At 43.7% G+C, this 103,882-nt stretch overlaps 1 protein-coding gene and 1 long non-coding RNA gene across 2 annotated transcripts; one reads left to right on the top strand and one right to left on the bottom strand.

The window, feature by feature from the left end:
• The first annotated feature begins 25,050 nt into the window (after window positions 1-25,050).
• On the top strand, window positions 25,051-73,836 carry ISM1 (isthmin 1). Its single transcript, XM_006087990.2, has 6 exons — window positions 25,051-25,254; window positions 47,142-47,381; window positions 56,782-57,046; window positions 64,854-64,997; window positions 68,679-68,768; window positions 71,592-73,836. Exons 1-6 carry the CDS (start codon window positions 25,051-25,053, stop codon window positions 72,107-72,109), a joined length of 1,461 nt encoding a protein of 486 aa, XP_006088052.1. The 3' UTR covers window positions 72,110-73,836.
• A 10,879-nt stretch (window positions 73,837-84,715) lies between these two features.
• Window positions 84,716-89,194, bottom strand: LOC106697016. Its single transcript, XR_002829040.1, has 2 exons — window positions 89,006-89,194; window positions 84,716-84,898 (listed from the first exon to the last, which is right to left on the bottom strand). It is a non-coding gene; the product is annotated as an uncharacterized LOC106697016 (long non-coding RNA).
• Window positions 89,195-103,882: the final 14,688 nt, after the last annotated feature.

Here is a 103,882-nt window from a genome sequence, read left to right on the forward strand (position 1 = left end):
GCGCGCTCCTCCCCCTCCCACCCAAGCTAAGGAAGAAGGTGGGAGGAGAGGGTAGGTGGGTATGGGCGGGGGCAGCACGGGGGGGGGAGGTGGGGCAGCGCCTCCCTTGCGTATACTAGGCAACTCGTGTGTCATCATATCAAATTGTTGTTGGTTAGGTTGGGACGAAGCACTTACCTCTGACCGCTGGTCGACAGTGATGGTGATATGAATGTCTCACCGTAGTAGCAGCTTTGAGACCTCCTGGTTTTGCCACGTGTTCTCAGCTACTTGTCATGGAGAACCCTGGACCGTGAGCCAGTATTTTTAATTTGGTGTGGATATCAAGCGCGTTCAGAGACCGCGTCACCCCGAATCGGGGACAGGTTAGCCCGTACCCCAAAGACATGACACTAGTAACAGGAATGATTGTAGTCCAATTTGTATTATATTGGCCCACTTGGCAATATGGAGGAGAAGTTGGGCAAGTTGTCACGGATCAATCGTCTATTCAGATGGTCAAGGCTCCGAGTGCGGTTCTTGCCCTTTATTGATTACTCTTCTTGAGTCTAGGCACTTGCCGTGCTTAGAGGGGAAGACCATCGTGGTATGGCTTTTAAACTTACAGCCAAGGACGGAGCCATAAATTGTAAGTTTAGAATGGGGTTGTAATGGCGATCGATTTTAGCTAGGAGTCCGGGGGAGGTGGGGGGGAAGTGGGCGTCATATAAAAGGTGAGTTTCAGTTTCCTAATAAAGGATTGCTCAGGTAAGGGTGGCCTGCCGCTACCTTGGAAAGCGCTTTCCCTTGGGTCTAGTGATGTGACAACTGTCCACTTGGGGCATGGGTAAAAGTCTGCAGGGATTCCCTCCGAAAGCAGAGGGAATTCTCTGGCGCCTAAAATCTCCTCCGCAAGTTAGCCCTTTCTGAAGCTCTTTGCTCTGCAATGCCCAGATAAGCATTGTTTCCAAAGGACTTTACAATCGTTGTCTCTTATTCAGTGTTTGCCTCTTTATGTAATTTGTTGCGGAAAGGTTTACTGTTAAAGAGAGAATTCACTTCAACATTTAAAACAGTGGCTACTATGCAACTGTTTTAAGTGCTTTACAAAACCTAACTGACTTAATAAGGTACTGTATTATTACTATCTCCCCTTTACAGAACACACACACAAATAAATGAGGTTCAGAGAGGTTAAGAAAGTTGCCAAAGTTCACACATTTCAAACTCTTGATGAATTACACCCAGTTTTCTCTCTGCCTGGGTGTTATAGACTAAAGCAAGGTGACCCTTGCACACATGCAAAACCAGGAATAGGGAAGTCTTCACCCCAGAGCCTAAAGTTCTCTTAATTTGGGGACATTTCTGAAAATGTCCTACCTTTGTGGGGTCCTCTCCCCTTTTCCTGTGGGCAGACAGGTACGGGGACAGACTGATGGGATTCCTTTGCGGAAATGGAAGATACTGCCATTCTACGGACTGTGGTACACCCACCAGTCATGTAGGAATAATTCTTAATATCTTCAAGATTTCTGGAAGTCATATTTTATACATGATGCTTTCTTTCCTCGTGGCCTCATGAAAAGCTGCAAAAGTGATGTTCCATGGAAAAGTAAATTTGGCAGATTTTTTAATGAGGTGCTTGCTATCATTAGAAGAAACGGGGGCCGGCCTTTGCTGCCTGAACAGTAAGGTAATGAGAGAAGCAGCTGGTGGAAGTGGCAACTGCAAAGGGGAAGTGGATTACATTCTCCAAAGCGCCTTTGGCTGAAGAACTGCCCCAAGAGAGCGGAAGAAATGGGGTATTTGAAAGAGTAATGCCCCTAGGAATCACGGGTCCCAAGGAGCTGCTGATATTCCAGCTTCAGTTTACCCTGTAGCAGTGTTCGGCTATTCTGTCCACTCAATGCACGTACCCAGGCAGAATGATGAGTTTAACAGTTGAGTTCATAATTGAACCCTCTTTTGTAATTTGTTAGTATAAAAGTTTTATAGTCTTCCTGACTAAAGTTGTTTCATTGGCCCTCTGATTCCCCAAAGGCGTTATGATTCAAGTGGAGAATGTATGTTCCACTAAGTAAGAAGTTCTGCAAAAGCCATTGATTAGCCTGTTGCTTTCAGGCCGTAGGAAGTAAATGCACCAGTAGCAGGTGTATTCGAAAACATAACTGCGGATGATATATTCTTTCTGTTCACTGGACATTTTTAACCTCTCCTAAACTCCTGTGTTGGCTCTATGTGATCTTAAGCTGCTAACATCATTCTTTGCAACTGGAAAATGAATGCTTATACTACGTTATTTTTGGTTATCTCTGCTTAAAACCTTCTAAAATAGGAGGTTGGAGTTAGAAATACAAAGTGGTAGGTTTATTTACCCAAATTGTAGTATGTGTTTGGATCATTTTAAAGGAGATCCACTCTTATATTTAAGATCTGGTGATTTTGACACATCAATGACACCTGATAAAATAGTAGTAAGAATAACAACCGTAATAGCTAAGATTTGTAAAATGCCTTCGTGTGTCAGACACTGTCCTTAGCGCTTTAAATATAGTAGCTTTTAAAATCTTTGCAAAAATTCCACATGAATGAAGTACTATTGTTATCCCTGTTTCAAATGAAAAAAAAAAAAGTGAAGTGAAGTAACTTGCCCAAGGTTGCACAGCTAGAAGATGCTTAATTTGTTTTTGTTATTTTGTAGTGTAGAAATCTTTGAAGAAAATTTGTATTCTAAATCCTTGGAAAACTCATCATGCTGACTACGAGAGAGAAAGCCTTTTAACATTTTACATTTTCAAACTTCTTGATGGTTTTATTGTGTCAAATATGAATATATAAGTATATGTAAAAATACATTGATACATCATGTATACATACACACATAAAAATACACATGCAGGTGCGCGCGCGCGCACACACACACACACACACACACACACACACAAAACATGACCTAACATGATTTTTTTGGTAATTTCAGCATCCTTGGGGATAGATTTTTTTTTTTTACTCTGTGACTCCCTGTGCTGGAGGTATGCTATGAGGAGGCAGTAAAATGCTTTGAGCACACTATCTCTATTGGCTATGTGTGGCTCATGAAAATAATGTTAGTCTTTGTACTATTTTCAGTATTTTAAAATATCTAATAAGAAATTACACAGTTGTTTGCAACAGGTGCAAAAAATGCAGAGACTAACTTTTTTCACTTTTGAATGAAATCTTATCTCCTCATTGAAAGAAGTTTGGCTCATGTTGATCAGATATGCAGATTAGTTCTTTCATATGTCTTTAATTTATAATAGTAAGAAAACAATTACATGTAATAAAAGCAGCCTGGAAGACAGAACATCTCAAATTATATTACCCATAGGTAATAAAAATAATAATAATATTTTACTTGAAATTCAAATAAGTGTCTCTCTACTAAATCTCAGCCAGATTTAGAACCATGAATTTCTATAGATTTTAAATAGTAAAACTACAACTCATTAAGACGACATTTAAGCAAGTGTTATAAAACATCAAATTGGTTATTATTACAGTAACATTAAAGGAAACCAAACTCTGAAATGTAGCTAAATGTCTTTGTTCTCTATTTCCTAACTATAATCTTATAGGCACTTCCTCCCTCTTATTCCTCTACTTGCACTCAATAAACCAGCTTAGCTTCTTGTACTCACTGATTCTCTGGATTCAAAAGTTCACCTGAGCTGTTTATAGCAGTAAAAGCAAAAGACATCAACTTTTTTCACTTTTGAATGAAATCTTATCTCCTCCTTGAAATACGTTTGGCTCATGTTGATCAGATACGCAGATTAGTTCTTTCCTATGTCTTTAATTTATAATAGTAAGAAAACAATTATATGTACAAACATTCATTTGTACTTAATACAAGTAAGTTTCCTTACAATGACCCTATGGGATAGATAGTATTTATATACCCACTTCATGGATGAGAAAATTGAGGCCTGGAGCGGTCTGAGTAACTTGCCCAAGGCTGTGGTAGGGCACAGCCAGGATTCAGACCCAGGCAGGCTGACCGTGGAGCCCAGGTTCTTGTTTCAGTCTATCAACAAGACTCCTCCAGCTCAGACTCAAGTCAACAGCCATTGTTTCTTGTTTTGTGACTTGCCTGCCCATTTCCCAGGCTGTCTGTTTGCTCTTATCCCTACAATTCTTTATAATTGTGGGTAACTGTCCCACTTAGCTATTGCTGCATAACAAACCACCCCAAAACTTAGTGACTTAGCAGCCATTTTTATTTGCTCATGAGTGTGTGTGTCAGCACCTTCTCTGGACTCACCTGGGTAGTTCTGCTGATCTTGCCTAGGATTACTGATATGGCAACAGCCTTCTGTTGGCTTGACATGAGCTAGATGGTCCAAGATGACATCATATGTCTGATGGTTGGTGCTGGCTGTGACCTTGGCTCTCTGTCCATATTGTCTTTAATCCTCAAGGAGGATTTAGCCGCATTTCTTTACATGGTGGACTCAGAACAGCAAGAGGCTAAAAGCAGAAGTTGAGAGGCCTCTTGATGAACTTGAACAATGTCACTTCAGCCACATTCTATTCAGCAAAAAAATCACTGGGTCAGCTCAGATTTTAGGGGGAGGAAATAGAATCCTCCTGATGGCAGGGCCAGCAAAGTAACATTGCAAAGAACCATGTGCACAAGGGGAGGGGGGCAGAATTACTGTGGCCAACTTTGCTAATTATCAACCATATTGAACTTTTGTCTCATGAACTTTGTAAATGTTTGGACCAATCTTGCACTCACCTTTTAACATTGTTTATGCTGCCTTTGGCCATGCAGAAACTTTCCGTTTTAAATGTAATCAACCCTGAATCATTTCCCTTATGACTTTTGGTTTTCTTGCCTTATTTTAGAAAGTTTTCCTCAAATAAAGATTGTCAAAATCTTTAAATATATTTTGTTCTAACACTTCTATTTTTATTTATTTATTTTTGTTTGTTTAAGACTACAATCTACTTTGAAGTTGTTTATGGGTGTAAGGTTTAAGATAAAGATACATCCCACTGATTGTCAAACTGCAGCGGGAAGGCCAGGGAGGGTTGGGGGGCAGGAGGGAGGGGGGTAAGAGATCAACCGAAGGACTTGTATGCATGCATATAAGCATAACCAATGGACATAAGACATTGGGTGTAGGGGAGGCCAGGGGATTGTCAAGGGTGGGGGAAAAAAAAAGGACACATATGTAATACCCTTTGTAATACTTTAAGCAATAAAAAAAAATTTAAAAAAAAGATACATCCCAGCCGGTGTGGCTCAGTGGTTGAGCATCAACCTATGAACCAGGAGATTATGGTTCAATTCCCAGTCAGGGCACATTCCTGGGTTCCGGGCCCCATCCCCAGTGTGTGACATACAGGAGCAGCCAATCAATGATTCCCTCTCATCAATGATCTTTCTATTTCTCTCTCCCTTTCCTTTCCTCTCTGAAATCAATAAAAATATATCTTAAAAGAAAAGATAAAGATACAACTTTGTTTTTTTTGTCCAAGTGAATAGTCACTTGTCCTACTATTTGTTAAATACTTCATTCTACATTCATGGATACAAAATAACACTTTTATCATATACTAAAATTTTCACTTTCACATAAGTCTGTTTCTTGACCTTCATTTTCTCTGTTCATTTATCAACACCACAGTAGTTTCATTTTATGTATTTTCATAAAATGTTTTTTATGGCAAATTTTCTTTCATTAAAAAAAATTTTCTTAAAATTTTTCATAAAATGTCTTCTTTCAAACAGACCCTAGAATTATTTTAAATATTCAGTGAGACTTTAAATGGGAATTGCTTTATATGTTTTTATTACCTTAGAAGAGTTGAGAATTTTTTTGAAGATGTAAAAGAAATTACTTTTTATTATGTAGCATTGTAACAGTAATTTAACACACCAAAAACTGTCATTGTAGTACCATTTTCTTTAAAATTATGGTTTATGTAAGATGAACTATCCTCATTTTTTAAACTCTGTTTTCATTTTGCTGCTCTGATTGTTTTCTGCTGCACTTTTATTATTATAAAATTACTAGCAATCCTTAAAGGTTCAATTTCATTTTTGACAACTGTATATGCCCATGTGGCTACCGTCAAAATTAGGATATAGAACATCCCCATAATCGCAGATAGTCTTCTAGTGTACCCCATAGGCAATTCACTCCTCTCAGAGACAACCAATGTCTGACTCCTATACCATAGATTAATCTTGGCTGTTCCACATCTTCGTATAGATGGAATCATACTGTATGCATTTTTTTGGTATGTCTGGCCTCATTTGCTCAACATAATGTTTTTGAAAATTATTAATGTTGTTGTATATATAAGTAGATTTCTCCTTTTTATGGCTCTGTGGTATTCCATTGTATAGCTATACCACAATTTATTTGCCCATTTCCCTATTGATGGACATTTGGGTTATTTCCATTACTTTGGATATCTATATATATATATAAAAGCCTAAGTGACCAAACAACTGGTCGACCAGTCACTATGACGTGCACTGACCACCAGGGGTCAGCCACTCAACAGCCCTGTGGAGGCACGAGCCTTTCCCGATTGGGATTGACTGGATGTGAGCCTGTGGCAGGCGCAGCAGGGCCAGGATGAACGGGAGCAGCAGGCAGGGTTGGACTGCTGGTTTTGGCCCATCCCCACAGGCCACTCCAAGGGACCCCACCGGTGCACAAATCAGTGCACCAGGCCTCTAGTTATGAATAAGACCATGTCAATGTTCTTGGACAAGCTTTTCTGTGCACATGTGTTTTCATTTCTTGCAAGTAGATACTGGTAGTGAAACTAACACAGCCTCTACTAGTATCATGGATATTATTATGGGAATTCTTCTAGGGAAATTCACTTTTTTTGAGATCTTTCTTTCACTTTCTCAGCTCTGTAGTGTTTCACTTTCAATGGGTTACATTTGTTTTATATCTACCAGAAATCATTCCTTCTTCCATAGGTGATCCCTTTTCAGCTTTCTACTACTGTAGTGATTTATGTTTATATTCTATCTGACTCTTCAAGAGAATTTGAAGAGGGGAAAGAAATAAACAAAAATGCTTGGCCCACCCCTTTGAGCTGAAACACTATAACTGTATTTCTTAATTTTACTTTCCTGTATACAAACCAGAAGAAAGTTATATTATTTGTGCAACCTCTTCATTCATGTTCTTTCAGCTGTGTTCTAGCAGGCATTGATCTGTGAGGCTGGGGGTAAACCTCAGAGCTCATAAGAACTACCCATTCAGTAAAGGAGAATCTATTTTGGATTTAAAGCCTCCAAAGGAAAGAATCCCACAACCATCTTCTACGTGCCATCTAAGTTTTTTTTATAACCTTCAGAGTCAGAACATTCTTCCTGTAATGTCTCCTTTAAATCTTATTTCATGTTTGTGTTTTTCTTCCCAGCATTACGAGCAGTTGATTTCTTCTTTTCAAAAAACATCTCTTGCAAGACTTGAAGGTTATTATTTAATAGTTCCTGTCTTTTCCAGATTTGATTATCTCGGTTCCTGTAACTTGTCTTCGTTGGTCTTATCTTACAATGTTTTAGTGGTTTTTGTGGTTCTCTTGTTTCTCTTTCATCTTCTGAGAAAGTCTTTCTTTTGCAACCTTGGCTCGGGACTTTATGATTTATAAAGAAAAGATGGTGATGAAGCCTCTTTCTTCAGTGATAGCTAAGAGCACCCTTCTGTCTGTATTCATCCCCTAAAAGACAGAAGACTACTTAGGCCACTGGATCTGGCATCAGTCTAAGGCCCAGGATTATATGCAGTGAGTTTAAGAAACAGTGAGAGAATGTGTTATTGAAAAAAACAGATCCCATCCCACATTTTATTTAAACTCTTGTCTTTACTCCCTTTCCATAATAACTTCATAAGAAGCCATGATCATAAAATACAAAGAGCTGAACTTATTTCTTTGTGTGCCATGTCAGGGCAGAGGTTGGGTGGAGCACTATGCTAATAATGTCACCATGCTGGTGCCCAGCATTCCTCTTGGGACTAAGTACCCACTCACTGCCCATGGTAGTCACTCGCTTGATAACATAACCTATGGCCCTTTCCTTTCTCTGCCTTCTTTCTCCTTCCCCTTCCAGTTTCCTGGGCTCATTTCCCAGGTATGCTCTTTGTCTCAGGTCTTGCTTCTGGGAGAACCTGAACAAAACAAAGCACTACTCAAACCTAAGTCATGGGGATAGCAAAACTATAGGTAGCGATGGTGTAGGAAAGGTAAGATGTGGAGTTTCCATGTGGCACCTGCTGCTTCTTGTTGCCCTTAACCAAGTTGAAGTCTGTTTGCCTCAGAAAGGGGTGTGCTGTGGGCAGCAATGGAATCAGGCCATACCAGCCGCCCCCACCCCCTACCCCCGAATCTGGGAGTTTCAAAATTTTAGAAATGAGAAGGTCAGGCCTAGGCAAAGCCTACAAATTGCTGGTGTTTGGAGAGCTAATGGGTCGTCTTTCTCCTGAGAGCCTGATCCGGTGCTTGTTTGCTATCTTAGGTGGGAGATGAGCTGCCATGGGAAGTCATCAAAGGTGTGTCATCCAATGCCTGAAACGGCAGAGGCCACGGTGCCTTGGTCAATACAGCTTTACATCAACTCCCCAAGCACAGACCAGCGTGTGTCACTGGAAAGTTGTCTCTGTAAACTGAGTAGAAGTAAAAACAGTAGGTTAACTACCCCTTCTTCCTGTTAGCCTGACCCATGCACATGTTAGTAAACCGAGTCATCTTTCATGGAGCACTCTTGGTGACTGATGCCCCTCTGTAACAGAGCAACAGCCCTTCCCCCCCGGGAAGAGACCGTGCTGCAGGGCCCATGGAATGGGAGAGTTCTAGCTTCAAGTTTGGGGCCCTGGGCTGCCAGACTTGTAGTTGGGGCACCCCCAACCCCCAGATGTTTAACAGAAAGGGCCTAGAAGAAAAAAAAGAAAGACTGTGAATGCAATAGACCGCTTCCTGCTGGATACTACATCTCTATTTTCAAAAATAACAAGGTGTGGCTGGAATCTATATGAGGGATGCAAGGAAGCTGGAAATGATGTCATAGGCCACCCGGTGTTAGCTTACTCCCTCAGGCATCCAGATAGAATATTCATGCCAATGCCAATGAGACACATAACAAACATGCCTTGGCTCTCAGCCACCCCAGGGAGATAGAGATGGGAAGAGGATGAGGGGGAAATGGCAGTGTGTTATTATTTTCTATTACAGCTTTCTTGAGCTATACATGACATACATTGAACTGGAATTACATACTTAAAGTGAACAATCTGATAAGTTTGACACTTATGGAACCATTAGCACCATCAAAATGTTGAAGAAATATATCTCCAAAAGTTTCCCATGCTCCTTTGTGATTCATCCCTCATTCCCAGCAATCTCCAGGCCTTTGTCACTAGATTTTTATACAAGTGGAACCATACAGAATGTACAATATAGTGAGCTTCTTTGCAAAGATGCATCCATGTTTTTTTGAGCATAAAGCATTTGACCCTTTTATTTTAAATTAGTATTCCATTGTATGCAATTACAATATTAGTATGCTTATCCATTCACCCATTAAAGCACATTTAGATTGTGTTCCAATTTGGACCTATTAAAATAAAGGTGCTGTGAACATACAGATATATGTCTGCATAAACATATGCTTTCAATTCTCTTGTGTGAATATTTCAGAGCAGAGTGGCTGGGTAATATAGTAATGTATGTTTAGCTTATTAGGAAATTATGGCAATCTTTTTAAGGTGCTCACATAACATATTTAGAATCTAAACAACCCAGGAACATCGTTGGAAAACTTCAGAGAATTTGGAAGTTGAATCCCAGGATTACCTTTCTACAGTTAAAATATAGATGTGTGATCTACAAGAGAGTATGAAAAACTAAAAGGAAGAGAAAAGGTACTGTCTCCTTGGAAAGGATTCTCCTGTTTTGGTTAGCATGCCCAAAGTACAAACATATCACGGGGCTTGATTCTCCAGGGCATGGTGGCCATGGTGGTGGTGAAGGAAAGTTAGGTGCTGGCAGGAAGACAGGTCGGAAAAGTGTCCCAGCAGAAGACTCGGCTTCCTTTAAGCTCCCTTTCCCTAGGCCCTGCCTGACTGAAAATTAAGAAAAGTAGATATAGGGGTTGTAGCTCCTGCCTAGGGACTCAATTACATTGTGACTTGGAAATATGGTATTGGTTAGGAGCCCAAAATGAATTGGAAGTCAAGTTTATTGCTGGGCACCTTCAATTTCCAGGAAGTAGAAAGGACAAAAGTAAAGGGGGAGATCTCATTAGGTGTTTCTAATCCTTGGCCCAAGAAGTGGGCTGAGGAAATGTCAACATGAGCCAACCTCCTGGCCACTCTGGTTATTAGGAGAGTGTGGATTATTAGACACCCATAGCATTCTCACTGAAGGGCAAGGACTGTCCTTCCCTTATATATAAGGTGGCCCATCCACTGCCCTGAGGTTCACCAGGTGCAGTTGTGACCCAGAGATGCAGGTGAGAAGCTCCAGAGGATTTCTCCACCCTTGTACCCAGAGTGTGGTCTGTGGAGCAGCAGTGGCAGCAACTCCTGGGAGCTCCTTAGAAAATGAGAATCTCAGGCCCCACCCAGAACTACTGAGTCAGGATCTGCATTTTTAACAAGGCCCTCAGGTTAGTGATATACACAATACAGAAGCACTGGTCAAGATGCTTCTTTTTCTTGCAAGTTACAAGTCTCAGAAAGTACTTAATACAGGTCAGGTATTATTTAGCTACTAGAAGCCCGATGCACGAAATTCGTGCAAGGGGCTTGGCCCTCGCAGCCGCAGTGGCTTGCCTCACAGCCCCAGCTTCATCCGGAAGGTCATCTGGCTGTCCAGTCTAATTAGCATATTATGCTTTTATTATTATAGATTACCCAATTATGCTGCATGGCAAATTACTCCAAAACTTAGTGGCCTATAACAATAAGCATGTATTCTCACACTCGTGGGTTTGTGGGTTGGCTGGAGTTCAGTAGATCTAGGCAGAATAGACTCCAAGCTGTGGGTTGGGTCTGGGTGTCTTCTATGCATCTCCCATCCTTGTGCAACCAGCAGGCTACCTGCCATGCATCTCTCTCATGGCGATGAAAATGCACAGAAAGGCAGAGGTGAGCCCAAATAGACAGCACACTTCAGCCTTTGATTGGGTCACTCTATTAGCACCCCACCAGCCAAAACTAGTCACAAGGCCCAGCAGAGTGGCCGAAGGCATGAGCTGTGGATTTGTGTCAATTTCACTTCTGCTTCTCACTTACATGTCTGCCCTTAGGCAAAAGCCTCATGCTTCTCTGTGCTTCTTGTCCTATTCAGTAAAATGGGACAATAATAGCTACATTGCTGGGAGGTTATAATGTTGTGAGGACCATCCTTGGTGCATAGGAATGGTTTAACTCATAGGAATGGTTTAATACAGAGCAGTGTGACCTTGGGTAAGTCATTTCAACTCCACATTTCATTTTCTATATCTAAGAATAGACATCCTCATGGGGTAATTCTAAATTTTGAAGTTTATTTTCAGAATTGATGATGATGATGACGATGATGATGATGATGATGATGCAAAAGCTAACACTGAACATTTATTCTGTGCCTAGAACTGCTGTAAGGACTTTATATGTATTTACACTTTTAACTTTTATCATAGCCCAATGGTGATTATCTCTATTTTGCAGCTGAAGAAACTGAGGCAGAACAATGTCAGGAAATCAAGGTTTAAAAACTGATTGTTCTGAGCACCTCACATAGAGAACTGTTCTAGTCCAAGCTGGCTCCATGAGGCTGACACACATTCTGCCTCATGCCAGTCGGTGATGCTTCTAGAGAGGCTTATTCTCTCATATGGGAGAAGGAAAGGACAGGGGCAGCTCGAGAGAAGAGACTGGGCAAGCAGCTGGCCCCCTGGTTGAGCAGAGTCCCCATCTCCACCCTGCCTAACTATGTGGCTATGTCCCAGCAAGCAGATGCCCAATGAACGTGCTGAACATTTCCAGTGGGACCCAACCCTGACCTAAGGCGTGTTGTGGAGCTGCACATAGTCAGGTCGAGGGGAAGGCTAGAGCCCAGAGGATCCTGCCTCTGAGAAATTAGAGCTGGAAGAGGCCGTGGAATTCTCTGTCAGCACAGGACTCTGCCCATCAGAGATTGTTTCGGAGTCAAGATACGCATATCCCTCTCTTTCCACCTTCCTTCTGAATGGTCTCCCTTGTGTAGTTTCACTGCTGAAGAATCATGTGCTCCATGGTAGGGATGGAACTGTGCCCACCAATATGTTACTCATCACTGTAGCGCTGTAACAATGTAAGCCTGCAACCACTTTCACTGATGAAGGGGCACCCTTTCCTACCTTCCTTTCTCAGAGGTAACAGGAGAAACAGGACATGCCTGGGACAGGAGTTCCACAAGCTCTGCGAGCTGGATATTCTGCTTCTGAATTATTGTTGCCGGCCAGAACCTCTTCCCCGGGACTAATCAGATGTCTCTTTCCTCAGTGCGTCCCAAGGTCTTCTGAGGAACAAGTGGTCAGAGTTTTTTCAATGTTTTCCATAGTTTCCTATTTTCTTTTTATTTATGGCATTACATTGCTAATATCTAATCAGCTTGTGGACCACTCTGGTTCTAGCTCTTTTTCTGTTGTTCGTCCTGAGTTCCTGACTGCCACAGACACTCAGTGAATTTGATCCTTTGTTCTGTTTTATTTGTGATGGGTTGTGTCCCACACTTCAGGGATGTTCTACAGCGCCCTCTCTTCTTTTCCCTTTGAACCCCAAATGTTGAGTTGGGACCAGTCTCATTTTAGCTATCTTAGTAGCTTATTAATTTGGTAAATATCACAAAAGTGAGCACTGACTGGGTAGATAGCTAAAAAATAACTTTTAAAATGTATCCCCACTGAACATGTGAAAACAGTCTGTTACCCCATCAGAATGACAAAATGGAAAAAAAAAACTCTGAAGACACAAAGTATTGGTGTGAATGTGGAACACCTATGGGGAAGTAAACTGATATGAACACTTTTGAAAATTGTTTTTCAAAAGTAACTACTGAAACAGAATTTAATGTGTACCCTCTCAAGCCTAGCCACCCTGGGTATTTACCCAACAGAAGCGTATTCCTGTATGCACTCAAAGACCTGGAAAAGAATGCTCATAGCGGCACTATGGAAAGCAGCCCCAAACTGGAAATGACAGAAATGCCCATCAACAATAGGATAGATAATACTGCAGTAAATGCGCATACTCGGAATGAACAAACGACAGCTACAGGCAACATGTACAACTTTACAAGTGTCATGTTGCGTGAAGGAAGCCAGGCACAAGTGAGTACATGCCATGCAATTCTGTTCCCGTGAGGGTCATAACCAGGAAAAACTAATCTATGCTGTTGGAAGATTAGTCAGGACCTTGGTTACCCTTGTCAAGGAAGTGACCAGAAGGGAGTACAAGGGCCATCTGGGGCGCTGGGCATGTTCTGTTTCTTGATCCCAGTATTGGTGACACAGGTGTGTTCAGTTTGTGAAATGCCATTTAGCTGTATAGTCACGTATGTGCGTCTGTCCATATGTATGTCATACTTCAATTAAAAATAGAGTAAAGAACACAGCAGGCAGGGGAGATGGTGCAGAAGAGATGGCCATTTTACTCTGGTAACGGCCTCCCGCAACCCTGGAGCCCACTCCCGGTGCTCCCTGATGCGTGCTCCCCTGCCCGCGGGTGTCCACATTTTAATGAATGTGGACCAGTTTCGATGATGGGGGCCTCCTCTGCCTCCGAGGCCCAGTGCTATTGTTGCGACATCAAAGACCAACTGCTGGCTAAGATACAGTCCATATGAAAAGAGTGACCAGCAAATTTACTGCTTGACTTCATTCCCTTTAAATGGAACTGGCCCCATGGTTCTCTTTCAAAGCTTAATTGTGGACATATATCTTCTTTATAGGACATTGTGTACAATAAAGAGAAGCAGTAACTTAAATTTTATTTAAAGAATACCTTTGAGGCAGCTGTGAGATGGGCATTCCATCACTGTGGTTACATGTGCCTAAACACTCCTGAAAGTCTAGCCATTGGCCTTCTATTCAACATGGTGACTTTTTTTTTAGACTAATTGAGTTATATTTTTATGCTCCAACCTTTTCCTTAGACTCTGCAAGGTCTTGGGAAAGTTATTAATGGGAGGCGATCTACTTCAAACCAGAGAGCCACCTCATGGAAATCAGGCAAAATGGCGAAGTTCATATGACATTACTCATTAACTTAGTTGGGGTTGCCCTTCATAGAGTAAACATCAATTAAGGATAGAGGCCAGACTAAGGTCCTGGATCAGTTACATGCAGTCCCCCAATATCTATGTGGATTGCGTTCCTTCACACAGCCCTGCTGTAGAAATCTCAGGGAGTGTAGAAATCTCAGGGAGTTACTGACATTTACAAATACTAGAACAGAGTTGTTTCTATGACTTCCAGAAAATGAAGGATGTCATGACCCTTCTAAGAGGGAAAACAGTTCTACAGTGCCCAAGTAACATTGCTTATCACATAAAGGATGTCTTTGACTTAACTTGGAGTCTGACCCAGGTGCTGGAGAAAGAGGCATCCATCTAAGATCAAAATTACCAGCCCACTGAAAACCGAACAATCCAGAATGATCCTTTCAATATGCAATCACTTATTACAGCAGTGAACCTGCCCAGAGGGGATACAGCATTTTAAAGAGTTGGCCAAGTCATCCTGGCTCGTCTCTTCCACTTCTGTTTACTCTATTGCTCTCACGAAGTTCAGCACTCCACACTTTGCTGGGAAAAGCCTAACTACTGCTTAGATCTTTCCTTTCGGCTCCCCTCACTGGCACATGTAGGAAGACACATCAACCACTGAAACAGCTATGATTTTCCTGCTGAAATTTGATGAAGGCAAAAGACACCTATGAAATGAGATATCTTATTTATAAATGACAGTAAGCATCAACTTGAAGAAACTGGGACTATTGGGAGAGGCTGTGGAATCACAGGAGAGTGACTCGAAATACTTGAACAGCAGGTAGAAATAATGGGACCCGGGCTCTTCTGAAGGTACCGGTGATGATGGCTTTTTCAAGTCGACCCCGCTGGCCTCGTTGCCCTGAGGCGCAGTCCAGTGCAGTTCCCATGCTCCACAGTGGTTCTCTCACTGCTTTTTCTTCAAGGGCCAGCCCAATGCCAAGCTCTGGGGTAACCCAAAAAGGAACATCAATGTCCTTGGCCTTAAATTTGCACATAAATGGGGAGGAAGGAAAAGGAAGTGGGCCTGGCCCAGGGGACTCAATTACAGAATGATATGGCCCCAAATAAGAGAGGATTGTGCACCAGGGGGGTGAGTACAATTCCCATTTTCCTAATGTGAGTGAAGGACAGGGATTTGGGCAGAGGGAAAATGAAGAGACGGAGTCACAGCTTTAAAGAACTACCCTCTAATTAAGGAGAGCATTGCTTCTCTGGACCTCTGAGCAGTTGTTGTAAGATTGCTTAAATTATTAACTCAATTTACTTTACTTTGAGGGCTCCTGTGTGTGTCTATTGTTTCTTTGGGTTGGAGTTTTTCATGCCACTTAGGATGAGGTATAAATAGAAGTGCTGTGGAAACCTTCCAGTGAGATGGAGCCTGCCCAATTGGCCAGAGCTGTGTGTAGGCTACACAGACTCCCTTTAAAAGAAAAACTCTGCACCTACAAAACCCCAAGTGTTCAGCCTGGAGCAACATGAGGGGCCATCTGTGGGCTCCCCATTGAGGTCCAAGGGAAGGTGGATGCTGGCAGGAGATTTGCTGTGGCCGAGCCCCTGGAATGTTCTGTATCTTGTTCCTAGTGATCTAAGTTGAGTGCCTTTTGTGTCACCAGGATGCCAGGGCACATAACAGGTGCTTGTACACACAGGGGTCACCCCATGGCTGCAGGCGTGGTCACTGTCCTGCTCACTGGGTTGAACCACAGCTTCATCTACGTGCTACACCACCCCCACAAACACGATGAGGTATTCTGCTTAGAAGGCAGGCTGTAGACACTCACCAAATCCTAGAATTGTGTTGTTGCCAAACAACTTGGAAAACTGAGTCCCAACTTTTCATTTTATACGTGAGAAATTCAAAACCCAGAAAAATGCAAGGACATGTCCAAGGCTGTACTCTGCAGTTGACTGACTTGCAAGCCAGTCCTCTTTCATGAAGCCATTCAAGCCCCTATTTCTGAACATCTTTAAGAGTTTTCATGGTTTTTCTTTGTGAAAGAGCATTGCAGCAAAATGTACATCTAAAATGCCCAGACTCTGCGACGTTACAGTTGTTGTTGGATGGTTATGGGATTTGAAAGAAAATTAAATGAATATGAATTGTGTCTCTTTTATTTCAGAGACAATCAGGTTGCAGTCAGATAAATGAAATAATGTACATATAAGTATAGAGTATGGCCAACCATATAGCAGCATTCATGATTTCTTTCTTTCTTTCTTTCTTTCTTTCTTTCTTTCTTTCTTTCTTTCTTTCTTTCTCTCTTTCTCTCTTTCTTTCTTTCTTTCTTTCTTTCTTTCTTTCTTTCTTCCTTCTTTCTTTCTTCCTTCCTTTCTTTCTTTCTTTCTTTCTTTCTTTCTGAGCTAGACACTAGATATTTAATAGAGAACAAGCTTATGTTCTAGAAAGAGAGATTGACAATAACTAATTCATAAATGAAGTCATTATTATAGAGTCTATAATATAGACCATTGTAGGTGCTTAGCAGGACAGTAAAAGGAAGCAAAGGTAAGGAGCACCTGGGTACATACTAAAATAAACTAATTCATAAATGAAGTCATTATTATAGAGTCTATAATATAGACCCATTGTAGGTGCTTAGCAGGACAGTAAAAGGAAGCAAAGGTAAGGAGCACCTGGGGTACATACTAAAATAAGTGCCCAAGTAAGGACTTGGTAGAAAAGTGACACTTAAGTTTCAAGCTGGGGAACAGAAAAAGGCCCGCTGTACAAAGAACTAGGAGAACAGGTCAGGCAGAAGGGTCAAAAGCACCAATGTTTTGAGGTAAGAGTGTAGACATAATGGTGTTACCATTGGGAGAATGGCTCCTGTTCCTGCAATGATATAAGTAGTGAGGACACTGAGGAAGAGTAGGACATTTGGAGAGAGAAGACATGAGGTAGTAATCTTGGATACTGGAAAAGGCAATATTGTGAGGAAAGGGCAGTTGATTTTCGAACGGAATCAGTACTCATTTGAGGTTTGAGAACATGAATCTAAAATTGAGCAAGTTTTTTCAAATTGGGCTATTTTTTTTATCACCAATCTGTTTGGCTACCAATCTAGAGAAGTTGGGTCATTAGGTTCAACCAGAATTGAAGTTTTACAAATTAAATATATCAGAAGGAGAGAACCTGGCAGAAGTGTTGAAGGAAGTTGCAGAGGGATGGTTATAACAGGGAACATATGCTGAATAAGAAGGAAAGTAAAAGATAGAGAAAGCTGAAGGTTGGTGAGAAAATGGTCATAGACTGAGACCTCAAAGAGTTTGAAAACCAGGGAAATGAATGAACAGAACAGAAAGCATCTTTGTGTAGAAGATTTGCTGACAAAAGGGCTGAGGCTTGCTGAGGTGCAGAGAAGGCAAAGGCTGGTGGTGATGAGGAGGTCAAAGAGCTGGAAAGGCCATCTACATGGATGTCCACTTGATGTTGAAGTCACCAAGCAGGATAACAGAGGAGACTAGTGAATGAGACTGAGACAGAAGCTTACATTTTCAGTGAATGTGAGAGAATGAATGGGAGTTGCACGTAAAAGTTGGAGCATCCATCATTCTTAAAGGAGCAAGGTGGATTTTTTTTTTCCCTATTGTTTTTGTTTTTTCAAGAAGAAGGGGAAAACTGGTCAGGAAGCAGCTCTCGGGACCAGGAAGTGTAGGAGGAGCTTGAAAGGATATTCAGAGAAGAGGTTGAAAATGAGAGATTGCTTGTCATGAAGTGAAATTCGTGGAAGGTCCAGTAGAAAAAGGGTTTGGGAAGGTGGAGGGGGACAGGTTGAGTCCAATTAAAGGGCATTCAAAACGCTGTGGGGTGAAGGGCCTACAGTTATGGAAGATTTCTCAATGGCAGCTGAACTAACCATGGTGGAAATAGTCTTAAGCTTCTCTTGAATGGAGGTGCCACCCTTTGCTCAGTGGCATGGTAGCCTCTGGGCTCTTATTTCTATGATTGTATCGGTTGGGGTAAAGGCTCAGATGAGGGGTAGGGGTGAATTAGGCCTCATAAGATGGGCTTGAGGCATCAGCTCCCCTAGTGTTCATGTGTGGAGAGGTGGAAGCTGGTATTTATAGAGATTTCATCTAATTTTATCTACCTGGTTTTTGTCAAACACTTATACAGTGGGGCCTTGACTTACGAGTTTAATTCGTTCCGTGACGGAGCTCGTAACTCAAATTACTCGTATGTCAAATCTTAAAGTGAACGAGTGAGACACATGATGCTGGGCTGATGTTGTGGCGTTCACGTGACGTTCGCTGCGCCAACTAGCGGTGGGGTATCTGAAGCTGGCTCGTAACCCGAATTTTAGCTCGCAACTCAAAGCAAAAAATCGGCCGAGAGACGGCTCGTATCTCGAAAAACTCGTTAGTCGGGACACTCGTAAGTTAAGGCCCCACTGTATAATACTATGGGCCTAGCACTTTTATTAGCATCTGACTAATATTAATTTAGTTAATCCCCAAAACAACACCATGGAATAGACACTATTATTATCCCTATTTCACACAATAAAGGTAAGCAACTTGCCCAAGTCACACAGTTAGTAAAGGTAGAGGCAGGATTTAAACTTTGGCTGTCTGGATCCCAGAGTCCATGCTTTCAATCACTGTTACTTCAGTGGCTTGGGCAGAAGTTCCTTTTCCATTGTCAGAAAGAGCTATCACCTTGAGAGTCAGGAGACATGAATTTGAGTCTTACTCTGGCACTAACTGACTGTGACCTTGGGCACAGCATTTAACTTCTATCACCCTTAGCATTCTTAGTGTCAGTTCCATGCAGTCACTCAGGGCCCAGGCCGATGGGGGCTCTTATGTCTTCTTAGCAGTCTCAGCTCAGAAAGAAACGCTTCACTTCTGCTCACATCAATCCTACCTCGATGCAAGGTGGCCAAGAAATGCATTCCCTCACTGAGGGTCTGCCTCCCCTTGGAACAGGGGCCCATATTTTGGGGGGCCAACTAGCCCTCTCTGCCTGTTACTCAGTGGCTTATGCTTTCAGGACTCTGTGTGTGCACTTATGTGTACCACACTTGGGCCTGTGCTCTCAGCTCTTTGTCTTTCTCCTGCCTCACCTCTATGATTTCTCATCACATGACTAATAACTGACCATTAACTGCCATGCAGCCAATCACTTCTCAGAATATAAGACAGGAGTCAAGAGAAACCATATTCCTTCCCCAGTGCCAAAACCCAAGGAAGAAATTAAGCTTGCCCAGATTTTTGAGCCATATTCATCACCTTATGCAACTGCTTGCACTATGAACATGTGTCTAGATGTTAATCAGCAAAACATAGTTTGAATAGGAGTTGTGAGTTGTTATAACCCAATTGACAGGGAATCTAGGACTTAGAGGTTCACAGTATTTCTGCAGTTAGAGCAGAAATAGTTAGATATATGAAGGGGAGATAACTTATTTTCTCAATTGTCCAGATATGTTTGCTTTAGTGAAATGGAGATAAGCCTCAATGCTCCTGGTATTTTCAGAAGGGAGTTACCACACATGCAATGGGAGAGGCGCTGATCCACCTGCAGATCAGAGCAAGAGCCCACTCGCAGTTTAGAAAGGGAGCACTATGGACAAACCCAAACGGTGTACTTTGCTATCGTCTTCACTCACAGACAGGTGAGGTAATCAGAGAGAAAATTTGCCTCAATCTTGGACTAAATACAGAGATCTGCTTGCACTTTCAAAGACTGAATGAAATGTCTCCATGAGTTGGAGGCTGGCTTCTGAACAGCTTATTTCTTACTGGTTTGTAAGTCTCTCACCACTAAGATGACCATGAGTCTCACCAAGGTGTCAAGCTCAAATACGGAGGCTCTGTTTCCCACTACAATACAGAAGATGTCATATGAAAAAAAAAGCATTAGCTAATAAAAACAGAGCATGATTATTTACTTGGACATTATATGCCCTTAAAGTCCTACAAGTTATGTGGTAAGGTGGTTTTGTACTTTGTTTTTCTCACAGCAAGAAGATTGGTGAAAAGAATTTAATTATAAATAATCGCATTTCATATAAAAACACATTGCATAAGTTTAGCATGATGGTTTATTCCACAGTTCACAGGCATGATTATTAGCTTTGCTGAATACCACAATTCAAGCATAAATGCAGAGATAATGCAGTTTCTTAAAAATCCCAGGCCAACTGTTTTGTTAACTATCATTCAAGTATTTTGGTGTTGTAAATGCATTTGTAGGATGACTTGTTTTATATTGAGAGAATATTTCCCCCCTTCCCAGGCTCCTAAAATCAAACTAATGATGCAAAATCAAAGGAGGGTCAGATGTACAAAAAGGAAAGGTGTGTTTCACCCAAGTGTCAGATTCAGAAGCATCTGCCTTGCCCGGTGTGTATGGCATTAATTTCCTGCCAGTTTTCTATTGGAATGCCCCCCTGAGTCGCTTGAAATTGAAAATCAAGTCATGTTTTATTAATCAGCTCTAGGAAACAGTGAAAGAGGTGGCAGAGAAGTTTCTTTTTATGAAAAGTTTCTAATATCAACAAAGCCTAGAAAAAAGTGTATACACAAATTTGGGCCATGAATCTGGGATTTTAATCTCAAAGAACATGTGTCCCCTACCATCTCCATGTCAGTTAAGTACCTCCCTCCCTGTATGAGAGATCTCTAGTTCCAAAATGTAGCAGCTTAAAAAACAGACATTTATTATCTCAGGATTCCTGTGGATCAGGAAATCGGGCAAAGCTTAGCTAGTCACCTGTGGTCCAGGGTCTCTCATAGGCTGCAGTGGAGTTTAACAGACTGGGCTGCAGTCATCTCAAGAGGCCTGGCTTCCAGATTCACTCACTTGGTTATTGGCAAGATTCAGTTCCTCGCGGGCTATTAGCGGGAGGCGCCCAAAGCTCCTTGCCATGTGGGCCTCTCTATGGGATGCTCAGAGCACACAGGGGAGTAAAGCCAGAAAGAGAACATGAGTGAGACAAAATCTATGGTCTTTTGTGACCTAACCTCAGTGACACCTCATCACTTTTGCCAGCTCCTATTTGTTAAAAGCAAGTTTCTTGCTTCATCCCACACTCAAAGGAAGGGGATGGCACCAAAGTGTGAATTCCAGGAGATGGAGTCACTGAGGGCCTTGCAGAAGCTGTCTTTCACTCTCCCCTCCACATGTATGCTGGTCCCTGACCAATTCTGTTTGCTTCAATGGTGGGGTTCCCTTTCACTGTCTGGTGGGTGACTTGGGCCTTTACTTTCCCAGATCTTGCTAATCTCAATTCTAGTTTCTCTCTCCTCATGTCCATTCAAAATATAATACTCAGAGTCATCTTCTTAATAATTGCTGCCGTAGCCCTATCTGGTTTGGCTCTGTGGATGGAGTGTTGGCCCATGGACTAAGGGCTCCCAGGTTCAATTCTGGTCAAGGGCACATACCTCAGTTGCAGGCTTGATCCCCAGCCCTGGTCAGGATGTGTGGAGGGAAGCAACCAATCAATGCGTCTCTCCCACATTAATGTTTCTCTCTCCCTGTCTCTCCCCCACCCTTCCACTCTGTCTAAAAATCAATGAAGAAAATATCCTTGGGTGAGGATGAACAACAACAAAATTGCTGGCCTCCCCTGCTTAAGAACTTCCAACAATTCCCTCATTCCTTGCCTCAAAACAGGTATTGGGGCATATACCTGGAATCAATCAACTTTTCTGGCCCTTTCCTTTATACTAGTAAGCATTGGCAGCCAGATGGGACAGTTACTACTCCTTGAGCCCTCCCCATGACACTTTCCCTCCCTGCTCAGACCCTTCCCTTGGCTAATGCGGCCTTCCTCTTTCCTGCTGCAAACATTCTGGACAAGCCACGAAAGCTTTCCTGTGAACTATCGAGGTGGACGTGGGTCATAGCTAAACCCTCATGGCATTGTATGTCCATGAAAGGGTAATTCCATTCTTTCACATATATGATTATCTGGGGGTACGACACATCCCTACTGCCCACTCTGCACGCCAAAACCGAGTGAGGGGCTGGAGAGTAGGAATAGTCACTTGCTTCCTGCTTCCCTTTATACCCCAGGGCATGTGGTATAGCCCTTGCATATAGCATATGTTCACTAAAGTCTGGGACCTCAGTGAGTGCTGTACTTCCCAAAATGCCCTCAACACATTTGAGAAGATACCATTATTTTCATTTTATAGATAAATAACTGAGGCCCAGAAAGTTTACCTACTTACTGACAGCAGACAACAGCAGAGCCCAGTTGCATTTCCCAAGTTCCAAGGTGTCGTTCAATCTCCCTCCCAAAGCGCAGGCCTCTAAGAAGGAAGTGACTAGTTTGGGCTTCTCCATTCATATCTGTTTTTGTTTTTCTTTTTAGTGTAGAACCACCTAACTCGACCTGATTTTTAATAACATAATTCAGTCATTCAACAACCCCTGCATGTAATAACATTCCTACTCTTTGATTTATTTTTATCATTATTTTTGTTAATCCTTACCTGAGGATAGTTTTTTCCATTGACTTTTAGAGAGAGTGGTAGGGAGGGAGAGAGACAGAGAGAGAGAAACATCAATGTGAGAGAGACATGTCGATCGGTTGCCTCTCGCACACTTCCCAACTGGGTTCAGGAATCGAGCCTGCAACCCAGGTACATGCTCTTGACTGGAATCAAACACATGACCCTTTAGTCTGTGGGCCAAGGCTGTAACGAGCAAATTCAGCGAGGGCTACTTTTATTTGTATTGCTTATTTTTCATTTTGTTTTACATTCTAAGGTAAAGGAGGGAGTAGAATAGAGAGTTTTTACAAATAAATACATAAATAAATAAATAGCAAGCAAGCAAGCGAGCATCAGGGCAGGAGAAGGGCCTGGATCTGCAAGTTCTTGTTACTCTGTGTCTTAAACTTTTTAACTTACCCAAAAAAGCAGCTATAGGAAACATGCTTTGAAATGTCACCTTGTATGTCTCGTGCTATCCCCTGATTCACCCTGACCATCTCGTGAAGCTATCATGCAGTTTGTGGCCTCCACAGGTCAAGAGGGTTCTAGTGACCTGTGACACCTTTGCCAGATGCCTTGGTTGGAGCTACAGGCATTTCTGTCAGGAAAGTGATGTGTGTGTGTGTGTGTGTGTGTGTGTGTGTGTGTGTGTATAAGAGCAACTTAAAAGGGAGACTCAGGCAAAGGGATAATTATTTCTCAAAACCCACTGTCCAGACCTCTGTAGACAATATTCTGAATTCAAAATGACTTTCAGCGCAGTCGTGTTTGCACCTGGGAGCTGTGAAAAGCATTGAAAGCTTCATAAAGGAGATGAAACTTGACCGCGACAGGAAGTGATTTACAGCCCCGAGGCTCAGATGTATTGACATAAGGTAGTGAAGTCGGAAAGAATTATGGTTTTCAAAAAGAATTCAGATCCTGGTTTCTCTTTTATCTCCGTATGATGTGTGTGTCCTAGAATAAAATCCTCTAACCACAGTGCAAAAGTGACATTCATGCAACAGGCGTGGTCTGAATCCCTTGCTCTTGTGGGTCGGATGCTGAGGAAAGTCTGAATTTCCTGTGACTCGTTCCTCATGTGGTTTCCCAACACTGTGTAAACCTGACTTTCCACGTTCCAGGTGGGCTGTGTGGGTGATGGCAGCAGCTGAAGTGCTGAAGGAATTAGCTACAGCCACTGGGTCACTTGGAGACTGAGGCGATGGCTGCCAGATGCATGTTTCTTTGTGCACGACTTGTCACAGGCCTTTTGTGCTCTAGCATTTCTTCACTTGCTTCTCCTTTAAGAACATTTCTTACTGCTCCCCTTGATTAGGGGTCTGAAGATCAGCAGCCAGTGATTATCCACAATGTTGAGCGTGGGAACTGACTCGGTGGGGCCATGATCAACTGGAAAATGTGATATAAATTTGACAAATTGATGGACCGTCCTCTGAGCAATGAGATGGCTATAATCCATAGGAAGGTGCTTTTTAATGTAACATTTTGCCAGACATGCTGCTTCAAGGTCAATCTCAGGTGCAGTGAAAGCATTCTCTGTCATTTCCCAGCAGGTAACTTCATAACGCACAAGGCCGTTGAACTTCACCTCGTGAGGCAGATCCCATAACACTATCTCCTACCAGTGTTCTTCTCATTTTTTGGGGTTAACTGCACTAATTTTGTTTCCCCTTTCAGTCCACTTCTTTCCCCCTCCTTCACCCCAACCCAGTGTTAGAGCAACAGCTTCAGAGATCGTCAAGGGATGTCACATGATGACTTGATGTCACTCCCTTGATCTCATCAGGTGTTTTCCCTGATCTGCATTACCTGTTGTTTGGGGTACGGAGGATAGTGAAATAAGTATATTTTTTATCTACAAAGCATAGCGCTGATTTAGGATTTAATGTGGAGATGCAACTGGAAGATAGGATAAAAGTATATGATGTGAGGAAGAGAGCTGATAAACCTGAAAATGGTAGAAAGGACTGTTATTTCTTTCCTCCTTGTAAAGTGGGAAAAGCTGTTTATATTTGGGTGAGATTGGCTAAATGCGATGGGCCAAATTCTGGTCCCAAGTACGTGTGGTCAGCCCCTGAGCCCTGGAAAGAATCTGGCTTTGCCTTTATCCAAATATTAGTCATTGCTGGGTGGATTTTTTAGGATGATTTTTGAAAAGATAAATACAATAAAGACACCAAGACCAGGAAGAAAAGCCAGACTTCACAGGGAACAGGGGTCCAAAGCTCTTCGGCTCTCCTCAGCACCCAGAGGTACAGAAACAGGTGTGAGTAAAAGCCAGTGGGGAGCCTGCCTGTTGCGCAGATGGACCAAGATTTGGGAGTTGGTGCAGCAGGTCCAGAACCAGTGCCCCCTGCCTCCCCATCTCTGGTTCTGCCTGGCAGACCACTGCCGCCAGACGTGAAACAAAAGCAGAGCCAACTTGAACCCTTCCGTACCCTGAGTGGACGAACTCGGCGGGACCACACGGAGTCCATTCTTCTCCAGCAAAGCAGTGATGTGTTCCAGGCAAAAACACAATCTGGGATGTTTTGGCCCAAAGGAAACATTTACAACCAAATTATACACCTCAGAAAATAAATGAGCTTTCATTTTGGAAGGAGACCCTGCCAGGCTCTTTATTATTTGCACCACAATCATAAAGTTGGTTTTAATCTCTGGAGTGGAATGCCTCTGGGTTGGCCAACTGGCAGGCTCTGGTGGTTTGAGTGGGGACCACTTCACCCTTAAGAACGCACAATGCGAAACAGGGGGGAAGTACTTCTCCTTCAGCATTTTTCTCAGGATCCATCATTTTGGGGTTTTGTACTTCTTTTTTTTTTTTTACTGGCCTGTTCATTGCAACTTCAAAGCAGACTCCTTTTTTTCATTCTCTTTTCTTTTCTCCTCGTTTTTGAAAATTCCTGGGGCCTTCCAGAGAAAGACTTAATGTAATGTTTCCTTTCTAAATGGACGAAAATCCAGGAGTAGGTCCAAGAAAGTCTATAATGAATTTCCATTGATCACTTGAAGGGGAATGGGGTACAAAAGCTCAAAGAGAACAGAGGGAAAGGGTTTATCAAGCAAGTTCTTTTTTTCTACCTTTACATGGGAACCAGGTGATTTAAACCTGCTGGGAACCTGTAGATATGGCAGCTAGGAGGCTTGGGGTTTCTGGGTTGGCGTGGGGTTGAAATATTTTATACCATGATCAGATTAGGGGCTGGGTAATGTGTCCTGGTTTAGGCTTTGGATTAATGAGGTCACGTACCAGCGTTTGAGTATGTGACTGGTGCTTTTAGTTCGGAAACTCTCTCAGAGGACTCAGAGTGGATTAAGTTTACAGAAAATTTCCCACTTACACTGAAGAGTTAGATGAAGACCTGGTGGGCACAAGGAGTTTCAGAAAGCAGAACAGGAGCTGCTAAGGTGAGCCATGGGCAAGACATTGGTGTTTATTGATCGGGCCAGTCATGGCAACAAGATAAGAATCCTGAGTGGTTCCCAAACTTTGCTGCACTTGGGAACCCTTTAGGGATCTTTGAAAGTATGGCATGTGGATCCTACCCCAGACACCTTGATTACATGGTTTAAGGTGTGACTTGGGCATCAGGAGGGGCAACAAAGTTTGGGAGCCAGTGCTGGAGGCTATAAACTCCATGAGGGCAAGGATTGTACCGGTCTCCTCACCACTGTATTCCCAGCTCTTGGAATGGAGTAATTGGCTCTCTTTAATTATATGCTGGGTGAGTAAATGAATAAAGGCCCTAAAGTTCATCTGCCCACACACCATCAATATGAATTTCAGCTAATTAAATGATTTCAGCTCATAAATATTTGGGGTGGTGTAGGGTAGAGTATGGCTTAAGTTCTATGTCTCCTCTGCCCCCATCTATTTTACCCTCTGCTTGTCTCTATCTCAACCATCCTGAGAATGACTTTACAACCTCTTCATAGACCACTTTTAATATTTATGACCCGCCAATGTCATAACTCAGGACCACTAGGAATTATGCCTGAGCTACCCTGCTCCTTGTCTTTCCCTGTCCCTCTCTGCGATACAGTACCCCCACCCTCTTTATTCCCAGTTTCCAGTTCTACAGTTTCAGTTACCCGCAGTCAACCATGGTCTGAAAATATCAAATGGAAAATTCCAGGAATAAACAATTCATATGTTTTAAATTGAGCGCCATTTTGAGTAGTGTGATGAAATCTCACTCTGTCCTGCCCAGGACGTGAATCATCCCTTTGTTCAGCATATCCAAGCTGTACGTACAGTACAATAAGGTGTTTTGAGAGAGACCACATTCACAGAGTTTTGCTTACAGTATGTTGTTATAATTGTCCTATTTTATTCTTCGCTGTTGTTATAATCCCTTACTGTGTCTGCCTGCCTTATAAATTAAACTTTACCACAGGTATGTGCGTATAGGAAAAACACAGTCTATCTACTAGTTGGGTCTGGGACTATCGGCAGTTTCAGGCATCCACTAGGGGTCTTGGAACATATCCCCGTGGATAAGGGGGGATGACTGTACTTTAATTATTTGGAGGTGGATCAACCCAGCTCCTTGCCAGCAATGCCGTGGGGCGTCCTTCACTCGGCCGTTGAAGGCACAGCACTTGTTCTCTTCTTCTGATGCTGAAGTTTTCCACTTCCCACTCCTTGCCTCCATCCCACCTCACCCTTTCCTACAGACACCGAGTGCTGGCAGTGGATAAGTCAGCTTTGATTGTAAAAATGTTTATGGAGACTGTCAGTTCTTAACCTTAAAACTGAACCATGCTGTTTGTATTTTTCCAAGTGATGGAGAGTGTGAAGGACTAATGAAAATGGAGCGTGAAGAGATCAAACACGCGTCGTGGAATCTTTGTTCAAGACCTGGAACGGGAGACATTCCCTTGGTGGAGGGGGGGGGCGGTGTACGAATTCCGGGGAACAGGATCTTCTGTTCATGGGCCTGAGATCATGATCTGGCATGAGATAAAGTGAGGCGCGAGGGGAGCGGGGGAACCGGCAGTGGCATGCAGGAGGGAGGGATCTTCGGGTGCTTCTTTCTCTTTTGAAAAGCGAAACACACTTCGGTCAGAGAGAGAGAGCAAATCTACTTGTAACAAACTATCTTCTGACCTTCTCGAGTCTGCTTTCAAAAGTCAGGATTTTGAAAGAAGCCATTCATAAGTTTGTATAGCGTGGCATGTTGGAGAGCTCTCTGGTTCTCTGCACCTTTTCTGCAGACCAGTGGGGATGGTGACCCTTGGGAGGGAGCTCTTTGTGACTGAACACCCAGGGCTTTGGGCGCTACCCAGTCTTTCTATCTGCAGACGTGGAGAGCGAATAGGAGAGTTCAAGCGAGGGAACACATTTTCACGGAACGAGGTATACATTTGCTGGAAGAGAGCAAAGCTCTGGTTGGTACATGAGCCTTTCCAGCCCGGGCCTGTGTGGCTTGTTTGAAGAGAGCATTTTCTTGGGTTGGATTCCTGGCAACAGTTGACCCTGTGTACAGAGCCGTCAGACGCATGGATGTGAATGCCTCCATTAGGCTGCTGTTTCCCGGTCTCCCTGGAAGATTGGGGAGCAAGCGTGCAGAGGAGGTGGGGAATGGCCGCTGGTCAGGGTGTTCTTCCTTTGGAGTGGGCACGTTGGACATTTGGCTTTGATGGTGACTGCTGTGTATATGCTGGGAACCAAGAGATGTTGCTTCTTCAACTTCATACATGAGTCATTGCTTTAATCTCCTCGAAAACTGCAGGTTCGATGCAGGGCAGCTTGAGATTTATCCTCGCTGATGGAGTTGCTGTGTGTGGCCGGGCTTTGAGGGCACCATGGAGATTTCAGGTTGGAGAGGAGCCATCTTGAAACCATGGAAATAGTCACTTGGCATTTGGGGCACCTGGAAGAACTCTGGTCCAACTCTCTTCTCTGTCTCCCACCCTCGTTCTTCCCACTTCTCTCATAGACTGGTGGGTAATTTCTCTCTCTCCCAGGCCTTGCTTAATCTTCTGCCAGAATTCCAAGCTAGAAAAGTTTGTCCAGCAGCCAATCAGGACCCAAGCCTGTCCTTCCCCATGGACCTGCGTGGCTTTTTCAGAGACAGGCGCCGGGTGAGGGAGCAATCAGGTAGAAACCCTTGGCCACCCCATTTGGGACACTTGCTACCTAGGCAAGTGTGCCAAGCCTGGAATACGTTGATGCTGGGAGAAGCAGGAAGCAGTTCACCCTCCAACCTTGGGTTATCTTTTCACCTCATGGGCTGACCTCTAATGTCATCTGACTCAGCAGCCACTTCCTTCCCCCGGGGACCAGGAGTGTGGGGAGCTCTGCCCTTCCCCTCACAGTGTCCTCTTTGTGGGGGGTCCCTGAGGAGTGGGAGACTCCCCAGGCCAGACTGGATGCCTTGGGGCTCATTTGCTATTTACCTGATTACATTTCCCCAAGATGAAAACACACAACCATTTCCTGGAAATCTTTCCCTTGGTGAAGTAACCCTCAGAATAATAGCTTGGTAACTGATACTCAGCCACTTCATCTTCTCCTGGTTGGAGCTGAGGTTTGCAGATGATAGCCCCCATCAGAACCCCGGAGAGGGCTGCTTAAACCACAGGCTGCTGGTTTACCCCCACAGACTCTGATTCTGCAGAGGGCCTGAGAATCAGCATTGTTATGGTTGCCCAGGTAACACCTAGGCTGCTGGGCTGAGGACCACACTTTGAGAACTGGGTTAAAGTGATAACTCAGCTTTCTTACCAGGTTTCCATGAGCTTGTTTAGGATACAGGGGACACTTAGGAGATATTAAAATTAAAACTGAAATTAAAGTTTAAACATATCCATATGCATATATATAAATATGTATGTATATTTATATACATATATACACTTATAAATATATACTTGTGTATAGATTTTATATATACTCAAATAGATATATATATATATTTGTGTACACATACTTACAAGTGTGTGTATATATAAATAAATATGTATATAGATATAGAGAGAGGTGTATCTTTGAATTCTTATTTGACATTGAAGAGAAGCAAGCAGATTCTGAAAATGTTCAGTATCAGAACTGAATGCAAAAGAGCAAAATATCTTGGCCCTGAACCTCAGCTCCTCCTGTGTCTCCTTTCTCCCCCTGCTTCAAATCCCTGCCATCCCATGGTGTCCACCAGGGCTGCTCCTGGCTGTACTTGCTGAGCATTAAGTGGTGAATCAGTCCTGCCTTGGTGGTTGTCATCATTGGTACCTCCAAAACAGTCTCTCCTTGCTCCTCCTGGACAAAGGGAAGAGCCAGGCACTGCTCATGACATCACAGTGCCATGGCATGTTGTGCCAGGACCTGGGGTCACCACAAAAGTGAAGATCAAGCCATAAAGTGAGCCAGAGAGACTTTTCTCCACCTCTGCCAGGCCTTCCCCTCACCCCAGCCCCCCCCCCCCCACACACACATCCCAGGACCCAAATGTGGTTCCAGAGATGTAGGGTGAGTCCACAGTGCCCATGCCCATTGGACTTTGAAATCCTGCTTGTCCATTCATTCACTCACCTGTTCATTCATTTAGTGAAGTCCTACTATGTGCCAGGCTCTGGGCTAAGAGCCAAGAATACAGAAGTGACAGAACTGACATAATCTCTGCTCCAAGGAGCTGACATCCTGGTAGGGGCTTACAACAAAGAAGAAAGCCCATAAACAGAGTCATTTCAGCTTGTGATAACTACTAAAAAAGAAATGAACAGGGTGATGGAGGGAAACTGCTCAGGGAGGAGGGATACTGTTTATAGAGGATGATCAGAGAAGCTGTCCTTCTGGGTGGTACCCAGGCTGGAACTTGAAGGAGAGAGTGATGATGGTCACCTGCACTAGGATGATAGCTGAGGAATTCCAGAAATGGACAAAGTACTCCTCTTGTTGTTAGCAGATATGCATTTACTCTAAAAAGTTAATGTGGCTAATATAATTCACTCCTTGGTACAATTGAGTTTACTGTTAAATTACCTTTTGTGTGCCTTTATTGGCCAGAAACTGGACAGAAATGAATAAACATCTAATAATGTTTATAAATAGAATAAAAGAAGTAGTATAAGATACAGATGTAATGCAGAGCATGCTGAGATCAGGGAAGGCTTCACAGAGAAGGCAATATCTAAACAAAGTTTTAAAGAATACATAGGAGTTTTCTATGTTAATAAAGGAAGGAAACTAAAGGAGACAGAAAGAGTTGTGGTGCTAGGGCATCTTTAGTCACTCCTCTGGGCAGACAACATCCCTTCCTCCAGTCTGCATTCCAACCTCCATATGCCCCTCACCAGACTCCTTTGTGCCATACACAGGTTACACAATGTACATGGCAGCCCTGAATGAAGCCACAGGGAGTCAATTGTGCCCACACCTGTCGGCCTTTGAAACCCTGTTTGTTCATCTATCCATGCATTCAGAGGGTATTTAGCAAGGTCCAGATTTTTGGGTAAGTCTACAACTATAAAGGGAAAAGCGAACTTTTTGTGATTCAGTCGTGGAAAACCATGGAGGACAACCGGGCGGAGCCACCAAAGTAGCCAGTTCCATAGGAATAGCACCAAGCTGGCCTCAGGGCCCTGTATTCTGGGCCCAGGCCAGAGAACCCTCTCATCTCCTCTGATCATATTCTATAAAAATATATAATTTAATCCCAAAACCCCTTGTGCCCTGCTCTTATGTCCACTGGTTAACTCCTCCAGCTCCTACCAGTCAGCCAGATTTCACAGGCTTGGTAAGCCCTAGCTGGACCCTTTGTGAGCTGGGCAACTTTGGTAACATTCTCAACTTCACCTTTCTCCTCTGTACAATGGGCATGATAATAATTGTACCCATCATATAGGAAGCTTTGGGAGACATTGCTTGAGATGAAGCATGAAATGTGTTTGGACAAAACTAGCACAGAGATGACCCTTTAAAAGATGGTGGAGGTGGAGGTGGAGGTGGAGGTGGAGGTGGAGGTGGAGGTGGAGGTGGAGATGGAGGTGGAGGTAGAGGTGGAGGTGGAGGTGGAGGTGTGGTTATGACTAGGGAACATAAGACCTGGGTCTGAGGTGGAAAATATTCACGAGAAAAGAACAACATCAGTCTTCTCCTCACCTCACCATTTTGTTTCTGTTTTTATAAGCTTTTTTTTTTTAATTCCACATATAAGTGATATCATACAGTACTTATCTTTCTCTGTCTGACTTACCTCACTTAGCATCATGGGCTCTAGGCCCATCCATATTGTCATAAAGGGCGGGATTTCCTCCTTTCTCATGAATATACCATTGGATATATGTGCCACATTTCCTTTATCTATTCAGGATAAATGGGGTATGAAGAGGAGAGGGAGTTTTGAAAAACAGGAAAAGAGGTTACATATGTGTGCTCAATAATGAATAGTGAGAGTGGCCTGCCATCCCAGATGCCAGGGAAATGGATCACCATTGCCCTCCCTCACCTGTCCCCAAGGGCTCTCTCTCCGTGGCCTGGTCCTTTCCTGAAGGAAAAGAAAAACAATGTATTAGGTTTTATATTCTGGAGGGAAAAATAACAATGTAAGAAAGGCTAATTGAGAGAAGGGAATAACAAAGGGTAGAAAAGAAGTGATTTTCACCACAGAGATGCTCTCCATTTTACAGATAGAAAACTGAGCCACAGGGAAATAATGTGCCACAGGTGGAGTCCCTCTTTCTTCAAATGCTGTGTTCCCCTGCACCCTTTATGGTTCAGAAAATAGCGGTAACAGAGAAGCTCGAGGTCCTTAAGAAATCTCTGTGACCTTGCCAATTGTCATTTCTCTCTGATCCTCTTTTCATTTTGTGTTTGGGGCAGTTATGTAAGTTCTGTATGTAAATAACATGCACACAGAGGGAGCACGGATCATACATGAATTTTCACAAAGTGAGCAAAACTGTAGATCAAGAAACAGAACGTGGCCAGTGACCCCAAAGCCCCACCCCCACAAGGGCTCCCTTCTAGTCACTGGTACCTGCAGTCCACTGTCCTGACTTCTCACAGCATTGGTTAGTTTTGCCTGCTTTTGAATTTTATATAAAAAGAATCATCTTTTGGCCCTAGCCTATTTTGCTCAGTGGATAGAGCGTTGGCCTGCGGTGTGAAGGGTCCTGGGTTCGATTGCTGCCAAGGGCACATGCCCGGGTTGTAGGCTCGATCCCCAGTAGGGGCCGTGCAGGAGGCAGCCAATCAATGATTCCCTCTCATCATTGATGTTTCTATCTCTCTCCCTCTCCCTTCCTCTCTGAAATCAATAAAAATATATATTTTTAAAAAGAATCATGTTTTGTTTGTATCTGACTCCCTTTGTTCAGCATTACGTTTGTGAAATTCATCGAATGTGTTTCATTCTGTGACCATTTTATGCAAACATTTTACTTGCACATTCTACTGTGCATGGCCATTTGGGCCCCTGTCCCTTTCAAAGTTCACCCCAAATGTTTAGCAGGTCTGAGGAAGCATGTGATGACCCTGGACACAAATATCCAAAGTAATACATTTTGCATGTTTGGAGCCTGTCTCTTAGGGACCTACTCTCTGTGTTCTCTGCCTCATCTGGCCCACTGAAAACTCCCATAATGTCCTAATGAAGTACAATGTGCCACTTTATTTCTGCTTCTTCCTTCATGAATTATTCACCATCCATTTTATTTCATTCTCATTCTATCAGGTTTTTTTTTATTGACCAGACCTAACTGGCCCTGTGAAGTCTTCAGTCTGTACAAGTCAAGAAGCAATGGGCTAGTAGAAGTTTTCCTAGGAAAATTAGGCCATGCCCAAGTGGTGTAGCTCAGTGGCTGAGCATCAACCTATGAACCCAGAGATCATGGTTCGATTCCTGGTCAGGGCACATGCCCAGGTTGTGGGCTCAATCCCCAGTGTGGGGTGTGCAGGAGGCAGCCGAACAATGATTCTCTCTCATCATTGATGTTTCTATCTCTCTCCCTCTTCCTTCCTTCTGAAATATAAATATATATATATATATATAGATAGATAGATAGATAGATAGATATAGATATAGATATAGATATATAGATAGATAGATATAGATATAGATATATAGGTATATAGGTATATAGATATATAGATGCACACACACACACACATATACACATAAATATACACATATACACATATACATGTTTTGTTTTGTTTTTAAGAAAATAAGGCCAGGACTCCTGACCAAACAAAGAGGGAAGCAGAGGCGAGGATTCAGTCAGTGCTACACTTCAGGCCGGTGTCCTTGAGCCAGTCTCCTTGGAACAGTTCCCCCCAACTGGGCTGCAGCTGGGGGAGAATGGGACCTCAAGGTGGCTGCAGACTCTCTTACTCTCCACAACACTTCCAGGGAGAAATGAGGACAGCAGGGCACTGGCGCCTCCTTACTAGCCCAAGGGCCTCTAAATCTCCTCATCCCTGGAATAGAGTGCTCATGTCCACCTCAAATGGACGCCATGACGATTAGATTTAACATCCAGTGCCTGGCAGGATAATATTGTGGTTTCCTCCAGACATGTCCCGTGTGACCATATCTTCTGTTTACCTCTCTAGATTCAGTGTTTGTCCTTCCTCATCCTAATGTTGCCTCAGGTGCATGATCTGTGTGTCTTACATCAATGGGCTCCCGGGCTCTCGGGCTTCTGATTGGATCTGGCCAGTGGTACACATGGCAGGAGATGAGAGGAAGAAGAGAGGGAGGTTGCAGTTTTTAATAAGCTCCCTATGTGTCCCCAGGCCCCCTCCCACATACTCACCTCTCCAACTTTGTTTTTTTTAAACATATTTTTATTGTTGATAGTATTACAGATATTTCCTATTCTCTCCTCCTTTACCCCCTGCCTCCCAGCCCCTACCTCCCCCCACCCCCCAGGTCTTCACTACCCTATTGCCAATTCATGGGCTATGCATATAAGTATCTAAGTTCTTTGGTTTATCCCACTTTGGATAATGGTAACCTCTTCCTTTCCTTGCCTCTTCATGCCTGGAGGTGGGGGGTATGATCTCTCTGGCTTTCCTGGCCTGGGCCCTGCAGCCTCTTTGGTGGTTCTAGCCTCTTGCCCAGACATCTGTAAATTGTTCTTTTATTAAGCTCTGCTCACTCATCCAGGAGCTCAGTGCCATCCATCTCCTGCGCAGATTCAGACTGATGCCCCTAGTACTATGATATTTATACTGGAGAAGAGTCATGAGTGTGTGCACCTGTTCTCGTCACACCGCCCTTCATGACCACCCCCTGAAAGAAAGCCTCTGAGAAGCTTGCTGCTTCCTCTTTTTGAACCCCAGTCAGGATAAACTCTATGGGAGAATTATTTTCATTGAGAACAAAACTGGGTGTGTTTTGTTTCCCTGGGGTCAGGGTAGGAAACTGTATGGGGGCAGGGAGATGCAACATGGTTAAAAGTAGGATAAGTGCCCTTTGACATCTGGCACTTGCCTTCTGCCCTCCCCTCAGGGCCCCTCAAGAAGTAGGAAGTGCACAGCTGGTGTGGCTCAGTAGTTGAGTATCGACGTATGAACCAGAAGGTCACGGTTCAATTCCCAGTCAGAGCACATGCCCGGGTTGTGGGCTTAATCCCCAGTGTGGAGCCTGCAGAAGGCAGCCAATCAATGACTCTCTCTCATCATTAATGTTTCTATCTCTCCCTCTCCCTTCCTCTCTGAAATCAATAAAAATGTATTAAAAAACAAAAAGGGGAAAGCCAAGAGAAGTCCTGCTCACAAACCATGCTTCTCCATAACTGTTTCAGCTTGTTAGTGCATTGGACCATAGCCAGATAGGGGTCTTTTAGAGAAAAAGAAAGGACATACTGTGATGGCATTAAAGATTCAGTACATGGTGAGTTGTGAAATCATAATTAGGAGTCTGCCTGGTTTTACTTTCCTTGCATTGAAAACTTCTACTGCTAAAGAATTTCCCGCTTTTCTACCTTGCATTTTATAGTGTGTGAGCACTTCCTAACTTCCCCACTGGAGTCTGAAGTCTTTGAAGACTGAAGCCTGTCCAAATAGGATTTTTGTCATGTTAAAAACTTGTCTGATGCAAATGTAAAATGAATACATGTCAAACGTTTATTTAATTAACCAGGGAACTAGGAAGATGCTGGTGCCAGTTCAGATCATTTGAGGAACAGATATTTATAAAATTAGTTGGGAAAGTCATGAGGAAGTAAGTTTGTAAGCGGGAAACAAAACTGGTTAATGTCCTATAGGGCTATAAGACAGTAAGCTTTGAGTTATTGCTTCCTTTCTTTCTAGTTTTATATAATTGACATATAACATCACATAAGTTTAAGGTGCACAACATAATGATTTAATATATGTATGTATTGGGAAGTGATCACTGAAATAGATTTAGATAGAATCCAGCATCTCACATAGTTACAATGTTTTTCCTTTTGACAAGAACTTTTAATGAATTATTGTTTCAACTGGACAAAACCATTTGTATTTCTACAGGATTAAAACTCTATAAGTGAGCATGTAACTTTTAGTCTGGGCCCAATCAATCCTATATAATAAAAGACTAACATGCAAATCGACCAAACAGCGGAACTACCAGTCTCTATGACACACACTGACCACCAGGGGGCAGATGCTCAACACAGGAGTGTCCCCTGGTGGTCAGTGCACTCCCACAGGGGGAGCACTGCTCAGCCAGAAGCCCTGAGCTGGGCTCACAGCTGGCGAGCCTCTCCTGCCTCCGGGCAGCGCTAAGGATGTCTGACTGACAGCTAGGGGAATGGGCCTAAGCTGTCAGTCAGACATCCCCCAAGGGCTCCTGGACTGTGAGAGGGCACAGGCCGGGCTGAGGGACGCCCACCCCCCACCCCAAGTGCACGAATTTTGTGCACTGGGCTTCTAGTAATAACTCAATGGTTGAGCATTGACCTATGAACCAGGAGGTCACAGTTCAATTCCTGATCAGGGCACATGCCTGGGTTGTGGGCTCGATTCCCAGTGTTGGACGTGAGGAGGCAGCCGATCAATGATTCTCTCTCATCATTGATATTTCTATCTCTATCTCTCTCTCCCTTACTCTCTAAAAATATTTTTTTAAATAATAATAATAATAAGCGAAAGAAAGGTACATGCGTTCTCTTAGAGAATTAAATAATCTTGGACAGGCCTGCATACTGTGCCCGAGGATGAACTGATAAACTTGCCAACATCTTTTTGCATTATTTTCAAGTTTTGGAGAGTTTGTCTTAATAAGTTATGTGCTTTTGAACTGTCTCATTCCAGCAGACACCTGGCACAAAGCAGACACCCCGTAAGTGTTTGCTGAGTGAACCCACAAGTAAAACAAGCACCCCAACCATGAATAAAGAAGGTTAGCCAAGCTCAGCCAAGGGCCCACAGTCCCATCGATGGGGCTGCCAGCTTTTCAAGCAGAGATCAAACAGTTTCCATGGAGAGAACAGAAAAGCAGTCCAAATAGGAACAATCTGTACAGGCAGATGGGAAAGGGAGCTGGTCCTGGTGGCTACAGCTTTCTCTTCACCTCAAGTCGTAGTTGGCCTATGATAGGTCTATAACTGTTTTATGGTGTCAGTAGGGGTTCCCTAATAAAGGAGCCTTACTAGTTTCTGGTGGCCCACAGGGCTGTACAGGTGCCTCATGAAAGTGTGAGGGAGAACTGTTAAAGCTCCACTCAGAATATTTGAAAAACTTTCAAGGAACTGTTAACAAAACAGCACATGTGAATGACAGAAATGGTGTGTGTTGAGGGAGTGGAGGTGGAGTTCAAACAGACTCTACCCAACTTGGAGTGGAAGGACAAGAGAAAGGAGAAGGTAGAATTCTGGTCACTGAAGACAGTAGTTACATTTCATGTATTTAGAACTATCAGGTTTTGTTTAATCTCCCCATCTTCACTTTGATGCTTTCAGCATTCAGGTGTGTGTGTTTTTTTTATTGTTGGAAAATAATTTCTCCAGAACAATGTCTCTAGAGGGTTTTAATCCTAGGGTGTCAGAACTGGTGGGTTGAGAGGTTTTCTGCAGTTCCCCTTCTTCCTCACCAGGCCCATTTTACAGGAGCAATAACTGAGGTCCTGTATCAGTTAGCTTTTGCTGTGAACAAACCATTAAGAATGTGTTAGCTTAAAACCACACACATTTATTATTCCTCATGATTCTATGGGTCAGGTCGGCGGGCCTTTCTAGTCTGGGTTGGCTCAGCTGGGGCTGGACGGTCTAGGATCGTCTAGGATGGTCTCCATTTGAGTGACTGGTCATTGGCTGGCTGGATGGTCTAGGGTAGATTGTCCTTGTTTCATATGTCTCTCATCACCCAGTAGACTAGCCCAAGCCTTTTCACACAGTAATCTCAGGATTCCAAAGAGCAACAAAAGCAGGCAAGCCCCCAAAGAACAAGCACTTGTCTGTGCTTACAGTTGTTATTGACCAAGGTAAATCACATGGCCACGTAGAAAGACAGTGTGGGAAGCACCTACGCAAGGCGTGGACATTTAGAGAGAGAGAATTAATGGACACTTTTACAAACCAATCTAACACAGGTACAAAGGTGCAATAACATGCCTAAGCTTACAAAACTGGGTAAGCATAACGCTGGGACGGAGACCCAGGCCTCAGACCACCTGGCCCGGTCCCCTGCCACAATCCCATGAGCCCTTTTCCAGGATTCAGCTCACTTTAAAACCTATTTTAGAGGTGCTAGAGCAGAGAGGTTTGTGGTAGGTTTCATGAGGGATCTTGATTTGAGATGGTGAGGGAAATCCATCTTCTTAGTTAAAATAATAACCTGGGCAAGGGTCCCCAGGGCCACCCCACCCCAGGTCAACCTCTGAACTTTGCCATCCCATAGTCTTTTGCTTGCCTTCCTGGTTGTGCCTTCCAACAGAAGAACACCAGCCTTGACCTAGGCCTTAGGTGCCCCCCATCCCATGTGGGGAGACACGGAAACTGTTAGCTTCAGGATCTATTAGATACAGAATCTGTCCTCGTCCTGTTCGACACACTCCCCTCTGATCAAGAGAGGACTTACATAGTTGAGCCATTTAGGCACGCTAATGATTTGGTGCCTCTTCAGACTGAGTGCTGGAAAATGGGTCCCAGGTAATTACCGCTCTGTTTTCTTTGCCAGAAATGGAGAAAGCACAACTTGAAAAATCCTCAGTAATCCATAGTTCTGAAATATTTGCTCACAGTTTGATTTAGGAGGCTGAGCTCTACATGGCCGAGGAGCAAGGAACAAGGCCCCCTGGTGGCCACCCTGTACTTTATAGCCCAGAGCAAGTTAGCTCTGCCCTCAAATTCAGATCCCCCTCACAGCAGACAAAGCCCTCCCTTAGCACACTCTTGAAGAGGGTTTGTCTCACACCCCAGGAGATCTATTAAAGTGTTCTTTCTAGGCAAGCCCACCATTTTCCCTGAGAAGAGTTCTGGAAAATACAATTTTTTTCATCCTCTTACATTTACAAAGATGTTTTAGATGATGAGTAAAGTTTTCTTTGGCCAGTTTGGCTTTCCACCCTTGTATTCTACTTCTTACATGTTTTCTTAGACTTGAAAGACTAGTTCATGTTTCTTTTCTGTTCATTCTTTAGCCTCACAGGACATAAAGGAAATGGGTCCTGGAGACTTCCCCCTCTGTTTTCTTTGCCAGCAGTGGAGAAAGCACAACTTGAAAAATCACCAATAATCCACACATTTTCAAGATCAAAGCTGTTTACAGAAGTATCCCAGGCGAGCCAGTGGGGTGTTGACTCCCATTTAGTCAGCCGGCCCCCAGAGCCTTCAATTAAGAAAGAAGCACAGGGCTGGGTGGCCCACACTGGTGGCCCCTTCCCCTGGGAACCAGCTCCCTGCCCAAATGCAAGGAGTTGACCATTCTTCATTCCTTCTAAAGTGTCCACTGAGCTCATAAGCAGGGTCATTCCCAAGCCCTAAAATAAACATTCTTATGATACATTCTGCCACTCTAATGAGAGATTCCTCAGCTATTAGTCACAGAAGGCTCCATGGCCAACCAAGACGCAAGCCTCCTGCATTCTTGACGCATGATGTGCCGGTGTCACTGGCTCCCAGAATTGGCTTCAGGTTCCCACAGCAAAGACTAAAGCACATTTCTGGCCATCTCTCCTCGGCCAGGAGTTTGCATGCCCATCCTTTCTATAAAATAGAGCCATTGATATTTGCTCAGTGAGTCCATCACACACAGGTGGAGAAAGCAGGAGGTGGCCAACCTTGCATCTGTATATTTAAGAGTGCATGGTTCTCCCCATGGCTCCTGCTTACTTCTTTGCAGAACGAGCCTCCACCACCCCCTACTGCCTTGTCCTGAGCCCTCAGAACAAGTGTGCCCCCTGTGAAAGCAGATTTTATGGTCTGCAATTCATTCTGTTCTCTCTCCTGGTTGTCTCTTCCTAGGGGCGCTTGCTCCCCAATCATGTGTAAAGATAATCAGTGTGCCCTTTTATTCTTTTATCTCCCCAAACAGAGAAACGTTTGCTCTTCCCTTTGAAACACCACCAATGGCATTCTTGAACTTATTTTTAGACATGTGGAAGTGTTCCAGACAAAAATCGATGCCCGGCACAGATAAAGCCCTGAGTGTTTATCGTGGGTAGAAGAAAACAGAGTGTTTTAATGTGGAAGGAGCACAGCCATATGCCTGGGTGCAGTATGGCTTCCTTTAATCTGGAAAAAGGAAACAAGCATTGTCGATAATAATATGCAGATGTCCAGCCCCAAATGAGGACATATTGCTAATTAGCTATATTGTTAGTATGTTTTAAGGAGAGAGGCTGCAGTGACGTTAATTATAATCTCTGTTGTTTGTTGTTCAAAGTCTATGAGACCAAAAGCATTGCTAATAATATCTTCTTTAATATCTTCAATAGAGGATTCCGGATTTTTTTTTCTTTCGAATCCCACATAAAAGCCACATGAGGGGTAATGAGGCCTATAGCCTGAGTCTAATTAAAATAAAATCTAACTAGGCCTGTGGCCATCATTATCATCAACTAGTACTTATTGGGTGCCTCCTGAGCTTGGGGAATTGGAGGGTGTGGGGTTTGAGATTGCAGATACGGCCTGTTCTTTAGCCTCCAGAAGAAATCCGCCATCCCGTCTGCCTCCAAGAAGTCTGCCTGGTTGTGCTAATGTGGGAATACTTACCACAGCCGTTTTTTAAGAAGCACTAAAACTGTCCTAGGCGGCTACACTGTTGCTAGTCTGTGCCTCTTCTGGAGGTTCTGGAAGTGATCCGATCAGGCCTGTTTCACACACCAGCCTTTGGTTGCTGTTTGCAGAACAGGGCGAGTGGGTCTGCAGAATGAGACAATGATGCTTAACGCACTTTTCCCAAAGATGGATGTCATGGCCTCTTTCCCAACTTGGTCTCACCCCTGGAGTTGATCACCCTAATTTGTCCTGTGGCTTGGTTCTCCAAGGACCCCCTCCCTCTCCCTCTGTCAGTGCCAAATGACTAGCTGGGAACGCTGACCATTGCAACCGCTTTGACCTTGATGTGGCTGTGGTGCTCCACCTTGGTCACAAGGATAGCCAAAATGAGCAGCTTCATGCAGTGGCTGAAGGCAGTGGTTGGGCATCCTTGGTCTTGGGCCAGGGGTGTCCTGGGGAGAAAGGACTTCAACAATTAAGCACCTGGGCTTGTCATCTTAAAAACTGTACTCAGTCTACAGATGACAGGTTTTCTCTTTTAGTTCATCTTGGCGGGGCTTTCCCAGGGGTACTTAGGGCCAGCTTTTGAGAGCGAAGGAGGAAAGAGATCCCAGCACGGACAGCTTCAACAAGCCTCCAATGACCCAGGAAATGCCACCAGGTAAGTGGTGGCCTGGTGGAAAAGTCACAACACACAATGATAGGAAGTTTTCAGATCAACGGCTGGTGGGTCGAGATGTCGTGTTGGGCCTCGCATTTATATTCTTTAACTCAGTGATCTCTTACTAAGCAGTGACCTAGGTCCTACCACCCACTCCATTCCAGCTTTGATATCCTTTGGGTCCCTGTACCAGGCCATGCCAGGTCCTGGGGAGTCTGCACCCGCCGTATCCGTTCACACACAATATTCACTGGCCCACCCTCCTCTGCTCTGTTCTCTTCATCTGCTTCACTTTCACTCATCTTTTCAGTCTCAGTTCAAATAGTGTTTCCTTGGGAAAATCTTTCTTTCTTTTTAATATCAATGTTCAAAGTAAGGAGTATTATCATTCCTACCTTGAATAGTGAAAATAGCTTTTCTGTCTTTCTCTCTTTTGTGAGTAGTCTCAGGGGGTTTCATCAATTCAATGTGTGCTAGTCAACCACAAACTTTTTGTTTTGAGGCCCAAATTGTTTAATCTTTATGCAGTGGGGCCCCTTTAAGCTGGTTCCTGAGTTCTTTAAAGAGGACACTGTTAGTCACTGAAAGCTTCCTTCCCAATTAAGTATCACCTATACTTTCCACCCCAAGCTCTGGAATCACCCATTTATTTTTCCAAGGAGCTCTGGTTCCTTTTAGCAAGGGTGAACTCCTTGAAATTTAATGATAGTATCTTAGGACAAATGAAAGGAAATATCACACTGCAATGTCTAGTAATGCAATGTCTAGAGCAGGGGTGGGCAAACTTTTTGACTCGAGGGCCACAATGGGTTCTTAAACTGGACCGGGGGGCTGGAACAAAAGCAAGCTCTGGAATCACCCATCTAATATAAATTCAAAGTAAACATCATTACATAAAAGGGTACGGTCTTTTTTTTATTTTAGTTTTATTTAGGACAAATGAAAGGAAATATTACACTGCAATGTCTAGTAATGCAACCTAGAGGCTGGAACAGTGAGAAGATTCTGAATGTGTATGGAGAAGGGTATAGATGGCCGAGCTGGCATAGGGTATTAGGGAAGTTAGCAGCAGAGCTGAGCATCCGTAGCCTGGCTACCATGGTGAAGTTCACCATGATTCACTGACTGCCCTGTCAGTACCTCATCAGCTGGTGATTGTGTCCCATTGCCAACAGCACAGACCTCCACCTTGAGTCACTTAGCTAAACAGGGCTTCTCCCTTTTTTATTGATAGTCAGATTAGAGTTAGAGTCACAATAAGAAACTGGTACTGGTGCTATAACATTGTCAAGGTTAACATTAGTGTTGATGATAGGGGTAAAAGAAGTTCAGAGATCACCATTCCACTGGTATAATGACTCTACAATGCCCTCCGGGACCCAGGCCCCTCCATCTTTCCCTTCAGACTTCATCCTCATTCCATTCGAGCATTTATATCCACATTTCAAGCAGGAGAAGGTGGAAGAGAGAAAGGTAAAAGACAAACTGACTCTGCCTCCAATTAGCAGTACCATCCAGCACCTTCCACTTACATCTCATTGGGCAGGATTGTGTCACATGGTCACCCCTGGCTGCATTGGATGCTGGGAACTATAGTTTTAACCAGCACTGTGTCACCTAAACAAACACTAAGTAAGAATGGGAGGAATGCCTATTGGGTAGGCAATCGCAATGTCTGCCACAATACTGCCATCCAAGGCAACATACGTGAGCATGAAGCCTATGTTATTATTAGTTTATTCCTATTTTAGATAAGAATAAGCTGTAAAATAATGCACAGAGATGGGGAGCATGAGCAGTGGCTGGATAATTTGGCCACTGTGCATCAACGACCTCATCACTTGAACAGTGCCTTTGTAGAAACCATATAATAGCCTCAGTTCTTCTGTTTCTCTTTTTATTGGCAGTCACAGCTCTCAAATTAGAGTTGCAGAGAGAACACTGCTACTGGAGCCATAGCACTGTCACAGATTAAAGGTCAAGCCAAAGACACATTGTGGTTAAAAAAATATTTTCCTAAACTAAGCAAACCCCCCTCATGTCACTTGAATTTAGGCGAAATGAATCCTGCAGCACTTTGGGAAGAACGGTGGCATTTTTTTTTCTTTGGTTCTTAGACTTTCCTAAGCTATTGTCTTCAAGAAAGGATGTTTGCTTTCCTGAGTAAAGCACAAACTATTTAAATCTTTACTTTGAGATACACACTTCCTGGGGATCTTCACTCTGATAGTATCATTTAAGTGGAACACCCAGTGAGTGGGCTTGGTGAGAGATGAGTGCTGTCCATCAGCGAAGACCTCCACTGGGACCTCTGGAAGAAAAATGTGCAGTGTGTCCTTAAGAAAGGATGAAAAGCCCTAGCCAGTTTGGCTCAGTGGATAGAGTGTCAGCCCTCGGACTGAAGGCTCCCAGGTTCGATTCTGGCCATGGACATGTACCACGGTTGCAAGCCCCATCCCCAGCCCTGGTGGGGACATGTGCTGGAGGCAACCAATTGATGTGTCTCTCTCACATAGACGTTTCTCTCTCTGTCTCTCCCTTTCCCTCCCACGCTCTCTAAAAATCAATGGGAAAACATCCTCTAGTGAGATGAACAGCAAAAAAGAAAGGCTGAAAAGACCTTTCCCTGCATTATTGGTAGATCCAGTCTGTCATCTCCCACCCCAGATTTAAAATCTATACCATCAAAACAATGGCTACTCCAGAATCTTGTTATTGATTGAATAAAGTAGAGTTTCATGTTATGTGAGCCATGCTAAGATACCTTCCCCATCCTAGGACTTCCAGTTTCTGAAGAGTCTGGGGGCATGCCGTTGCAGGAAACCAGGCTTTCTAGATAAATATGTTTTGGTAGAGATGCAAGAGTAATTCAATAGTCAGAGAATGTGATTAGCATTTCTTATTACTTCCCATCTTCCAAGTCCTTTATAAATACTGAACTTAGGGTGGGGGAGGGCGGGCAGGGAGAGGGAGGATTGGAGAAAGATGGAGAAAGGCCACAATTGCATGCCTAACTCAAGCCAAAACATACTTTAGCCCTAGTCTCTTCCCGGCAGAGGCGCTTGTGGCCTGAATTGTCCAGCCAATCGCCTGACTCTCTACTTCTCTTTTCATGTGTAGATACAGCCCAACCTGAGTTATCTTGCCCATCCTGCTGGGAGGGTGCAGGACTCTCCATATAATCTGCTCTGTTTTACAAAGGGGATCATTGAGCTACAGAGATGTTGAAGGGTTTTCTTGGTCCATGGCTAAGCCAGGATCACTCTCTGGTGGAGTATTGCGTACCAGGAAAAATTCCAGAGCCAGATCAAGAAACCAATCAGATGCGATTCTTGTTTTATCAGCTATCTGAGCAAAATGCCAAATAGCAGCAAAAATACATTTCTTATCTATTCTTCTAAAGTATGTTCAGTAGGACTTCATCACAGGGAAAAAGAAAGAGAGCTTCATTTTTAACCCAATGAAGGAGCAACTCCCAGTTGCTACAGTGCAGTTAAGGCTAGGTTTGCTGCGGATCCCCCAAGCAACTGGCAAGCAAATCTTGACCCCCTTCTGAGACTTAGATTCCCAAATCCTGCGCAAGAAATTTTCCTTGAGAATCCACTGTCCTCACTAACACTGTTGGGGAGTTTTAGGGTTAGGGGAAAGCAAGGGAACAATCACATTTAGTTATCTCTCATTGGGCTGTGATAGTTATTATGTTGAGGAAAGACATGTAGTGTGTGTCCTCTCTCTCTCTCTCTCTCTCTCTCTCTCTCTCTCAAGCCAGGGCAACTCCCTCTATGAGGATGTGCCAGGAGACAAAAACTATGGCAGAAAGGTGGCTGAAAAGGTTAACCAAGACACTGCCCCCACCCACATCTCCTGGGCAGAAGGAGAGGGCAAGCAAAAACATGCTGAGAGCATTCAGTAAACCCTCTGCAACTTCATGTTTTAAAGAGGAGACCGCAGACATGCCGTCTATCCCAATCCTCTTCTTGGCCTCTTGGAACATCCACAAAGCTGGTTTCTGTACCAGCGAGTTTATTCCTCAGTCCCATTTCTGTTGGAGATACTGAACAATCCCTTCCATCACGTTTGCCCTCTAAGAAGATATTTATCTGCTGCATGAGTTTCGTCTTCAGTCCATGCTTGACCTTGTGGACTCAGCGTCAGAAGTGTTTTGATACCACACATAACCCTTTGGCTGGGTCAGAAGCACTGTGGTGGGGGGTGGGGAGTGCGTGTGGAGACAGTGTGCTGGAATATACGCTCCAAACCCCAAAACATGCCCAAGAATAACAAGGACATTAACCACGGACCCAAGGGTTGGTGAAATTCTATCTTCACATCTCCCTCCACCAGTAAACATGAAAATGCCATCCCCGAAGGGATGGAGGGAGCCTCCAACACAAGGTCCAGAGAGAATGCGAGGAGAAGGGCTGGTTTGGGAAAGAAGTCCAGCAATTTCTACACTTTTCAGTCACTGGAAAAATTCCCCCCAAGTGACAACTAAATAGAGACATTTTTCACTAGCTGGGGAAAACAACAGGCTTGCACTTTTCAGAATAAAGACATTAAAATTTTAGAATGCCATTTTGTCACTTTTTTTCAGCTACCCCCGTCTCTTCATCTTCATCTCATGCTGTTCTCCCCTCCTTCGCTCCATACCAGCCTCACTGGCCTGCTTGCTGTCCTTCAAATGAGCCATGTTTATCCCCACCTCAGGACTATCTTGCTTGTTATTCCTTCTACTAGAATGTCCTCCACCCAGGTCTTTGCAGGATGCCTTCTTCTCTTGTTCAAGTCTCGTGCCAGATGTCACCTTCTCAGAGACATCCCCTAGCTACCTAACAGTGTCCCCAGCTGCTCTCTATCATTTTCTTCTTTCTTTTCTTCTTAGCAGTCACCACTCTCTGATCTGATTTTATTGATTTCTCCACATATTTATTGTTTATATCTTTCAACTAGATGTACACTCCAAGAGAATAGGGCCCATGTCTGTCTTGTTTATGGCTGTATCTCCTGTGCCTAGCATGTGGTTGGCATTTGTTGATTGGATGGATGGAAGGGAGGAAGGAAGGAGGAAGGAAGGAAGGAAAGAATAGATGAGTGAATGGATGAATCCATATAATCAATGATTTGGCTCAAGTATTGTATTCAGTTTGGTCAGATCTTTTGCTCCATGACCCACACCAAAGAAACAAACTCTGGACTATATAGGATGATAACTTAAGCCGGAGTGGTTAATCAGTTGAAGCTGTGAAAGGAAGCCATAATTTGATTTCAATTCTAAATGAGGACCTACTGTCCTTCAAAATAGTACTTTTGTGTTGATGTGCTTGATGTTGAATACATAACCCGTAACTCATTTACCTTCAGAAAATTGCCAAGAAGCAGGCTGGAAGAAGTTGCCCGATGATTTATAACTCAATTATTGAAGATAGAGAAATTAAACCACAGGGGAATGAAAATGAGTTGGGAATACCATCCTGGCTTCATTCCAGCCACTGCAATTGTCCTTGCTCCCGAATTTAATAGACTGCTATGGGTGATGTTTTAAAATCGTGCCCTATTTATTCGTTCATTTTCTTGTTTGTTTTAGAATAACCTCAATGTGGAAGGTGACTCTACGTCAGAAAGCAGCTTTCCTTTCTCCAAAGAAGCACCCGGGGAGCATCCGGACCACCAGGCGGCACACCAGCCGCTCTCTAGACAGCGATTCCAGCCGGAAGCTGGGCACCCTTCATTGCAGAGAGATGGTCCAAGATCTTTCCTCCTTGATCTACCAAACTTTCCAGATCTTTCCAAAGCCGATATCAACGGGCAGAATCCAAATATCCAGGTAAGGCTCAGCAGCTGAAAGGTGCAAGAAAATGAAACAGTTCATCTCTTTGTTGCCTGATCTGATTTCAAAGCAACCCCTGCCTTCCCTCACTTTTCTTGTTAACCCCTTAATGACTCCTGCTTATGATCATGTTATCTCTGTAAGAATAGTCATGTATTTCGTCTAAGTAACACCCTTGATTGTGAGATACACCATTATTTGATAAACCCCTAAAAAAAAGAAAACATTGCTAATTAAATTATGACATACCGATGATTATAAGATACAGTCTTATATCAGAGGCATTCAAATGTAAAAACCACACAAAATAATATGCCCTGAAATTGACGAAATATGGTAGCTGTGGAAAGGGCCAATCCAGCATGTGAGTAAATGAGGCAAATCATCGCATGATTTCACAGGTGCCCAGGCAGGCCCCCTCCCTCACATGTCTCTGTTGCTTGCGTTGGACACCAGAAATGCCTTCAGGAGGTGACAACACTTCAGTGGCTCTAAACTGTAAATGGCTGATAAAGAATTTTTTGATAAGAAGGGAGGTGAGAACAGACATTCCTAAGGGAGAGATGGACACACACCACTAAGGTGGAATGGGGTGGAGCTGAGGGAAATAGGAGGCTATTCAAAGGGGTGCCTGGGGTTGAAAAAGATACTATTCACCTCCACCGAAATAGCACAGTAGACTACAAAGCAGATGTTGATCCGAATGGACTCTCCCAACACCCTGATGAAGCACATGTCACTTTTTCAAAACTGTCAGCCAGGCAGTCAGGCCTCAGGAAGTTACTCTGGTGTGCCCAAGGTCACGTGGCTCCTAAACCGTAGTTGGGGGTTCAAATCCAGTCTCTCCGGCTCTCAGGAATACTCACCCCACCAATCTGTGTTTCAGGGACAGGCTTCTAAGTTTCCATTCTGCTTGGATCTCCCTCTGTTTCTCCCAGAGATGGTCCCCTGAGAGCTGAGAGAGGTGCTTTCTCCTGGGCAACCTGGACCCATGCAGCTCCCATTCTCTTTTCTCTTGCCTTCTTCCCTACTCTTCAGCTTGGCTCTTAATTCTTTCCGTTTGGGGAGGGACAGCTTTTCCTGATTCTTCCTCTCTGCATGAGTTTACATGGCAGAAGCTTCCTGAGCCTGACCCCAGAGGAATTGGTTCTTAATTAAGTTAATTGTCTCTCTCCCTCAAGACGGCCCCTCTCTCCATGACACCATTTTAGATCAGGTTTCCTTGACCAGAGTTGCTTTGCTTATAACACCAGTGTCCTGGTGACTACCAAATACCCCTGGGATTACACCTCAATTGGAATATGCAGGCCAACCCCTACTGCATTAAAAATGCTGGGTTAGGTTCTGAGAAATTAAGAAATGTAAGGCCTTTTTCCTCCAGGAAATGACATAGGTGTGAAAATCCCAGCTACCACCGAAGACTGTGGGAGACAAGGGATCATGGAGACAGAGGGGGAAAATGGCTATGTTCCACGGTGCACAGACTGAATAGATGGGCAGATGTAGGGCAGGGCAGTCAGGGTTGATGGTACAGAGGTGGACAATGGTTTGGAGGTCACTCTTTGACAACCCATGCACAGAAATCACTGCATGCCCCAATTAATATGTCTGATGAGTCTTGCATTGTGCTCATTGATTAATTGGAAAAACAGGCCTTTTGCTCCACTGCCCTCTCTCCAGGAACTGGCCACTTGGCTCTCTGCTAAAAAACAATGGATCCACTTGGGGGAGGTGCAGATTGGAAAAAAAAAAAAGCCCAGACATCTCCTTATTGTTGCTCAACCTCACTTTCCATCATGCATTTATCTACAGGAAATGATTTTTCCTTGTTCATAGATTTTATGGGACCAGACTGTCCTTACCCCCAAGGTGCTTAGGCCATGCCTGGAATAACTTTAGACCTTCTATGGCTCACAGTTTTTCTCCAGAGGTGGGACATGTCACTGTGGATCTTATTGCTGAGGACTGAGCTATGAGTGTAATAGAGTTTAAAATGGCTAATGTAAAGTTATGAGAATATGCCTGGATGCAGGGGAACACCAGGCCTTGGGAATGCTTCCCCTCACAGACATGTTTCTAAGTACTTGGGCTTCCCTTAAGAACCAAATTTCTCAGGATCCCCTTTCTCTCTCCCAGATAAATTCACCCATCAGGAAATCCCCATATTCCATAGACCGCACAGGGAATCTTTTAAAAATATTACCTAAATGTTAGGGAAGAACAGTGGTGTAAAGGCAATGGGGATCCACGGAGCTTGGAAACCCACATGACTTTTCCAAACAGAAGAAAAAGGCGACTGCGCAATGCTGAGCCCTCTGCAGCTCACATGGCAGAGCTGTGCGTGAGCTCTAGAGAGCAGTCGAGGTTGCGATTCATTTTGATCATCTTAAGCTGTGTTGTTTAGCCGGATGGGAGGTAAAGAATTCTTCAGAATGGTTTCGCCTGGCTTCCTGAGGACCGAGGGGGCTGCTGGAGCTCACAGGTATGGAGAAAACCAGAGAGACAAGGAAGCAGAGAATTGAGTGGAGGACGAATTATGAGAAGGCCACACCTGGTTCCCTCTGGCAAAGGCTTCTGGACTTTTATCAAACGCAGCTTCCCCACGTGCTGTCACAAAGCTGTGGCTGCAGAGATAGTACAAGCGGAAATTATTTACCCTCCTCCCCTCTGAGACCCCCAGCCACCTGTTCATATAGACTTAGAACAGGTGAAACGTAACAATCGGTGCTTTGTTCTCACTCTGTCTTACCCCCTCCATCCCCCCCCCCCCCAGCCCCGGAGCAAGAAATTCACCTCCAGGTGCTGCTTCTGAGAGAAATGCTTTGGAGCACAGGGTAGGAAAAGGAACAGGGCCACGCCTAGGAGGTCCCAGACTTTCGAGTTACCCTTTGAACAGCAAAACTCACCATGGCCCCCAAGAACATAGGTTCCCCATAGCTCCAATATCAGGGTTGTTGGCAGAATGGCTTAAAAAATCAAGGAAACTAACCCAGATACCATGAAAGTAAAAAAAAAATCCCCAAAGAGTAGGCCAACACCATCTTTTTGCCCACTGTCCAGTTGGGGGAGTGCCTGTCTCTTTGCACAATCCCTGCTTCTGTTAACCTTCCACAGGAAGTGCAGAGGGTGGGGTGGCCTGTGTTTTATTGATCAAATGGCCTGTTGGCCCTAGAGCAGAGGTTCTCAACCTGTGGGTCGCGACCCCTTTGGGAGTCAAATGACCCTTTCACAGGGGTCATCTAAGACCATCGGAAAACACATATATAATTACATATTGTTTTTGTGATTAATCACTATGCTTTAATTATGTTCAATTTGTAACAATGAAATTGGGGGTCACCACAACATGAGGAACTGTATTAAAGGGTCGCAGCATTAGAAAGGTTGAAAACCACTGCCCTAGAGAAAAGAAAATCGAGCTGCATTTCTGGCCTCCTCTTTCTAGACCACAAAAGGTTAATGTCGGTCACTCAGAAAGATGGTCAAAGAACGAAGCAGCTGCTACCCGTGGGAGCCCCTGCCCTAGGTCTGCGTGTAAGTGTGTGTGAATGCACATACACAGGGGTGGGCATGCACATGCGCGCGCGCGCACACACACACACACACACACAGGCACAGTGCTGGCCCCATGCACCACTGCCCTTGAGTAAACCAATTCCCTGGTGGTCCTTTAAAAGATGAGGTACTTCCTAAAAGGGGGTGATGGTTTCCGTGTTGGCAGCCCTCGCTCCTTCCTGCAAGCACTCCTCTTTTGTTGAAATCCACTGGTTTGACACAGGCTGATTCAGCCAAGCAGACAGCCCTGCTGGTCACCGTGGTCCCCTGAAAGCATTTTCTCTCCCTGGGGAGCGGAGTGAAGACAGGTGAAGGCCGCTTCAGTGGGTTGGCCTCCCGCTGCCAGGGCCCCGGGCCTGTCTCCCCCTTCCTCTGGCAAACTGCCCTTCACCCCCACCTATTTATGTCTGACTGGAGCCGGGTAGCTGAACAGGAATTCGATACCCCTGTCTCTGAACCACCCCCAACCCCTCCAGTGTCTGGAAGCATTTCCCACGCCCCAGGGCTGGGGGCCACTGTCCCTCTGGCCAAACAGCCCACACCTTTCCAAAGTGACAATGCTGAGTCCAGGCAAAGGCCACATCCCTCTTGGGCCTCTTGACTTTTAGGAAGGGAAATCCTTTTAAAAGCCCTGCTTTGTAGAGCTTTTTCAAACGCCCCTAAGCCAGGTGGCCTCCATTCCAAGTGGGCCTGGCTCTCCATTTTAAAAGACTGGCTTCAGGCTGTGGAAATGAGTGAGGGGAAAAAACAACCATGTGCAAAATAGAAAGAAATAGCCTCAAACTCCTGAACCCAATCTCCATATTAAATTTGAAACAATACTAGAGGTAGGGTTTTGTTTAAAAAATAAATCAGTCAGGAAAGAAAAGAGATCCCCCAGGACAAGTTACACTTGAACTTTCATATCCTTGGCTGGGCTTCGGTCTGTAGCTGATGGTCAGATAGCAAAGACAAAAATCTCTAAAATAAACTCATTATTAGCCTTACTGCATCAATTCATTACCACGGTAGCTAGTCACAACCAACTATTTCTCTTTTTTGGATCGAGCTGAGATTAGTATTCATTTCAACCAATATATTTATTTCTTTTCTTCCATTGAGAGAGACTTAAAAATAGTCATCTAAAGGCCTATTTTTTTTCTTGCACAAATGTATTTACATGGCCATGGGCCTCTTGAGTGCCACAAGATACAATCAAATGAGTTGGCCAGGGCTCTAACTGTTGTACGGGCTTCTACTTCTGATTTCCCTTCCTCCTTTTTCTCTAATATACTCTTGGAATGACAGGTTTGGCTGAGTAACAATCAAAGAAATTTCTGTGCCCAAGACATGGGCCCTTACATCCATGGGGACAAGCTTATATTGATCAATTCCTCATTGACCTCTGTGGTTTCATGCAGGTTACTCCACCTCTCTATGCCTCAGTTTCCTTGCCTGTAAAAATCAAAATGATAATACCACCTGTGATATATATATATATATATATATATTACATTGTCAAGGAAGGAGGCTATGTAATCTGGGGCCTAATCCTTTGCTGGAGACTATCTTACTGTCCCTGGATGCTCTGTGTTCCTATGGAATCAATTCACCTCTCAGGGAACTCCCGACTCATGCCCGCCTAGTCACCAAGCTCACAAGGCTTACAGGACCATCGAGCTAGAAGATTCTCTCTTGTTCAGGTGGTCAAGTCTTTTGTATTTTGTAGTTTATTATCAGTTAGACTGAAAATTGTGTTAGTTTCCCTAAGAAAGTGCTTTTTGGAGAAAGTAGAATAAATGTTCTTAATAAATGTTTTAACTATCCAAAGGAAGAAAGCAACTGGTAGTGTTGCCTAGGATCCTCACATCTGGATTTTGGACAGAATTCCCCAAATTGGCAGTGATATAGATTCTGTTTCTTGAAGCTGATGAGACTCAGCCAGAAGTTGGGCTTGGATATTTTGAAAGAGTTTTTTTTCTTTTATTGTCTTGGTTCATGGTGTGGAAAAGTCCAGAAAAAACAAATGTATTTATATACTTCAATTATGTGCATCAAGGAAGAGAAAGGATGGTAAGATCTCGAGTCTTTATCAGCTTGGAAATCTGTGCTCACTCCCACACCTTAAGCTCATCACATCGATTATTGTTCAAGACATTTTTATAAAAGGACTCTTTGATGCCAAAGAACATGTAAGTAGAATGAGAGCAACAGGAAACATAAAACTAATCCCCCTCATTCGAGAAGTCATTGATCATGCTCATTAAGTCTTTTTAATTGTATGCCTATGAAATTTCAGGTTCAAGATTAGATTTCTTCTTTTGATATCAGTATGAGGTTTCCACATTAACTGTAGGAAAGGGCAGATCCTAAGGTTTGTGTGGGGGTTTTTTGTTTGTTTTTTTGTTGTTAATTCAGTTGAGGCAGTGGCTAGAAATTAAAGGGGAAAAAGAAACCTCTAAACTGTTGAGATTTAGTCATCGATATAGTTTTTGGAGTAAATTTGTATTTTGCTACTCATTGCCTGGCCAGGCAACAAATCTATTTTGTTTGGATCTGAGTACCAGTTTGGAAGAAAAAGAATTATATTGACGGTAATAGCTTAAAACATGAAATTGTTTTTATTCCCAGCTTGGAGAAATTGCAGGGCACGTTTTGTTTAGGCAATCCTTTTGACTCCAGTCTGAATACAAATGGAATACCAAAACCATTGGGCATGTTCCCCCTTATCTCCTACCCAGAGACTGATTTCATTACCATAATTGCAGGCTTGCCTGGCTCTTGGCAGCTTCTCCCCTCCAAGACCCTTAAGAGCCATGCAGACGATTGTTGAGGCTCAGTTGTTCTGTCTGCAGGCTGAGGGGGATGGTACTGCAGAGGAGAAAGGGTATGTCTCCAAGGCTCAGTAGCCTGTCACTCCCCAGCTGTGCACGCCTCCTGCACTTGTCCTTCTGGGGTTGTGTGTAGGTCCCAGTCACTGTCATTCCCCAGCAGCCATCCATTCTAGCAAACAGCAATGATACAAGACATACGATGCATTCATTTTCTTCTCTTTTTTTTTCTTTTTGGGTGATTACTAAAAATTTCATCATTATTTATACACTAGAGGCCCGATGCACGAAATTCGTGCAAGAGTAGGCCTTCTTTCCCCCAGCTGCTGGCACCAGCTTTCCTCTGGCACCCGGGACCTGGGCTTCCCTCCAGCCACCTGTAGGCACCTGGGACCTGGGCTTCCCTCACAACCCCAGCTTTGTCCGGAAGGATGTCCAGAAGGATGTTGGTCTAATTAGCATATTATGCTTTTATTATGATAGACTAGAGGCTCAGTGCACGAAATTCGTGCACAAGGGGGTAACCCTCAGCCTGGCCTGCACCCTTTCGTAACCGGGACCCGTCGGGGGATGTCCAACTGTCGGTTTAGGTCCAATTCCACAGTCAACCATCCCTCTTGCAATCCAGGACCACTGGCTCCAAACCACTCACCTGCCTGCCTACCTAATGCTTCCAACTGCCCTTCCATGCTGACCTGGTCGCCCCTAACTGCCCTCCCTTGCCAGCCTGGTTGCCCCAACTGCCCTCCACTGCCTACTTGGTCATCCCAACTGCCCTGCCCTGCTGGCCAGGTCACCACATTGACTATCCCCTTCCGGCATGGAAGTCCCAAATGGCCCTTCCCTGTTGGCCCAATCACCCCTAACTGCCCTCCACTGCTGGCCTAGTTGCTCCCTACTGCTCTCCCCTGCAGGCCTGGTCGCCCCCAAGTCCCCTCCCCTGCCAACCTGATCTCACTCCTAACTGCTGTCTCCTGCCTGCCTGATCATCCCCAACTGCCTCTGCCTCAGCCTCCACCACCATGGCTTTTTTTGGAAGGAAGTCGGACGTCCGGAAGATGGCCAGTTGCCCCAGTCTAATTAGCATATTACCCTTTTATTAGTATAGATATGCAAAGACTGGGGTAATGGTGGTAGCATGGAATAAATCGAACGGTGTGCTTCTAGGCATTCCACACCAGAGGAAAGATACACTTGATCTGCCACAGCCCAAGTATACTCTGGTATTGAAGGCCACACTCTTGATCTTGTGTTTGGACCACACAAGGCCACAGCCCAGGCTCACTATCAGCTGGGCAACTTCCTTTAAATGGTAAAGGGAGCAGACTGCAAAATTTCCCATTCCTAACACAAAAGGAAGAGGCTGTTTGTCTCAGGATGGGCACACCCTGGTGCAATTTGGCAGAGCATACCAGCAACTCTCTCAAACGTCGGGTTAGGGCAAAACTAGAAATCCATCTGCCCAGTACATCTTGCGCTGATTACTTGGAGCACGTGTTTCTGATTCATTTGCACATAACTCATCCAGGGGGTGTTGCAAGAGCTATGTGATGGCCAAAGGAACCCGATGAGTTTTTATTATATTTTTGAAACAAGTTTCTCTACGTTGATTGTCTCTCAGAGCCAAAGAAGCTGCATTCTTCCAGCCCTGTGACTTCCAAACGAGGCTCAGTAAATTAGAGAGCAAGTTCTAACCTTGGCTCTGGGACTATCTGTTTTGAACCTGAGGGTTGGTTGAGGGGTGTATGTGCTGGGTCTGGACCTCAGGACAAGTGAAAATCCCAGCTGTGAAAGCCTGGACATTGAGGACCTTGTGTTCACATCTCTACACAACCTGTGGCATCCAGCATCACCCGCATCTGTGGCCTCTTTGCTCCCTTGGTTGCATGAGGGGACAATACCTCTGTTCCTTACTTGTTGAGAGGGGCAGTGTGGCAAAGTTGGGGTAAGAGTGTGAGCTCCGGAGCTACACTAGCCATGTCTGCCAGATACTAGCTGTGTGACTTTAGGCAAGTTGTTAACTTATCTGTGTGCCAGTTTTCTCTGTCTATAAAAAGCTATGCATTGCTGTCTGACAACCACCCCAAAACTCAGTAGCTTGAAGCAGTAACCATCGGATTGCTCATGGTCCCTATGGTTCATGAATTGGAGCAGGGCTCAACCGGCAGAGCTCATCTCTGTATCACATGATATCAGATGGGATGACCCAACTGGGCTGCAGGATCCAAGATGGCCCCACTCATACAACTGGGACCATGGAGCTGGCCAGTGGCTGAGGAGCCTCAGTTCTCTTCTCTGCAGCCTCTCTCTTCATGTGGTCTCTATGCAAACAGTCGTCTAGGCTTGGCTTCCTTACCTAATGGTAGGAACATTCCAAGAGAATGAAAATGGAAGCTGCAAGACCTCATGAGATTTGTATCATTGTAACTCCTCCCACAGTCTACTGGACAAAGTGTGTCACAAGGCCAGTCCAGATAGAAAGAGAGAGGAAGTCAACTGCACCTCTTGATGGGAGGTGTGGCACCCACATACAAAGATGGGAGGGATTATCTGGACCGTCTTTGCAGATAATCAATTATAGGGGCCAATCAACCAACTTATAAGGTCATTATGAGGATTAACTAAGTTAATATATGGCAGATCACTTGGAACCATGCCTGGTACAGAGATAGTACTCAATAAGTGTTCAGTTTTATTATAATTATTCTTGAGGCACTTCAGGAACATATATAATACATGTTTATTCCTTGAATTAGAGACTTCCCAGCAATGTAATCTTCAGTAAACCAGTGACCCAAGTGATGAATTGTCTCCTTCCACCCAAGGCCCACGTAGTTCATTCTCTGTAATCGTGGGGTTCACTTGGGCCATCCCTGGATGTTTGCCATTCTGTATCACCATGCAGTCTCTGCTATCCTTCATGAGGGACACATCCATCATTTGTCTTTGGTATCCCAGACTTTCTTTCAAGGGTCACCCAGCTTGGAGGCTATTGACTCCTCATTGACCCTGGCCTGTTCTGAATTCTTCAGGTCACCATAGAGGTGGTGGACGGTCCTGACTCTGAAGCAGATAAAGATCAGCATCCGGAGACTAAGCCCAGCTGGTCAGTCCCATCCCCTGACTGGTGGGCCTGGTGGCAGAGGTCCTTGTCCTTGTCGAGGGCCAACAGCGGGGACCAGGACTACAAGTACGACAGTACCTCAGATGACAGCAACTTCCTCAACCCTCCCCGGGGGTGGGACCGTCCGGCCCCAGGCCACCGGACTTTTGAAACCAAAGAGCAACCAGAATATGGTGAGTTTACCACCCAGTAATATAAAATTGGTGGGGAGAATAAATGAGGATGATGAGGAAATGGAGCCAAGCAAAACCCAGTTTACAGTATGTGGCTTTTGGTCTTCTATGAGGCGTACCTCATAAAGACTCTATTCCACAGAAGCCCCAAGGAGGCACCAGCAGCCACATTTTTCTGGAAAGACTATAATTTTAAAATCACACCAATTATCCTAGGAGAGAAGTTTTTTTTTTCAGTCAGGGGTCTTTGAGGTTCTTCCATTTTTCCAAAAAAAAAAAAAATAGTTTTGTTTATAAAAAGGAAGAAATCAGCAAATCAGTTTTCTTGTACATTTTACTGTAAAAATGCATATGGAAAATTAATTTGGTAAAAGAAATGTATCGGCTGCTTTCTTTGACCAGGCCACTGTGTTATGTTTGACATTGGCAATAGTGTGGCCCTTGAGAATCCATATGAACATATGCTTCAAGGGTTGTCCAAATGAGACCTCCCCACCAATAAATTTTAAGACCCCAAGTAGGGACTTCTACTGTCTCATGTTTTAGAGTAAGGTGAAGTAACAAAACTTTCAAATTCAGTAATTTAAATAATAGAAGTTCATTTTTAATTTGAAATGGGAGACAGGGTAAGGGGAACTCAGCTCCACTCAGGCATTCAAGAACCTAGGCTCCTTCCATCTTGGTACTCCTCCAACTGTTAGGGCCTGAGAGTTATCCAATGGATGCTCTAATAACCAGCTCAGCCAAGGTGGAAAATGCAGCCTGAAAAATGTACACATGCTATTAAACCCCTCGGCTTGGAGATAACACACATCACATCTGCTCAAATTTGATTGGCATGACCTGATGATTTGGCCCCACATAGCTGCAAGGGAGGCTGGGAAATGTATTCTGTGTGTCCAATAAGAAGAAGCAGCCTTTGTGAGAAATCAGACAGTGTGCCTTTTGCTATAGAATATTTGCAGTCTTATAAATGCATCCATCATTGGGATATTCTGTGGCTTTACCATCAGCAGACTTAGGTGCAAACACTGTCATGAACTCTCACCCTTACACCTGTGTTTTAGCAGAAAGACCAGTTGTATGTTGGAGAGGTATTTCTTCCCACTAAGCAACTTCCAAAACAGCAAGATAATTTTTTTCCAGCTGCATCATTTAGTTGTTCAACAGATATTTATTTATTTATTTATTTCCTCACCTGAACATATGTTTCTATTGATTTGAGAGAGAGAGAAACATCAATGTGAGAGAGAAACTGATTGGTTGTCTCCCGCACATGCCCTGACTGGGGATCAAACCTACAACTTAGATATGTGCCCTGACCAGGAATTGAACCTGCAACCTTTTGGTGTATGAGACAATGCTCCAATCAACTGAACCACCAGGTCAGGGCTCAACAGACATCTATTAAGAGCATATCTTGTGATCAGTATTATGTTAGGTGCTGGGAATAAAAAAAATGAGTAAGACACAGTCCTTCCCTACAGTGGGCCTCACCTATCTGTGGACAAGGGGAGAAAAATTAACTGATAAAGCAAAATAGTGCCATTGTGGAAATACACATCAAATGCGAGGGGAGCTGAAAGAGAGCTCCCAAACCCCTTCCAGCCAGGAGACTCCTGAAAACTTCCGCATTCCCAGAGGAAGTCCAATTTATCTACTTCCCAGGAAGAAGGACTCGGAATAGTAGCCAACACACATATAGCATTTAACATGCACCAATCCTTCTTCACGGCATCTAACATGCAGCGCTCGTTTAATCAGCTCTCTGAGCCAGGTGCCCCATTTCACAGATGGGGAACCTGAAGCCTGAGAAATTAAGAAACTTGACCTCAAGGATTTATCTCAGTCAGTTGGTCCAAAGTCTGTCCTCTTAATCACTATCTTATTCTGCCTCTCTTGTGCGGGGGTGGGAAGGAAACACATCCTTTAGGAGAGGGGAGTGGATCTAGAAATGGTCACTTGGACTGGAAGATAGGAATACAAGATTGGAACAGTGCTATTGAACAGAGAAACAAAGCACACAGGATCCTGGGTGCTTGACTGACATTGCACAGCTCTGTGGCTACACCTGTTTGCCCAGCCCACACAGAACAATTTTTCTATGTGTGGGGCTTAGACCCTTGGCATCAGAATCCCTTGGTTGCATGTTTAAAAATGCCAATCCTAGTCCCAACCCCATCCTTCTATCCTAATGGTCCTCAAAGTGTGGTCCCTAAACTGGCAGCATCAGCATCATCTGGAGCCAAGATAAAAATGCAAATGTTCAGTTTCCTGGTCCCTGGGCCGCCTGAATCAGATATTCTGGGTGTGGGTCCCCAAAATCTATGTTTGAATGAACTTTTCAGGAGCCTCTGGAACACTGAGTATTCAAAATCAACAGTTCTCAGTTGCTCATTATGCTCACCTGGGAAATTGTTTGAAACCCTAGTGCCCAGATTTCTCTCACCAGTAAGTTGGGAATCTCTGGAGGCGGGGCCCAGACATCTGTTTTTTAAAGCTCCATGAGTGACTGTGATGTGCAGCTCAGGTTGAGGGCCACTGCCGACTTTCTACTAAACCAGAATGTCCAACAGCGAGACCTAGGCTCAGTCTGTCTTTGTTTCTTTTTTCAACCAAGGTCAGCAGGCTATCCCCATGCTCACTGAATTTTGAAGACTAACATTAGAAACATCTCTTCCACTAAAGCTTTTATAGAGCACCTTCAGTTGAATTCATGAAATTAAGAACATCTTCTATTTCAATCTTGAGGATGGAATTTGCTTCTATTGGAGCAATTACTGTGGCTGCCTCATCCACCCTCACTCCAGCTTTCCGGGCCTACGATACCCGCAGAGTGCCTTGCATCTGAATCTTACAGCATTCCTGGGCCATGAAGAAACTCAATCTTTTGTGATTTTGGAGTCTCTCTTAGTAACTTCCTCATCTTTAGACTAGATATCAGGATTGCTACTTTATAAAGAAAAATATGTCCCTTGTAATACTTCTAAATCAGTGTTTTTTAGACTTCAATATGCACACAAACAACCTGGGGGTCTTGTTAAAATGAAGGTTTTGATGCCGTAGATGTAGAAAAGGGTGGGAGCCCAGGTGAGGCTGACATAGTTGGCCTTTGGGCCACACTCGGAGTAGTGCCAAGACTCTCAGCATGTCGCAGATGCTCAGTAGTATTTGCAAAATGAATGAAGTATTGCTTCTGAGACCGGCTCACAGGGAACATGTGATTTTCAGAATTCCTTACAGCATTGGCCGAGCTGAATCCTCTTTTATTTCAATCAGCAAGAAACTATAGTGCCGTTTCCAAGTATGTAGCCCTAGATTAGATGCTGTGGAGGATACAGGGAGTGACCACACTGCTTGGGAAGGAGAGGCTCATGCAATGACAAAGCAGCACAAATCATTGTACCTAAGTGTCGGCTCCCTTGTCTGAGACAGGCTGACATTGCTACAGGAATTGGGCTTTCTGGAGGATCTTGATCTCAGATTTTTGAAGGTAGGATTTTTAATAAGAATTGAAATGTATGTGGCCAAAGAGTATTTCAAAAAAATTCTAGGTGAAATAAATAAAATAGTATGGCATCTTTAGAATAAATTATAAAGTACACAACAGAAGTTAGTTAGACCTAACTTGTGATCATGAAAACAGTAAGCTCAACTTTGGACTGTATGTGTTTGAGATACTGCATTTTAAATACCTTCTATGTAAATACTGAGGGTCTCACCCAGGGCGACAAAAGAGTTCAAATAAATGTCTTTCTGTTAAATAGAAGTATACCATTCCCAAAGTTGTTCAGAACAATCTGAAAAATAAACTTAATGGGCACTGCTTATTGTAACCGAGGTTGAGACTCAATTCTTTGCAATTCTTTAACTGGTCATGATCCTATTTTAATAGATTTCAGTGATTTTTTCAAGGGTTTTCCTTTGTAATGTTAAATTGTGGCCACATAAGTGACTGTCTTAAAGAAAGGAGGCCAATCTGGGCCAGAAGTAGAACTGCTAGAATGCCAAAATATAGAACAGGATATAGAGCAGGAGCTGACAGACCTCAGATCTAATCCTAGCTCTGCCAAGTTTGAGCTGTGTGGCCTTAGGCAAGTACCTTAATGTCTCTGAGCCTCAATTTCCTTACCTGTAAAAATAAGCTATTTCCACCTACCTTGCAGAATTGTGACAGGAGTTAAATCAGTGTGTTAGGCAGGGCAGCTGGTGAAAGCAGGCCCTCAATAATGGGTAGCCACTATCTCCTAGGATTAGTGGTGGAGGCTCGCCAGCAGCTGACTCAAGACCCGAGTCACTTCAGTTGCCCAAACATCGTGACTGGGCCACTGAACTCTAGTGCTTGAAACAGTATAATGACTACTTTAAAATTTTAAATGACATCCTTGAAAACCAGCTGTCACTCACTGTACTGTGCATTGTTTTCTTCCCTCGCCGAGCAATTGGATGTCACAGATAGGGGCTGTCAAATCTCAGGGACTGTTTTTTACTGTCATTATTGCCATCTTTGCAGTTGCTGCTGCTCACATTCAGTTTCTGCTCTGAGCAATGCTCCCTGCCTGGTAGGTGAGCGAATGAGAACTAGTGTTTGATTATAGCAGAAAGGACGCCTGCCCTCAAATCTTTGTTCACTGTGAGAAGTTCCCTTTCTGTCCTTTGAACACATTAAACAAATAGAAACCACCAAGGAGAGGACCTTTGCTGGAGCATTCATCCGGGACAGTATGCTATGAAGGCTTAGGGTTGTGAGCTGACATACACACCTTCCTAGGAGGTGGTTTTATTTCATTACTAGCCCAGTAGAAATGACTAAATGCCTGGCGATATAATGTTCTGTGCCTAACTCTGAGGGCCCCATATAAAAAATGTTTGGAAAATAAATGGCTTTGTGAGCACCTAAAATAAAGGCATGAAGAACCCACTTTTTAGGATGAGAACTCCTTCATGGTTCTGGAGTCTGCTAACCATTGAGAGAACATATCTTAGGGAAAGTGTTATGGTATATGTATAACAGTTAATTTTTGTTGCTTCAGAAAACACCCCAAAATTCAGTGGCTTCTCTGGGCTGGTTGGGGGGGGGGTGGGGGAGGGGGGCTGGAGGTCCAAGATGGCTTTATTCACAATGCTGGCATCCCAGCTGGGCAGCTGGGGAGGGAGATGGCTGGGCCTCTTCCCACCTGCTTCCTCACCCTTCAGGACCCACCCCGGGCTCCTCACATGGTGGTGGAAGAGTTCCCTGCAGGTAGAGGCCAAGCCCTAATACAGGAGCACTCTTGCAGCCTCTGTTTGCATCCCACTTGCTATGTTCCCATTGGCCAAAGCAAGTCAGGTGGTCCAGGCTAGGGTCGGTGTGAGAGGTGACTAAGCAAAGGGAAGTGGAACTATGGACATCACTTTTCACATAATCTGACAGTTATTAACACCCAATAATTTTGATCCAAGATCCCAAAACAAGAACATATCTAGTACAGAGGTTCTAATATAAGCATCATGGTGAGTTTAATGCTAAAATCTCGAAGTTCAGGGTGACATTGCCCAAAATTAGCTCTCCATATTACTGCCACACTGAGGGAAAGGTTGCAAGAGATTTCTAGATGGTTGGGGCCCTGTTGCTTCTGCTGAGTCAAGCAGGACACCTCTTGGCATCATGGGATTGTGTCCTATGCCTGTCTCATCACACAGGTCACATGGACCCTACCTCTGTGGTACAATAAGCTTTTTCTGTCTGACCCACTGCCCGCTTCCTATGAACCTAAAGACATTCTATCTCTGCTTGTGACTCAGCGTTGTTGTTCCCTTTAACAAACCTGGCCTCGTGGGTGCATATAGGTTGTGGTTGAATGTGGTCACAGGTGCGTATAACCCTCTGCACCCGGATGCTCCCACTGACAAGAGTGAAGTCACATGGCTGTTCCAGGCACCCTCTGGTGTTCCTGGTGAAATTAGCAAGAGATCCCAGACTGCAAAGTCTCAGAGGGAGCAGCAGCAGCCCCTAACTCTGTGATGTGTCCCTCCGGAAGCATCCAGTTCCGCTGTTCATGCCCAGTAAGAGAGGGGAGCGAGGAGGAAGGCTAAGGCTGGGGAAGCAGGCCCAGCTCCATCACACAAAGCAGTCGTTTCAAACATCTGCTTGGCCATGTGGTTGGAAAACCATTTCTTAGAAGAAAATCAAAGTTTGGAAAAATTTGTTTGGGGAGGGAATAGAAATGAATGGGGCCCCCGGGGGCAGTCGATGTGTGAGCAAACGCTCTACTCTGGAGTAGGGAAGAGAACACCATGAATCACCCCCCAGCCTACCTCTGCTGAATGGGCTGAGGAGACTCGGGGGCCCTGTGTTTGCCTGAGGAGTGTTCAAAGTGAACTCCATGTAAACAACAGCCCGGGAGGCTGGCACCGGGCCCGCAGTTCAGGTAGAAACATGTGTGGACTGCATTCTTGCCCGACCTACATAATAATAATCACCACGACCTGTTATGAATGGAGAGGACCCCTTCCCTGCAAGGCACATGCCTGTACCTCTGCGCTTGGCACCCACAGAGGCCCAGGCTGTAGAAGCATTTGGCTAAACCAGGAGAAGTGACTACTGAGTGGAGATGCTTCGGAAAGAGCCAAGCTTTTGAGATTAAGAGTTTAGCGCTAGAGCACAAGTGTACCTTTCTGTCTCCATTATGACCTTAGATAGTCACTCAATCACTCCAGGGTTTAGTTTCTTATTTTTAAAAAGACAAATTTACTGTTGATAATACACCGGCCTCTCACCATCTCTCACTATCCAGACCCCCCTACCCTGGTCTGCTTCTCCTTTCATGTCATTCACCGACTTCCAATCTGCTGTATAATTTACTCATTTTTTGTTTACTAATTATTGGCTGACTCTTCTCACTAAAATATTAGTTCCACCAGCACAGGGAATCGTTGGAAGTTTTATTTAATGATATACCCTACATACATGGAATTGTGCCTGGCATGTAATAGGGGCTCAGTAAGATGGATGTTGAGCAATGACCTCAAAGAACCATGTAGCTTCACCATTGTGTATCTGTTGTCTACTGCTGTGTAACAAAACATCCCCAAACATCATGGCTGAAAACAGCAGCTCTTGATTATTTCTTATGATCTCATAGCTCGAGAGTTCAAGCAGGGCCACACTGGGCAGTCCCTCCACTCCTGAGGGCGTCAGCCGCATTCAGCTGTCCACTGCGAAGGGCTGGAAGCTTCATGAAAGCTTCACTCGCATGTCTAGGGTTTTGGTGGGCCTTCATGTGACTTCTCTCTTTCCATGTGGTGTCCCATAATTCACAGGTTGAGCCTCAACTGGATTCCTCAGAGCAAAAGTCAGAAGCTGCCAGGCCTCCTAAGGCCAAAGCTCACACAGATTCTAGGGGACATATTCTCTCTCTCTCTCTCTCTCTCTCTCTCTCTCTCTCTCTCTCTCTTCACTGTAAATGTAGGCACAGGGAGGTAAGGAACTAATGGTGGTCATCTAAATACCTATCATATTATTTCATGATCCTATGCTCTGCAAATGTATGCATTCTCAATCAGCACTCACTCGGCACCTGTTGGGGCTGTCAGGCCCTGGTCATGGGCTGACTACATCAGTGTCCAAATCCTCAGACAGAGCCACTGCCTGCATGAGGTATATCCCTAAAATGAGCCCTGGAGCTGTAAGCCTTTTGACTCGAGCAGGCATCTGGGCCCCTCCAACAGTGAGAGTAATTCAGGGGGACAATTGGCAGGCTGCTTGTCGGGTGGGTTTGGGGACTCTTTTGGTGAGGCTGTGACTGTCTCCCTGGCTCCCTTCCAGATTCCACCGACGGGGAGGGCGACTGGAGTCTCTGGTCTGTCTGCAGCGTCACCTGTGGGAACGGCAACCAGAAGCGGACCAGGTCCTGTGGCTACGCGTGCACCGCCACAGAGTCTCGGACGTGTGATCGTCCAAACTGCCCAGGTGGGTTTATGCTCCAAGTTCAAGTTCAGTCTTGTCCTTGAGCTTACTAGGTGAAAAGATGTTGGAGATGAAAAATAATTGTGACTGTCAGTAGCAGTAGTTGTCACACTCCAGCCTGTTTTTGTGTGGTCTACACATGTTTAAGCAGTTGTAAAAAAGAAGGAGGGGAAGAAAAAGAAGTAGAAGAAAAGAAGGATAAAGAGAAGGAAGAGTATGTGACCAAGACCATATGTGACCCACAAAGCATGAAATACTTACTCTCTGACCCTTTACAAAAAGTTTACCAACTCCTGGTCTGTAGTTTTACATTCACTGCGTGTTCCCCACTTCAGATAGAATACCAATCTATAATAATAAAAGCGTAATATGCTAATTAGACTGGACAGCCGAACAACCTTCCAAATGTCCTTCCAAGTGACCTTCCGGACGAAGCCAGGGTTTCGAGGGCCAAGCCCCTTGCACGAATTTTGTGCATCAGGCCCCTAGTCTAAAATAATATCTTAGGCTCTCCCAAGAAACCACATATTCCAAATGGCTTCATCTCAAAGAAATTCAGGCACAGAAAAGTTAATCTCTGCACCCAGAACTTCCGTTTCCTACCCCTAAACTCTGCTCTCAAATTGTAAGGCTGAGATTTGGACCAAAAAAGAAGTGAAAGAGCTCTAGATGGTTTGGCTCGGTGGATAGAGCATTGGCCCACAGACTGAAGGGTTCTGGGTTCAATTCCAGTCAAGGGTATGTACCTTGGTTGCAGGCTCCGTTTCCAGCCCTGGTCGAGGCGCATGTGGGAGGCAACCATTCTATGTGTCTCTCTCACATCAATGTTTCTCTCTCTCCTCTTCTACTGTCTCTAAAAATCAACGGGAAAATATCCTCAGGAGAGGATTAACACACACATAAATAAATAAATAAATAAATAAATAAATAAATAAAGCGGAAGGGCAAAGGGCTTTCTGAGGAGTGAAGGATAAGATTGAGCATGTGTGTGTCAGCCAAGGGGTGTGTGTAGAAAACAGGGCTGAAATATCAGAAGTGGCTGTGCTGGCGCCCTGTCAGCCATGCAGATGGATTTCAGAAAATGGAGCAAACATCAAAATGCTTTTCCTGTGAAAATTTCCTGAATAAAGCTGAGTTAGAAGTCTGAAAGGATGGGATTTGGAAGGATAGAAATAAAGCAATCAATACTAATAAAAGGGTAATATGCTAATTAGACCAGAAGTCCTTCCAGACAAAGCCATGGTGGCAGAGCCAAGGCAGAGGCAGTTAGGGGTGATCAGGCCGGCAGAGGAGAGCAGTTATGGTGATCAAGCTGGAAGGAGAGAGCAGTTAGGGGGATCAGGCTGGCAGGGGAGGGCAGGTAGGGGGATCAAGCCAGTAGGGGAAAGCAGTTAGGGAGATCAGGCCAGTGGGGGAGAGCAGTTAGGGAGATCAGGCCAGCAGGAAGGTGAGCGGTTAGGAGCCAGCAGTCCCGGATTGCAAGAGGGATATCCAACTGCTGGCAGTCAGACATCCCCAGAAGGGTCCTGGATTGGAGAAGGTGCAAGCTGGGCTGAGGGACACCCCCCCCTCCTGTGCACGAATTTCATGCACCGGGCCTCCAGTAAATAATAATAATATGATAAGGAAGAAAAGAAGTACAGGAAGAAAATGAAGGAAGAGAAGGAGAATCTGAAGAAGATAAAAAGGATAATGATGAAGATAAGAGGAAGCAAAAGAAAATGAAGATAAATATGAAGATGGTGAAGGTATTGAAGAAGAAACAAAAATATGATTATGAAAAATAGGATTTTTCTAGTATTTTGGTATCAAGCAAATCTCTAAGGTCATTATATGTATTATTTCATTTAATTTTACAATAGCCTTATGAAATAGGTATTTATTATTGTGCCCATTTAACAGTTGTGAAAACTGAGACACTGGCTTCATTTGCCTAGAGTCACACAGGCAGCAAATGATCGACCTGGAATTCAAGTCCAGCCAGTCTAATTCCAGAGACCACGTTCTTTTTTTTTTTTTTTTTTTAAATATATTTTATTGATTTTTTACAGAGAGGAAGGGAGAGAGATAGAGAGTTAGAAACATCGATGAGAGAGAAACATCCATCAGCTGCCTCCTGCATCTCCCACTGGGGATGTGCCCGCAACTCAGGTACATGCCCTTGACCGGAATCGAACCTGAGACCTTTCGGTCCACAGGCCGACACTCTATCCACTGAGCCAAACCGGTTTCGGTAATTCCAGAGACCACGTTCTTAACCATGAAACTATTCCACCTCCAGCAGAAGAAAGGGCATCAGGCTCAGCCACACATGGACACAGACAGCATTTAAAGTCAGGGCTCGGGGGATTGCCTCTTGTTCCTCTTCCGGAGCTGGCATCCAGACCCAAGATGGTCCATTTAGACAGCTTATTAGGGGAAGGGTCTCCTCTGTCGCCATTTTTAATGTTGCCTCCTCATTTTCTCTCACACTGAGAGCAGTGTGGCTGGCAGCCCTGTCCCCACATTTTCTTCTCATCAGACCTTGCCTTCCTTCCATCCTTTCTGCCTCTCTGTTCCCGGCTCTTCCAGCTTTTCAGGACTCTCTTGGAACATGAAGGATTTTTTTTACAGGATTTCTTTCCTTATTCAGTGTGTTGATTCTCAACCATATTGAAAAGAATTGCGGGGCAGGTGGTCTCCCTGGCCTAGTAGCACTGTAAAAGCTTGTCCCATAGGTCAACCTTATAAATAAGTCCAAGGGGCCTCACCTAAAATCAAAGAGAGGCCCTTAAAGGAAATCAAGTCATGCCCAATAGGCAGCCCAGGCTCTCCAACCCGTCTACATCCCACAACTCCTGCCTCGCCTGACTGCCTCGGCTTGCACAGGATTCCTGTCTGTAAAGGAAGCCTGGGTGGGGTGGCAGTTTGGGAGGGGAGGAGAGCCAAGAAGTTTGAGGCAAGCTGGGTTCAGTCCCTCCAAGCAAGTAATGACAGGCCCAGCTTACTCTTTCTGAAGCATTATCAACAATGCTAAAAGTCCCAGAATATGAGCTACCTGGTCTTTGGCTATGGACTACTGCATCCTCAAAATGAGCTAGACAAATATTCAAGGAACAACATCAGTGAACTCTTGCTACTTACTACTTAGTCTAAGTGCTTTCTCTACACATAACTCATTTAATTCATTCAACTCTGTGTGGTGGGTCCTTTATTTCTCCCCATTTTACAGATGTGAAAATAGTTACACAAAGGTTAAGTGGCTTTCCCAAGGTCACACAGCTAGTAATGATTGAACCCAGTCAATCCGTCTGTCCTTAAGACTGGTATTGACTTCTAGACTGGTATTGGCCACTGCCTTTAGTTTAGTTTGTCATCCTGACACCACCAGGCAGACAACCATTTTGATGTGTGTCCCCCACTGCCCAACACTGCACTCTTGGACCTAGTGAATGAGTTCCTTAGGACTCAGTCAGGCACATTTGGATCTGATTTCATGCTGCACACGGTATCTGGGGTTTTAATATATTTTATGCTCTGCTACCTGCTTTTTACTGTTTCCTCTGTTGGCAAGTTTCTACCCATGAATAGTAATGAACACAAAAAAAGGCTTTGTTGAGGTGTATTTGTTTTTTTAATTGGTGGAGGTGGGGGTGGGGGCTTTTTCCATATAACCAGGGGAAAATGAGCCCTGTCTGTGTTTAGGAATTGAAGACACCTTCAGGACAGCTGCCACCGAAGTGAGTCTGCTTGCGGGAAGCGAGGAATTTAATGCCACCAAACTGTTTGAAGTCGGTAAGATTTTTTTTCTTTTTTATTCAAATATTGATTTAGTATTTTGGACATTCCTTTTGCCTTTGCAATGTCATCCTTGGATCCATTTAAATGTTTCCTTTTCCTCATATGGTGTCCAATTCTGCCAGCATGTTTCTTGCACAAGGTCGTTTCTTAATCCAGTGCTGCCTCCGTTGTCTGATCTGTAAAATGGTATGAGGAACTATGCCTACCTTATAGAGTTGTTGTAGAATTAAATGAGTTCGTATTTGTAAAGGGTTTAGAACATGTCGCTCACACTGGACATCTACATAAGTTTGATGGATAAAAATAAGTCGATGGATGTACTTTAGGTACATGAATTTTGATGACCGGCCACTCTGGAGGGAAAATGCAAGGCCGTTTTCTGGAGCTGCACTGAATGTTGTTTCTGAAGACCCTGCCCTCTGAAGGAGACCCCCACTGACTTTCAGACACACACTTCCCAGGATGGAATCTCCACTCTCTCAGCTACTGCTCAGTCAGGGGCTCGCAGGGCTGGGATCGGAGAACTCAGAGCCCAAAGGAGCCTCAGCACACCCCTGTGGGCAACTCCCTGCTCGTGTCCTCTCTGTGCTCCCTCCCATTTAATCCTCATCTCACTTCATGAGGCAGGCGCTGTTTACGTCTTCAGTTTGGAGATGAGAAAACTGAAACTCAGTGAGGGAGAACAGCTTGCTCAAGGTCACAGAGCTACTAAATAGTAGATTCGGGGTTCGATCCCAGGCAGTCCAGCACAAGAGCCCCCACTTTTCAACTAGGCCAGGCCTCGCTGAGCTCCTGAGAGATGCCCCATCTCGCTTCCTCATTCCACTGAAGAGGACCCGAGCTCTCCTCCAAGCTGCCTGCCCCCATCCTGGCCACTTGATTTCCACTCATGACACCACCAGCCTCCCAGGCACCTGGGTCAGAGCTGGTGAGTCATCTTGAATGTCCTCCTCCCTTTACCCCCAAGCCCGCCAAGGCCTAGCAGCCTTCTTTCTCTAACTATTGTTGGTCACACCTGCTGTTCCCTCCCTGGACTCTTACAATTGATACCAGCACTGAATATATCCTCTAACTGTACAGCTCAATTAGTAGCTCACTATGGCTCAAAAACCTTCAGCCCAGCCGGTGTTGCTCAGTGGTTAAGCATCAACCCAGGAACCACTAGGTCACTGGTTCCATACCCAGTAGGGCACAAGCCTGAGTTGCAGGCTCGATTCCCAGCAGGGGGCATCTAAGAGGCAACTGATGGGTGATGTTTCCCATTAATGTTTCTATCTCTCTATTCCTCTCCTTTCCTCTCTCTCTAAAAAATGCAATATAAACATAGTTTTTTAAAAAAAATCTTCAGTGGTTACCTGGTGCTCTCTGAACAAGCCTCACCTGCGTCGAAGACGTCCATGATCTGACACAACCTGCTTCCCCACAACCTTCATTGAAACTGACTGTGTTCCCTACCGCCAGACAACCCACCAGATTTTTTTCTGCTCAACCTTAGTTTGCACAAGTGGTCACACTTCGCCTGTTCACTCAGCCAGTTGTTCCCATAGAGCAGTGGTCGGCAAACTCATTAGTCAACAGAGCCAAATATCAACAGTACAACGATTGAAATTTCTTTTGAGAACCAAATTTTTTAAACTTAAACTATATAGGTAGGTACATTGTTATTAACTTAATTAGGGTACTCCTAAGCTGGCCTTTGCTAAAAACGTCCTCAATCTGATTGAGGTACGTTCGCTGAGGTCGACCCCTTCCAACTCTTCCATCCACACTCGTCTTGTATACTTGTTTCGTCTATCTCCTTTCGTTCATCCTCTCTATATGTCCAAACCATCTCAACATACCTTTCTCAATCCTCGACACTACATCTTCTTTCACTCCATAATGTTCCCTAAAATTAACTTAATAAACTTTACTTAAAGTTTTAAGTCAACTTCGCACTGTACGTGCGCGCCCACACGTGGTACTTTGTGGAAGAGCCACACTCAAGGGGCCAAAGAGCTGCATGTGGCTCACGAGTGCCGACCACTGCCATAGACCAATGCAGGACCAGCATAAACATATCTTTTGTTTTTTAAACCAGGAAGCCATATTAATACGTGGAACCACCGATTTCAACTGTTAGCAATTAATGCACTATTTTTCATACTGCAAAGGCCAAACACAACAACTATGGGGGTGGGTTCAGGCTCCAGCCTTATAGGTAAGGGGGCCTCTGTCCTAAATGTTAAGTTCCTTAAAAGCTGGGGCCACCAGCCAGCCGCTTCCCTTTGGAGGCATCTTTTCATACGGATTTGCAGACAATAATTGTTGCCATTTACTGCTTAAGGTTAAGAGGTTAGGGCACTAGACCTAGTTTTAATTGGTCAGTGACTGGCAGAAATACAACTCAATCCTACAAATGTTACTTACAAGCATTTTCTACCCCTTCACCATGCATTGAAAGAGGAAATTTAAAATGGCCCTGAGTTATTGTTAATTTTCTTATGGGTGATAATGGGGTATGGTTAACCCCATATCCTCCTTTTGTATTTTTACTTTTTGTAGATACCTACTAAAACTTAGACTTAGGGATAATAATGTCATATATTTCCAAAAACAATTAAAAACTATAAAGCATATATAATGACGGTTAAATCTAGTGATGGCGTACAGGTAGTCAAATTCAAACTTCCCAAGTTAAAGGAAGGTGAGCTAGGACCGGTGGTTCCAGGGGCTGCAGGGGTTGGCTCTGGGAGGGGGTGGGGGAGGGGTAGATGGCAATGTCACCTGCTATCTGTTTTGCATGTGGTGAGAGGGTTTCTCTGTGGCCTTTTCCAGACACAGACAGCTGTGAGCGATGGATGAGCTGCAAGAGCGAGTTCTTAAAGAAGTACATGCACAAGGTCATCAATGACCTGCCCAGCTGCCCCTGCTCCTACCCCACCGAGGTGGCCTACAGCAGCGCGGACATCTTCGACCGCATCAAGCGCAAGGACTTCCGCTGGAAGGACGCCAGCGGGCCCAAGGAGAAGCTGGAGATCTACAAGCCCAGCGCCCGCTACTGCATCCGCTCCATGCTGTCCCTGGAGAGCACCACGCTGGCCGCCCAGCACTGCTGCTACGGGGACAACATGCAGCTCATCACCAGGGGCAAAGGGGCGGGGACCCCCAACCTCATCAGCACTGAGTTCTCGGCGGAGCTGCACTACAAGGTGGACGTGCTGCCCTGGATCCTCTGCAAGGGCGACTGGAGCCGGTATAACGAAGCCCGGCCTCCCAACAACGGGCAGAAGTGCACCGAGAGCCCCTCGGACGAAGATTACATCAAGCAGTTCCAAGAGGCCAGGGAGTATTAGAGAGAACAGCTCCGGGATTTGGGACACAAACGCACTGCACTGATCTGAGGCCTGGAGCGCAGTCCCTCTGATCCGCCTTCGTGTGTGTTTGCATGGACCACATGCGTATGTTTCATAAATCACACTAGGCATGGGCGCCAGGCCATGGGTGTCTGCCATCTGAAGCCACCCTTGCCATCTACGATGCCCACAGACTTCCGTGGGACTCCTCCCAGGGGTGGGGTGGGAAGGAGGATGAAGATGGAGAAGCCAGGAGAACCTGGAAGCCACAGTGGGTGGGGTTCAAGTCACACCCAGATCCAGGGTTTCCTCGCCAAGCAGAGGGGGGAAAGAGACTGAAGTTGTAAACATTATAAGTTTTTATCTATAACTTATTTAATATGAATGTGACTTAAGCGTAACCTTTTCTCTGGAGTTGTCATCGTGAAAACTTTAATCACTTCTGTGAGAGTGCAGACAGGGCTTAGGGAGGTGGAGGAGAAAGGGAATGTGTAATGATGTCTTTAAAAATAACTCAATAGAAATATATCAAAACAAGGAAACACCCACCTTATCCCAAATATGATTTAGTCATGAGGCACCTTGCTGAAGTCTCAGTGTCCAAAATGTCCTTGCCTGACTAAGAAAGGGGGTGGGGGTGGGGGGGCAAATCTCAGGCCTGGTTTTAAATAGGCTTTTAAAATAAAAGGCCAATATTAGCCTAATGCTTTGATTCTACTAAAAGGCTTCAGAATGGCACAATTTCTGTTCATGCCTTAGTAAGTCCAGAAGGCTGCAGGAAAGTCAGACATGAAAACGGAATAGCACTTTTGCAATGATAAAAAAGGAAGATAAATGGGAAAATAACATGGACCCCCATATCATCTATTTTATTTTAATACCACCTTAACTTGTTTTTCTTCACCAATATATTCACAGTAAATAAATATAAAAAGAGGAGGAGGACTCAAGTCTAGGAAATCCTAATTTTTTTATGTTTTAAGAAGGGAAAATAACTACATTATTTTTGTAAAGTATTTATTGAGTCATTGAGTCTAGTGCATCAAGCCGTTGTAATTTGACCTGGTTCTGTGGTGTGGAACTTAGGGCAAATAAAGAGTTGGTTATTATGCAATCTTTACTTGCAAAACTCCAGGAAAAGAGAATATATAATAAAACCATAATAAAATGTGTTACCTGCAGTAAATGTGTTACTTGCAAATATTTATGATGCAAATACCATAAAGAGCTCTGATGAAGCAGGGCTGTGAGGTAAGGGCGAGAAAGGTTCAAGCCAAGTGGGGATAAAAGGCTCATTGACTGATGTGGTGGTGGGTGGTGTAAGTCATAGCATCTTTGGCACCAAGAATGTCAGTCCAGCCCCAGGAGGATGAAGCTCACTGACACAGGTACAACGTTTTGCCCCTCCCCCACCCCAGAGCTAAGAAAGAGCTATGAAGACCAAGCCAGAGCAAAGGCTTATGACAGCCCAAGTGAGTGGGGCTGCTTCCAAACAGAATCTGCAATTACGGTAATAAGTAGAACTACTCATAATGCAAATTATTCTTTTTCCAGATGACAAAAGCAAAACTCACATAAAATAGATCACATAAGACCCTTCTTTCACATCCGAGCCCAATGCTCTTTCTACTATATCAAATATTTGGTGTCTTCATATTCCTGGTGTCTTTGGTATTCCAAGTGATCCTACCCTTAGGTTTGCCTAATAAATTCTTGTTCTTATGGAATATCTCTTATCAGTCATTTACACTTTAGAATGAATTATTCATGTATGGCCCACTCTCAGTATGTTTATATTTGAGATTTATTTCCAATTATGAAATGAGAAGCCTTATTCATATCTGGAGGAATTTTAAGCAACTGAATCGGTAGGGAGAGAATCAATAGGTCTATATATCAGGGAAGCAGATTTGGTTTCTGATACTAGGGCAGCTATTTTTGCAAAGAGAGATGATTGCAATGAAATGTGTTACCTTTGAGGTGATGAGTTCTCTGTCAGGACAGATATTCAAGCAGAGGCTGGAGATGAAACACATGAGAACTTCAACTGAGTGATGAGAAGAGATAAAAATGTACAGCAATAACACCCTCTGGTATGTGTTCTATTAAGAGTCAGTGCAAGGTATGATGGGAAAATAGAAGCAGGAATCGGGAAGTACCTGTTGGGTCTGATGGAGAATTAGTATTTCATAAAGTAGCAAAGGGGGAGAATGAAGTGAATGCATTTTGAGGAAAAAAAAACTGTATGGACCAAAACAAGTAGCTAGGAAAGAGTGTGGTGTTTCCTGAAAACTGGGATGTTGAGAGCGATGAGCAGAGAAACAAGAGTGACAAGTTATGGAGCCATGGCACAAGTGTTCATATTAAGGATTTAGAATGGAAGATTAAAGGTACCAGACCTCTTCTCTCCTACAGTGAGGATAACTGAGATGAGTAATGTTTCCAATGAGCATTTTGGTATCAGCCCTTGCTGATCTAATTAACTGAGAGCTGGAAGGTAGGGTAAATTGGGAGCAGGGGAGAGCTACTGGGCTCTTCACCTTCTGAGAACACCCCTAGCATTCTGTACCTCATGAGGATAGTCTCACACCTCTGGAAATTTGCTAAACTATAATCTGCCTCTATCAGGATGAGCTAGTTTTCAGTCCCAAAGCTCTAGGAGGCCAATGAGTGATCCTCAGAAATCGATACCCCTCTGCTCAGGATCTACTAAGACCAGGGAACTTTATCTCATTCAATAAGGGCCCCAAGCCAGCCCCAGGGTCACCCCAAGTAATTAATTCCCTCATGGGAAGTTTGTCGACAGCAGAATAGACTCTCTGCACCCTCCCTGAAGCACCTGGAACTGTGACCCCTCAGCAGCTATTCTCATCAAATGCTGTGCTCCTTTGCCTCCCCCTGCAGAGAGTCCCATTTCTAGTAATTCACTGGGCCTTGTGGGTGCCACATGAGAGCAAACCTATACTGTAGCGGCAAACAGAGATGCCCAAGGCCCTCTAGTGGCTGCACATGGGAAGGCCGAGGGAGAGGCTGGGTAGGTGCTGAGCTTTCTCTTCAGCTCGGATGTGTCCGCCATGATTATAGCCTCCCAAGTGTTTCTGTCTTCATAGCTCAGTGGCCAGGAGGGTGGAGTTCTCCATCCTAAGCCTGGGAATCAAAGAATAGTTACTATACAAGCCACTCTTCCTGAGCACACACTTTGTACTTCTGTGCTAATCACTTTACATGGGAGGCAGGCATATTAAGTCCATTGCACAGAAGCCCAACAAAGCTAGTGAACTGGCCCAAGGTACTAACACCCCAGCTGGTTGAAACCAGTTCTGTCTGATCACCAAACCCACGTTCTTAACCAAAACCCCTTCTTCTACTCTCTTCCTAACTCTTCGCAACACTCACAGGATCGGTTGGTTGGTTGGTTGGTTGGTTGGTTTGTCTTTTTGTTATTTGTTTTGCTCCCTCTTACCCTGCCTTTGCTCAAATCTGCCGAGTGTCCCTGTGCCACCCTTCATAATGTCTCACGTTGGAGACAGAGGATCTGGCTTCATTTCTACATATTCTGCTTTGTTCTCTCATTATACAAAAGAAGTTTTGATCCTGTAGCTGCGTCCAGCTCAGATTAGATAAGTAGCAGAGCTCGGCATTTCTAGCAGACCTCCAAGACAAGAACAGAGACTGTCTGTCTCCCTCACTGCACATAAACCCCATGCTGTTGCCTGTTGAGTAGACCTCATGGGTTGGTGCTATGCCTCAGCTTTCCTATAACCCCAGCTCCTAGCACTGCACCTGGCAGATGTTATCAGGCAATGTGCAAAGGGTATAAGATTTTGAGGGTTGAATCAAACAGCCTGGTTTCCAGTCCTTACTCCCTTACTTGACTGCTGGGTACCAGGAGGTAAGTTAACCAGCCTCTAGGCATTTCAATGTCCTCATACAGTTATTGTGAGAATGAACTAAGATAAGAGACGAGAAGTTCCAAGAACAGGGCCTGTCATGTACCATCTGCAGTGAAGGTTGGGCATTGGTATAGAGCAGTGGTTGGCAAACTGCGGCTTGCGGGCCACATGTGGCTCTTTGGCCCCTTGAGTATGGCTCTTCCACAAAATACTGACTTCTGCGCATGGGCCACGAAGTTTTAATCGCACTGTACATGCACGCCTGCATGTGGTATTTTGTGGAAGAGCCACACTCAAGGGGCTAAAGAGCCCCATGTGGCTCGTGAGCCGTGGTTTGCCGACCACTGGTAGAGTGACTAGACAACTATTTATTGAGCATCTCCTAGTTGCCAGGCATTGTTTCAGATGCCAAAGATACAGCAGTGTACAAATTCAAGTCTTCCTGTTGGAGGATAGACAACCAATAAATAAGTACATAATCTGAGAAAATGGCAAATGATATAAAGAAAAATAAATTATTTGATCACATGTGTATGTTGCATTAAATTTCAAGTAATGCTAGTTACTGTAATAGATAATCCTCAAAATCCCAGTGGCTTACCACAATAAAAATCCGAAGAGTATGTTTCTGGTCCAGTGGCTCTCTTCTAAGACACAACCCAGGAATCAAGGCATCTTCCATATTGTGGCTTAGCCATCTTCAAGTGTGACTCTCTAGGGTACCCTGGGGGTCATCTCTATTCCAGCCTGCTTGGAGGACAAAGAGCAGGTAGAATATGCATAAGGTGGTGAGTTGCATAGGTCAGGCAGGTAAGTATTATACATCACTCCCACTCAGTTGTCACATATCTGTCCACTGAGCTCCTCTGCAAAGAAGACTGGGAAATGGAGTCTAGTTGGAGGGCCAGAAAGCAGAGATGGGCTGTGTGAGTACCCAGCCAGTCTCCGCCACAGAGGTAGACCTCCCACTACCTGATTACACAAGGCAGGGATGAAAGCTAGTGGAAAGGGCTTTCCATGGGCCCAAGGTAGGTGACTAAAGAGAGAGCTCCTTCTCATGCCATCAGCACCTTCTACTTGGTATTATAGAGCTAACCCAGACCTCAGTTCACTATCGATAAGTTAGAGAAGACACCCATCCTACCTGCTCATTGGCAGATGCTTTTGATGTCCTTCACATCTGCTTGGCACTTGCCATACCTGTGTATACCAGCCCAACTTTCAATTGGAAGCTCCTGCAACTCTTTATCTCGTGCTTATTCTAGCCGGTGGGGCCCACTCGGCTTGCACAGGGACAGACTGAGGTGCAAGTGTCCCCCAGGAGAACTTAACAGTTGACAGGCAGAAACTTGGTGGATCAACGCCCAGCTCCCTCACCCCTCGAGTGGGGCCAGTCTCAAGCACATTGTATACCATTCCCGGAGCTCCCAGTGGGACGGAGCTCCAGTTGTCCACGGTGGTCACCTGCTTGTTTAAACACCATTTATTGACTTTCTTCCCGTCCTTGTCTTGCATTTACACTTCCCTGCTCTTACTCACTGGAATCATCTCGCAAACCAAGACATCACTTTATGCTTTAATACTCACTAGGCACTATTCAGATATAATCTTATTATTAGTGTCATCATGCTTATGTGGAGATGAGGTTGTGCTGGTGGTCGCTCTACCAAAAAAGAAACCTGAATCTCATTCTGAGCAGAGATAAGAGCTCTTCTAAATTTCAATACCATTGAGTTATTACCAAAAAATAAACTCCTAATTTTTATGATGAGATGCAACCGATAGAAAATGACTCTGCCAAATACCTCTAAAAGCTTCTGCACATCTTTTCTTAATTTTTGAATTCATCTCCTTGCTGGCTATAGACCAGTCCTAGTCTATGAACCACACTGTGAGCCACAGTGAGCAACACCCCTGTGAGCAGTGATTCTGGCCTGATGTTCAAAAAGTCACGCAAAAGCTCCTCAGGAAGTATGTGTGGTGAGGAGAGAGGATGGGGTTTTCTCTTTGTCATCCATTTACAATTTCCAATGGAAAAATGTGTGGGTTGTCACCATTATGCCTGCGTAATTTCAGACTAATTAAAGGCTTGCCTCAGTAATTACTGGGTGGGTATATACAGAAACATATATCCATGTATACAGATCCTGAATACAGTAGTGTAGGTTAGGGCAGAAAGCTTACAGCCAGGGCTTTTCTGAAGTTTAGTATTGGTTTACCCTATGGGATTAGAAGAGAGACATTTTCCTGGATCAGAAGGTAAGACTTTTCAGAAACAAAATTATGTGGCTAGCAAATCATTTTTTTAAATTCTCCCCCGAGGATATGTTTTTATTGATTTTTTTTTAGAGAGAGAGAAACATCAGTGTGAGAGAGAAACATCAATCAGTTACCTCATGTGCATGCCCTGACCAGGAATAGAACCCATAACCAAGGTATGTGCCCTAACCAGGCATCGAACCCACAAACTTTTAGTGGATGGGATGACACTACAACCAACTAAGCCACCCAGTCAGGGTGGGACTAGAAACTTTGTTGAACCCCAGCAGAAGAACAAAGATCAGATACAGATTTTTTTTTTTTTTAGATCTCTATGTAGAGATTTGGAAAGCCAACACATAAAGACCAGTTCCTTGCCTGTAATGGCAAAAATAACATCATCCTTAACCATTTTAACAGCAGGGGAATTGGCGGGGGGCGGGGTGGGGGAGGGAGGTGGGGAGAGGGAAGGGGGAGCATGATTGAGACACAGCTGCAATAGCAAAGCTGGATACAAGTTTTATGACTGCTAATTTTCTATCTGTTCTGGGAGTAATAAATGTGCCCTTATAGATATTCATGATTGCCCTCAAACTGGAAAAAAAAATCTTTTAAATCACATAGAAAAGCCTTTCATTCTTGGAGCATGTAATTCATGGATGATTTTCAAAATGTCATGTTTGAATTGGGAAAGAAACATTTCTTGAATTAATCAGCCAATTGCTTCGAGGATATGACTCAAAGGATATAAAAATTTCAAGCCTGACTTTTAAAAAATAAAAGGGAATTTTTAATGTGGCTAAGTTTACTTTTCACAAAGGTCATGGCCAAATATTTTATAGGCCGTGGAAGAGAACAGTCTAACTGCAGTACACCTTTAATTCCTTAGTGAACGGGAATGGTAGCAGATCTTAACAAGTACCGCTTTAAAATGACACCACTAGACATGCAGTTTCACTCTGTCTATCTGTGCTCTGCTTTATTCCCCTTCCACCACCACCACCTTTTTGTAACCTTTGGAGAGCTCAGCACAGGGAGAAGAAAGGGAAAAAAAAAGCCTGGATCTAATACTCTTTGGTTATGTGGTCAGCATAACTAAAGTGAGGTCTTTATAAAGAGGAGGCTGAAGAGACACATACCACTGAGCACCTGTCCCCAGGAGCCTCCAACCCACCCCCTCACCCCCACCCCCCACCTCAGGGATGGCTGGATCCTGCGCAGGTAAGACCAGGAACTGAGCTCCAAAGGACTCACAACTCAGAACCACATGACCATGACTCTTCAGGTCAAAAGAAAACAAGGAACTCTGTGCTGATCGCTATGAAGGTCAGAACTTTCTGTCGAGGATGTTTTAGGATCCTCACCTGGGGATTCTACTGATGGAGGCCAAGGCCACCTGCTCCATGTCTCAGAAAAAGTCTACCACTGAGCCACTCTTGAGTGCTCCCTCTTGCAGTTACAGGATGTTATAAAGAGGGGAAAGGGGAAGACAGCAGAGATTCAGTTCTGGAAGATCAAGTCTGGTTCACACCCCTTACCCACAGCAAGTGCATAAATCTAAGGCTTGAGATAAAAGTTCAGACTGACTTTCTGTTCCCTCTTCTTTGGTATTCCATCTCCCCATTCTTTTTGCCACCCAATCTACCATCTTGCAGCCAATTGCCATTCTTTGGGCCAATCTTTTTTTAAATATTCTTGGAACATTTTATTGATGAATAATATGTATTTAGAAAAATGCACGTGTCATAAGTGTGCAGCTCAATGAATTTTCACAAAGTGAACACATCATGTAACCAGTGGTTCTCAACCTTCCTAATGAGGCGACCCTTTAATACAGTTCCTCATGTTGTGGTGACCTCCAACCATAAAATTATTTTCGTTGCTACTTCATAACTGTAATTTTGCTACTGTTATGAATTGTAATGTAAATATCTGATATGCAGGATGTATTTTCATTGTTCGCGACCCACAGGTTGAGAACTGCCCAAAACCTATGACCAAGGTCAAGAAATAGAACATAAGGTTCACAAGGGAGCTCTCTGGGGTGATAACAATGGTCCATATCTTGATTATGGTGGTAAATACACAACTGTATGTATTTGTTTAAATTCTTTGAATGTGCGCTTAAAATTGAATTTCATCATATATTCATTTTACCTCAATACAAAATAAATAAAACATTACCAGCACTCCTGTGCCCCATTACACTCATGACCCACTTCCCACAAAAGTATCACAATTTTTAAAAATACGTTTTTATTGATTTCAGGGAAAGGAAGAGAGAGAGAGAGAGATAAAACATCAATGATGAGAGAGAACCATCCATCAGCTGCCTCCTGCACACCCCCTACTGGGGATCGAGCCTGCAACCCAGGCATGTGCCCTGACTGGGAATCAAACAGTGACTTCCTGGTTCGTGGGTCAACACTCAACCACTGAGCCACACTGGCTAGACAAAAGTATCATGATTTTTATGCTAGGTTCTTTTTGCATTATTTTGAACTTCAAGTTAATGGAATTACACAGCATATACTCCTTGAGGTCTGGCATCTTTTGTTCAACATCATATTGTGTGGGTCTTCCATACCCCTGCTTGCAGATATAGGCCCTTCATTCTCATCACTGTCTAGTATTGCACTTTTCTATTTAACTGTTCTACCATAGGTAGGCATTTGGGTGGTTGCCATTTTGGAGCTTTTATATATGTGCTGCTGTGAACAGTCCGGGTGTCTTTTAGTGCCCATATGCACACACCTCTACTGGGAGCGGAGTTCACAGGTCATAGGGCATGCACAACTTTAGTAGACACTGCTCAAAAGTCTTCTAAAATTATTCCATTGGTTGACATGGAGTGTTTGAAGGTTCTGATTCTTTGACCAGCCTTGGTTCTACCCCTACACTAAGTCTCCCCTAATCACTCTGTTCTTTCATCTCTTCATTCTCTAGATTTAAGCCACCACCTGTGTACAGAGCACTTACTATGTGCATGTCACCCTTTACCCTGCTGGAGACACAGAAAAGAATGAACAGAAACCCTTGTCACAAATGAGTGGTTCATTGGGCTGACTAACTCGGATGACAATCATACAATGTGACAGGTAGCACGGGGTTAGATGAGGGTGTGAAGAATTCCCGTGGTTGTAATTAATAAACCAGAGTTGCTCCATTTTATTTGGCAAAACAAATCTGATAATACCCAGCGGTGGCAAGTTGGTGAGAAAACAAAGTGCTTATTGCCACTGTTTGTGGTGATGTACGTTAGAGAATCATTTGACTACACCTAGTAAACTTGAAGCTGTCATGGCAGAATTCCGCTAATTTCACTCCCGTGGGCCCTTTTTTGTCTTATCAAAAATTAGAAACAACTTAACTTGTCCACCAACAGAGGAATGGCCAAATAAACCATGTTGTATTATTGAGATGGAATGCCATTCAGCTGTTAAAATAAATAATCTAGAGCAGTGGTTCCCAACCTTCCTAATGCCGTGACCCTTTAATACAGTTCCTCATGTTGTGGTGACCCCCAATTTCATTGTTACAAATTGAACATAATTAAAGCATAGTGATTAATCACAAAAACAGTATGTGATTATATATGTGTTTTCTGATGGTCTTAGGCGACCCCTGTGAAAGGGTCATTCGACCCCCAAAGGGGTTGTGACCCACAGGTTGAGAACCGCTGATCTAGAGCTATGAATCTTGTCACAGATGTGTCATAAAAGTATAATGTGTAAAAACGCAAATTGCAAATAGACTTGTAAAGTATTATACAATTTCAATCATTTTAAAACTCACAAAACAATACCGTATGATGTCTGGATACTGACTTAGGTAATAAAGGTACTAAATTATGCACAGGAAGGCTAACCACCAACTTCAAGATAACATTTTCTTCTGGTAATGGATGGCAGTGGGCGGGGGAGATGTGGAAAACTTTAAAGGAAATATCTTATTTCCTTTTTTTAAAAAAAAGAAACCTAAAAATATGTACATGGCCAAAGGTTAATACTAGTTGAATCTGATTATTGGGTAATGTACAATTGTTATATTATTTTCGGTATAGGCCATATGTTTTAAACTAAGTATTAAAAGTGAGCAAAACTGAAAAGAAAAAACAAATGATGTAGTAAGTGTGGATGGCATTGTACAAGGTCATTATTCTAACGCCCCTTGGCACGTGTGAGTCCACACACAGAGGAGGGTGTGCAGGCGACATGGGCTGATGGTGGTCGGGACACCTGTAGTCACCCGTCCCAGGTGGTAAAGCCACTCCTACTAGCCACCTCGGTTCCTCCAAGAGAAGCATGCACTGCCTCTCCCCACTTCCCCCTCTTTCGTGTGCACCGTCTGGGGTAAACAGAGCCTCCAGCCAACCTCCTCCCCACCACCCCCTTCTGACGCCCAGCTCCCTCTCCCCTGCAGCCCTGACTCCAAGGAGCTGGGAGGCAGCATGAAAATGCCAACCCTCAGCCTCTGGCTCCCAGTTCAGGCTCAAACACCCGCTTCCTGATCATCTCCTTCATGCTGGACACTGGATCAGGAAATCATCTCAATCACCTGTTGAAATGGCCCAGGTGAGGACCCGGAGCTCAGGGAAGACTTGCCCACCATCATAGGAGTAGAGCCATATTGAAACCTGGATATGTGAGGCTCCAAACCCATATTTCTTCCTTCACTGTTTGTCCTTTGAATGTGACGATGGTATCCCTGATTACTTTTGTTCCCTCTGCGCCCCTTCCCTGCATCAAGCCAGCCGCTAGGTGGGAGTGCGAGGGAGTAAGATTGGGTTCTCCTCTGAGCACCTTCTGAATCCCAGCAGGGTCCTCTGAAACCAACGGGCTTCTCCCGGGCCTCAGTCCTTCTGGGGGCCATGTCTCGCCATCACCCAGCATTTGAGTTTGCCCACCATTTGCCCTGAAAAATTTAATTGCCAAAACCAAACAGCAGAAGAACAACTAGACTATCAGCCCCTGCTGGCTTCGGCTGGATGAACCGGATGTGAGCACAGCACGCCAGGTGTTGTTACATCGAGTCAGAAACAGGAACCACAGAAGACGGCTCAGACACCCCAGGGCCGGGGATCCCGTCACGTCTGGGTGTCCCAGAGCCAAGGCTGAGGGATGAGCCTCACTTAGTCCTAACAGGGAATAGTCAGTCGGAGAGCAGAAGAAGAGCTAGACAAGGCACAGGTCAGAGAAAAGAGAGAACTAAAGAGAAAAAAGAAAGGTGAAATGGCGGCTTGAAAAATCCCATATCCTACCTCATTTATTTGTCCAAAAGAAAGAGGGTTGGTTTTCAGAATTCTAAGGTTGCTATAATACCTACAGGAAAAAGATCATTGCAAGTTAAGTTCATCCCCACCACACACACACACACACACACACACACACACACACACACACGAGAGATAGATAGATAGATAGATAGATAGATAGATAGATAGATAGATGATAGATAGATGATAGATAGATAGATAGATAGATAAATAGATAGATAGATGATAGATAGATAGATGACATATAGATAGGATAGGTAGATAGATAGATAGATAGATAGATAGATAGATAGATAGATGATAGATAGATGATAGGTAGTTACTAGTAGATATAAAAATAGAGAGACAGAGAGAGACCCCTGGAGGAGCATGGCAACCTGTCATCCCTGGGCCTGAGGCCCAGCAGGCCCCTGGCACACATATGGCTGGAGTCTGGTTAAAGAAAGGGGGCTCTCTGACCAGCCTGTGTCCCATGGAGACTGTGCCGGGCTCTGCAGTGAGCATGAGGGTCTCGGGGGCTGAGGGAAGGAAGCACGGGCAGTTCTGAAAAGTCACCTAAGAACAGAATCTGCCAAGCCTGCTTTGAGAAGGTGGCCCGGACTCCAAGGTCTGGGGTGGAGGCAGCAGATGAAGCTTGAGGGAAAGGCCCAGCTCCCCTTCCTGTGGCCCCACTCTCCATGCCCTGCAGTGAGGGCCCCACTCCACCCCCCAGTACTGATGAGGGGCTCAGGGGCCCTAGAAAAGCACCAGATGTTGTTGTTGTTGTTTGTTTTTTGTTTTTACCGGAGCCTAAGACTCAAATCCATGGAAAAAATGGTAGAGCATGCATTAAGCAAATATAGTTCCCAAATTCCAAGAGAGTTCAGACTGCTGTGTGAAATACTTACACTAGCTTTGTGTTTGAGGAGGCGTTTTAACCCTAAAAGCAGTGGCAGCATCCTGTGTTTGCAAACCCAAGGGCAGAACTTGGAGACAAACAAGGCTCAAAACAAGAGAACTTAACTGATTAAAGAGAAAAGAAACATATTGGACAGACATTACGTACTTTACAAAGGTTCAGATAAAACTCAGAATAAAACCACATCACATATTATTTAAGAGGGATGCTGTATCAACTCGCATTAGGTTTAACTACATTAGGTTTAACTACAGGTTAGAGAAAAACAAGATAACCATGGCTTAAGAAAGATAGACGTTTATTCCTCTCTTGTGAAAAACAAGTCTGCAGGAGATAGTGCCAGGTCGGTATGGGATCCAAGTTCCTTCAATCTCTTTGCTCCACATTTCTCTTCAAGCCATTTTCAGTTCCTGGGTCTAAGATGACTGCCAACGTTCCAGCCATCACGTCATCACATTCATTTCCTAGTTAGGGAAAAAAAAAAGCAAGAAGTGAAAAAGGGCTTTTCAGAAGTTACAGACACCACTTCTCTTTGCATTCCATGGACCAAAACTTAGTCATACGGCCACACCCAGTTTGCAAAAGACGATGAGATATATTACTTTATCTGAGGCAGCCAGGTGCCCCAGCTAACAAATAACGATTCTGTGACAAATAAAGAAGATACTGCAGAGAAAATTAGTAGTTTCTCCCACAGGTGTCTAACCCATGTGCATCCTGACTATGACAATTGTAGTCAAAATTCTTATGTCCAGTGTGGGCGGAGCAGGTAAGAAGTCCCTCTGGGGCTCACTGCCCAGAGCAGGGCTTTTCCTCTCTGGATAAGCCAGTGATGGCAAACCTATGACATGTGTGTCAGAGGTGACACGCGAACTCATTTTTTTGGTTGATTTTTCTCTGCTAAATGGCATTTAAATATATAAAATAAATATCAAAATATAAGTCTTTGTTTTACTATGGTTGCAAATATCAAAACATTTCTATATGTGACACGGCACCAGAGTTAAGTTAGGGTTTTTCAAAATGCTGACACGCCGAGCTCAAAAGGTTCACCATCACTGGGATAAGTGATGATAGCTGCTTGGGTCCAAGGAGGAAAAGGCTGTGTTCCAGGAAGTTCCAGGACCCTGGCCCCACACCATCGAAAACCCTCGGTGGCATTGCAGTGTGAACGTGACCCTGGCCTCTGGGCCCAGGCCTGTTGCCTCAGCTTCCACACAGGGCCCTGGTGTGTTTCAGGCACCATCCCATCCCAGCACCTATCTCAGGGCCTGGCACACACAGTGAGCTCTCAAAGAAATGTTTGTGAAACTGATGAATAAACCGCTACATTCAACTGCCTCCCACAAGTGACTATTTTTCATGTGTGTGTAAACATTTTTAAAATACTACTGAATTCATAAATTTATAACTTCTTTCCATATGTATTTTCTTAGTGATTTTCTAAGTGTGTGTGTGTTGTGTGTGTTGAGTTGTCGGGGGTGGGCAGGCAGATTCTTTGGCTACCCTGTCTGGGTTTGAATCCTTAATCTGCCACGTGCTCGCTGTGTGACCTTGAGAAAGACACTTAACTTCTCTGTGCCTTGGTTTCCTCGTTTGTAATATATGATTACCAAATGGTACTGTTGCTCCAAGGGGTGTCATGAAGATTTAATGAGTTAACAATGACATTTTGCAAATTGTGTGTGTATCACTTAGAACAGTGGTCAGCACAGAGGCTTAAGTAAAACAAAACATTTGCAAAGTCTCATTTTTCTAATGTCATAAGGAGATTCTCCTCCCCAACAAAGCTGGAAAGCTGTGGCCTGGCCTAGAGGATTTTCAATTTGGCAACTCTTCAGGTTCAAGCATTTCTTAAAATGACCCCACTCCCAAGACCAAGTCAGTTCCTCATCATCAAAGACAGCTTCTGGGTGTCTCTTGGGTGTCCCCATCTAGGTTAGAGTTTCAGTTGCTCTAGGAGAAGAGAATCTCCCCCCACACACGTACACCTCACACCCATTGTCTCCACTGAGGAACCTAGGCAGGGACTCACTATATTTCTCGCTCCAAACCCTCCACCTGCCGACAACTCTGCTCCTAGCATCCCAGCCGCTGACCATGTTGCAAACAGAGACCAATTCCCTTTGATGCCCAGGACCAGACGAGGTCCATATGAGGCTCTCAAACAAAGCCTCCACTTTGTTTCTAAACAACTTAAGAATTAAAGGGGAAATAAGAACCTTATTTTCTCAGGCTCCTTTGCCTGTTCAAACAGAGAAAAACCCAAGACCCAGGGAAGGACCCAACGAGACAGAGAGAGGCAGACTTTGGGAAGGAGACGGGAGCCCAGGATGCAGAATGGCTGCAAAGCTTTGAATACATCCTAAAGGATGGGGGTGGGGGATCCGTGATCTTTATCTAATCAGACAGTCTACCCAGGAAGTCCCTGAGATCAAAGCAAGGGGCTTTTTATTTAGCCCTGTGTCAACTTAAAAACAGCCCTGGCAAAGCCACAGATCTGGACAAGCTCACACCTCTCCCCACCCCCACGGCCCTGACCTGTCTCTCCCATCTGAACCCTCTTAACATTCCATTTGGAATAAAACCCTGGGATGAAAAGAGTCCCCGGATTACTGTAGGAAGAGACAACATATGACAGAGCAAGGCAGGAAACTTGGCAAAGCCAGTCTTTGCTGGCGGCGCAGAACAGCTAGGTGTGCGCTCTGGGGTAGGCGCCACCATCTTCATGTCTCTGAGTAGATGCCCCACCACCGGCCATTCCCCAGGATCAAAGGAGTCCTCAGAGGGAAGGTACACAGCCACGTGCCATAAGCTTTATCCCCAACCTGCCAGGCATTGTGCCGAACAATTCGGAGCAAAAGCAGGCAGTATGAGGGAGCAACTGGACCGTGATGAGAGACAGAGGCCAAGAAAGCAGAGATACAGTCCCTGGATCGTTCTGGGCGCAAAGGATGGGATGGTGGGCAGAGTCGAGGTGGGGGGTGTGCATGTAAAGCAGGAGGAACACCAAGGCTGACCTGTGGAAAAAGACAGGTGCTGAAGGGACTGGGCACTGGTTCAAGAAAAGGAGGTCACTCCTTGGAAATTCAATGGCTCAAGGGTCACAAGGCAGGAAACTCAGAATCAAACTACGAAGGTAGAAAGAGCTCATCTTCCAGGATAATAGACTATACACGGGGGACCCCCCTATAATGAGGTTCCCCCTCTAGAGAGAAAGCTCATCATCATTTCTCTCCCAGTGCAGTTCGTTCCTCCCATACGTTTCTTCCAAAAACATACAGGGCTCCCTCAATATGATGCTATTCCTAAGCAACTACGGCTTCTTGGTCATTTACTTTGTTAGGCATTTAAAACACATCTCCTCTTATTTAATCTTTAAAAGTACTTTATAACTCCCACTTGATGAACTGGGTTCATCAGTTTGGATCTGATTTTTCTTACACCTGCCATGGACTGTTCTTGGAGTTGATTGTTAAAAAGAAAATGTTAAGGGTATTTAACATTCACCTTGAATGTTTTTCTGTCCTCTTCTTCAAACAAATATTGTATTTTTTTAATAGCCAGATCCATGAGAATTGCATTATTTCTTGTGATTCTTTCTGGGTTTCTATGTAGTCAGCTCCTCACTTGTAGGATGTGTTTTTCCCTAAGAAACATTACCTATCTTCCTTCAAATGAGGACAAGTTGCACGAAGGGGAATTATAATTCTAATCCAAGAAACATTGGAAGTAATTGCTGGTGTTCTGTAGGAAAGCACTTTAACTTCCAGGTACCATCTTGGGATCTGACTGTGAAATCGCCTTTACTATCCCTCACTAATGTTGTGTGGCCCTTTACAAAGCATGTCCCCATGGGATCTCTGACTTTCAAAGCTCCAAAGGCAAGGAAATGGAGGTAGAGAGCAATTAAGTAGCTCTGCTTACAAATACTGAAAATCCCCAGGGCATTGTCGGATCGATTGCCTTGTTATCTGTAAGATGTAACTAACTGTGAGATGTGCTTTGAAAATACAACTTATAGCTTCAGGACTTAGGAAGCCTTAAACCGAGGGGGGACCCATAGGTGTAAAAGAGGGTCTTGCCCTCAGGTTTCAGCAGGATTTAAACTTGCATCCAATGTCTCTCCCAAATGAGTGGGTGTTAATAGTGATTGGAGGGGAGCCTTTGGGAAGGAACTAAACTCTGCTTCGATTGGCTTTCATTATGCTCTAATCACAATCGTCTCTTTGAAATGTTATGGAAGCTCCTGCTGCCACATATAGAAAAGGCTAAAAGACAGAGGTCAAAGAGCTATCACATGACCTCTTCACATTTTCTTCCATTCCTCAGGGCTGGTGCAGGCAGGTGGCAGAAATGGCATCCAACACCTCAGTAGAAGACACCTACTAAACATATAGATAGTAGATAGTAGCTCCGTGTAAAGCCGAAAGCACACTTAGAAATAACCTCGTTTAAGTTTCCTATTTTCCACATGAGAAGAGTAAAGCATGGGGAGGGGGAGGAGGTACAAAAAAAACTTGCTAACGCAGCTGGAGAAAAATACAAGGACTCCGAGCTCTGATGACCACCTGTCAACACCATTTGGTCAGAAGATACTTCATTTTCTGTTGCTTCTTCTCTTGGTGGTCAGTTATTTCTTTCTTGCTGACCATAAAAAAACAAACAAAAACTGTTTTACACCAGTGTTCCAGCCCCAGAACTTCTAGATGCAAAGAACAAAGAGCCACTCCACCTGTGACCACCAGGGGGTGCCCACAAGACAGTCTGACAAATGGGAGGTGACCCTGGAGAGTCTCCCTTCTCATGGGAAACACATGTGATACCACAACTGAGACTATTATCTTTTGTTCTTAGCAAGGGGTTAGAGGTCTCAGGTCCCTTCTGAAGAGCGAGGTTGCACATCTGTCCTGGGACAGAAAATCTGCAACACATGCAAGCCTCGTGGTTAAGATGTATTTGTTTAGAGCTCTTGCTTGCTCCTCTGATGTCTGTCTCCATAAATAAAATCGGGAAAATCCTGTCGCTTTGATTTCCATACAAAGCAGAAGAGAGTTGTGATTAAATGTCGTGAGAGGGCTCACAATTTTTGCTACAGGAAAGGTTGGGGGGGGGCGTTATACAACTCACCCCTGCCCAAGCTGTTTCCTGGAACAGCCATCTGGTTGCCTACAAAGATTTGACCATGGACAAAACCCCTCTGATGCCTTCAGAGAAAAAACTCCCTTCAGGAGAAAGGCAGATCCAAAATGCCCAGCTCTTCACTGAATTCCACCTACAGCAAAACACTGGCATGTGGGTAATATGTACTCCTTCCTCCTTCCCATTTGAAGAACTGATTCATCAATTAGGGCATGATTTTCCACATATATACCACAAACTACTTGTACAGCTGATTATTAAAATAAATTTAATTAAAAGAAGAGTAATTAACATGCACCTTGGAAGCAAACCTTGTTCTTCAATCCCAGCAGTTACAAATGGAGACTTTTTTATGGATAAAAAATGTTTCATCACATTCCTACCCCCCTAAAAAACAAAACAAAACAAAACACTTCTCTCTCTTACTGCTTGTTGTAGTCACATGCTATGCCTTCTCCTTCCTGACCCCTGGCAACCACTGACAACCATCAATTTTTCCTCAAATGTCATGCAGAAAGGAACATACAGTATGTTCTTTTGTGACTGGCTCCTTTCACCAAGCATAGTGCCTTTGTGATTCATCCAAATTGTTGGTGTGTGTGTGTGTGTGTGAGTGGTTCATCACTGGGCAGTATCCTACTGTAGGAATATACCACAGTTTGTTTATCCATCACTCACTAACAGACATTTAAGTTGTTTCTAGTTTCGGGCAACTATGAAAAGTGCTGTAAATAATTGTGTACAGGTTTTTGTGTGCACATAAGATTTTATTTCTCTAGGATAAATATTGAGGAGTGGGATAACTAGGTCATATGATAAGTATATATTTGACTTTGTAAGAAACTACCAAATGATTTTCTGGAGTGCCTGTTCCATTTTTGAATTCATACCAGCAACATAGGAGCATTCCAGTTGCCATTCATTAGCACTTGGTAGTGTCAGTATTTTTTTATTTTAGCCTTTCTATATGTCTCATTACCTTCTTAGTTTGAATTTTCTTAATAGTTAATGATGAACATCTTTTCATGTGGTTAGTTGCCTTCCATGTGGACTCTATAATGAAATATATTTTTCACATTTTAAAAATCCAGTTGTTTGTTTTGTTACTGTTGAGTTTTGGGAGATCTTAATGTACTCCGGATACAGATTATCAGGTATGTGTTTTTCAAACATTTTCTTTCAGAATGTAGCTTTTCTTTTCATTTTCTCAAGAGTGCCTTTGGCAAAACAAGCTTACTAATTTTGGTGAATTCCAATTTATCAATAGTCTTCTTTTATCTATATTGTGTGTTGGTGTCAGGTCAAATCCCATAGCGGTAAGACTTTTCTCTTTTGTTTTTTGTCTTCTTTTTAACTTTTTATATAATTCTACATTTTATTTTTAGACCAATGATTCATTTTGAGTTAACTTTTGTATAAAGTGTGAGGTTTAGGTCAAGGTTCACTTTTTGGATAGAATGTTTAATTATTCCAGTATTTGTTAGGAAAAAAAACACATATTATTTCTCCTTTTGATTATCTTTGCACCTTTGTCAAAAAGTCAGTTAATCTAACTTGTGTGGGTCTTTTTCTGGATGATCTATTCTGTTTTGCTGATTTATAAGTATATTCCTTCCCCAATATCTCACTGTCTGGATTACTGTAGCTTTAAGGTAGTCTTTGAATCAGGTTGAATCCACGAACTTTATTCTTCTGCAAAATTGTTTTACTAATTTTTTATCCTAACTGTTTTTATAATTTTCTTTTTTTAATTCTAAATTCTTTAATTTTTATGTAAATTTTAGAATCAGCTTGTCCTTATCTACAAAACATCCTGATAGCATTTTAGTACAATTGCAATAAATCTTTATGTCAATTTGTGTAGGATTTACATTTTACTATGTTTAATCTTATAATCCACCAACATGGTATGTCTCTCCATTTATTTAGGACATCTATGGTTTTTAAAATAATATTTTGAAGTCCTTAGTATACAGATTTTGCACATGGGTTTTTAGATGTATAAATTATTTATTTTTCTTTGGAGCTATTGTTAATAATTGTCATGGGCTGGATTGTGTCTTGTCAACATTTATATGTGGAAGTCCTAACCTCCAGTACTTCAGACTGTGACTCTGTTCAGAGATAGGGACGTTAAAAAGGTAGTTAAGTTAAAATGAGGTCATTAAGGTGGTCTCTGATTTAATCTGACTAGTATCCTTAGAGGAAAAGGAGATCAGGACACAAAGACAGCCATCTACAAGCCAAGGAGAGAGGCCTCAGAAGAAACCAACCCTGTTGACACCTTGATCTCAGGCTTCTAGCTTCCATAATTGTGAGAAAATAAATTTTTATTGTTTAAGTCACCAATCTGTGCTACTTTGTTATGGCAGCCCTAGCAAACTAATAAAATAATCTCTCCTTTTAAAAAAAAGGTGTTTCAGTTGTTCAAAGTTTTTTTGTGTGTGGGTGTTTTGTTTTGTTTTTGAGATTCCTTGAGATTTTCTACATAGACAAGTATGTCATCTGCAAATGGGGATAGTTTCTATTTTTCCTTCCTAATCTGAAGCCCTCTTATTCCTTGTTCTTGCTATTACGATAGCTAGGACTTCCAGTTTAATGTAGAATAGGAATGAATATCAAGAGAAGACATTCTTGCCTTGTTCCCAAACTTAGACCATTAAGTATGATGGTAGGTGTAGGATTTTTTTACTGTCATTCTCAAGTTGGGGATGTTCATTTTAATCCTTGTTTGTGGATAATTTTCACCATGAATGGGTGTTAAAACTTGTCAAATGTTTTTTCTGTATCTACTGATATGAACATGTGGTTTGTCCTCCTTCACCTGTTAATATACTGGATTGCATTGACTAATTTTTGAATATTGAATCAGCTGTGCATTTGCTCGATAAGCCCGTTAGTTTTATATATTGTTAAATTTTATTTTCTAATGTTTTTGATCTGTATTCATGAGCAATATTGGTCTGTAGTTTTCTTGTAGTGTGTTTAACTTTGGTATCAGAATAATAACAGCCATATAAAATTATATTAGAAGTGTTGCCTCTTCTTTATTTTCCCAAGGACATTGTTTAGAATTAGTGGATGTCTTCTTAAAATAATTATTACAATATGCCAGTGAATAAAGTCCAGGTCTGGTATCTTCTTTAGTGGAAGATTTTAAACTATAGATTCAATTTATTTACCAGTTATAGGACTATTCAGGTACCTATTTTATCTTGGGTAAGTTTAGGTGTTTGTGGTTTTTGAGAAATTGTTACATTTCATCTAAGTTGTAGAATTTATGTGCACCTGGTTATTCATAGTGTTTCCTTACTATTGTCTTAAATGTTTCTAGAGTCTCCTTATTATTGTTTTACCTAGAGGCCCGGTGCATGAAATTCATGCATGGGGGGTGGGGTGTCCCTCAGCCCGGCCTGCACCCTCTCCAATCTGGGACCCCTTGGGGTATGTCCGACTGCCGGCAGTTGGACATCCCTCTCACAATCTGGGACTGTGGTTCCTAAGTGCTTGCCTGCCTGCCTGCCTGATTGCCCCCTAACCGCTCCCCTGCTGGCTTGATTGATTCCTAACTGCTCCCCTCCCAGCCTGATCTCCCCCAACTGCCCTCCCCTGCTGGCCTGATCTCCCCCAACTGCCTTCCCCTGCTGGCCTGGTCGCCCCCAACTGCCCTCCCCTGCAGGCCTGGTCGCCCCCAACTGCCCTCCCCTGCAGGCCTGGTCGCCCCCAACTGCCATCCCCTGCCGGCCATCTTGTGGCAGCCATCTTGGGATGGCCATCTTGTGACGATGTGAGGCCGGCCATCTTGTGGTGGCCATCTTGTGATTATGTTGTGCATGATGCCACCTAGGCTTTTATTACATAGGATCTCCTATATAATAAGAGAGGGTCTCCTCTTTTATTCCTGAAATTGTTAATTTTTGCCTTTTCTCTTTATCAATCATGCTAGAGTTTATAAATTTTATTGACCTTTTTAAAGAACCACCTTTTAGTTTAATGGATTTTTTCATTGATTTCCTGTTTTCAGTTTCATTGATTTGTGTTCATATCTATATGATTTCTTTACTTCTGCTTGCATTGAGTTTGTTGTACTTACGTCTCTTACTGGTTTCTCAAGCTTGAAGCTTAAATTGATTTGAGACCTTTCTTATTTCCTAGCATAAGCATTTAATACTTTAAAGGTCCCTCTAAGAACTGCTTTATTTGCATCCCACAGTCTTTTTTTTATAAGTTTTTATTGATTTTAGAAAGAGAAGAAAGGGAGAGGGAAAGAGAGATGGAAACATCAATGAGAGAGAAACATCTGCCTGCTGCCTCCTGCATTCCTCCTACTGGGGATCAAATCTGCAACCCAAGTGTGTGCCCTAACCAAGAATGAACCTGTGACCTCTTTCTTGGTGCATGGGTCAATGCTCAACCACTGAGCCACACCACCACCCGGGTGCATCCCACAGTCTCAATATGTTATATTTTTATTTTTGTTTAGTTTAAAACATCTTCTAATTATCTATGTCTGTTCCTTTGTTTTCTCAATCCCCTATTTCCACTTTCCTGCCTGCTTTGGATTGTTCAACTTTTCTGGTATTTTACCCAAGTCTCAGATTGACATTTCCAACCATCCAGTGGTGCTGTTCTACAGATTCCAGACACAGCCAAAAATAGCAAGAGCATTCAGGAATCTCCTGCTTTAAGAAAAGCCGTCATGCCAACATTTTAAAGTACCTGTTCCAGTAGAAACAGGAGTGATTATTTACATCATCAAAAGGTTTATTTAAAGATTCTGTAGTGGAGTATTTCGTCTCCCTGTTCTGATAAAGTCACCTTAGTTTTCTTTTGGAGCATCACCTCTGCCCCATTCATAGTTCATGTGACTTGGGTTATATAAACTTCCACTTGTTTTATTTTTGAGATGATTGTTGTTGTTTTTTTGTCACTTACAATGAAAGGTTCTTGATGACTAATAAAAATTCCTATAAACAGGTAACTCCATAGTGCTTTTAAGTTGTTTGTATGGCCCTAGCTGGTTTGGCTCAGTAGATAGAGCCTCGGCCTATGGACTGAAGGGTCCCAGGTTTGATTCTGGTCAAGGGCATATGCCCAACCATCCCCAGTAGGGGGCATGCAGGAGGCAGCCAATTAATGGTTCTTTCTCATCATTGATGTTTTTATCCCTCTCTCCCTCTCCCTTCCTCTCTGAAATTATATATATATATATATATATATATATATATATTTTAAGTTGTGTGTGTGTGTTTACTCCCTTCTTTGTTATATTCTATGACTCTGGTCTCTGAATTCCAAAAGGACAAGGACTGTGACTGTCTTGTTCACTGTGCAATATTCTGTGACCAACATATATATGTGGAATGAATAAAGGGTCACTGGTCTTCAACTTGGAATAGTTTGTGTCAGGATGCAAATGGGTTGGTTGACTTGAGTGTAATGAGACTGGAACATGTTTCATGACCATGAGTGGGCTGATCCTCAGGTAATTCCCAATGTGGCTTCCTCTCTTGGGCCCTGGCCATCATGAGATACTCATTGACTGTGTCCCTGGAGATCACAAAACATGTATCCCATCTTGGACACTCCCTGACAATGTTCTTTCTAGTTTTTCAAGAAGAGTTTACGATCCTTACTTCAAAATTGTACTAGCTTGTGACTTTGCCCGTCAAAGTCATACTTGCCTGTAGGACCAACCATGTAATTTGTGGAACCCAGTGCAAAATGAAAATGTGGGGCCCTTGTTCATAAAGCATGGAAAAAGTGTCATTAAAGTTACTAAAATATAAAGCTGTTTCCTCTCAGGGTTTCCTCCTTGACTTGTCATGATGTTTTTTATCTGCTATTTAAGTAAAGGACAATTAAAATAAAATTTTAAGTTATTAGTATGAATTTTGCCATTTATCTTTACATTGTGCAACACCAGTTTTAAGTGCAAGCGCAAGACCATTTAACTTGTGGGAGGAATCACCAAAATTATGCAATTTGTATTTCATAACTTGTATATATCCATATGTATTTTGTTCTTACCAGAACAGAGGAAATGCTGCAGAAACAGACTCAAATGTTTTAATTTTACTTCTTTAAACATTCACAAACGACCGACAGACCCTACTCTGGGCTTAGGGATGCTGTTATTTTCAGCATACATAGTCGGCTTATATAGGATATAAGTTTTCTTGATCATTCATGTTTCTTATAAAACCATGTTCTTCTTTCTGCATTGGAAGCGAGTTCTGGTCTGAACAGAAAGTGTGGCCTCCCAGGGCTGTAAGGGCTAAAGTTTGCTTTGCATGTTGTAGACATACATGTTTTCAGTCTTGCCAAACCTTCATGCATCACGGGTCCACCAGAGTCCTGTGCTCATGGGCCCTGGCAAACACTACCTGCAAATGGGCAGCAAAGAACAGCAGGCCCACACATTGTACAGATCCCTTGTGCACATATCTTGATTGCCCTGTCAGACTTCACTTACACAGCACAAGTTAAAGGATAAAATTATTAAGAATGTCAAGATAACAACAGCAGAGCATTCAACCAAGCACTCGGCCCCCCTGGGCACAATTTGTGCAAGTTACATACCCATGGAACTGGCCCAGCATGTCTGTGTAGAAACCACCAATACAGCGATTCTGCATTTTATATTTGTTTTACAGTTCTACCCACACTTGACTTCCTGGGAAATCTACAAAATGCAGTGTGACATTTTGAGATCATTAACCACTTGACAGGGGAGGAGAGAGAAATTTAAAGCAAATGTGTCAGGAGTCACACCTAATCAAAGATCAATCTAAAGCAAAGATAAAAGCACCTTGGAAATTGCAACATGAGTCCATGGCAAGATAGGGTTTGATCCCAAATATTTTGGGAACAGGTCAGTTATGTCAAGGAACACATAGCTGTTCTCCAAAACGTACTGAAATAAAAATATTCACATTTTTTCCCACCTGCCACATCCCCTTTCCACTGCCTCCTTTTAAAGAGACTAAGCTGATGTCCCATCTGTAAGCTATAATGTTCAAACCTAAACAGCTTGGTGGTATAAAATGATTGTTGTCCATGTGAAAAAAAAAAAAAGCCTCATTGTTCTTTCAACAAGAAATAAATTTTATGATAAATTGAAGGTAATGTTGCCCTTTATACATTATAAAAATTTATTTCTTGTTTCATTTTTATTATTTTTGAAATCTTGAAAAATGTATTACACATTTATCTTCTTCTTAAACAGAACGTACAGATTCTTATTTGACCTTTCCTTCAGGACTAAGGATGATCATGTGAAACATCAATTATTGTATTTTTTATTGGGTTCAACTAAGTGATTCAGGAGCATTTACAGACAAGGCATTATGCCAAGATTAATGTCTGTCTGAATCAGTGTGGGCTGCTCTTACAAATATATCATAATCTGGGTGATGTATAAACAACAAGCATTTATTTCTCACGGTTCTGAAAGCAGGAAGCCTGAGAGCAGGGTGCCAGCGTGGTTCGGTGCTCAGTGAGGACCCTCTTCCTGGTTTGCAGGCTGCCAACTTCTTTGCGTATCTTCTCCTGTGCAGAGGGCTAGTGAGCTCTCTGGCCTCTTCTGATCAATGTACTGATCCCATTCTTGAGGACCCTACCTCATGAGCTAATCTCCTCCCAAAGATCCCCACCTCCAAGTATCATCACCCTGGGAGAAGGGTTTTAACATAAATTTGTGGTGGGGGGTGGACACATTCTGTTCATTGCAATGGCCCTTGCCATTTGGTGTTTATGATCCTGTTGGAGAGGTAAGGCAGGTGTATAAGTTCAAAGTTCTTGGCAAAACACAGTGCTATTATATAAATCAGAACACGTACTATCGAAACACAGAAGAGAAAGGAATGAGAGAACATTATGAGAATTCAAATGGGTCTTGAAGGATGATTTGAGGTGGGCATGCTAAGGTGTGTGCCGCGCTCAGAAATTCACAGTGCTGAAATGAAATGATAGGTGTGAAATAGAGCAGGGTGTTTTAAAACATTGGAACCACAGGTCATATGTTTGGCCATAGATGGAACTTACATCTATCCACAGTGGGAGCCATTAGAAGGTTTTGTAATAGGAGGATGACAGCAGCATTACACTTTAGTGCATCAATGCATTTTGAAATGTGTAGGATTGTTTGTACCTATAAAAACCGTAGTGCTATTATAGTACGTGTTTTTGACTAGTTATTATAAGTTTTCTGTTACCTTTTGGTTTGCCAGCTATTCTTGATTGTATCAAAATATCTATCTGGATATAGACACACTTAGGTCTAACATTCTATTAAAATTCTGCCTCTAGTCTACTAAAAGCTAGGAAACTAAACAGCCAACATTATTATAATTACACTTATGCATAAACAGGCTTTGAGAAATAGACTGAAATTTGCTATTTCTCTCAATTATTTACTGTTTTACTTAGTAAACAGCAAGGATTAGCCTAAGAGTAAAGTACATGGGTATAGACTTCAGTAAGGATTAAGGTTTCTGAAGGAAACTTCTGGTTTAAAATCGTGGAATTCACCAGGACTATCTTTTCTTCCTACCCAAATCTCCTTACAATGACTGCCAGGGGATTTAAAAAAAAAAAACAAATTAATCAACAAGGTCAAAGAGAATAAGAGACAATTTGCCATAAATGCTTTCAACAAATTTTTGGGAGGTGAGAAATGGATGGAGGAATGGTAATTACCTTGGCAGAATGAAGAAAGGAGAAAGCCAATTGCTTGCAGACAAGTGGGAACAGATCTGCTTCACCCTGAAGAACCTCTGGGTTGCTCAGTGTTTATAAGAAATGAATATTTGAAAAGGAAGGTGAGAGCAAAGCTCAGAGCGAAAAAGGGCGTTTGCTGGAAGTTGGCCCACAGTGTGGTTGAACCCATCATGTCTCCGCTCACGTGTGCGTTCATGCAGCAGCCCTTTCCCTACTTCCTGGCAGCAAGTTGGAGGTTTATTCTTCGGAATAATGAGGCGTGGGAAGCAGGCCCAGAGAAATGCAGAGATGAAGCAGGGTGAAATGTCTACGTGTCATACTGTGGACTCCCCAAGCCCTTTCCTCACCCCGCTTCCAGAACTCTCTCTCTCTCTCTCTCTCTCTCTCTCTCTCTCTCTCACACACACACACACACACACACACACACACACACACACACACACTGGCTAGAGATTCAGATTCTCCTCTAAAACAGTCCAGAAAACATAGGAATGGATAATGACATTTGGGAGTTCTTCAATGAATGGGCGATTCACTTCCCCATCACTGTATGGGGAGATTTAGAGAAATGCTCCATCCTTGGTCATAGTGTAGCCTCCTCACCCTTGACTACAGACTGAGGTTTACCTTCTGACATCAAATACATGCTGTCTTTCCCGGCACCCAACTCTCTGACACCAACTAGGTGTCCAACTGTGCAGGTCCCACGGTTAAAGGGCTCAGTCCCATTGTGAAAGAATCATTTAAATCCTGTGAGTATTGATAAAATGTGACTCAACATGCTTCTTTATCTACCCAGACCTTGTTTAAGATAAGGAAGGATGACAACTTCAGTGGAAATGACTCATTGAAATCTACATTCAATATGTAGATTTTAGTTGAAAAATATGTATTTTGATAAGTAGTGGTAGTTATTTCTAAGAAGGGTGTTGCTGCTATATTAAGAAATAAAATCTATTGATCTAGTTATCTAGTCTCAAAACCTTTGTGTGTGTGTCCCTGTTTGATATTTTTTAAGTAATTCAAAGCAAGCCATTGTTCTATGTCTATTTAACAACCTGTGAAACAATTCTTTAACTACAGTTGTGAAAGGGACACTGTGGCAATATTAAAACATGTTAGAATAAGAATTGTCCAGAAATACAAAAAAAATTAAAAAATTAAAATAAAGAACTTGTCCCACAAGACTGCCTCACTTCAGATGCCAATCATGTCTCCACCACCAGTATTTCTGACTAACCAGCTGTAAATCAGGGGTTCCCATGACCCTTTTCTCATGTTTGATCGTTTGCTGCAACAACTCAATTGAAATATCCCAAGGAAAGTGTTTTGCTTAGTATTACCAGTTTACTAGAGAGGATACAACTCAGAGACAGTCAAGTGGAAGAGAAGGGTGTGCCAGCTTCCACCCCTGGCACTTCAACGTGTCCACCTTCCCAGAAGCTCTCTGAACTCTATGGTGTAGGGGTGCTTGAGGGAGTTTCATTGCATAGACTGATTAAATCATTGGCCTTTGGTGATTGAACTCAATCTCCAGATCCCTCTCCCTTCCCCAGAGATCAGGGGGTGGAACTTGGAGTCCCAACCCGCTAATCATGGCTTGGTTTTTCTGGAGACCAGACACTATCCTGAAGCTATCCAGGAGCCCCTCAGCCAAAAGTCATCTCATTAGCATACCAAAAACACTCTTCTTACTCTGATCCCAAGGGTTTTAAGAGTTCTGTGAGGAGGAAACTGGGACAGAGACCAAATATTTTTATCATACCACATAAACACATCACCAGATAACTGTGAAACCTCTCCAACATGAAAGAATAAGATAAACAAGTAGAAAAGAAAAACAGAAACGAATAAAAGTAGTGAAAATAGGCCTGGCTGGGTAGCTCGGTTGGTTGGAGTGTCATCCTGATAGGCCAAGCTTGCATTTGATCCCCTGATCAGGACACATACAGGAATCAACCAATGAATGCATAAAAGTGAATCAACAGATCAATATTTCTCTCTCTCTCTCTCTCTCTCTCTCTCTCAAATCAAGCCATCAATAAAAAAATTTCTTAGCCCTAGCTGGTTTGGCTCAGTGGATAGAGTGCCGGCCTGCGGACTGAAGGGTCCCGGGTTCGATTCCAGTCAAGGGCACATGCCCAGGTTGTGGGCTTAATCCCCAGTAGGGGGCATGCAGGAGGCAGCCCATCAATGATTCTCTCTCATGATGTTTCTATCTCTCTCTCCCTCTCCCTTCCTTTCTGAAATCAATAAAAATGTATTTAAAAACAAGAAAAAAAAAAGGTCAATAGGATACAAATTGCTTTAAAAAATTTTTTAGAAATATTGAAAATATGATTAGTATTCTCAAATAAGTGATAACAATAGCGAGTCAAAATAAGAATAGGTTGCTATGAAAAATAAAGAGAAAAAATGAGCTCTTGTAAATAAAAATATATGATGGTGGAAATTTTTTAATTTAATAGAAAAGTGACAATGTTGAGCAAAATTCCCCAAAGGAAGAGGCAATGAACATAGAGAAACTAAGGGAAGCAAGTTAGAGAACTAAGCCAGTATCCAGGAACAAGAGTTGCAGGGAGAACAGAGAAAAAGGAGAAAAGTTATCAAAGAGACCGTGCTAGACAATTTCCCAGAACAGAAAGACGGGAGTTTCCACACTGGAAGTTCTCTGACAGCTCCAGACAACAAATGGAAATTTACACCAAGGGGCACAGTTGAGAAATTTCTGAATACTGAGGTTAAAGAGAAGATCCTAAAAGCTTCCAAAAATTAATAACAAATTACATAGAAAAGAATGGGAACCACAGTCATCAGGCAAGAAGATTCCAACAATAAGATTTCCATGGATTTGTGTTATGCTTTCGCAATCCCAACAGAGAATGAATTTCCACCAGACCTGGCTTCATTGGTGTGCTACAGAGAAGTCACACAGGGCCCTAATCTCAGAAGGGGGCCCTGCGCTTGGGCTTAATACTGCAGTCACCATTTTTAAATCTTAATAATTTTATCTTTGAACTCCTATTTTGTAAGTGAAGTCCAATAGGAAAGGGGTGCATGAGCAGTGCTGGCTCCTGCCGCCTCCTCACCACCCACGCCTGGCAGGTGTCCTGGCTACCTGCTCCCCAACCCCCACTGAGAGGCCCCTGCTTCCCTCTGCCCCTGCCCCCACCCCCCATGGGCCTGGTACAGGTGCAGGGAGGGTTGGGGTTGGGCATGCACAACCCCCCATACTTGGTGGCCAGGCTGGACTCTAGGTGTCAATGGAGGTCTACACTCACCCCGCAAGTATCCCCATGACTGAGGGAATGTGACATTAAAAAGCAAATTTTAAAAAAACACCATGAGAGGTTGAGAGAGGTCACAGAAGAAGCAAAAAAAAAAAAAAACCCTTTCCCCTGCTTTTTGGGGAAAAGAGCCCCACATTTTCACTTTGCACTGGGTCTCATGAATTATGTTCCATCCCTGGTTTTAATTTAGAGACAGCTTGAGAAGGAAAACATTTTTTTTACCTCGAAAACCCAACTGTGAATATTATCAAAGATAAAAAGAGCAGGTACTCCTAACATTGGTTGATTGCTTTAAGGATGTCAAGATGGTTCCGCTGTGGACCATCAATCCCACAGTTGGAAGTTCCTGGTTTCAGTGCATCTTTTCTGAGCCTCGCCCTGACTACTGGGTTAGGGCGCGGACTCCGGCATTAGATTCAGACCCAAACAGCCACAATTTCTGACCCAAAAAGACAGTTTCAGGCAGAACTAGATGCTCCTTGGGGAGCCCACAAGTGGAGTTGAGGGCCTAGTGGAGTTTTTGCCACATGAATAGAAGGACCTGTTTGTGGAGAGTTTCTTGGGGTCTTATAAGTTCAAGTGAAGGCGAAGCGATCTCAAGGAGGTTGTGAGACTTTGAAAACGACAACCAAGAATGAGGAGGATTTCCTTCTCTGGGAGTTTTAAGAGGAAAAGAGATTCCTGCTCATCTGGACAGGCAAGGTGTGGGCCAGCTGCAAAGGGCAGGGGATGGAGACTCAGAAAGCCTCTCTAGCCACCTCCCCCCAGCTCCTGAGTCTCTGATTTTTATTTTCGTAGACACCAAGGTCATTGCCAGCTGTGAGCATAGCCAAGTCTAGACCTACTTGCTTCACACAGATCCACATTCTCAAAGTGCTTAATTCTCCCCCCCCATCTTTTCCCTGTCTGCCACCCCTAGAACTGCAGACCTCACTGGATTGGGTGACCTGACAACTGCCCTTTACATAGGGATTTGTATCGTAAATTGCCACTAAGAGGCCTCTGATACACGTCTTCCTCACAAATTTATGCTGTCGTGGTTTTCAGACAGAAACGGGCATGTACACATGTGGCAGGCTTGAGGCTCATCAGACAGGTTCTATTAATTTGGTCGCCAGGTGGTAACCATATTATTTCATGTTTCTCAGTAACTTTTGCGCAACACAATTACCTTTGACAGTTCTTGAGTGGGACAGCAATTTCCAGCAAATGTTTTCAGTAACCAGAGGCCAGCTGAAAGGAAACGTGAGTGCTTCGGGTAAGCTTTGAGTGCGGCTCTGACAGCTCTTCAGCACCTCCGTGGTGTTATAAATAGGAATTCTGTGGAAATCCAGGCCCATGGAACTCAACAGAAGGGAGCTGAGCAAGGCCAATGCTTTCCACTGTATCAAAGAAAGAATTTGCCCTTGCACAGGATAAATTCTCCATGCTGAAGTTCTTCCAAACTCCAGAATACAGAAGTTTCTTTTCCTGGGGTTTCATGCTTTGTCCTCCTTCATGCTAATTCCACACTGCGAAGGGTGTGACTTTCACTTCTTGAACTTGCCTGACTTTATATGTGCCTTCGGCATTCCTCAAAGTTATCTAAGGAAGAGGTACATCAATTCAACCTCCATGTATTAGTTTCCAATTTGAAGGAAAAGATACTAAGTTATCTCAGATGGGCTGTTCAAAATCTGATCTTAAAGAATGGGAATATGAAAGCGAATTGCTTTTCCACACTCCCCCACCAGCATCTCTCTCTCTCTCTCTCTCTCTCTCTCTCTCTCTCTCTCTCTCTTTCTCTCTCTCTCTCTCTCTCTCTCTCTCTCTCTCACACACACACACACACACGCACACACACACACACACAGCGACTTTCTAAGAAAATATTAAACAAAGTGCGGGCGGTCTCTAGACACCCACCATAGGAAAAGAAAGGAACAATGTGTTCCCCTAAATCATAAGGAGATAAAAGGACTGATACACACAATTGATATATATGCAGAGTGTGAAGCCGGTGGGGTTGAGCATGAGGTCACGTGCCACGAATCACATCCAAGAGAATGCACTGTGACTCACATCCCATTGGGGGGGAGCGGGGCAAAACTTTCTCGTGGACACTCTTAAGGAAAGAGCCTCGTCTTTGCTCCAGTTACATTGCTATGGTTTTACTAGGGAAGCTTTCTTTGGATCTCAGGTGAAGGAACAATTATATTAATCAGCTCTAAATCAGCCCACATTTTTTCTCCTTCTGCCGAAAAAGGGGTCCCATTGGGGGAGACAACCGCCAGCTTAGCAGTAAATGGTAGCAAG

Source organism: Myotis lucifugus, unplaced genomic scaffold, assembly GCF_000147115.1.
Source record: "Myotis lucifugus unplaced genomic scaffold, Myoluc2.0 scaffold_42, whole genome shotgun sequence".
NCBI lineage: Eukaryota > Metazoa > Chordata > Mammalia > Chiroptera > Vespertilionidae > Myotis > Myotis lucifugus.

Bases quoted from the DNA above. Each gene is read 5' to 3' on its own strand.
- ISM1 (XM_006087990.2), top strand. From the start codon at position 25,051: ATGGACCAAGATTTGGGAGTTGGTGCAGCAGGTCCAGAACCAGTGCCC. The intron at 25,255-47,141 runs GCAAAAACACAA...TGTTTGTTTTAG, and splicing joins AAAGCAGTGATGTGTTCCAG to AATAACCTCAATGTGGAAGG. The intron at 57,047-64,853 runs GTGAGTTTACCA...GCTCCCTTCCAG, and splicing joins CAAAGAGCAACCAGAATATG to ATTCCACCGACGGGGAGGGC.